Raw genomic sequence first — 125,197 nt, 5'->3', positions numbered from 1 at the left:
CTTTCGTCACCAGCAAGTGCTGTGAGTGCCCTGTGGAGGCCAAAGGTTTTGTAAATTGGGCACAAGGGCCAGACCTCAGTGGTGTAAATATAGAGGAGCTGTGTACCATATTGCTCTTCAGGCATTCAGGTGTGTCTGATTCTTTGTGACCCCATGGACTGCAGCACACCAGGCTCCCCTGTCCTTCACTACCTCCTGGAGTTTGCTCAAATTCATGTCCAGTGAGTCTGTGATGCTATCTAACCATCTCATCCTCTGCCACCCCCTTCTCCTTTTGCCTTCAATCTTTCCCAGAATTAGGCTCTTTTCAAATGAGTCAGCTCTTCATGTCAGGTGGCCAAAGTATTGGAGCTTCAGCATCAGTCCTTCCAATGAATATTCAGGGTTGATTTCTTTTAGAATTGACTGGTTTGATCTCCTTGCAGTTCAAGGAGCTCTCAAGAGTCTTCTCCAGCACCACAATTTGAAAGCATCAATCAATTCTTTGGCTCTCAGCCTTCTTTATGTTCCAACTCTCGCATCTGAACATGACTACTGAAAAAAATCATAGCTTTGATTATACAGATCTTTGTCAGCAAAGTGATATCTCTGCTTTCTAATATGCTGTTTAGGTTTGTCATAGCTTTCCTTCCAAGGAACATCTTTTAATTTCATGGCTGCAGTCACTGTCCCCAGTGATTTTGGAGCCCAGGAAAATAAAATCTGTCACTGTTTCCACTTTTTCCCCTTCTATTTGCCATGAAGTGATGGGACCAGATGCCATAATCTGTTTTTTTAATGTTAAGTTTTAAGCCATCTTTTTCACTCTCTTTCACCCTTATCAACTATGTACCACATTGAACGCTAAAATAAGATGTGCAGATGTAGGGCTCCCTGCAAGTCAGGCAATTACCCCTCTAGTTAGAGTGCCCCCCATTTCTGTGCATAGCTTGAGGCACTTTCTCCAAAAGCTCTGACCTAGCATGAGGAATCTGCTAGTGTCCAGGAGACAGATCTCCAGTCCCTGATGGGGAGATTTCTACTTTCTCTTCATTTCAGAGGACCCTGTGGCAAACACTACCAGCCCGGAACTGCTTCAGTTTTGCAGCAGTGCCTCAGTTAACCACCAGGTGGTAATATTGATCCAAAATTCAGGACTTGAGTGGTTTCTGTGCTCATGAATCAGGTGAACAGTAGAGGGCAGGCTCCCACAGCCCTGGCAAGGGCAAGACGCCCAGAATGAGGAAGAGGAAAAATGGCCGAGATGGGGGTTTGCAGGGCAGTTGCAGGGAGAGTAGGCAGGCAGAGAGGACTAGGGCCAGGCCCTTGTCTCAGTGAGGAGGAATTCTACCCCTCCACCCCCACGATGAAATAGTCATGATGGTTAGGGCGTTGCATTTTCTGGTGGTATGCTTTTTCAATCCTTGAAACATACACTTTTCCTTGCAGACCATTTCCATGCAGACCTGTGAATTAAATAGGCAAGTAAGCAAGACAGATGGTATTTTTATCTCTGCTTTATAAAGGAGGAAAAGGAGGCTGAGAGGCTGAGCTGCCCAAGGTCATGCAAGGATGAAGCTTTAACCTGGGTAGGGAGGAGGGAAAGGCAATGGTATAGTTCTAGAACCTGACCCCCCACCCCCACCCCGCTGCCCTGCCGGGGAAGAAGGGATAGGGGAAGGCCACGCTCAGTGATTCAGAGAGAGCTTCTTTGCCCTCAGCCGGGCACCCTGGGGGAGAGGGAGACTGCGTCTGGCGGGCGAGCCGCCCTGGAGGAAGCAGGGAGGTGTGCAAATAGGCCGGCAGGAAATGAGAAAGCTCGGGAGCTCAACCTGGGGGGTAGATAAGCAGTCTCGGCCCTTCACCTCCCGGGCTGACGTCGCCGTGTTTCCCAGTAACCGGGGCGCTCTGGACGTCTCGCGTCTGGGAGGGGGAGGCGCTGGACGGGAAGCGGGTGGGGAGGGCAGTGCCAGCCAAGGGCAGGGGGGTTTCTTGGGTTCGGCGGAGTTGAGCAGGAACGGATAGAAGCCCTTCGTGGCCACCTGGAATCCTTTTCTCCCTGCGGCTGCAGTTGCTACCTGGGTGCCCCAACTGAAACAATGCATCTGTAGTATCTTAATGACTTTGTATCAGGCCTCAGTTCAAACACCACTTCCCTCACCAATTCTCAAAGCTCCTTCGGTCACCTACCGCTAGGTGACCTTGGGCGAGTTACTTAATCGAACTTGTAAAATAGCAGTAGTAATGCCTACTTTGTCGGCTGTTTAAACTTTGAATAAGATAATGTATAGAAAGCAACTGGGCTGAGCCGGTCAGTCTCCTTCCTGCCCTCCTATGACTACACTCTGTGGGGGTTTATCTGTGTCTCCTTGTGTGTTAACTGGCTTCAGTTAATTGTGTGAGCCCAGGGACTGTAACCCGCCAGGTTCCTCTGTCCGTGGAATTCTTCAGGCAAGAATACTGCAGTGGGGTGCCATGCTCTTCTCCAGAGACATGCTTCTGTAGCCTTGTCTGAAGCTTCAGTTGGACAAGATTTTTTTTCCTTCTAATTTTATTTATTTAAATTTAGACTTTTTAACTTTCCATTGGGGTATAGCCTGTTACAGATATTGTGATAGTTTCAGTTGAACAGTGAAGGAATTCAGCCATACATACATGGACAAGCATTTCTGACCTTGTAGGTCCCAGGCACTGCGCAAACTTCAGGGAACTGGCCAGTCCAGTCCTGCCTGCAGAAGCTCAGAGCCCAGAGGTATGGGCAGTGATGCTGTGATGTGCACCACAGGTACCATATGCATTCTTGTCTTTTCCCCGCAAAGACTATTTGCTCCTTAAAGTAAGGTCAGACACCTCTTCAGCTAGGGTAACCACGCTACCTGAATTAAAATTAAGGAGAGGTGGGTTGACATATATGACTGTTCTTATGGAGACAATGAAACAAAATATTTGAAGTCTGTGCTGACTTGGAAAATTCAAGGGTAAGTTTGCTATTCCCACAGCGCATAGCAAAATCTTGGATATTGTGGTTAGAGAAATATTTATTGACCACATTAATAAATGAATACATAAATAGCTGTGATTTCAGTGCTCACCAAAGGCTCCCAAGTTCCCTAAGGTCAGAGGATCTGAAATTCCCCACATTAAAGTGACTGACACAGTTAAGACAGCATAAAGGCCCAGGTTAAAAATAAATGCATGTTGCCTAGGAGGAGACCCACATTTGCCCTTTTGAGCAGGTTGAAAGATCAGCAAGTGTCACCTTACAAAAGAGAGGGGGCTCCCAGGGACAGGTGTCTCTAGGGACTGAGAGGGTTGGACTTGCTGGAATGGGGTGACACAAGGAAGCCTTGGGCAGCCTGGGAAAAGAACAAGCGTGTGTTGGGGAACTGGGGGCTCCCCAAGGGTGGATATGAGGCTTGGAGAAGGGCCTCTTGCACAAGACTGGCCTTTGCCCAGCTTGCCCTCACTCTTTTGGGACAGCCGTGGGCTAGGAGATTCGGGAACCCTTTGAGATTAGGTTCAATCTTCTTTTTTCATCCCTCTGAAAGTGCTAAATAAGCGAAGTGACGTGCCCAAAGACACACAGCTGTTTGGTGGCTGAGCTGGGCCTCGGAGCCAAGTGTCTGTGCCGCTGTGAGTGGCAAGCCTCCAGCCTCAGTCTAGAATGCCAGCCACAAAACAGTTATGCTGGGGCCAGGCCGGGACTGGGAGTGGAGGCATCTTGCCTGCCAGTGTCCTCACAGTGTCCCAGATGGTGAACAGTGATGTCCTAACACCCCCCCACTCCGCCCCCGCCGCCTCCGCGTGTCTGTCAGCAGAGCCAGCTCTGGAATGATGCAGTCTCAGGACAGGCTGCGGGAGGGCTGCCCGCAGAGGAGGGACCAGATCTAATCCTGTCAGCTTCCTCCAGAGATTAACCCGGAGCACCAGGAGGTACTTGTCCTTACCTCGACTGCTTCCTCCTCTTTCCTGGTCCCTCAGTCCTCCTCTTCTTCTACTTGGGTGGCTGAGTGGACCCCACCTCACCTCCCAGTCCCTCACATCAGACCTCTGGCATCCAGCTGGGTGCTTTCCTAAGCCCCTTCCACTGGGGGATGTTTCTCCACAGGCTCAGCCTGTTCCTTTCTGATGCCTTTGGCTGACGGGGCCTTGGGGGACCACCCCTGCCTCCACCTCCCTCCATTCAGCTTGGCGCTGTCTGTCCCTCGCCCAGGTTTCCACCCTGGGTAAAGATGAGGTTCTTCTTCCCAGATAGTTTGCTAGCTCTCAGCACAATACAGGCTTCCCGGGTGGCGCTAGTGGTAAAGAACCTGCCTGCCAGTGCAGGAGATGTAACAGACGTGGTTTCCATCTCTGGGTCAGGAAGATCCCCTGGAGGAAGGCATGGCAACCCACTCCAGTAGTCTTGCCTGGAGGATCCCATGGACAGAGGAGCCTCGAAGGCTATAGTTCATGGGGTTGCAAAGAGTCAGACAATTGAAGTGACCTGGCACACATGAACAGCACAATACATCAGTATGAACAATAATACTCAGACTTCATGGAAGTAAGGAGTTTTTGTTTCAAAATGAGAGGGAGCTGTTTGAATGTGCCAGCACTGTGCCCCAGGACACCTCAAAGCTATGGAATGCAAGGGCCTTTAGGAATGCCATCCTGGGAGGAACCTGGTAAACAAAGACCTCCCTCCTGACAGAGACAGGAAGTGCCTGGCCACTCTGTCTTGGAAGGTCATTGAATTAACAACACCACCAACTTCATTTCCATTTAAAATTTTATTACATCAACAAAAAAGAAAACAAAAAAACCTCACAAAACAAAATTCTAAAACCTAAACAAACTCAAAGACAGAAGACTATTATCCAGGTATAACCAAAACCCTCCCTGAAGGGGAGAAAAAACCCAAAAAACTTAAAAATCCCAAAGAAATAGAAATACCAGCTTCAAAAATATTTATCCAAAAAGTAAGGCATCCACTTTACAAAAACAACAACAACAACAATAATTGGAGGAGGTTGGAGGAATGACAAGAGGGAACAAGAGGATGGTCCCCTGACCCTCCAGGGGCCAGCCACAGTCCACCTGGAGTCCACTCAGAAGGGACCACAACTTGGAGCAAACCCGCATTTCACTGATGCAGGCTCAGGCAGGCCGGGTGAGGAGCCAGAGGCCAAGTAGGCCAGAAGGGCTCCCCAGGTATTCCAGTTGCAGCAAACAGTATGAGGAGTTGGGGGGAGGGGGACTTCTGCCTGGGATAAAAGAATCCCAGTCCTTAGCACAACAGATGAGGTGGGGAGGCTCCAAGGGCCCTGGCTGGGCAAACAACAAACAATACCTTCTCTGGAGCACAGGGAATGGCAGCCCTGCCTACAGGACAGGATAGCTCCAAGTCCGCAAACCACAGAGAAAGGGCTTTTATGAGCCCTCCACAGTGACCTTTTGCCATGGCCCTCTCATCCTGACCTGGAGGCTGTCCAGACAGGATCTTGATGGGAGCAGGAGGAGGGACGGATGATCTGAGGTAGGGGAGGAATTGGCCTTCAGAATACACTTTCTCCCCAGTTTTCTACATGATGGGCTAGGCACCTCTGGGGAGATGGGAAAAGCCCTCCCGCTGGAAAGGCTTGTCATACCAGGTCTGACTGGAGGGCTAGAAGCAGGGGGTATTTTTAGGTTCCAGTTCTTGGATGGGAGGTGACTTAAGGCTAATTTGGCTCAACTTTCAGGCATGAAGGGCTTGGGGAGCCTTCACACCATCGGTCCTGAAGCTAAGGTCCAGAGAAGAGGAAAAGGGCAGGATGGGGGTGCTGGCATTGCTGGCTGCCTGGGGCTGTGTGGGGGCATTGCCGCAGGGGGTCACAGGGTGGTGGGCTCCTTCCCATGGAAGTGGGAAGGAAGAGGAGTGGAGCTGCTTTGTGATTAGGAGAGAAATGTCCACTACATTGATAATAAGCAAGTTTCTGGCTTCAGGAAGCTTTGGCACCGAGTTCGGGGGAGGATACAGGGGCAGAGGCAGGGCTGGGTTTCTGCAATCTGAGCCTTTCCCAATCTGTTCCACAGGCCTGGCTGGGGGAGGGGGAGAAGGCAGTTCTCCAGCCCATTGGTCCTCAGCTCAGTGGGGACGTGCTGTCCCAAGGAGCCTCACTTTGCACAGGGGGCCAGGCCAGGGTGGTGGCCAGGAGCCATGGGACAGAGGGAAGCATCACCTCTGATTTCTTGGGTCCCTGGTAAAGGGAGGGGGCCTTGGGTCTCTCCAGCTGACCTTTCATGGTGACAGATTTGGTTGAGTCTGTCCGTCCCAGGTGACTCACAGTTGCTGCCACTTCTCTTGGAGCTGAGGCCTCCCTTGAGCTCAGGAATGGGGAGGGAAGGCAGTACTGAACTCAGGTTCCTGAGGAAGCGACTGAGGGTGTGGACCCCGGAGAGAGGGCTGTGGAGGGCACCCCTGGCAGCTCCTCTAACAGCTGGAACTTGGGCAGCTCAGGGGAGGGGGGCAGTCCAGGGAGGGAGAGGTGGCTTTAGACACAGGCCTTGGGGTGGGAGGAGGCTAGATCTTTGGGCACAAATGTCAGTATCTTGTTTATAGTTTCTCACACCCATACCCAGGTCTTGTGCCTGCTTGACAGAGGCAGAGGTGTGTGTGACTTTGTGAGCGAGTGTGTGTGTGTTTGGGGGACCTGGGCAGAGGGCAGAAAGGGAGAGGAGGGAGGAGGCAGCTGAGAGGGGAGGGTGGTCCTCAGGGCCCCACCGCATCCTTGTCTTTGGAGGCAGGGGGCTGGCAGATGGGCTGCTGCTGCTCCATGTCCTGGTTCCTATCTTCCATCTTCAGGTCCTCGGCCCCCTTGGGGTACACAACTACACATATCTTCTGACTCACCAGGGTCAGCAACTCTGTAGGAGGAGGCCACACAGAAGCCAAGTCAGTACTGAGCATCCCACCAAGCCAACCAACCAGGCCAAGGCCCTTCCCACTCTCCTGCCTCAGCATCTGGCCTCAGCTAGGCTCCTCTAGAAGACTCTCTCTCTAGGAGATGGCTGCCTTGACTGCCTCCTCCATTTCTGGGACACCTGTTTGCTGGCTGCTCCTCCTCATCAAGGCCCCAGGCCCACTGACCGCCAATTCTGGGGTCTCCACCCAGCCCATGGCAGCTTCTCCAGGATGGCCACTCCGGCAGGCCTAAGGTCTCCATGGAAATGCCCAGAGTTCTCCTCTCCTCAGAGGTCTTTGAGCAGAGACCTTTCCTGTGGCAACCCTTTCTCCAGTGCTCTGTAGACAGCCTCCTGATCCTGGTGGGGCTCTCTAGCCAGACCAGTGACCACTCTACTCCAGACCAGGGGCCCTCTGGCTGCCCATAATGTTCAGCAACTCACCAATGAACTTATTGAAACACCTGGGCTTGTGCTGCCAGTAAATACCCAGGAAGTAGACTGGCACCCCTGTCACCATGATGGCCAGGCCGATGCCGCACACCACGGGCTCTGACCACAGGCTGAAGACCAGCAGGAAAGCCCAGAACAGCAAGTAGATGATGGGGAACAGCAGGTTGACCTGTGGATCAGAGTCGCTGTCACCTGTGTGGCCCCTGTGGCCCCCAAGATCAGAACATCTTCCCTCTTCTTCCCAAAGGGAAGCATTTGCAGGGCAAAGCTGGGCTTCACTCAGCTCTGTGGCTCCCCGACCCCGAGTCTTGACAGGGCAAGTGCTATGTCGAGGGATGTTGGTGAACATGGGCAGTGGGACAGTAAGAGCAGTGTGGGGGCCTAGGGAGGGGACAATCCTCATTGTCGTCCCAGGAGGGATCAAACAAGGCTTCATCATGCAGCTGCATGCCTGCGGCAGTCACAGAAGCCCGTGGGGGTTGACGAGCTTGCTGGTATATTGCTATACGTCTGCTGAGGGCCGAAGGTGAAGGAGAGCAGAAGAAATGAATGGGGTCAAGAAGGAAACTTCCTGTCAACCAGACCCCTACTCTCTCCCAGCTGGCAGGGTAAGGAAAGTGTCCCTCCTCTCACCAGAGTCAGCTCCAATTTCTTTTAAGCCATTTGAGAGGATAAACCTAAGACCCAAGAAATCAGGAAAGCTAGTGTGGTATGAGGCAGCCCAGGGCCTTGTTTACTTCAAGAAGGAGCAGACTCTACAGGCCCAACATCCTCTTGTTGACCACAGGTGGGAAGTCCCCCATAGTCTTCCTCAAGGTTCTAGACTCACTGCCTTTCTCCTCTTGTCCTCTCCTCTCGGAGGGTAAGAAAGTGGTAGGGAGATGGCATTATTCTGCTTCCTCTTCCCTCTAGCACACTTTCTAAGCGTGGCAGGAGAGTGGCAATGGAAAACAGAGATGTGAAGAGCATCTAGTCTCCCTGTGTCTCCAGAACGTGTGTTAGTTGCTCAGTTGTGTCTGACTGTTTGTGACCCCATGGACTAATGTAGCCCGCCAGGCTCCTCGGTCCATGGGATTCTCCAGGCAAGAATACTGGAGTGCGTTGATGTGCACTCCTCCAAGGAATCCTCTTGACCCAGGGATTGAACCCAGATCTCCCGCATTGTGGGCAGATTTTTTACCGCCTGAGCCACCAGGGAAGCTCATTTCCAGAATAGGATTGTTCAAATAGCTCAGGGATATATCCTCTTCTTCAAATTTGCAGAAGAACCTGTAGCACTCTAGCATACGTTGTTCTGAGCAATCCCATTTATTCCTATCACAAAATTATTTCTTGTACAATCAAGAGATTTACCAGGCATCCTACTATGTGCAAGGCTACAGTAGTTTAAAAAGGGAGGATCATGGAGTGCTGAAGTGGACTGGGAAACTTCAAGAAAGGTTCTTGAGTATGGAAAATGGTTAAAATTTGGAGAGGCAGATGGGAGAAGGAAATTCATTCTGGGATGAGATGGAGAGACTGAATGAGTAAAGCCAGTTTACGTGGAGGGACAAGGAGGAGACTAGTCAGATTAGAAGGTCCAGGAAAAGTCAGCTGACTTCTTAAAGCCTTAGAGCCACAGGAAACAAAGAAATGACATGATGGAAATAATGACATGATGGAAGTTATCAGGTCATGGAACCTATTCCTCCAGCTGCAGTTTGCTCTGGTCCCATGGAGAATGGAAATGGCTGCCCCCTTCACACATGGCCTTTGCTTCCCAAAGGGTCTCCCACCATCGTGGAGATGATGAGGCTTGGTCAACAGTGAGAACAAGGTGATTTGAAAAAATCTGAGCTCAGCTAGAAGCAGCGGAGGAGGGGGAGGGGGCCCCACAGGAAGGTTCTAGCACCTTAATGGGGCGGTTGATGTCCGGCTTCTTCCAGCGAAGAACTATCTGTCCGGCAACCGTGACGCCATAGAAGAGGTAGTTGATGAAGCCCACGTAGTTGATGAGCGTGTATATGTCGCCGGTGACAAGCATCAGCAGGGTGGAGATGCACTGGGGGGCATGGAAGAAGCTCAGTGATCAGAAAGGCCCTGGGAGACCAGATAAGCTGTTTACTGGTGGCAGGCTGCTCGCCTGCCTCTAGGCAGACAATGCCATTCCACAGTGGATCTCTCAAAATGGAGACTTTATAGCTTCTCCTAGAAACCCAGGTCATTGCTAACAGCTTCATCACCAGGAAGTTCCTTCTTACTGCAGGAGTGATAATCAAAACATTTAACCATGGGTACAACATGGGCACTAACCACTCAGAACAGATGCTGGCTGTATACACCTGGACAGGCAATGCTGGTGGCACCCAGCTCTATGACACTCTGGTCTCATTTATATTTCTTCCCTAGTTGAAGCTCAAGCTAATTTTGTCTTTTATCCCTTAGGGAAGACTGTTAACTGTAGATTAAGGTTTATTCTTGCCCTCATCCTCTTTCCCTGGTTGAGTCATCTAATTTATTTTTCTTCTTTCCTTTTTTTTTTTTTAAATGTCATAAACAGTTATATAGCACTTCCTAAGTGTCAGGCTCTATTTTTAGCATTTTACAAATATTAACTCATGTAATCCTCATAACATCCTTCTGAAGTTTTCTTGACAGAGTTCACTTCCCAACTTCAAAATCATCTCAGTGGATCTCTCAGAAGCATATTCTTTCCCTCTGCTAAGTTGTTAAGGCCAATAGAAGGCTCAGTTCTCCTGTAAGATCTGATGGTGAAAATAAGAAGAATTTAAGGGATGAAAAAGCCAGATTCTTACTGTAGTTGCCTTGTAGTCATAAAGAAAAGAAAGAAAGTGAAGTCGCTCAGTCGTGTCCGACTCTGCGACTCCATGGACTGTAGCCTACCAGGTTCCTCTGTCCGTGGAATTTTCCAGGCAAGAATACTGGAGTGGGTTGCCATCATAAGCCTGCACCAATGGCGCAAACTGGAAAAAAGCTTGTGGCTCACTGGGAGCACTGAGCCTTCTCCAGCTGCCTTTCACTACTGACCAATCAAGATGACCCTCTTCCTGTATCGGAACGTTCTGAAATTTCTTCTAATGTACAGTGAATGCCCTTGACTCTTGAGAGCTCTGTTCTCTGGTCTAACTGCTTCTCTGTTAGACCAAAGTCATTTTTGATATTTTAGTTGGGATCCAGAAGGAAAAACAAAAAACCAAAGACTCACTGGGGATAAGTCTTTCTCTTTCTGTATGCCCTATATAAATGATTCTACTCTTGTGTAATTCTGCCTCCATTTACCAGACAACCCCCTTGTTTCCTTTTTTCCACTTTCAGTTTACCAGTCTTCCCTTCTGATTTTTCTTATTTGGTGTGACACCAGATTTGGTGAACACCAGATTTATTTCAATGGTGTTTCCCCAGGACTGGCAGAGCCTCCTCGGGCAAGAGGGTTGATGGGGAAGGGTGGGAGTGTGCTGTGATCAGCCAGGAGCAGAGGCCCAAAGCTGCAACCCTGCGGGTAACAGGGGCAGGAAGAGCCAAGGAAAAAAGCTTCTTTGTGAGCTTGTATAATCTGGAAGCAGCTACTTCAGTCTGACTCAAAACGATGGAAGAATGAAATGAGCCGGCCTGGGAGACTTAAGGCATTTCAGGACTTAGGCTTCTTCCTTGCTATATCTCTTGATATTAATCAGGCCCATGTATACCATTTGCTAGATTATCAGAGGCCCCAAGAAACCTAGGAGCACAAGGGTAACAGTGGCACGTGTGGGAAGTATGAACTCCCAGTTCAAAATAGCACAAAGAGGGAGGGTATGTGTAGGGCTGGCAGAAGGAGGGACCCTTACTGTGAAGAGCAAGGCTGGGATGGGGGTGCAGCGCTTCACGTGGATCATGGCCAACACGCTGGGAAGGTGGCCCTCCCTGGCTCCGGCAAAGAACAGCCTGGCAGAGAGAAAAGCAGGTCAGCCTGGGATGCCCCATGGACCAGCCAAGCCTCCCTCCCTAGCCCAGCTCCCTCATCCGTGTCCACCTCTGCCCACAAGGGAGCATCTCCACTCCAGCCAAGTACTCCTCGTGCACACCTTCCAGCCCACTAGTCAAAGGACCCACGTTCACAAATGCAGGTGCAGGCAAACCAGAGGCAGTCAGTGGATACGTGGATGGATTCAGGGATGTGGAGGCCTTGTGTGTGGTCTGGGGTTCCTGATGACGTGCTGTTACTCTGTCTCTCACAAAGCTTGGAGAGCTGTAAGAGTAGCCTTTCTCTCCTTTGCTTAATGCCTTAATCCCTTAAAAAATGTACCTCCCCCCTCAGAGAATATAGGTTCTTTGGGGCATGAGGAATAAACTGTACATGAAAATATATATCCTGGTAAAGAAGTAGTTGCTCTTGTGGTGGGTAGGGAATGGATGTGGATGAGGAAGGGACACATGAGAACTTGGCGGGGGGGATATGTGGAAATGTTCTATATCATCGTGTTTTGGGTGGTAGTTACATGGTTGTCTACAATCGTTAAAATTCATCAATCTGAACATTTATGATCTGGGTATTTTGTGGTATGTACCTGAAAATTTATATCCTTAAACTACTTATTCTAATCCCCAAAAACCATCCTAAAGAAATGTATACAGTTAGTAAAAGGAGTACATACAAAGATATTGTAAGAGAAAAAAGATTGAAAAAAAATAGACAAGAAACTCAAACTTTTTTTTTTCCTGCACTGTGCCATAGCTTATAGGCTCTTAGTTCCTTGACCGAGATTGAACCTTGGGCCCTTGGCAATGAAAGCATGGAGTCCTAACCATTTAACTTCCAGGAAATTCCCCCAAACATATTTTTTAGGTTTAAAATAATGATAATTTTTCTGTCTGAGATACTTGTAGACTCACATGCAGTTGGAGGAAATAATGTGACCTTACATAGACTTCACCCAAAACTCCCCAATTGGTAATATACTGCAAAACTATACTACAGTATCATGACTTGGATATTGATGTTTACAAATTATTTTTAAAAAGAGAGATTTTAGGGAATTCCTTGGTGGTCCAGTGGTTAAGAATCTGCCTTCCAATGCAGGGAACACAGGTTTGATCCCTGGTTGGGGAACCAAGAGCCCACATGCTGTGGGGCAACCAAGCCCACACACAACTAGAGAAGCCTGTTTGATGCAGCAAGACCCAGTGTAGCCAGGATAAAAAAAAAGAGAGAGAGAGAGAAATTTTAACATAAAGAGCAGCCCTTCTTCCTCTTTCCTCTCCCAAGAAAAAAGAATACTGTAAGCTGTTAGGAGTCATTTACATATTAGTAGAAATTAGACCACTTTTTCTTTTTTCTATGATTTTGGAGGGAAAGGATCAGCTAAGGGGTGAGAGGAAGGGGATGTGATGGGGGGACAGAATGGCAGAGAGTCAGTACGCTGGGTGGTCTGGAGAGAACTGTCACTTTGTCATTTGGGTATGGGGGAGAGTGGGGCTATCAGCAGCAGCTCCTGAGGAGTGTGAGGGTTGATTATGGCCCCAAGTACCCATATGCACACCATCGTTGCCACCATCAGCAACCTCGCCCATTTCATAGTTTCATGCAGCTGCACGGCATCGCCTCTGCAGGGCAGCCTCATGCACCCAGGGGGCCCCAGGTGCTCTGTGGCCCTCACCATGCACATAACCAGGGTCCCATGTTCATCTCTCTCCTCCACATGCAGCCAGGACCAAGGCAGTTGACAGGTCCAACAGCACTGGCAAGTCAAGTTCACAAGAGACAATCGTTGCCCGGCGAGCCAACCACGGAGCAGACAGGACATTAAGCGTGACACACGCATACACACGCCTACTCCTCAGGAAGAATCATCCTCTCCCTTCCCCCAAACACAAAGGAGTAAGAGAGAGGAGGGAAGGGAGGAAGGAACTGGAAGGATGAGTTGAGGAGGCCTGCTGGGTGAGCTGTGCCTCTGACTCCAAGGCTGAGCGCACCGGGCCCCCGCCTCCGCATGCACACACAGCCGGACTACATGCACGCAGACTGCTGCTCAGCCTGCCCGAGGGACAAACCCCACTCTAAAGCGACTGGAGCCAGTCACTCTCCTCCAAAAGATCCCAGAGAGCCTCAGGGGTCACTGATCTTCCACCGCTGGCCCTTGGCTGGGGCCTCCAGGCGGCCACTGCTCCTGTGTAACACGCATACGAGGTTGCCGTGGGTGAGTGCCGGAGGGTCCTGGGGTGAAGGGAACGCCCACACTCCCTCTTCCCTGCCCTGCCCTCTTCCCTTCCCTGTCCTGAAAACATGACACTCGTTTGTCATTTCATGGGAACTCCTCCCTGATGTGACTGGTGGCTTGGGAAGCAGTTGAACTCAGGGGCTCACAGCTTGTGAGTAGGACTGTGTCCTTGGGGGAGGGGGGCTTCCTAAGAACCCTGGGAGGAACCCTCTGAGCCACAGCAATGGAAATCATCCATTATCTGCTGGGCTCAACCGCCCATTCTGGAGACAAGAGATGGGACATCAAAGAGGGGGCCAGAGGTCCGGGTGTGCGGAGGTGGGGGCTGGGGACTCCTGGGTCCACTCACACCTTGGGCTTCCCTGAGAGTTTGGGGTGAGATATGGCTTTGGACAAATGTTTCCCTTTCGTTCTTCCCCAGTTCTCACTTCACACCCCTACCCGAGTCTCATGGTGGCCACACAAGAGCCTTCCACAATTGCTTGTCTGTTCAACAGGGAGGAGCCTGCACCCTCAGGGCACTCAGAGATGAACCGGTTCCACCTGCAGTCTGGACCCAGGACTTCCACGGGAGGTCAGCCCAGAGGCCCCGGGCATGGGTCCCTCCTGGTCTCTTTCAGAGTGGGGTTCCTTTCCAGCCAGCATGGCCTGTTTCTAGGCAAGTGGAAAAGGGACTCCGAGGCTGCAGGCAAGATGCTGTCCTGCTGCCAAGCACACGGCTCGGGCCTCCTCAGCCCTCTGCTCCTCTGGACATGAGGTGGGAAGGCTGGTGCTTCTTGCCACCACATGTAAAGCCACACACGTCGTGCGTCACCACATGAGCAGCACAGGCTCCTCCACCAGGCGCCCACACAAAGCCCCGTTGATGGAGACAAGCCCCCCCCACATATACAGAGCAATATGCACAGCAGAGGGGTCCCTGGCCCTGGAAGGGCCTGGATGGCACTCACCGGGAGGAGGTGAAGAGGGACCCATTGACTCCTCCAAATGTAGACAGGGCGACAGAAATGGGCATGATCCAGGCCATGACCCCCAAGAGTTTCTCTCCAAAAGTCTGAGAGGGAAAACAAGAGGGTGAGTAGAGAAAGCGAGCTCACAGCCTTCCACATGCATGTCACTGCTGAGAAGGCTCCCTCCCAAACCCACCCCTGCTGAGTCTCGGGTTAAAGTCCAGGGAAGGAGGGACAATGGAGTCCATGTCCTGGCCGCTCGTGCACCCCCAGGTCCCTTGGTGATGACTACACAGTGGGGAGTCAGTAATGTTTGGGACTGAATAATGAACAAGGCTGTGTGTGGTGGTGATAATAATAATAAACATTTGTTATCCTTGCTGTATGGATAAGGAAACTGAGGCACAAAGCAATTAAGTAGTTTGCCTAAGATCACACACCCAGAAAGTGGAGGGTGAGGACCCGAAGCCAGCAGTGTGATTCCAGGCCTCGCGTATAAGATACACTAATGAGTCAGGCGGGCTGGGGTTCAAATCATAGCCTAGCATTTAGGAGCTATGAGATCTTGAGCAAAGTTCTTAATTTTTGAGCCTCAGCTTTTCCATCTGTAAAATAGAAATAAATCTTGATTCACAGAAACAGAAGATATTGAGGGGGTGGTTGGTATGATAAGAAAAAACCACTACGTAGGCTAAAGAAAAGGTGGTGAAGCTATACACTAGTCTTCATGTATTGAAAGGATATAAAATGTTGGGGAGCAGCTTTTTCCACATTCTCTGAGCCAGGGACATACTTGAGTTACGGCACTTGTCTTTATGCATAACCCATAGCACATTTGGGGGAGGGGTTGTTCAGAAGAGCTGTCTTGCTGGGGAGGGTTGATGTCTGTGAACGGACAGTGCAGGGCCTCTTTCTTGATGGTCTTCAGAGATGAGACGTGTGGTAACAGTGGTGGGGTGGGGCTGTGGTCCGGGTGAAGCCGCATGAGGGAACTACGTGGTTCCCAGGTCTTTCCCAGGTAACAAGGACCAGAAGGCCTTGGACCTGCAAGATCTCTTTCCCCAAAGAACACAAACTGCACATGCTTTTCCCTGATGCGGGAAGGAGTCAGGTTGTCCAGGCGTGGTCATAGAGGCAGAGGGAAATGGCATGTCTTGTGCAAGACAGTGACTTTCTGAGGAGGAACCCATCTCCTTTATACAATCATCACATATACAGTTTAAAGTGCCCTCGGTCAGGAGTTAGCTCTTCTCAGGTGGCTCAGTGGTAAAGAGTCGGCTTGCCAAGAAGGAGACTCAGGAGATGCTGGTTCAATCCCTGGGTTGAGAAGATCCCCTAGAGAAGGAAATGGCAACCCACTCCTGTATTCTTATCTAGGAAGTCCCGTGGACAGAGGAGCCTGGTGGGCTGCTGTCCATAGGACTGAAAGTGTCAGACAGGACTTGGTGACTAAACTACCACCACAGATCAGGAGTTGGCAAACTTTTCTGTCAAGGGTCAGATAGTAAATATTTTGATTGCTCCTGGACACCTGAAGGTGTGGCTTCTGCCCTGAGGACTTGAGAAGACTTCCAAACCCACAAAGTCATGGATCGGGGGAAAGTGAGTGGGACTAAACCAGTGAGGCTATGTCACTGTTCCTGGTTTGAGGGCGTATGAGAGTTTTTGCTTTTAAATATTTATTGGAGTATAGTTGATTTACAATGTGGTCTTAGTTTTGAGCGCATGTAAGTTTGATTTCTATCCTTTTTTTAAGTTGAACTATAGTTGACTTACTGTTTCAGGCAAAGCAACTCAGTGATATATTTTTATATATATATATCTTCCTTTTCAGATTCTTTTCCATTATAGGTTAGGACATGATATTGAATATATTTCCCTGTGCTATACAGTAGGTCCTTATTCTTTATCTATTTTATATATAGTAGTGCATCTCTGTTAGGCCCTATTCCTAATTTATCCCTCCTCAGGTTTAATTTCTTACCACAGCGACTGCATTTGATGCCAGCAGCTCCTGGGGGGACATTGCAGTGACGTAAGCCACATTGGCAAAGACATACACAAATGTGACCAGTGGGATGGAGATGAAGATGGCTCTGGGAAGGTTCCTGTAGAGGGAGAGGAGGTGAGAGGGGGCAGGTCTGGCACCTGGGACCACCTGCCTAGTCAGGGGGTCTGGGGAGTGCCTTCTGTCTCTCTGCAGGAAGCTGACCTTGCAGCCTTCTGTGATGTTCCCTCTACTTGGGGGGTGGATTTTGTCTCCATACGGGCAGGACAGTTGAAAGGAAATAAGACAGCTTAGGCTAGAAGTACACTCCACACCTGTTTATCTCTTCCTGACCAGAGTCTCCACAATGCGCTCCCCCAACCCCTCATAATTCCTACATCTCAAGACAAAGACCTGTCTGTTGCAAGACAGGTGAGTAAGATGCCTGGAATTCTCTCAGGGCACTTTTCATTCTCTAAGGCAGTGGAGTTATCTCAGTACCACTTTCAGCTTGTAATCTGCTCCAGGGTAGTCACTGGATTGTTTTTCTCCTGCAGGGTGAGTGACAAATGGTCTAAGTTCCTGGAAAATGAACCATTTCTTCAGGCTGAACCATTTTGAATGGTTCAAAATGAACCATTTCTCCAGGTCATGGTCAGAAGGGGGCTATCGGGAGAAGTGGGCGGTGGGCACCTGGCTCCCTCTTTCCAGTGGCAGGTGCCTTGGATATTGAAAGGGGGAGGGGGAGAGCTGTTGTAACTCACTTGTGGGGATCGACAAGCTCCTCAGTCACGTAATTTAGAAAGTTCCAGCCTCCATAGGCAAAGGAGCCTTGAAGGAAAGCCAATGCGATGAGGCCAATGTCGGGTTCCTGGAAATTATCAAATGCATTCTTTGGCTCCAGCCAGAAGTACTGTCCTGTGGACACACAGACAAGAGGCTGCTCAGAGAGACACATGTCAGAGCCCGGCAGCCCCAGGTCCCTGGTCTCCAGTGAACCACACATATTGGTGAAGTGGGGCCAAAATGGGCCAAGAAGTTCAGGACCCCCCAGAACATGATAATGATGAGTTCAAGTGGGGGCTCAGGTCCAAAGCACAGCTCTGAATGTTCCTTTTTCAAAAGGCAGAGTTCCTTGGAAGGAAAGACTGGGAGAGGTTACTGGGCAGGGCAGGGTAAATGGAGCTGGCTCACTAGGACTCAGAGATGCAGGAGTGGAGTCACTGGCAGTCTTCTGACCACCCTCCCTCATATTCAAGTTTGTACATTTTCATGGAGAAAGCAGCAAGAACAACAGACGCTCAAACATAAGCTTCTGTGATGCCATTAGTTCAAGCTTGCTGTGCTTTCTTTGTCAATATCCTCCTGTCTCTTCCTAGGGTGTGTGTTTGCTCTATCTTTTCATGGAATACATCTCCTGAAGATGGGGAAACTTCAGTGGACAGCTTTCCAATTGCCTTCTCAGCCCTCAGCACAGTATCCTGTACACATGGGGTCCTCAGGAAAGGCTGCTAAGACTGTAATGAGATACAGAGTAGCTGACCATATGTTATATCTTCACCCATAATCGAGCATTTAGACAGGAAATAATGAGATGAGAGTGATCGGGAGAAGGCTTTGAGACCAGATTAGGAGAGCCTCATATCTTTGAAAAGATAGCCCAGCGATTTCTTTAAGTCTCAACTCTTGAAAATAATACCACCTGCTAAAGAAATGAATCCAAAGGATGAAAATTATTAGGCCCATTATAGAGCTGAACCTTAACTCTGTTTCCTGGAATCAAAATCCAGACACACCGTACCACCTCCAGGGCCTGTGGGCAGGTGGGAGGTCCCCCTGTTTGTCATCTGACTTTCTCTAGGAGGTAGTGACACTAGGCAAAGTCTGGTGCTGCCATGGGAACCATGGAAACCAAATAGACTCAGGCTTGGAAAGGGCCAATCCAATGGGGAATGTTGGCAGGGGCCCCAGGAATGTAGAGCTCTCTCTTGTGGAGCTGAGTAATTTCTGAAATGTGTAAAAATCTCCTCTGTCTCCCATTTAAGATACAGACAAGATAAAATATAAGATACAAAGAGCTTTCCTGGAGCTGGGACAAACAGCAATGTTTAGAAATATGGAATCTTCATTTACCTGTGCTGGAACCATGAGGTCAGCAAGGGAGGAGAGAATTTGGCACCCCAGGGGGTGCTCAGCTCCCAACCATCCTGGGGAAATTGGTTTCTTGTCCCCTTTGTCAAGCAAGCGAATACGAAAAGTCATTCAAGGACTCCCCTAGTTGCACTGGGAGTTAAGGCTCCCAATGCAGTGGGGCCCAGTTCAATCCCTGCTCTGGGAAAACTAAATCCCGCATGCCACAACTAAGACCTGGCACAGCCAAATGAATAAATAGTAATAATACGTAAGAAAAGGACAGAATTGGGACATCTCAGGCTGTGCACACATCCACAGACAGTGCGAGGGTGTGTATACACGCAAGGGTTGGCGTGTTCTGATGATACCCACCTTTGCAGATCTGTACAACTCCCATGATGATGATCAGGCCCAGGGCCAGGAGCTTGCCAGCTGTGAAGACGTCTTGAACCCGGGTGGCCCACCGCACACTGGAGCAGTTGATCCATGTGAGGAGCACTGCAATGACAGACCCCCAAACACATCCTCAGGGCCATAAGGAGACTACTGGATCCCTCTGGACAGAAGCAGCAACACTCCTCGGTCCTGATGATGAGACTGTAACAGGCGAGCCAAAAATGCCGCAGGCTCATCACCAGCATCTGAAACTTTGGAGGGGTTAGTAGGTGGGGTTCCAAATGCGGATTGCTTGCTCAGAACATGCCCTGCTCAGGCTTAGAAGTCAGAAGTAAGCATGGAAGTGTGGGCACTGACTTTGGGGAAAAATCAGCCTCTCATCAGGGCATGAATGTGGGCTCAAGATATTGTGTGCTCAAGAGGAGCCCTAAGCAGCTGGTAGAATCCTGGATGTCGTCTTCCTGAACCTGATTTTAGGGTAACAAGGTTTAAGGGAATCTTTTGTTACTCAGCTTTTTCAAGTTCTAATTTACATTTAGTAAAGTTCATTTTTGTAAGTGTACAGTTTGATGAGATTTGACAAATGTATTCAGTTGTTTAGTCACTTCAACATCCTCTGTATAGAACATTTCCAACACCCCGAAAAGTCCTTTTTTATATTGTGCTCCTTTGAGGTCAGCCCCTTTCCCTTACCTCTGGAAGTCACCAATTTAACTTCTGTCCCAAAAGTTTTGCCTTTTCCAGAATGTCACATAAATGGAATCATACAATATGCAGCCTTTTGTGTCTGGCTTATTTCACTTAAAATGGTGGTTCTGAGATCCATTCATGTTGCTGTATACATTAATACTCCCTTTCTATTGTCGAGGAACATTCCACTATATGAATGTATTAGTTTTCTATTCAATAGGCAATGGACATTTGGGTGGCTCCCAGTTTGGGGCTATTATAAATAAAGCTGCTATAAGCACCTACACAGAAGTTTTTGAGTGGATCATAGAGGTCTTTGAGGGGAGTTTTCATTTCTTTTAAGTAAATTTCCAGGGATGGGATTTTGGGTCATATGGTGAATGTAGTTTGACTGTATATGAAATAACCAAACTGTTTCCCAAAGTGGTTATATCATTTTGAATTCCCACCAGGAATGCATACTCCTGTTGCTCTGTATCCTTGGCAGCATTTGGTATTGTCAGCTTCAAAAGTCCGACCATTTCAAAAGAGTATGTAGTGACATTTCATTGAGGTTTTGATCAGGGCTGATCTCCTTCAGAATGGACTGGTTGGACCTCCTTGAAGTCCAAGGGACTCTCAAGAGTCTTCTCCAACACCACAGTTCAAAAGCATCAATTCTACGGCACTCAGCCTTCTTCACAGTCCAACTTTCACATCGATACATGACCACTGGAAAAACCACAGCCTTGACTAGATGGACCTTTGTTGGCAAAGTAATGTCTCTGCTTTTGAGTATGCTATCTAGGTTGGTCATAACTTTTTTTCCAAGGAGTAAGCGTCTTTTAATTTCATGGCTGCAGTCACCATCTGCAGTGATTTTGGAGCCCCCAAAAATAAAGTCTGACACTGTTTCCCTGTTTCCCCATCTATTTCCCATGAAGTGATGGGACCAGATGCCATGATCTCTTTTTTCTGAATGTTGAGCTTTAAGCCAACTTTTTCACTCTCCACTTTCACTTTCATCAAGAGGCTTTTTAGTTCCTCTTCACTTTCTGCCATAAGGGTGGTGTCATTTGCATATCTGAGGTTATTGATATTTCTCCCGGCAATCTTGATTCCAGCTTGTACTTCTTCCAGCCCAGCGTTTCTCATGATGTACTCTGCATAGAAGTTAAATAAGCAGGGTGACAATATACAGCCTTGACGTACTCCTTTTCCTATCTGGAACCAGTCTGTTGTTCTGAAAGGAGATCAGCCCTGGGATTTCTTTGGAAGGAATAATGCTAAAGCTGAAACTCCATTACTTTGGCCACCTCATGCGAAGAGTTGACTCAGTGGAAAAGACTCTGGATGTACTCTGCATAGAAGTTAAATAAGCAGGGTGACAATATACAGCCTTGACGTACTCCTTCTGCTATCTGGAACCAATCTGTTGTTCTGAAGATCAGCCCTGGGATTTCTTTGGAAGGAATGATGCTAAAGCTGAAACTCCATTACTTTGGCCACCTCATGCGAAGAGTTGACTCAGTGGAAAAGACTCTGGACGTACTCTGCATAGAAGTTAAATAAGCAGGGTGACAATATACAGCCTTGACGTACTCCTTCTCCTATCTGGAACCAGTCTGTTGTTCTGAAGGAGATCAGCCCTGGGATTTCTTTGGAAGGAATGATGCTAAAGCTGAAACTCCATTACTTTGGCCACCTCATGCGAAGAATTGACTCATTGGAAAAGACTCTGATGCTGGGAGGGATTGGGGGCAGGAGGAGAAGGGGACGACAGAGGATGAGATGGCTGGATGGCATTACTAACTCAATGGACGTGAGTCTGAGCGAACTCCGGGAGTTGGTGATGGACAGGGAGGCCTGGCGTGCTGTGATTCATGGGGTCACAAAGAGTCAGACACGACTGAGCGACTGAACTGAAATGAACTGAGAGACTAATGCTATTGAGCATGTTTTCATGTTTATTTGCCACCATCCCCATATCTTCTTTGGTGGCATGGGGGGCTAGGAGTCACAAGGATCCCATAGAAACACTAACAACATGGAACCTCCAAGGGCTGGCCAAGAGCTCAAAAGCTAGGTGATAGGATGGTTTTACTGCCACACTGCCTAAGCAACTTAGGGGAGCACAGGGGCTGCAGTCACCCAGCTTCCTGATGGTTATGAAGTACTTGAGAATATGGGAAAAAATTAAAATCCCCTTGTTTCCTCTTCCCCTGAAACAGACACCAGGATGTGCCCTCAACCTTCCAGGGGACAAGCCATACATGTAGCGAGACTCTGTCTCCTCAAGCCTCTAATCAGGCCTCAGATTTTCCTTGAACAGCTGACCAAGTTCTATCAACACCTTCTCCTGAAACTGTGCTTTTACTTTCCAAGTATTTTCCAACCTTACTTGATTCTGAGAACATCTCCTCAGGGTAAGGTCCTGACAGTATTATCCATCTGTAACCTTCCTCCCTGTGCTGTTTCTACCTGGGAACTTCCTCATCTTTCAAGATCCAGCTCAAATGTCACCCACACCATGAGTCTTTATTATTTTATTTTTCCTAACAAGGTGCCTTCCAGGTAAGAGGTATCAGCTGCATTTTGTAGACAAGGAACAAAGTTAATTCCTCCTTTCTACTCCCAGACCACTTTGTTAACAAGGCTGGCACTTATTTCTTTGTATTACAATTTTCTCTTTCTTTTTCTGTGTCTCCTTGTAGAAGTGCAGGGCTATGACTTTTTCATATTTTTAACCCCAGGGCATATCGTTTGTCACTGTTGTTTAATCGTTAAGTCGTGTCCGACTCTTTTTCGACCTCATAGGCTGTAGCCTGCCAGGCTCCTCTGTCTGTGGGATTCTCCAGGCAAGAATACTGGAGTGGGTTGCCATTTCCTTCTCCAGAGGATCTTCCCAACCCAGGGATCAAACCCAAGTCTCCTGCGTTGACAGGCGGATTCTTTACCACTGAGACACCAGGGAAGCCAGGGCATATCATTGGTGCCTGCATATAGTAGGTGCTCAACAAATACTTAATACTTGAATAAAGAAAATGCCGCAATTCATCAATCCTCCAGTCTCATCTCAGTCTGCACTTTCTACAGTGGGCACCAATCTCCCCAGCTCTCCAGGAACCTTCTCAGTTGGTTTCACGTCGTCAAAACAGCAGCAGGAAGCATAACTTCAAGGGCAGGAACTCTTGATTCCTAGTGGAGGAGCTTTTATCCAAGATGGTGTCATATAATGAGAATCAAAACATGTTTTCAGAGGAAGGATTTCATGTGCCCGAATTAGGAGAACATTTTGTAAATGTTCCAGATGGGCTGAGATGTCCTGATACATACACATTATCTTGCTCAATTCAGTAAGGATTTCAGGATCACATGCCTGGTAACAAGTAATTAGGTCTGTAATCTCAACTCCTCCCCAGGCCCCTAGGTACAAGTCTGGGCCCTTGGGCCCCTGGAATTCAAGCAGATACAAACAATGACTAAAGGATAAAGGAGACTGATGTATGAAAGGAAGATTAGGAAACAAAACCCTTGTGACTCCAGGAGAGGTAAGGATTACAGAATGAGGAACCAGATCATGATGTCATCATGCAGAGATCATCCTTGCCAAGGGGAGGAGAGGGCAAAATGAGGTCACCTCCCCATGTGCCAGCTTAACCAGGCAGCCAGAAAGGCTTCTTCACAGTGTTCCTGGGGACATCGAGAAGTTTGAAAGAAAGGACCATTTGTCAAGTTAACTTACTAAGCCTACCCCCACAAGAACCCAGCCCTTAACTAATCTTTAACCTCTAGACTTTTCAGGAATCTTTCAGACATAATAGGGACTTCCCTGGTGGCTCAGACGGTAAAGCGTCTGCCTGCAATGTGGGAGACCAGGGTTTGATCCCTGGGTCAGGAAGATCCCCTGGAGAAGGAAATGGCAACCCATTCCAGTACTCTTGCCTGGAAAATTCCATGGACAGAGGAGCCTTGTAGGCTACAGGCCATGGGATCGCAAAGAGTCGGACACGACTGAGCAACTTCACTCACTCATTCAGACATAATAGAGAAATCTTGAGAATAGGGTGGGGGAGATAGACTGCCTGTGACACTGATCTCCTTGGACAACGGCTGCAGCACCACCCCCCCACCCCGTCTGACCCTTGGCCCTGTAGGCAATCACAGCATGTGACTGAGGGGAGAGAAGGTACTTTCAGTCTCCTGGTACCCCAGGTTAGCCTCCCTCACAGCAGGCTGAAACCTGAGCTTCCATCCCAAGAGGAAAGGTCAGTGAGGAAAGGCAACACTTGCCAAGACCCTGCCTTCCTCAGGCATTCTGTCTCTGTCTATACCCAGAGTGCTTTCTGTTGCTGAGGGCTATGTCCCCGCTCTCTTTCCAGCCAGATCTTGAGTTCTGCATGCTAGAGATACAGTGACCTTAGGGAAGCCACATGTAGATGGGGATGAGGGGCAATTGCAGCTTGAGATGTCAGAGTCTCCATCCATCCATCCATCCATCCAACCGTCATCTACAAAGAACCTTACTAGATACCCTGGTGGGGGGAGCTATAAATAAGACACAAGTCCCTTCCTCTCTTTAGGAAGTTCACACTGTAAGAGGGGAGATGGCTGAGCTAAAAGATCACAAAGCAACATGATGACAGTAGAGCTCTTCACAGAAGCTTGGCAGGCATCCACACGGAGCCCCTAGGTCAGCCCAAGGAAATCAGAGATGCTTCCTTTTTCTTTTCGCCAAGCCCCACAGCTTGTGGGATTTTAGTTTCCCCCAACCAGGACTCAAACCCGGACCCTAGGCAATGAGAACTCAGAGTCCTAACTACTGGACTGCCAAGGAATTCCCCAGAGATGCTTCTTATAGGTGAGGAAGATCCTAGCATTAGAGAATTTTTATAATGTGAGGCTAGCTGGACAAAATAAACAGGAAGACACAAGATGGGTTCTTGTGCGTTGTAATCTGACTGCGTGGAGGGTTGCTGCTTCTCTAGAGGGCCCCATGGAATCCCAGGTTTCTCTGTATTTCTTGGGCATCTTCTCCTCTCTTTTTCTTTTGTTTCCTGGCTTATAAAAAAAAAGGGACGGTGAAAGGTTATCAAGAAGATGAGACTTCAAGAAGATGCTGAAGTCAGGGGTTGGTTACTTAATCTGCCCCGTTTGAAAACCTTAATGTCAAGGTAATGGGGGAGAGACAAAAAAAATGAGGCAGGCAGGAGGAGGGGACTCAGAACCCAGTAATCTCTTACCCTGCCCAGAACCCAGGGCCTGGTAACTGCCATGTAGGTGGGAAAGCAGGGCTCAGCGCTTTCTGCCCTGGGAAATCTGTAGGACCAGCAGAGAGGCAGAATCCTTGTCAGACCCATGACAGTGCCCGTGCCGATCTGGGACGTCCACGTGAAGAGGGTAGGTAAGCTCCTGCTCCCTAAGAGAAGGTATCCCTCACCGCAGGCCAGTCCTGATCCTCAAACTCTGATTCCCTCACCCCAGGCCAGCCCTGATCCTCACACTGTGATCCCTGGGGAGTCACGAAGCCTCTGTTTCACTTCTCCCTCTGACAAGACACCAGAACTCATTGGGCCTGTGGTGGGCAGACACACCACCTCAAAGGTGTCAACATTCTAATCTTGTGAATGTTGCCTTACAAAAGGAATTTCACAAATGTGATTAAGTATCTTCAGGTGGGGAGATGATCCTGGATTATCTGAGGGGGCCCCGCCTCCTTATAACAGGCAGGCAGGAAGTTCAGAGTTACAAAAAGAGATGTGATAACAGAAGTCAGAGACGGAGAAAGGCTTGAGTGCTCACTTTGGTAGCACACACACTAATAAATTGGAATGACCAGAGAAGATTAGCATGGCTCCTGTGCAAGGATGACAAGCAAATTCATGAAACATTCCATATTTTTATAGAAAACAAATTTATGGTTATCACAAGGGAAAAGGGGGAGAGGGATAAATTTGGAGTTTGGGATTAGCAGATACACAGTACTATATGTAAAATAAACAAGTTCCTATTGTATAGTCCAAAGAACTGCATTCAGTATCTTTTAATAAACTATAATGGAAAAGAATCTGAAGAAGAAAATCTGTAACTGAATCACTTTGCTGTATACCATAAACACAACACTGTAAATTAACTATATATATTTCAAGAAAAAAAGAGAGAGAAGGAGAGATTTAAAGATGCTATGCTTCTGGCTTTGAAGATGCAAAAGGGGCCACGAGCCGAAGAATACAGAAGCTGGGAAAGGTGAGGAAACAGTTCTCCCCAGAGCCTTCAGTGGGGCCTCAGCCTTGGACACCTTGAGTTTAGGACTTCTGACCTCTAGAACTGAAAGGCGACACATCTGTGTAGTTTTAAGCCACTAAGTTTATGGTAATTTGTTACAGCAGTAATAGGAAATGAATGCAGGGCCAGACACCACAGAGAAAGACAAGGACGCAGGGGAATAGCCTTCACGAGGCAGCGCACGCCAGGGCCCCAAAGGAGTGCCTGTCACAGGCCTCACAGGACACCAGTTGGGGGTGGGGGGCGGAGCACCGGGAGCAGGCAGCGAAAGTGAGGTCACCAATGTGCTAACCTGGTTGGCGAACTTCCACATCACATGCTGTACATGATAGCATCTCAGCTCTTCCACCTTCTCTTTCTCCCCTTGGTAACTCAATACAGGAGTAAACAGGCTCACCCTAGGGTAACTCTATCTGTGCACTTCCTCTCAGATAGATTCAGGGCAAAAGACTCTTCATACTCCTTCATCCATCCTGGGTTCTCCCCCAGCCTCCTCCATAGTCCATACAGCAACAGGCCCATGTGCACAACCCAGACGCACAGACACACAGGCCCAAGAGTTACAAACCTCTTTCAAGGCCAGTGGAGTGCTGAGATGTTCACAGACACGAGTCCTTTGTTCTCTGTCCCCAGAGTTTGGTTGGTCTCCTAACTTTACGGACCAGAGGCTACAATCAAAGGCCATAAAAGATGTCACTATGGAGAGCCAAGAGATGCTCAGGAGTCGAGAGTCTAAGTTCATTTTTCCCTGCAGAAGGGAAAGGGTGGCCCCACTGTGTGCTATCTTGTCGCGGATGCCTCCGCTCTGCAGCTTCCCCAGGCAGAGTCCACCCCAACTGACTCAGGGAGTCGAGGTGCACAAGATCCAAGGGTTACAAAAGTTGGAAGGAAAGAATAGGAAAACATTTGGGAGACAATTTTACCTTAAATTAGTACATTATAGACTACCGGTAAAAGAAGCAATTTAAAATCAATCTCTCTAGTCCATTTTGAAACAGAACATCAGTGAATCTTTAACGTAAATAAATAAATCTTCCTTCAGAAAATCCTCTAAGGATGAATTAGGGGATTGTGGGGCTGGTCTTAAGTCCCTAAGAGCATCACAGAGCCAGGGCTGTGACTTTATCCCTCTTCCCCTCAGCTCTATCCAGCAACACCTTGCGGGTAGAGGACCACACGGGTTTCTGGTGTCTCTGTCAAGTACAGATCAAGCCAATAGAGCTCAGAGCAACTTGTGTAAGGAGTGAAATGGTAGCAGTGGGGGTGGGGTTGAGCAGGTCTGAGGAGCAGAGGCAGAGATGGCTCCCTCGGAGGGACATGGCAGCCTGGGCAAAGTAAGAATGAGACAACATAGAACTTGAAGAACCCAATGGCCATGATGCCCTTCCCAACATGGTCACTTACTCTCTGGACAAGCCAGTCAAACTCTTTGAGCCTCCCTTCCCTATCTGTAAAATGGCAAGAAGTATGGTCCATTTTAATGCCACGAATATGCTCTATAACCGGTGTATGACTGCACAAAAGGTTACATGGTTATCCTTATTGTTCATAAGCTAAGAAACTGGAACTCAAAAAGAGGGCATGCTTTGCTCAGGATAATGCTGACAGTTGGCGGCAAAGCAGAGAAGATGGGAAAGGGGATGGTTTGGTGGGTTCTCGAGCCACCATATCACACATCAGGACCTACCCTGCAAAGCTGCATTGCTTCTCCCTTCTTGCTTCCTCCTCTATCCCTGATCCTTTGCCTCAATTTCTCATGTCTCAACCTTTTTCTCAGCAGGATGCTCACCCACAAATCACCTGCTCTGGGGTCCTTCAACCCAAGCTATCTGGAAGAGTGGGCACAAAGGTGGATTAGGGGGCTACAGGAGTGGTGAACATAAGGTCAAGGCACTGCACAAGGAGCCCAGATGTTCAAGCTTGTCCATGTACCTTGGTTGCACCACCCATTCTGTACAGGAAGGAGTGTCCTACAAAAAGCAAGGAATGCTGATGTTGCTGCAGCTGCTCTACTCATCAGGTCCAGAAAAGAAGGAAACTTCTCTGTTCTTCTGCAGCCAACAGTGCACACACAGCCATTAACAACACTGCTGGCTAGGGTGATCCTGAGATCCTGTAACGGCCTGATGCACAGTAGGTGTTAATATGTACTGAATAGAGGATGGCTAGATGGACAAATCAATTCAGAAAATACTGAGGCTGCACAGGGCCACTGTGCTTCTCTAGAGAGTAAACATCAGGGTTTTTATATCAGGGGACAACCCCATGAAGCAGGGTGGGCAAGTACTGCTGATGCTAGACAGAGATGGGGGAGGGTACATAACACGGCTGTTTCTCCTTCCCCCAAAGAGCTCACAAAGCACAAGCTATCCCCACCATGACCACTGGATGACTGTCTTTAGGACCTCCCTTGCTTTTGGATACAGGATTCTGGCTTCTTGCTCAGCTGGTCAGGCAAAGGGTCATTTCGTATCTTTAGCAGAGGGCTAATGAGCACTTTCTCACATGGATCCTCAAACCACTCTCGTTCCTTTAGTCAAGCCAGCTTCTGCTCCATGAACCACACTGCTCTGGTCTGATGGGTGAAAGTCAGGAAGAAGCCATTTGGATAGGGGTCTGGGTTGACTGTTATAAGAGCAGTGCTGAGAGTGACACAGTTGGGGCTCACTTATAGATAGGTCTTGGTACTGAAGGGAGAGGTCTGTACCCTACTACCCAGAGGCATGGTTCCAACCTCAGGGGCAGTCAGAGAGACCCAGAACCTCATCTTATATGTGAGTGAAGTAATATTCTAACTAATTAGTGCCAAAGACAGGACTACCCCCTTGGGTCCCCGTCCCTCCAATTCCCAGTTGCTTATTCTGCCACTACACCGGCCTTTCTTAAATCACATGCACATCATTCTTCTCCTCCCATGCCCACATTCTCTCCCCCTTGCTCCTGTCAGTGGTACCCATGGCCACTAGGGGCTCTGGGTCTGTCACCTGAAGATGCTGGCCAAGTTGCTTTCTGGGCAGCAGGAAGTAAGATGCCAGTGTGAAAAAGGGGGAGACTAGGATGGCTGTTCCTCAGAAACCAGTGGTTTTGTGTTTGCCGGTCCCCCAGGGCTTGGAAAATTATTTCCCACAAGCAGACTTTCTTTTCTGCCTTGTGTTCCCTCCTGTGGTCCCTTATCAATGTCACAATACATTTCTCTCCAACTCCGGGAACTCCACTTGGATTTCTTGGTTTTGCTGGCTCATTCTTTACTCAGGAGTGAGCTAGAGGCAGCTTAGCAAGGCTTGTTTTCCTTTAGCATTTCCAGAACCTGGGCTCTCTTTGTCTTTTCAGATAAGAGAAAGCAGGCAGTAAAAATGCCCAGCATGGCCAAAGTCCATAAAGACAGGTGATGAAGGAGAGAGGGAAAGATCATGAGAGACACAGCGGGGATAAAGAAGGAGGAGGAACAAAACACATCATTACTAGTGAGAGAGAGAGACCATGCGTGCGTCAGCGAGCTTGAGAGGAGCAGAATACAGAAAGAAGGTCAGGACAGAAAAAAGAAAGATGGAATGTACTAAAGCAGGCAGCTGCAGAAAGGGAAGCTAGTGATGCCACTTGGTAGAAATCAGAACACCCTGTTCCCCTCCAGAGCTTCAAAATAAGCACCTTTCTGGGATGGAGCTCCCCAGCCCTCTGATGCAGCCGTAAATTTCACCTGGGTCATGGGCCTGCCAGAGCACTGATTTCTTGGCCTCACATTTTGCTGGGGCATGCAGCCTCCTGCCATGTACTGGCCTGCTCCCCTACTCCCTCCCTCTGGACCAGGAGCAAAAGGGGTAAGGTGATGCCCCTCCGACAGGTCCTCAGGGTGGTGCCCCCAGCCAGTGACTTCAATGCCTGCCGCAGGGGGTGTGGCTCCGCTGAGGTCTGTGACAGGCTGGACCCAGCTCTTTAGATGTGACTGGGCACGTGTTTCTAATTGTGGAAAAGCTGCTTCCCTTGGCCTGACTTACTTCAGCCGTTTCCAGATCCAAGGAGGTAACCGGTGCCGGCTGCCGGAAGACACTGACAGGCGAAGAAAACACCGCAGCCCCGTTTGAGCTCTAAGGCACCCGACCTCGAGACTCGGATAAGATTCCAGCTCAGCCCACATAGGCCTGCCTGTCTTTCCTCCTCACAGACCTCAGAGAGGAAATTGAGGTAGGAGTTCAGAGACACAGAGCCAGCTCTCTGAAATCCTGGGCTCACCCAGAGTCAAGACATTTTTCATACGGGCTCAGGAGCTATTATAAAATCTCATGTCTCTGCCTACTTACCACAAAGGTTGGTATTATCACAGGAGTGAAGGACTGGTGAAAGACAAAACCGTGAAAAGGAAGCAAAAACAACAACATCAAATGCAGTTCTTTCCTATCAACAAAGCTTTGATTCCAGCTCTGGGAAGGTGCATAGTGGGGCTTCGGAATAGATCTTGCCTACCACGCTACAGCACGTCTTCCCTTCTCCAGCCCTTTTCACCTCGAAGCACCAGCATCATTTTGGAAATCTCAGAAGCCCCTCTAAGGACAGATGTGCTGAGCCTGTGGCAGGGCTTCTCACCTCCAAGGACAAACAAGCAGCGGAGGAGGGGTGCACCCCTATGCTGGAGCTTGTGGACATCCGGATTCACACAGCTCTTCCTGGACACTTCCAGCTGAGCTCCTGCCCATGCTACCCCACCCCCACCCCTTCCTTTCCTGGCTCCCTCTTACCCTTCCCTCTTATTCTGATCCCTCCCTGCCAGTTGTTGGACCTGAAGTTTCTGCTGAATCACCATCTAGTACTTAGTTCAGCCAAGAAACCCAAACACCCAGCTCAGCAGTTTACAAGAGCTGAGTAATTCTTCAGCATTAGCTAAACATGGCTCCTGAACTGGGGTGGGGGAGAAAAGAAAAACAGAAGACACAGGGAAAGCAGGGGAGACAGAACACACTGTGCTATGCTACCTGGAGGAGCCCCGTTTAAGTCCTACCCATTAAAGAATACACAGAAGAACCATGAGAAAAAGGTCTTCATGATGCAGATAACCACGATGATGCAGATAACCACGATGGTGCAGTCACTCAACTAGAGCCAGACATACTGGAGTGTGAAGTCAAGTAGGCCTTAGGAAGCATTATATGAACAAAGATTAAGTGGAGGTGATGGAATTCCAGCTGAGCTACTTAAAATCCTAAAAGCTGCTGCTGTTAAAGTGCTGCACTCAATATGTCAGCAAATTTGGAAAACTCAGCAGTGGCCACAGGATTGGAAAAGGTCAGTTTTTGTTCCAATCCCAAAGAAGGGCAATGCCAGAGAAAGTCGAAACTACTGTACAATTGTGCTGATTTCACATGCCAGCAAGGTAATTCTCAAAATCCTTCAAGTTAGGCTTCAGCAGTACCTGAACTGAAAACTTACAGATGTACATGCTGGGTTTAGAAAAGGCAGAGGAACATCTACTTCTGCTTCATTGACTACATGAAACCTTTTCATTGTGTGGATCACAACAAACTGTGGAAAATTCTTAAAGGGATAGGAATACCAGACCACCTTACCTGTCTCCTGAGAAACCTGTATGTAGGTCAAGAGGCAACAGTTAGAACCGGACATGGAAAAACTGACTGGTTCAAAACTGGGAAAGGAGTACATCAAGGCTGTGTATTGTCACCCTGCTTATTTAACTTATATGCAGGTGTGTGTACACATGTGTGCTAAGTCACCTCAGTTGTGTCCAACACTTTGTGACCCTGTGAAATATAGCCCACCAGGCTCCTCAGTTCACGGGATTCTCTAGGCAAGAATACTGGAGTGGGTTGCCATGGCCTCCTCCAGATCTTCCCAACCCAGGGATCGAACCTGAGTCTCCTGCTGCTTCTGCATTGCAGGTGGATTCTTTACTACTGAGCCATAGAGCAAGCCCTAATATGCAGGTACATCATGCAAAATGCCGGACTGAATGAATCACAAGCTGAAATCAAGATTGCCAGGAGAAATATCAAGAACCTCAGATGTGCAGATGATACCACTAATGGCAGAAGTGAAGAGGAACAAAAGAGCCTCTTAATGAGGGTGAAAAAGGAGAGTGAAGCTGGCTTAAAACTCAACATTAAAAAAACAAAGATCATGGCAACTGGTCCCATGACTTCATGGCAACTAGAAGGGGAAAAAGTAGAAGCTGTGACAGATTTTCTTTTTTTGGGCTCCAAAATCAATGCAGACGGGGACAGCAGCAACGAGATTAAAAGACCCTTGCTCCTTGGAAGGAAAGCTATGACAAACTTAGATAGCATATTAAAAAGCAAAAATATCACTTTGCTGACAAAGGTCCATATAGTCAAAGCTGCTATGGTTTTTCCAGTAGTCATAAAAGAACGTGACAGTTGGTCGGTAAGTCCCTTGGACTGCAAGATCAAACCAGTCAATCCTAAAGGAAATCAACCCTGAATATTCATTGGAAGGACTGATGCTGAAGCTGAAGCTTTGGCCACCTGATGTGAAGTGCTGACTCATTTGGGAAAGACCTTGATGCCGGAAAAGATTGAAGGCAAAAGGAGAAAGGGGAGGGAGAGGATGAGATAGTTATCTAGCATCACTGACTCATTGGACAAGAATTTGAGCAAACTCCAGGAAATAGTGAAGGACAGGGGATTCTGGTGTGCTGCAATCCGAGTGGTCAAAAAGAGCTGGACATGACTTAGCAACTGAATAACAACAACATTACAAGACATCCCTCCTGGCCTCCAGCCTCCATGACTGAATAACAACAACATTACAAGAATCTGCCCTCCAGTGCAAGGGACACAGGTTCGATTCCTGGTCGAGGAACTAAGGTCTCACACTGTGGGGCTAACTGAGCCTGAGAGCTCTCGAGCAAGTACACTGCAAATATTGGAGCCTGTGTGCTCTACAGCCCGTACTCTGCAACAAGAGAAGTTTGCGTACTGCAATGAGAAGCTCTGGTGCACCACAGCTAGAGAATAGCCCTTGGGCCACAATGAAGAGTTCGTGTGCCACAACCAAGACCCAGAGCAGCCAAACTGAAAATAAATAAATGAGTTCTAAAAACTCATTACTTTTCCAGCCCAGGCCTGAAAAATTCAAGCTATTTCATACCCCAATTCTCAGGGCCAAGAACAGTATGGGGCACATCATGGCCCTTGATAAATGTTTGCTAAAGGAACAAAGGATTGTGATTCTCATTTATATAAGGCTGCCCCAAGGTCTCAGTCCCCTTCTGTTGTTCCAGAGAAGGCTTTTGAGCAACATCCTGGGTGGATTAACGCCCCGAAGGAAAACTTCCAACCAAAGACCCATTCAACATCTCAGGGATTTGGCAAGGATGTGGAAGACAGAAATAGAACACACTCACTGTAAACTGCTCATCACAAATGCTGGAGACAGTTAAGTAGAAACATATTTCATTTGAAACATTTTTAATTTTGATTTGTAGATAAACTATATTTCTCCGGCTTAGCAGTCAGTCAGTCACATGGCCAGCTGACTCTGCTTCTACCTCTTCCTTGTTTTTGTCACCTTGTAACTTTGTTTTTATTTTGGGCCACCACCTATTTGGCCTGGAAAAATGCTTAGCCTGCTGACTTATCTCCCTGCCTCAAGTGTCATGCTCTTTTCTTCACTCAAATGTGGATCTAATCACGTTACTCCTCTGCACAAAATCCTTCAGTGGTTCCTTGGATGTAGACTGCTCTTCTCTGCACGATACCTAAGGTCCTTTAAGATCTGGGTCATGCACATGAAAATCTGGCTCATGCGCACCTCTTCTGCCCTATCTCCTGTCTCTCTCCTAGGCTCTACCCATACAAAAGAACTCTCTTTTCTCCAAGGACTCGTTCGTTTCTCGACCCCAAGTCTTGACTATGCTCTTCCGCCTACTCACTGTTCTATTGTATGCCCAGATGGAGGCCGTGGGTTTATCCTCCTAGACTTAGCTCAACCTGGAAGCCTTCCCCGGCGCCCCTCTACCAACTCTGAAGCAGCTTTCTCTGTGTGGTACACACTTTTGTCATCATACTATATTGTAACTATTTGTAATTCCATCTTTTCGCTAACCTTTAATATCTTCCAAGATTCTGTATAAATAAAGTCACTCAAGATAGGAGCTCAATGTGATGATTAACTGATGGATTTGCAGTTTCTTTTTTTCTTGGAAATCCATGTGAACATGATTTGTTCCATCTGCCAGAAATCCAGTTAGGTGGGTTTTGTATTATTATACCCAGTTCATGGCTGAAATTTTAGATTGGGACTGTGAGGTCTCTGTGTCTGTTTATCTATTTGTATATGTCTATATGGGGCTTCCCCAGTGGCTCAATGATAAAGAATCTGCCTGCCATGCAGGAGACGGGGTTTCGATCCCTGGGTCAGGAAGATCCCCTGGAGGAGGGTATGGCAACCCACTCCAGTATTCTTGCCTGGAGAACCTCATGAACAGAGGAACCTGGCAGGCTGTCGTCCATAGGGTCACAAAGAATCAGATATGACTGATGCGACTTAGCACACATGCATGCACATATGTCTATACACATATGTTATAGATGTGTGGTATTTTCTACCTCCAAATGGTATTGCCAAAATTAGTTTGTAAAAGAGCTCTATTTAACTGACTTAAAGAAAATCAGGTGCTTATTTAAGTTCTCAGAAATATAATAGAAACTAGCCCTAATGAATTTCAGCTTCATGTGACCTGGGAAAATACTCAGTATTAAAGCTAGTCTAAAAAAAATTAAAAAAAAAAATAAAGCTAGTCTAAGTTTGTCAGTTTAATTAATACAGACATGTCTTTAGAGTTATCAAAATTAAGAATAATCTTTCGTTGTACCTAAGTTACTACAGATCAAAGATGACCATGTTACCTCTGTTACAAATTTGGTCAGCAAGAAAAATAACTTGAGATGATGATTGACTTTGTCTAATGTCTCATCAAGTTTTTATGAGTAATTTAAACATTAATTGTTGGAAACAACTAAATTAAATAAATGTAAATAGGACAAGAGTTTTTAGATAAACTCTTCAATAATTTTTTTATGTTTTATGGTGTGCCTACTTAAAAACAGTTTGTCTAGTGCTTGCCTTGGCAGCACATATACTAAAACCGGAATAATACAGAGAAAATTAGCATGGCCCTTGTGCTAGGATGACCAAAAAAAAAAAAAGTTTCTCCAAATCTTTTAGTAATTTAAAACTTTGGAGTTTTGCTAAGTTAAATGATGGGGCTTCACTGAATGTCTTTATCACTTCCAAGTAAGATAAAATACTGAAACATTAACTGCTAAACTAGTCTAAATCTTCTGTCTTATTACAGAAACACTAAAGAGGTTTGTGTTTATTAAAAACATGTCTTGTACCACATTGGAAAAAAGCATTATATTATGAGGTAATGTATGTTTTTAGAAATTATGGTATGCATTCATGAGTTTGCCAGTCCAAAAAAGTAAACAGAACAAAACACTGTTATAACAGTTTACAATTGCTTAACAAAGATGAAACAGTTATCTTTTTTTTTCTCCCTATCTGATGTCTCCAGTATGTGGAAAGTCAATGAGTATTCTTATTTTCATGGCAATATAGCTAACTGTATAAGTTCAATAAGAATCTGTTCTCCCTATAACATGATACAATTAGAAACATTGGTTACGTTACCAGGGCTTTGACTGGATTGTCAGATTTGAGAGAGACACGCATAGAATTAGATACGACCAGACAGCTTTAAAGAACTAAGATTGACTTCATGGAGCCATAAAGCTCTTTGGAAAGACAAGCTGGTACCATGACTTCAGGGTTCCCATCAGCTTTACCTGGTGAGTAAGAAAGATTCCTTCTTGGCAGGTGCAAGAACCTCAGGATAATTTTAGGAACCTCAAGGAGACAAAAATTCACCCAAATTCATAGGTATTACAGGTGAATCTAATGTCATGTTCAGTGTGGCTTCCTGGTCCTGAGAGGCAATTAAAAGTTCAATCTGGTGATTCCTTATGAAAAAGTTCCGGCAAAGCATGCTTTTAAAAGCCTGGACTTATGAAATAATCAGGCAAAGTTTAATAAAACTAAATTTATTTTACAAACAAGTTAGTCTTAATTTGGCTATCTTTGGTAAAGATGAAGGTGATTTTAGAGAGAGAAAAAAACTTACGTTCAATAGAAACTATAATACATATTTATGGACATTAGAATCTAATTCTGTTAATCACTTTTGAGGTTTTGTTTTTCTACCTGTAAACTGGACTAGATCCTGAATTCTTCTAGTTTCCTCAAATATTTGGCTATAACTCCCCAAGTAAGGTTTTCAATTTTTCTCTCATTTCTGACTTGAAATCACTGAGAACCAAAGCTGTTGTTTTCTTGAAGATTATGAACTGGAACTGAACAGCCTGATATACACTTAAGAGAGCTCACATTTAGATAGTCTTTGTGCCTGTTGCTTTGCAAGTCATTCAGGAAGTTTACCTGAATACCAGATGACATCACCAGAGACATTTCAACCAGCAAAAGATGCTTAGAGCCTAACCTCTAGAAGTCTCAGCTGGTGACTCTCAGGATTCAGACACTGGGTTTATAATTTGCTCCAGCCATCAATCTCTTTTCTTCTTTGTCTCCATAGAAATGCCTCTTATTAAATACCTGGTTGCTTATACTCTGTAGGCCTAACTTTCAGTGCCCACCTATATCGCTGCCTCCTGACATTAGTAACTGAACTGACCTACTGTTAGGATTAAGTGATTGGTTCAATGAGATATAAAGCAGTCTATCAACTCTGGACTGTGAAATTTCTAGAGAAAGTTTCAAAGGCAAGACTGTAGGGGACCAAGATGTGCCACCCTAAAATGTCTCTGGCATGCAGATTAGTTCAAGCTGCAAAATGATCAAGGCCCACAAGACCCAGGAAGAAATTCTGCCCTTCCCCACAACTGCTTAAAAATAATTTAGATAGAGGACTGTTCCTGGAACATCATCACATCATCACCATCACCAGAGATCCTGTAAAATACAGGCTGGGTGAGGGGGAGATTAGAGATTAGAGTCCACTTTCTGTTCCATTGTCTCCACCACCCCCAGCAAACATTTACTTTTCATTTTCATGTCAATTACCTTCCTCCCTTTGAAGTCCTAAACTTTTATACCAACATTCTCTTTTGTACCATCTTCAGGTATTACCATCAGGTAAATACCATCTTCAGCTAAAGTGAGGGTTTTGGCCATTTGGGCATATACTCACTTTTTCTGGATTTCTTCTAAGTATACATGTTAGTAAACTTTTGTTTGATTTTTTTCTTTTTAATCTGTCTCATGTCAATTTGGGCTTCCCAAGTGACACTGGTGGTAAAGAACCCGCCTGCTAATGCAGGAGATGTAAGAGACATGGGTTTGGTCCCTGGCTCAGGAAGATCCCCTGGAGGAGGGCATGGCAATCCACTCCAGTATTCTTGCTTGGAGAATCCCATGGACAGAGGAGCCTAGAGGGCTACAGTCCTTGGAATCGCAAAGAGTCGGACAGGACTGAAGCGAATTAGCATGCAGCACGCATGTCAATTTAATTCTTAGACTAGCCCGAAGAACCTGGATCGGTAGAGGAAATTTTCTTCCTTTCCAACACTCCCAAGGCTGATGAGACACTCATAAGCTTTGGGGACCAGAGAAGGGCAAGAAGGCAACCCTGTCCAGTTAACAGAGGTGATATGTATAGTGCATGGGGATAAGACGTTTAGGGCTGGAGAATATGAAACCTCAAAGGAAAACGAACTGAGAAAAAGGGATTTAGAAGTTAGGAAGGACCGCTGAATCTTCTCATGTCAAGGGAATAATTTGCAAGAGATTTTCAAAACAACACACGCAAGTATCTATCAAAGCATCTGGAAACTTTCTGAAGAGGAATCGCAAAGCAACTGAGGGTTAAAAGTAATACCAACAGTGAAAAGCCCTTAACCTTTCAAATCACTCAAGAAAGAAGGATGAGAAATCTGAAGCTCTGGAAAACTAGCTTCTCAGGAATCACAACAGACAGACAGAAAACAAGATAAGAAGTTTTTTTGTTTCTTTTGCTTGTGAAATGCATGCAAGTTACACTTTTCTCCTCAGGGGGAAAAAGGAGAAGGAGCTTCTTTTGTACAAGGCATTCAGGAAGAGGGGGACTTGAATGAGAAGAAAAGATTCCAATTCAGACGCGGCATGTAACCCCAGCCCCAAAAGAGAGGAAGGAGATCTGGAGCTGCCTGAGTAAAAGGTGGCCCAGTCCCCAAGAGAGAGGGGACAAACAAATCCTGAAGGAAAAACCACAGTTAGGGAGGAGGATGTACAAATGAGGTACCTTAGAACACATTCCTTCTGTGTCACTGGGACCACTTTGTTTATAACTAGGGACTCAGGTAGTAGCCACCGAATGTGGCTAAACAAAGAAAAACACAAGCTGCAGAAGTAACCTGTCAAAATGTATGTCTGTACACTCACATGTGAGCATTGAGAGATGCATTTTACTTAGAATTATAAGGATACCTGTCCACTGTTACCAGGGCTTTTGGGCAGAGGAGAGGGGTAATGACAAGAGGAGTCTTTCCTGGTCAACTCTCTTTATATACTGAGTCTTTTACTTTGAGAATATGGTCATTTACTTATAAAATAAGAAATGAAGAAAAGAGGGAAGGAAGGAAGGCAAGAGAGAAAAATAACCAAGGAAATCACAAAAGGAAGGTACCAAAACCAAGTTTTAATCCCTCCCATTCTCCTAACTCCCTCCTCCCACTGATATGCTTGCTCTGGAGAAGGGAGAAAGGCTTTTCATTTAATTAAAATATAAAAGATTTTCTTTTTTTACTGCCTGGTGGCTAGGGATATTCTGCTGACTTAGCAGTGAATAATCAGCTTTGACCTAAATAATAGAGTAACTCAAAGTGGCAGTTGCAGTTGCATAAGCTTGAGCCAAATCTGCAGTTTCTTCTCTCTCCCTCTCCTCCCCCCATCACTCCCTCCAGGCTCTGAGCAGGCAAGCCAGTTACAGCAAATTCTTTCCACCTTTCCAGCTCTGGTCATTCCTTCCATCATTTCTCACCCGATCTTTTCCAAAACTCTAGAGTGTCTTTGTGCAAGGAGTCACCCACCTAGCCTTAGTGAGTTTGGGGAATGCAAAGAAAGCAGTGGGGTCTGGCTGCCTGAGGAACTCTGCTCTTTCTCTCCGAGGGAACAGGCTGAACAGTCTCAGGGTTCTTGACTTCTAGATGAAGGGTAAGGGTGGCCTTTAGTCTGAGACACTTAAGCAGTATCAGCAGAAAAAAGGAAGCCATGTCTGTGTGTACAGACGCTGATACAGCAGTGGCCAGCACTCTGTGGTCCCCCTTCCCACCCCCACTAACCTGTCTGATGGCAGAAACAGCCACTGTTCCCACATTCCCACACCCTCTTCCCCCTCCTCTTACCTCCCGCAGTTCCAGATCCAGCCAGCAAACAAGGACCAAATGACTATGCTTGTGACTACCCTCAGTGACTAAATAGGACCACGAGTTGCCCCACACTGTGGTACGAACACTCTTGTCTCAGGCAGTCCTTGTCACAGCAACCTACAGCACATGTGCGCTTGCACCCCCATCTCACAGGAGGCAGCTGGTGACCTGGTCAAGCGCTGGCTGCAGTTAGAAAGTGGTGTGGAGATGCAGGCTCAGGCAGCATGGTTTTGGATCCCACATTCCTCTGCCTCCAAATTAACGAGCACAATGAATATGCTCCAAACAAGTACGCTGACCTCACAATAACACTCGCCTAGATGTGGAGTCTATTCCAGGGCTGAACACCACTGCCAAAGTGGGCACACCTGCCAAGAAGATCACCACTCAGGTCCCACCCCAGCCCCAGGGTGGGTGAGTGACCCCTCCTTCCCCTTCCCACCAGCAGGACAGAAGGAAGTGTCAAGACCTGGGAAAGAGTATGACCAGGATGGTCAATGCCCTGAGCTGAGTGATGTGTGTTGGAAGGTATGGGAAGGCAGGGACAAAGCGGACTCTGGAAGAGGAACCTCTGAAATAGTCCAAATATTTACTTTAGAAATTAGGTATTTTTGGTTAAAAGATATAACATATCCCAATCCATTGAGATCCCTGATGATCAGAGATTAAGTGTTGAGACTTCTAGAAATACAGATTGCCAAGCTTCTCTATAAAACCTCTCTAAGAAACTCCCCTGGTGGTCCAGTGGTCAAGACTCTGCACTTCCAATGGAGGGGTCGTGGGTTCAATCCCTGGTTGGGAAAGTTCTGCATACTGCGTAGCACAACCAGAAAAAAAAAGCCTCTCTAACCTACTGCAGCTCATAGCGACCTTTTCCCCTTCTCAGATTTTTTGCTGCAATTGAATTCCAATCATGGAATCTGCCTATGACGTTTCTACCTAGTTAGAAAATTCATGACAGGTGGAGAGCATGGATGTGGCATTTGTTTTCTCCCAACTCACACCTGTACACTCTCCTCACAGAGAGGTTTAAGATGTGAGCTGGCAGGTGGAGGCAGAGGTGGAGAGGCCAGAAAAGTCTTCCCAAGAGCGGCAGTGAGCCTCCAGCATGGTGCGTGTGCTGGAAAGAGAAGGAACAATCTTGGCTAATTCACTTGCCTGGCTCCACTTCCTTTTCTGCTCAAGGAAAATGTAACACTAGCCCAGCTTACCTTATGGATTTGTCGTGAGGCTTGGATCAGATAACACATATGAAAGTGCTTCATATATAAGTAAACCCTGCCAGTGAAAAGTATAGTTCTTCTGAACAGCTAATTTTCTTCTTTTTAAAAAAACAAATAATCATATGTGGAGGGCTTCCCAGGTGGTGCCAGTGGTAAAGAACCCGCCTGCCAATGCAGGAGACATAAGAAACACGGGTTTGACCCCTGGGTTGGGAAGATCCCCTGGAGGAGGGCATGGCCACTCACTCCAGTATTCTTGCCTGAGAAATGCCATGGACAGAGGAGCCTGGTGGGACTCGTAAAAAGTCAGACACGACTGAAGCAACTTAGCATAACACAATTATATGTGGAATCCATTTGTCCACAGCAGGCATATTGGAAATTGAAAAGTAACAAGGCATAAAAACAAAAGGAGCAGAGGAAAATAAAGAAATATATAAATAAAAGGAGAAGAGGAAAAAAATAACTAAAAGGAGAGGAAAGAAAGAGGGAGAGAATGGAGAACCAGATCATGAGGAAGACACTGTCCTCAGCGAGGCCCAGATGGTACTTACATAAGCAGAGGGCAGCGAGGAGGCGAAGGCCAGACTCTGGGGGGAAGCAGGTGGGGAAGAGCGGCTGCAGCACGTAGTTGGAAAAGGTGAGGGCGATGACAGCCTGGTTGGTGGGGTAGATTACCAGCACCGCGATCCACAGCCTCAGGAACCTGCAGGGGAACCAGATGGAACTTGAGCCAAGATAGGAATTAAGACCCCCGGCCCCACCGCCAGGCATGGCAGGGATTCAGAAGCCATCAGGGGAAGTCTGGGCAAGTCATCGAGCAGTGTTAAGAGAGGCAGGTGGGCTAAAGGGATGCTTTTCCTTGTTGTTTTCTGGGATGCTGAGGAGCCCTGCCCCTGTCTGAACGAGACACCCAGCTCTCTGTACTGACAGTAAATTGGTTTAACTAGTTCCAACCAGTGTCTTAGTGTTCCTTCTCTCCTCCTGCTCCTTTCATCGTTTCATCATCTCTTCTCTACCACTCTGGCCCCCAGAAGCCACTGGTGGAAAAGAAAATCTGCAACCCCAGAATCTTCACAGTCGGGGTGTGCTAAGGGTGTGGCCAGTTGAATGAGTATTAAGTGGGTGCACTGAGTGGAGTTTGAAGAAGTGTCCTCCATACCCTTGGGCTCCTTGGTTAGAATTGAGCTCTTCAGTATCTGGGCTGTGGGGGCTGAGAAAATCAGGGACACCACCTACTTATTTTTCAGGATAAAAGGGCTTTGTTTTTGTGATGTGCTTTCCCTGGGCATCTCTAATCACAGTTGTCATTCAGTTCTACTTGTTCTCACTCATACAATCTTGCTCTCTAAGGTCAACAGAGATTAAGGGAATTCCCTGGTGGTTCAGTGGTTAGGACTCCACACTTTCACTGCCAAGGGCCCAGGTTCGATCCCTGGTCTGGGAACTGAGATCCCACAAGCCACAAGGTGCAGTAAAACAGAACAAACAAAAACCCTAAACAGAGGTTAAAACTACAGCCTGGTTCCTCTGCCACTCTGAGGGGGATCAAGGGGACACAGGCTGAACTGGCAACCATGACGTGGAGGAACCCCAAGCTCGCACCCTCCTCAGCACACTGGACAGCCCTGGCCTTGGCTTCCTAGACCACTTAGTCCCCCCACTATTCTCTTACCCGGCCAGGCCTCCAAAGATGTCCTTGACATAGGAGTAGTCACCTCCAGATTTGGGGATGGTGACCCCGAGCTCAGCATAGCACAGGGCTCCCACAACTGTGATAAGGCCTGTCACGATCCAGATGATGAGAGCCAGGCCCACAGAGCCGGCATTCTCTAGCACACCTTTGGGCGAGACGAAGATTCCAGAGCCGATGATGTTCCCTGTGAAAGGCATCGAGAGTAGTGGGGAGACGAGGGAGTCAGTACAGTTGGCAGACCCCGGCACGGTGGAGGCGGTCTCACCTTTGATCTTAGGCAAATGCCTTTGGGATGCACAGATCCCCTCCGGGCAGGTATATCTAGCAATAATTCTCCTTAGCAGGGGAAAGACCAGCAGACAATGGACATGGAGGTCAGGAACTGGTCGGGTATTTTATATGCGTCACGTAAGCATCAGGACAAGCCGATGGAGTCAGACATCATTTCTCTCATTTTACAGAGGAAAGTGAATTGCCTAAGTCTACACAGTAGTAAATGGTAGTGCAAATTTAACTTCCAGGGCGCTCCGACTGGGCCAAATGTAGTCTAACCAGACTGGTGACAAATGCCTTACTTAAGGCTGGCTGGAAAAGGAAAAGCTGTAAAACGGGCAGTTAGAAAGCTTTAAAAATGAGCTGAAGGGTAATACCTTTGGACAGACTGTGGTCATACCCCGTGTCTGGGGGTTTCCAAGACCCACAAGTATGGACAGCACTCCTGGAGGCTGGCCTCTACCCCAGACACAATAGCCCCACCCTTGGTGAGGAGCATGAAATAACCCTAAAAAAAACAGCTCTTGTAGTTTAGGAGTTGTTTGTCGGGACGCAATATGTGCAAAGCTCTATATTCTTCCAAAGGTCATTCCCCTCCACTGTTTCATGTGCCTCTCACAACAACTTCACAGAATTCAGGAGGAGAAAGGGCAGGTGTTCCTATTTCACAAACCAAGAGACTAAGACACAGAGGGGTTAAGTGGCTTTCTCCAAATTCCACAGCTACTGATGGGTAAAATTGGATCTAGAAGTCAGTCTCCTGATGCTTAATCCAAGGGTTCTTTCCACTAATCCACATCGGTTCTGTGTATAAGGGGTTAGTCTGCTTGCGACAGGTGAGGCTGGCCCCAGGGACTGAATGTTGGCTGCTGGGATGTGTGTGTGCACAAGGGAGGAACAGGAGTGTGGGGGCAGCTCCTGGGACGTTTCTTCCCAAGCTCTCCATTGTCCATATCTTACGACTCCAGGGGTCAGGGAACAAGGGTCAGGTGCTTTGAAAGCTCCCTCTTCCTCTTCATGCCCCACCCCACTGTACCAATGACAGCCTGAGGGAAGAAGCAGACACTAAATGGATTCAAGTCAAAATGCAGAGCTGGAGTACTGGAGGCCAGTTGGATTTGACTGTTCTGAATTCCTACCATCTCTCTTTAGTGGTCTGGAACCAGTTCTGGACAGATCGAGATGCAGACTATGGGATTTTATGCTCAAATTAAAAAAACTGACTTTTAGATCTCAATCACAGCTCAGCCTCAATCCAGTCCTGAAAACTTTCACTTCTAAACCAAAATTCAATTTTTAATTCCAGACTGTGCATCCAGGTTATTTTAGTCAAAGGGGAAGAGAATATTCTCATCCTGAAAGCAGTAATATTTCATTCTTTTGGGATGTAGAATATGCTGCCCCTTTTCAGACTAAAGAACTGCTCCTTGAGATGAGTAACGAGACAGGGGAGGGGCCAGGAGGAGCCTAGGAGCAGCTACAAGCAGGGAGACTGAAATACCAAACTGGAGAGCCTAGGGACACAGCTAGATTGAAACGCAAAGATGGCACATTTATGACTCAAACAGGCCTTTTTTCTCCTAGTGTTAAGCCATTCCAACAGAACAGGGCTACACAGAGAAGTGAAGCTAAAAGAAGAAACAATCCCTCATGTTTAAATTTGTGATCTAAACATCAGGCAAAGAGATACAGAAAAATGAAATCCTGGGTGCCCCCAGTTCTTAAAGGCTTTTCCTTTTTTGGTATTTTTTTTTTTTAAGTTCGAGGCTTGGAATGAGAAGCTACCTCTCAACCCCCTTCTCAACTCATCTCCCATGTGTGCTGTGCATGAATGCTGGGTCAGCAGAGACTAAAGGGCCTCCTGGTAGCATCCTAGGACAGTCATCGTCAAACGACCCTTCACCTGCCACAGTGAACGTGAGATGGGGTTGCTGATAGTGCTAAAAGTAACACTAAACTCCTTGCCTGGCAGGAATTTATCAGAACAGTCATCTGTAGGGCGTTTTAAAGCCAGCCAAGAAGAGAGCAATAGAAGGTTATAAAACTAGCTCAAAGACTTGAAAAAGTAATCAGTATGGGACAAAAACAGGGTTTGACTCTGGTTTTTAAGATGCCGAAAGGGGTCGTGGGGCGATAGTCAGGAATTTCTCAGCACCAGGAAAAGGCTGTGGATGTTACTGAAAAGATCTCATTTTCTCAGTAATGAAGAATGTTCAAGTTCTACTTCAGGGGTGTTAGAAAACACCCCGGTGGAGATGAGTGAACATTTGGTTCTCCTGTTTTGCTCTGACATTTCCAGAGCACGTGCCCCACCCTGTCATCCCAGGTGGAGGGTGGGCGGGCCAAGACCAACAGCCCTTTCTGGGTGTCTGACCACTTCCTGTCTCCACTGATTCTTGGATAATGTGTCCTTCCATGGAGCTGTATAGCAGATGGTGAGGCTTGGCACTGGGACAAGAGTTCTCCCCGTCAACCATCTTGATTTTGACCAAATTAAAATGACAAAGATAAAAGTGGGAGAAAAAAAAAATAAAGACTTTCTTGGCTGTCCAGTGGTTAAGACTCCATGCTTCCACAGCAGGGGGTATGGGTTTGATCCCTGGTTGCTGCTGCTAAGTCGCGTCAGTTGTGTCCGACTCTGTGCGACCCCATAGACAGCAGCCCACCAGGCTCCCGTCCCTGGGATTCTCCAGGCAAGAATACCGGAGTAGGTTGCCATTTCCTTCTCCAGTGCGTGAAAGTGAATAGTGAAAGTGAAGCCGTTCAGTCGTATCTGACTCTTCGAGACCCCATGGACTGCAGCCTACCAGGCTCCTCCGTCCATCAGATTTCCCAGGCAAGAGTACTGGAGTGGGCCGCCAGTGCCTTCTCCGTGATCCCTGGTTGGGGAACTAAAATGCCAAATGTGTCACAGTATGGCCAAAAAATTTGGGGGGCTTCCCTAGTGGCCCAGTGGTAAAAGAATACACTTGCCAATGAAGGAGACACGGGTTCGATCTCTGATCCAGGAAGATCCCACATGCCTCTAAGCCCGTGCACCACAATTATCAAGCCTGTGCTCCAGAGCCCAGGAGCCACAACTACTGAGTCCACATGCTGAAACTATTGAAGCCCACGTGCCCTAGAGCCCATGCCTCACTAGAGAAGAGCCCATGCAGCAACGAAGACCCAGCACAGTGAAAAGTAAAATTTTTAAAAATAAATAATAAGTGGGGAAAAAAAATTGAATTATGTTAACCAAAACTGAGAACTGGGGGACGGGAAGGACAGGAACGTCTCGCTCTGATTCTAGGAAGCCACTACCTAGAAAATCAGAATCAGATGTCTCCTCTTCCTTAGCAGCCTCTGGAACGACTACAGGAAGAGGAATGTCACTTAGAGCACAGCTATGTACTGGAGCCGAAAGAATACCGACACTACATTTACTTAAAAGCCATGCCTTTTATATACAATCTTTAGTGTAATTATTTGATTAGTATATATCTCCCTCAATAGACTGTAAGCTCCACGAGAGCAGAAACTGTGTTGTTTACCTGTGAAATGTCACAAAGTATTAATAAACACTCTATAAGTATTTATCGAATAAATAATGTTTGATGTCAATCTACAACTTACCTCCACGGAGCAGTTTAATACACCTGTTTATCTGGAACCTCAAAAACCTGTGAAATATGTCAAGTGTGTATTGTAGGCAAATAAGTAAAGCAACCCACTTATTCCACTGCTGAGAGTAGACTGGCTAGTATTACCATCTCTACTTTATAGGGAAAGAAACTAGGGCAACCATTACTCTCATTTTTCCAAATGGAGAAAATGAAGGAGGTATTATTTTCCCCATTTTACAGATGAAGAACCTGAGATGCAGAGAGGTGGTTATTTGCCTAAATCACAGGGTAAATTAGCAGTCACCATCATAGCCTCAAGGTTTTCCCTGAAAATTGTCAGTTTTACATGCTCCACCCTATAGACAATGAGAAAGGTTCACAGAAGTTGTTTGTTAAAGAACTGGAACACAGATCTGATTCTTTCCTCCTATTGCAATACCACCTTCAGCGATGAGTTACAAAAGATTCATGCCCATTACCTTACTTGATTCTCACAACTACTTTCTTGGGTGCACAGGTCAGGCACTCTCATCCCTATTTACCTTTGTGAAGACTGAGGCTCAGAGAGGCGAAGAGCCGTGATCAAAGTCACATACTGCATTAGGTAGCAAGGCCTGGATGAGAGGCCATGTTCTTGGACTCCTGGCCCAGAGGTTCCTCCTACTCTGAGCTGCCTCTCCTCGAGAAATTACACAACACATACCTTAACTTTTACACTGTCCAAGAGCAGGGCTTTTACACTGTCCAAGAGAGGCTTTTCTGGAATGGCTTTGAAAAAGGAGAACTGGGGAAGGGCTTTTCTGCCTTTGACTATGAACATTTCTTGATGAGAAGTTGGAAGAAAGTTGATTACAGCAGGAATTTTTTTTCTCCATTGTTTTACTCTTAGACTCATCATCTACAAAACCACTCGAGAATAAGATGCCCAACCGTCTGGTAGAGCCAAGGTACTGGAGGTTGGTTGGGTTTTCAATCCTCTCCTTCATCGACCCCAATTAGGGAAATAACCATCTTATCACATAGATCTTCTCTAGTAAAAAATGGGCCCTAGGATGCCTGGACAATGAAGTCCAGCTTGGCTTATTCTGTCAAAGAAAAGCCAAGTGAACCACTCCATTAAGAAGGGGCCAAGTTGTATCAGTGGGCAAGTCATCACTAGAAAAGCTGCTGGAATTGAGAAAATCCACACTGGCCATGAACAACTGCTGACTTCCACCTGTGGGCCAATACCCATGTGATTCCTATTAAGGCCTTACTCACTTCCAGGCCTGTCCACGCTAGAATGCTGCAGCCATTACAGAATGTCCTAGGGCATGGAATTACAGATTTCTACTGCTCAACAGATCCTCAGATCTGAAAGGCTTTGGCCTTCCCTACTGACTCATGCTGGTCTTGGAATCTAGCCAGGGCTTCTCCTGGACCTTGGAGGTTCTGTCCATTTCCATGATGTCCAGATAAAGCCAGGGTGAACCTTCTTTGTACTTCTCACACAAAATGGTTGGAAGGGTCTCAGGATTTTCAGCACTGCGAGAACAGCATGGAAGTGGGGTCGGCACATTGAGGCCAGGCTTTGATCCTCACAGCAAGCCTGAAAGCTCACCATGCGTCTCGTCCTGTCTCCACTTTCCATCAGGACTATACAAATAGCCACCTCAGGGTGATGGCAGGTCAGGGCTCCAAAACACGCCCTGTGGGGTTGCCGTCTCTTGTGGAACAGAGATGTGGAAGGAGCTTTAAGGACTCTGCTGGTTTAGATTCCTTGCTGAAGAATGAAATGGGTGCTAGACTTAAGAGTCAAAGGAGCCACTGAGTCCTTGCTTTGCCACTCACAAGCTGAGTGGCCTGAATTTTTCTTAGCATCCCTACACCTGCTGAATACTTGCTTCTGCCTTGCCTACCTCACAAGGTTGTGGTGGGGATCAAAGGTAAACATACATGTGTAGAAGCACTTTATAATCTGCTTAATGATCACAAATATAAGGAGTTGCTAGGATTTGCAATAGTAGGGGTAGAGACAGTCTCTAGAAGACACCAATAATGGTCTCGTCTTGGAAGTTTAGCTCTGAAATAGCACTGCAGGGCCAGGCCCATGAAGAACATTCTCTGAGTATCTGTTTACTTGTCTAGGTATAATTTTTAGATGCTTCAGGTGGGCGGCCAACAGGTAATTGCATCTCAAAAAGTATTTATTGAGCACCCACTCTGTACATTCTTGCTCTAAAACGTAATTGGGAAGCACTAGTTCACACATGGATTTTTAATATAATAGATGGAGCCAACCACCACCCACCAGTCACTGAAAGACAGGCATCCTGGCCTGAGGGGCTAAGTCTGCTGAACCCTCAAAAGTGCCCATTAAGGATTCACAGCAGGTGTCCAGCGTCTCCCTGTCTGATTGGGAAACCAGGCACCAACAGTGAGAGGCTTTGTCTACCTCAGTGGTTCTCATCCAGGGACAATTTTGCACCATCTCCCCACCTTCAAGGGACAACTGACAGTGTCTGGAGACATTGTTGGTTGTCACAGCTGGTGAGGGGGTGCTACTGGAATCTACTGGATAGAGGCCAGTGATACTGCATGGGACAGCCCCCCAAAACAACAAAATATCTAGCCCAAAATGTAATAGTGCTGAGGCTGAGGTAAGCCTCAATGTTAATTTCTAAAGTCTTTTTCAAATTTGAACTTAGAGGAGATTTAGCATGTTTTGTGTTTTGCTTGTTTTTTGCTAAATGTAAAAATTTATTGTTTATGGGAATAACTCATTTTTAAGCTAAGGCTTCTTTTTCAAATGCAAAACTAAATTTACCACCTTAACCATTTTTAAGTGTACAGTTCAGTAAGTTCAGTTTGTTAAGCATATTCAGGGTGGTCCAGTGGTTAAGACTCTGTGTTTCCACTGCAGAGGGCACAAGTTCAATCCCTAGCTGGAGAGCTAAGATCCCACAGGCGGCTAAGAGAAAGCAGATTCACATTGTTGGGAGACAGATCTCTAATGGACGGTTTGGCTTAGACTGGCTGCTATTATTCAAAAAATACTTTCTATGCACTTACCCAGGCCAGGCTGAATACATGAGGATATGAAAATGAGAAAGACTCAGTGCCTGTCGTCAGCAAATTGTGGGGAGAAGTGATGACATGATGCATGTGGACTCAGAACTGACACCACCAGAGAGAGAAGTTGCATGAAAGCAATCGCAATACATGACAAGATATTAGGGATGGACAACATCACTTATGGGGCTGCTCAGTAAAAGCTTCCTAGAAGAGGGAAGCACAAGAAGCTGATGAGTAAGCAGACTCGAGTCAACAGAGAAAAGGAAAAACACTGTCTACTTGATAAACAGGTCAGACTTGGGCTGAATTGGCCAGTTCTTCCCATCACCCGATCAATCTAATCTGTTTTTGAACCAAAATGAATGAGTGTGGGGGTGGGGGTGGAGGGATAAAGGAAGTGGGGGTGGTAGAGGATGAGCTTAGGAGAGAAAGAAACTAATATTTATTGAATATAAACTGCTGGATACCGGCCAGTTTAATATTTCACAAGAAATTTCTATTTTATTGCCAATGAACTTGTTCTAGGTTACAAAGCTTGTAAATAGGAAAGCAGTTTACAAACCCAAGACTATCTCCAAAGCCCTTCCTTTTCTGATATCAACAATGGTTCCTCCCTGTCCACAACATGATACAAATCATGGGAAAATTCATCATATGCTTTCTACTCCCAGCATCAGGACCCACTTGCAAATGTCTCCTTATCCCTAGACAACCTGACCTGCCTGTTATCAGCTGCTGATTAAACACGCTATGCAGAATTGTACTCTAAAGAGGCTGCTAAAGCATTTATGAATCTCACAGACGTACAGGCACCTTGAAAGTCTATACATAGTGAGAAAAGTACACTAACAATTCTGCAGCACCCCCTGGGTAATCGGCCTTCACAATATGCTGCTCAGTGTGAGGTTGCCCAGAACATCTCAAGGCGCATTATGAAACCCTCTCCCCAGGAGTGACGTCACTGGTAATGCTGAAGATATAACCGCAGGGAGGAAACCAATGTGAAGAGTTGAGACCGTGACAATGGATGAGGGATGAGATGTGACTGATTAAGTTTTTCAGCTCAGACTTCATTCATTCTATAAATATAACAACTTAAAATAGACTTGAGGCACAATTTGGCTTCTTAGAAATAAAATTCACCAGTGCTTAGCACAAAGCCTAGCATATAATGCTGAATGAGTATTTGTTAAATGTTCAAATATAGGATGATCAGAATCCTGTGACCAGTAGCCTCCACACCTGTGCCAGGGAGCAGCCTGCACTTTGTCATTTACAGATTTCCAGGGAGAAGAGCCCAGGGGGCCTCCTTTGCAGACATGTTCTGGGAGGGGAACAAGGCATGGTCTTTCTTGCTCTGCACTCTCTCAGCTGGGAGTTAAAAATTAGAAGGGATGAACTCCTTTTGGTTGTTTTGGATAGTTCAGGATATATTCTTGGGGTTATTTGCTCATTCCTGTTTTTTTGATACCCTCTCACCTGGAGGGGTGATACCTCCCAGGGACAGGGGAGCCTGGTGGGCTGTTGTCTATGGGGTCGCACAGAGTCGGACACGACTGAAGCGACTTAGCAGCAGCAGCATCTCCAAACAATAATAACCAAACAAGGACTTCCCTGGTGGCCCAGCGTTTAAGAATCCGCCTGCTAAAGCAGGAGACACAGGTTCAATCCCTGGCCTGGGAAGATTCCACATGCAACTAAGTGCATACACCACAGCTACTGAAACCCTCATGTTCTAGAGCCCATGTTCTGCAACCAGAGAAACCACTGCAATGGGAAGCTCTCACTCACTGCAACTGGAGAAAGTCAGCAGGCAGCAATGAAGACCTAGTGCAGCCAAAAATAAACAAATAAACAAAGAAAAAATAACAAACAACAAGAGCAACAACAGACATTCCTAAGGCCTTCTCGGTAGGCAGCTCTGCTGCTGGATTAACCAGCAGAGGAGAGCAGAAAACCCTGGTATCTGGGCAACTTGAAAGTCTCACCCAGGATGCCCATACCGCCATGCCACTTCAATAAGCCAATTTAATTCAGAAAAAGTGGTGTGTATATGTGGTGCTGGCCTCTCTGAGAAGGTCATCTGATCTGGGCACAGGGTGTTTTTGTTGTTGTTGCTTTTCTAAATAGAATGGGTTGTTTGATTCTGTTTCTTTGGACATCTTTTTTACCTGCTGGGTTTCTATTTTCTTTCCCGTACCCTAAGTGTCTCCTGCTAGTCATTTATTCTGCATAACTCTGCTCTTTGAGAGAGCATATTGTAGCCCTGCCAGCAGCCCTGCCTCAACTAGATTATTCCTTGAGCTCCCTGGTTCCTGGAGGTAGGAAGCAACAGGATCCCTGGTTCCAGCCACCCTGTGGGACATTTTGATTAAGCCCAGCGGCTTCAGAGTTCAATGACTTGAGTGAGAATCCCGGCTCTGCCACTGCCAGTTATTCATTCATTCAATTCTACCCTTTCCTTAACAGTACTTATTTCATGGACTTAGATGAGAATATTCATAAAGCACTGATCTGGTATGTGGTCGTGCTCAGTAAATGGTAGCTACTTATTATTATTACACCACTAAGTATAACCTCTCTCTGTTTACCAAGATGTGTTTGTTTTGAAAAGTATCCTACTTGGCTTCTGTCTCAAAGTTTTCTTTGAGAACAATGAGAGTTTCAAACATGTTTTCCTCCTGAATGAACCAAATCCTAATCCCTCTCATGTTGAAAAAAAAAACCTGAAGTACAAATTTGAGAAGAATTTTCACACTCCAGCCCTCTGGTTAATATCCAATAGACATCTGGGGGATTAGAAAGCTAATACATTAAATCAGAGACTAAAATGTAACATCTTCTAAAATGGTGTAAAAATACATGGGTCTGAAAATCTTTTGGACCTGAAATATTTCCAAATCAGCCCAGTGCCATTTCAGCATGGTTATACCTATAGTATGCTTCTTTGTTGATAAACAGCCTTTAAAAAAAGCTTTCCCCCAACTTTTCCAGTATCAGATACCCATGTCCTTTCCCAACTGCAGTGTCAGGACTATGGTCCTGCATGGCCCACTCCCCCACCACACAAGACACACCAGCCTTCCTCCCTCCTCCCTTGGTTACCGACTGGAAACAGGGAATGGCTGAGCTTTGACTCTGGAGTCAGAAGATCTCAGCAGTCAGTCCTCCAGGATCTGTGACTCCATTTCCCCATGTTTAAAACAGAGTTATAATATCTATTTCCACAGAATTGTGGTCAGGATTAAATAAGGGAATATATATAAAGAGTTTATGTAAAGCTCTGGTTTTTCCAGTAGAGAATGCCGGTCCAGAGAGGAAGAGTGAGCTTGTGGGAGAGTTGATGGAAGCGCGGTCTGTGCTGACCACATCCTGCAGTAATGGAGCCAGCACACCTCAGGCTCCAACCCCCCCACCAAGTCTTCCTGCAGCTGTACTGGTACTTCTTCTACTCTCAACTGATTGCTCAGATCTTGTTTACATTGGGACACTTCCTTGCAGGGAACACAACACTGAGTGCTTCGTCTATAAAAACAAATAAGGACCTCTGCACAGGATCTGAAGGCAAACACCTCTTTTAGGACATGACAATTGAGAGTAGAGAATAATGCTTGTGAGTTTGATTTAGGATTTAGACAAGCTGTAGGTCTGAATCTTTAATACTTTTCAGCTGTGTGACCCTCACCAAGTTTCTTGTCTCTCTGAGTCTCTATTTCCTTATGTGGAGGAAGGGCTAAGAAGTGCCTACCATATGGGATTATTGTGAAGGATAAATAAGACAATGTGGGACTTCCCTGGTGGTCCAGTGGCTAAAACTTCATGCTCCCAATGCAGGGGTGCAGGTTCGATTCCTGTCCAGGGAACCAGATTCCACATGCTGCAACTAAGACCTGGTGCATCCAGATAAATACATACTCAAAAAAAAAAAAAAAAAAAAAAATATATGTTTGACAATTGGACAAGTGTCTGGCATATAATAAATTTTTAATAATAACAGTAGCTTTGATAGCATTAATTAATGAATTTTGTGGCTCCTTCATACTTTCTTTAGATTTTGAGGGGGGGTCCACATTCAAGGAGAAATCTAAGTTCACCTATTACCAACAGGTTTCTTTGGCCAAATATGTGGCGAGCAATAGCCTGGTTAAATTAGGGCAAAGGTGAAGTTTAAAAATTAAAACTGGACAACCTCATTTCCAAGTTGATGAAACTATTCCTAGCTTAAAAGATTTTCAAGTTAGGTTCCCAACAGCCATTCAAAAAAACACTTTATTACTATTGTCTTCACATTTTTGTCAAAGGGTCAATTAAATTCAACAATCATTTGAGTAACTATTTCAAGTCAGGGACTCTGCTAAGCACTAAAGATTCAGAGATATATACGACACATTTTTTTGCTCAAGGAAATAACAGTTTAGTTGTTGTCCTTCTACCTACCAAATCTCCCAGAATTATCTTCTCTATTCCATCTTTCTCCATGTCCTTCAAGAGGCTTCTTAATCTAGTTCTCAGCAAGAACTTCTCTTTCTTTGTGCTTCTCACCATTCACCTAACTTTTTCCTCCTTAAGTAACTCAACTGTATCATAAATTTCCAACGTTCTTTGTCTAATGCATATAAAACTTATCTCTCCGATCAGATTATAAATAATTCTAGAGCAAGCATCTTCTATTGGTTCATTTTATATTTCTGTAACACCGACCATCTTGTTATTCCTATTTTAAAACTGTTATTTATTTCTTTATGGCTGGACTGGGTCTTTGTTGCTATGAATGGGCATGCTCTAGCTGTGGTGAGTGGAAGCCACTCTTCCACGTGATGCGCGGGCTTCTCATTCCTGTGGTCTCTCTTGTTGCAGTGCTCAGGCTTCAGTAGTTGTGGCTCACGGGCTTAGCTGCCCTGAGGTATATGGAATCTTCTCAGACCAGGGATCGAACCCATAACCCCCACATTGGCAGCCGGATTCTTAACCGCTGGACCACCAGGGAAGTCCTTATGATATTCCTATTTTAAATCATCGATGCTGATTGTGAATGAAACTTTTACAACCTTTTATGAAACATAGTTTAACTTATCCCTAAGTTAACTAGATATGAGATCAATTTGGGGCAGTTGCTATTTTTCCATACCTCGTGATCTAATTCACTTAGGAAATTTCCTTTCTCTCTATACCTTCGAATTCTTTCTTCCACAGTGTTGATACTGAACACTAGATCACTGAATTTCATGTGCAGAATGCCGTTTCTATTTTTGCATTTGGTCTTGAAAAAACCTGAATCACTGTCATCTACTCGGAAACCCCTCTAGAGGACAGGGCAGCTACTCAGCACATTTGTAAATCAACAGCCACACAGCAGGGGAAGTGGAAAGGATTTTGCCCCCACAACACCCTAAAGGGGAAATGTGTGTCTCAGCTTAATTGGAGATACAATCATGACTATTAACTCTACAAGGATTCTTGCACTTTGGAATAATATCCTGATTTCTCTGAAATCACATATTTGGGGCCTCTTTTCACCATAGAATACCAGAGTTATTACTCTTCTTGCTACAATACCAATAGGAGCACTGGGACTACTCTTACACTGAAGTGCTATCCATGAGGTTGTGGACAAATCATTAGTAGCATTTACCCAACTAAAAGCCATAGCTCTTACACCTGGACACTCCCATTTCTTCACAGTCTTAGAAAAATGCTAAAGAAAGAAACAAAAAAAAGCTCATTATATAGGAAAATATCCTGAACCTTTGAAGGAGGTTGGTTTTGAAGGCAGGAAGGAGGTCTGATTGTGCTCGAGTGTGTGTCGGTGTAAACATCTGTGTATGAATCAGAATCTTCCCAAAGGAAGGAAAATACTTAATCCTCTCAGTCAAACTGTGAAAGAGGTAATAGCTCTGGGCTATTTATAGACCTTAAATTGGCATGTGCTGTACATATTGAGTACTTTGCTGATCTCATTTTTTAGAGCAGTTGCAATAAAGGTGAGATAGAGAAAAGGTAATGAGAGATTAAAATCCTGACTATAATATTTTAAAATAACATTACCTTACTTGTAACTGTAGATGCCTGGAAACCTACCAGAGTCAATTAGATACAGCAGCATTCCACTTTGAAAGCTGAGTGGAGATAACACTGAAGCCTGGGTGCAGAGGTGAAGAGGATTATCTGAATACTGTACTGATATTATTTGATTTCAAGGGTGTTCTCCAATGTCAGCATTGCTTAGTTGCCAAAATGCTTCTGTGCTACCATGAGGACCATGGGGTTATCCAGAGAAACTGGTCTGTGGGCATCAGGACACTGCTGCTGCTAAGTCACTTCAGTTGTGTCCGACTCTGTGCGACCCCCACAGACGGCAGCCCAGCAGGCTCCCCCATCCCTGGGATTCTCCAGGCATTAACACTGGGAGTGGGTTGCCATTTCTACAAGCCTTCAATAGGAAGTCTGCACAGAAACCGATCTGGCCTAACTGTCCGGTACCCCTTTCTCTGGGGAAAAGGTAAGGCCCTCTCCCAAAGACAGCAGAAGAAACTCTCACCTTCTGGAGTAAAGGCAGTAATGAAGCATTGCACATCCATCTACAGTGGCTGTCTGGAAAGAGGACTGTGTTGTCTAGAGACAGGGCCATATTTAGGACCCCTGCCTGGTAGAGTGCAGTTACAGGGTTGGAGTGGCCTGCATTGGCTCTCTCGGGGACACTGATGCTCCCCAGTTTCAAAGCCTTCAGCCGGACTCCCCATTCTAATTACTCCCGTTTCCCTTCAGAACCTCATAGGGTCTTCCATGAGGTAAGAGACATGGATATTACACAACTCCACTAAGCAATGAGAGAAGCTGCCAACTACACAATTACAGAAAGGTACAATCTGTCACTTCTTTTCTTCCATAATTTATTTCCTCACCATGAAATGGGAATAACAGCCCTGTCACATCTACTTCACAAGAGAAAGTGCTGGATAAGATGGGAAAGCTAGAGAAAGGCAAGGCATCCTTATACTGCTGTTGTGGCTATTTTTATTACACACCCCCTAAACCCACAGTCTCATATAAAGTAAAACCAAATAGCTCCTAAATATGTCTCAAAAGCCAATCCACAGCCTGTTAAGGAGATGGCTGCAGAAAAGCCTGTTAAAAATCTAGGTTCCCCAGTCCTACCTTAAATCACTGGAATCAACCTTCCAGTGTAGAGTCCAGAGACCTATATTTTCAACAAGCTTGCAGGCAACACTGACCATCAGCCAGGAGTGTGTCCCTTAAGTGCTCCATTCCCCAAACACTGGACAGAACTGACTGGTTTGGGGGAAGAGATGTATGATATACAACTCTTCCTATACGTCTCAAACTTAATCCGTTTGTGCAGGCGAAAGCACAGGTCAAAGACAACCCTTTTCTAAGGGAGCAGGACACAGAAACAGTGCTTTGCGGGGCTGGGGGACTGAGGGATTAAGGTTCTACAAAAGGACCACCAGACAGGGAGGAATGGTCGGTGGGAAAAGGAATTGGACTCACCTACGATGATAGCACAACCACTGACCAATCCAATCTCTTTCTTCAGGGCCACTCCGCCCCCTCCAGAATCAGCCTCCTGCGACTCGCTCCCACCTGGGTGGTTCTTTTCAGTGTTGTTCCGGTGCCTGGTTCCTTTTTCCATGTTTCTCAACAGGATTTCAACCTCCGAAAGGGATCTCTCTTTCTAAATGCATATGGGTGTAAATATATTTAGAGAGAGAGCCTTTCAATTGGAAACGTCCTTTTCCGTGATAAGGACCACTCCTACCCTCTTTAAAAAAAATAAAAGACCCAGGCAGATAAAAGCGAACGATCCAAATATACCTATTCCGTCTTGACACTTTCTTGTCACTCGTGCTTACAAACAAGGAAAGTGTTGTTAAAATGGGGGCGGGGGAGGGGGGAGACACAGACATTTAAATGTAAAAATAGAACTGCACCAGCTACTCTGGCTGGAATTCTCCTGAAAGGGATGTAGCCTTCAGAAAGCAGGACCGTTTTGCACTGTGTACCAGGCAGTGGCTTATTTCAGACCTTCAAAGAGGTAGTCTGGATTTCCCTCAGCTATACCCCTAAGAAAACAGAGATTGTCTTTACCTCCCCTTAGCCTTTTATGAGGATAAAAGTCGTTTTCATTAACTGAAAGGAAAAAGGCGATCCTCCGCTACTTTCTTCTCTTTCAGTGGACCCGACCGGTTTGCTCCGGGTCCTGTTTCCACCTGGCGTGGGTTCCTTCCCCCTCCCGTCTCCTGCCTTCCGCTTTCTCCAGAGGTCCTCTTCTGTCTCGCTTGTTTTCTTGTCCTTGTTTTCCTTCTTCGGATCTCCGTCAATCCTCAGGACACAGACCGCACTACCCCTCGTGGTTCCAGAAGAGTGCCTCTAGCACAAACGAACGTGCTTCCCTTTTAGCGAGGGGTTTTAAGTGCTGGGATAGCTCCGCCTCCCACCTCCAGCGTTGCTCTCCATCCTCCGTCTCCTCCCTCCTGTTCAATGTAAATAGCAGCACACAGTCCCCAAAGAACACCGACAAGATGGATGAAAAGATTTCGCTTTAGTCGATCTTCTCCCTTGTCTCCATCTTTCTCTTTGTAAGTAGTGGAAGTAAAATCCTCCCAGGTCGACTGTTCGGGAGAGTCCAGGAGCTGGTATAGCATTACAGGTCATTCAGCAGACGTGGGCTTTATAAATAAGGGACCGGTTGTGCACACACTTCAATGCTATCAGAAATACACTGGCGAATGTATTAAAATATTTATGTCTGGAAGGTTTGAAGGAGAGAAGGCAGTAGGGACGTTATCTTCAAGTATCTGAAAATAGGAGGAAATCGGGGGTGGGAAAGGGGAGTGGAAAGAATTAAGACTAATGGAAAAGAAGTTCATTTAGTATAATTGTGAGCAGCCTTGAAGAGTACAGTGGAAACAGAAGTATCTCTTACTAATATTTAGTGTTAGATGAAACAGAAAAAAAAAAAACAAACCCTCAACCCTGGTCCCAGGAAAAAAATGACACAAAATCCGGTGGAATGAGGCCTTTTATAGCTTCTAATATTATATTTTTGCATAATGAAATTATTAGAAAGGCAGACCAGAGAGGAGGTGGGGAGTTATCAGCACCTCTCTGATCATGAAGCAGATTGTTGATGTTAAGCGATGACTTACTTCCATATTGATATTGTATCTAGTCTTCTGTGAAGAATTCTACCCAGAAACTCCTGCCTGAGGTGAGAGCAATGATGTCTATTTATAATTGCAAAGTACTCTGAAAAAACAGCAGAAAGCAATATAGCAGACAAAAGTATAAATCTAAAATGAAATTATTTTGAATATGTGTTACACACATTATGCAAAAGCACTTGAGTTTAAAGTGGGTCTAAAAAAGAAAGTTCCCAAGTTGTCACTAAGTGTGGAAATTTGGCCTTACTTTCTGCAGAATGTTCCAAAAGATTTTGGATTTTAAGAAAAGTAAATACTTAATTCCTTAAAGTGGGGATGGTTGAGCTGTTGTAGGAAGGTCTTTTCCAAATGGGGTAAAGTCCAATCAACAATCTTTTCTACTCCCCTTGACCACTCAGCAAGTATTAAGAGGTTTCAAAGGTTGAGAGTTCAACTGCTTCTCCTTCTGCAGTTCATGATACAATAAATTGAAAGCCTCAGCAAAAAAAAAAAAAAAAAGGTGGGGGGGTGGTGATGCAAAAAGGATTTTTTTCTTAACAAAAGGAGCAGATGAACAGACAAGGCAGGGAATATATAGCCCAAAACTCCACAGGAGGGGATGAGTCATGAGAAATAAAAAAAATTTGAATTGCTTTTGGCCTTTCCTCATGACATCAGAGAGCATCAGTAATTTCATTTGGAAACTTCTGCTCAAATTTCAACATCAAGGTATAAAACAGTCTTTCTGCTCTCAAATATGAATTCTTTCAGTAATGTTTCCATTCAAAATGTGTAGATTTAGTATGAGATAAAATAAGAATGTGATTAATTCAAGGTCTCTTGCCTAAACTGGTGCTAACTGACCACAATATGGTAAGCTTTAGCCATCTCAATTTATGAACTAAGAAGCTAAGAGAGGAATGGGATCAAATACAAGCGTGGAATGCAGTTAAGCACACCCAATTGGAAAGAAAGCGTTGTTGAAGATTAATATTTCTATTTCTTTTGCACTTGAAGTTTATAAGTGGCTTATGATTGTCTACTAATGGTATAATGTAAAAGCTAGAAAAGGAATCTCTACCCCTTCTCCCTCCACAAGACCATTCATGCATATTATATGGCTCCCTCCAGGTTGGGATCTTTTTGTGAAATAAATTCTAAGTGTGTCAAAATTCCACATGGCTAACGTGGAAGTCAGGCAAGAAAGATTCTTCCTGTGATATGTTGAGAAAAATCTGTAAGAATAATTAACTGAAGGTTCAATTTTGAGCACTGAATTCTTCTTTATTAATAACTAATGTACATTTGCCTTTATAACTTTAAATCTACTATCCATATTTAAATAATATATTATCTACAAACTGTTTTCTGCACAATATCTTGATTTTTTTCTCATTAAATACTATGGGTAGACAAGACTATTATTTTTTCCTCTTTTAAAGGTTAGGAAGCTGAGGCTCGGAGAAATGTCTTATCTGAGGACAAAGATAGGGCACCTTTGGACAGACAGGATATCAATGGTTTACACAGAGATCTTTTCCCAGGACACTGCAGCTACTTGCTGATTCCTCAGCTTCTTTCACCTGAGGGAGACGAAGACCTTTGATCAGGGCCATGTCCAAATCTTCTTGAGTTGATATCATAAATGTGCTAGAGCCCCACCTTGATATCACACCTGATATTTGTTCAGTGAGACCCACAGGTTTTAACCTGTCCCCTACCCCTCTACTGGAGAAGGCAATGGCACCCGACTCCAGTACTCTTGCCTGGAGAATCCCATGGATGGAGGAGCCTGGTGGGCTGCAGTCCATGGGGTCGCTAAGAGTTGGACATGACTGAGTGACTTCCCTTTCACTTTTCACTTTCATGCATTGGAGAAGGAAATGGCAACCCACTCCAGTGTTCTTGCCTGGAGAGCCCAGGGACAGGGGGAGCCTGGTGGGCTGCCATGTCTGGGGTCGCACAGAGTTGGACACGACTGAAGCGACTTAGCAGCAGCAGCAGCTACCCCTCTACTTGTACGCTTTTCCCATAGTCCCACAGTCCTTTCCAGGTACTTTAATACAACTCTGTTTCCAGAATCACTGTTTACTGGGTCACTGTTTACTATTGTATTTCATGCTTGAGATGAGAAGAAATTAATCTTTTTACCCAGGGAAAGGGTGGGTAAAAGGGTAGTTTTCTTAGGAATCTGGAGTCAGAAAGAGAAAGGCTGTGTGAGGCTGCCATCTACTGTACAAAGAGGGGTATAGCATGGGGCCACGCTACTTGTGGAATAGTGGAACAAAAACACTGTCATGTTTCAGTATTCCGCTTTCAAAACAACAGATAAGAAGTAACTGTTAGTGCAGAGGAGTAAAGCACAAAGCACATTCACTCCATTTCTGACTTTTTTTTTTTTGCCTTGTTTCATGGCTTTCATGATTTCAGTTCCGCGGCCAGGGTTCAAACCTAGGCCCTGGCAGTGAAAGCCACTGGACCACCAGGGAATTCCCTTGACTTCTTTTTCTGGACAAGCATTTTATTCTTGTTCCTTGTACCAGAGCTGTGAAGTCTGAGGTCGCTAAAAGAGGATCCAAATCTCTTTCTGGAGGGAACTCACAGTCCATGCTCCCAATCCACTCTTCTCGCACCTTCCTGCCCAAAGTCAGAAGGGAGCCATGATTTCAATTAAAGCCAGCTTTCTTCCTAGAATCCCAGCGACCAGCCTATAGTGAAACAGTGGCTTCCTGAGCTAGTGGTTCTAAGAGCCTTTGTTTCATTAAAAATGGAAAGCAGATGAAAATTAGTAAAGAAGAAGGAGGAAGGAAGAAAAGGCCAAAACGGGTAAGAAAAAAGGAAGGTGGAGTGAGGAGATGCCCTCAGTTAAGCCCTTTCAAGGGTATGCTCTGTTTGCCTTTCAGACATATTCCTAAATTGAAAGGAACTTGTATCTCCTGGGGTTTATGTCGTCCTGAGAATTTGGATGGAGCAGACCCTGTTTTGTTATGATGGTCCATTAATTCATGCTTTTCTGGAGATAATGATGGATCCTTGCTCTGACACTAGAGATAAAAATTCCAGCATATTACTCTTCTGTCTGCTGCACTTGGCTGCTTTCCATGGAACTAGCCCAGCACCAGTGGGAAAGAAAGAAAGATGCACTCCCCGAGGCAGACTGCATGTCCTTCACCCCTTTACTGGCCACATCTATCATGGCACCTTGGTATTCTTTTTAGGATTTAGGTGACTTTAGTTTTGAGTACTTAAATATGAAACTTCCACCTCCTCACTGGTTTTCACTGAGGAGTTGTATTTACCAAAGATGAGGGCTCTTGTCTTTTAAGATATGGAACAGAAGTTCTCTGAGGTCAGAGGTTTGTTTTGTTCAACTGATGTAGCCCTACTACCTTAAGTGGTGCCTGGCACTCAATAAATATGATTCAGTGAATGAATGATGATGTGCATTAATGAATAATAAATTATATAATAACCAATGAACCGTTGTGCTGACTAATTGTAGTAAGATATAGTCCTCAGTGCTGGGAGAGGTACTGGATTGTGGAAAGAGGGGAATCAACACCATCCAAGTTTGACTTAAAGATCATTTCTCACAGAGCACACATCTCAAGCAGGCCTTCCACACTGCCCTACTGCAGTCCCGTAGTCATTGCCTCTTGCATTTATCTGCTTGCTGCAAACCAAAACCATCTCCCAAATCCTCACTTTCAGTTGACATCCTTGCCTATTGTTTCATGGTGAAACAGTAGAAGAGAATGGCCATGTCCTCCAACCACTAAATCTGTCCAAGTGCCTGTATCTTTCCCTGCATACTCGACCTTCTCTCCTGTAGAAATGGATGTGGTGTGTTCCTGGGTATCTCCCTGACTTGTGTACTAGCTTCTCTGTCCTTTCTTACCCACTCAGGAATTTTGCTCCTGCAATTACTCCTCTCTTTCCAGAATCATGTATTTTACTCTCTCCTGGATCATTCCTATCAGCATGCAAACATGCTGTAATAACTTCAGTTTAAAAAATACAAAACTAACAGAACCTCCCTTGACTTTACTTCCCTCTTCAGCTGCCACCCCACTTCTCTGCACCCTGTTTTCACTTGTTCACCTCCATTCATGCTCTAGTCCACTACCCTTAAGCTTTTGTCTTTATCCACACGATGAAGCCATCTGCCAAGGTCACAGGTAGCCACCACAGGGTCCAATCTAATAGGGATTTCTCAGTCTCCAGCCTACTGATCTCACAGCAGCTCTGGCTCCTGGCATCCTCTCTTCTGGCTTTCCTCTACCTCATTGGCCTCTTAGGCTCCTCAGCCGGATCCTTTTTTCTTCCCAATCTCTCCTCTTCTCCATCTTCCCTCACTACCTGGGTATTCTCGTTCAGTCCCATGACTTTCAGTAGCATCTACACACTGATATTTCCCAAATTTATAGATCCAGCCCTCATCTCTCCCAGAAACTCTGGAATTAGCTATCTATCAACTTGATGTCTTTCTTGGATGTGTGTGTAATAGGCATCTCAAACTTGACATGCTCAATTACTTCAAACCTGCGCTTCCTCCAGTATTCCTCACTTTAGTAAATGGCACTCCTTGGTCAGGCCAAACATTTTGGAGTTAACCTTGACTTACCTTGTCTCTTATCTTTTACTCTGGTTTATCAACCAATTCTATTAGCTGTCAATTTAAACTTACTGAGAAATTACTTATTTCTTACCATCTTCACTGCTACTACCCTAATTCATTATGACCTTTATGACCTTCTCACCAGCTCTCACCTGGACTGTTTCAATCATTTCCTAGTTGGGCTCCCTGTTTCAGACACTTGTTCTCCTAAAATGTCCTGCTATACAGCCTTCTTAACAGAGCAACCAGAATGCTCCTGTATAATCATAAGTTGCCGGGGTCCTGCCCCGGCTGATCCAGGGTATTCGAAGCGGGGACGGCGTCGGCGACCTATTTATTTAAATATTTTATCAAAGATATAAAGAGTAATAGGATGAGGATAGCTCAGTAGGAAAATTCAGTGGAGAAAAGAGGCTGAGTAGCTTGGTTTACGCGGGAGACCAATAAAACTTCAAGACAAGAAGTTTGCACCACTTACATAGGCCGCAGGCATCCTTCCGTTCTCCTGAAGGAGAGGAGACACTGAGGCCTCCCCGGTCGGATCTTAGAAGCCCAGGCATAATTAGTAAGCATGGTGGGTTCCGCGCTCCAGATGGAGACTCAACCAGAGAGAGAGAGCGACATGGGGAGACCAGTATTTCGAGAAACTGATCCCAATTCTTTATTTTCCAGAGTCTGTTTTTATACACTGAGATGTTATACAAAAGTCACGTGGGGACAGTAGTCCTGACTTTTATTAAAGTCAGGTGCTTCAGACAAATGTATACAGAGGTCTTACGGGTGTTACATCATCTTCTGGCCAGGGGGGACTGCTGACAATTTACGACCCTCTCCTTGTGACAGCGGTCAGTCAATCAGGACACTTATTTCTCCAGGGCTGATTATTCTCAAAACAGATAAATAAAGTTACACCCAAATAAAGTTACATTCCTACAGGGTGAGGGTGTAGTGGGTTTTAGTTAAGGAAAGAATTTACTTAGCCTAAGGTCTAACGTTGATTAATATCAAAGGTTAATACTTATTCCTTCTATATATTCATTAATGTGTGTAAGGGCAGGGGATATGGAGACTTAGCAACAAACATTGGCTCAACAAATGAAAAACCCTTCACCAACACAATTTCTAATTAGCCCACTATACTTATAGTTTTCTAACTTCTCTAAAGAACCTGTTTTTAGAGGGTTTAAAGCATCTCGTGCCTCTCACGGTTGGGAAGCTGTGAGCTCACATGTGGCCCGACGAGCCTGTCAGGCAGGCTAGAGAACCTTCAGAGGAGTTTGTAGGTTAAAACACTCTTGTCACACCCAAGAGTTTTTATTGACTGGAGCTCTAGGTTAACTCCTTCTCCGAAAGAGGTGGTGGGGGACAGCCCCCCATAAAGTCAGAGGTGTAGGTAAGAGCACAAAGTAGTAAAGTAGGCAGGCTCTGGTTATGGGGGTAGACGCTCAAGGATTTCCAGGGGGACTCCTGAGGCTCGATCCCGCCTTTGCGTATGTTGAGCCTCCTTCCTCATGACCTTTGTCACGGGCGGAGTACTTCACTCTGGCCCCCAACAATAAGTCAAGTCATATCTCTCCCCTGCTCAGAATCCTCCAAAGGCTGCCCATCCCACCTGGTTAGAGTCAGGTCTGAAGTCCTTTCTTGTGGCCTCAGGTGAGCATTCCAAAATCATATCCTTGTACTCTTCCTTCCACTTAGTCCTCCCGAACTCCTAGGCCTCTTTCCTGTTCTTTGAACACTGAGCTCCGCCTCAGATCTTTACATTGGCTGGAACTTCAGTGAGGAAGACTCCTCCTCTAGACAGTCCTGTGCTTTGCCCACTCCTGTTATGCTCATCCATCATCAAATGTCACCTTGCAGGATTTCTCTGATCACCCAATAGAAAAATCAATCTTTATCCCATCACCTGGGCATTATTTGTTGTCATTATTACCTAATATTTTTTACTTATTTTTTCCTTGTTTCCCCTGTTAAAATGTAAGCTACAGATTATTGGATTTTTAAATTTTTAGGTGGGAAAATGATATTATGGTTATAATGAATATATAATTGTATATCATGGCTATTTAGAGTTGTATACCAATATGGATGAAACAATTTGATGTCTTGGGTTTGCTTCAAAGAAATATGAGAGGGAATGGAGAGGTAGTCTGTCAATGAAAGAAGGCCATGAGTTGATATTGTTTAAGCTGGGTGATGGGTAGATAGGAGTCCTTTATAATATCTTCTCTGGTTGTTGTTCAGTTGCTAAGTTGTGTCTGACTCTTTTGCGACCTCATGGGCTGTAGCCTGCCAGGCTCCTGAGGTTTCCCAGGCAAGAATACTGGAGTGGGTTGCCATTTCCTTCTCTAGGGGATCTTGCCGACCTAGGGTTAGAACTCATGTCCCATGCATTGACAGGTGGATTCTTTACCACTGAGACGCCAGGGAAGCCCACTATATTCTCTAGCTTTGTATATATGTACATTTTTCCATAATAAGAAGCAAACACAACCTTTGGTAGATTATCATTATCTCCCTAATGCCCAGAGTAGTACTAGGCATATAGAAGGAATTCAATAAATACATATTTGTTGTACAGCAAAAACCAACACAGTATTGTAAAGCAATTATCCTCCAATTAAAAATAAATTTACAAAAAGAAGAGAGAACATTCTCCAACACATTTTTAAGTTTTAAAATGTTTCATCTGATCCCAATTAAACAAATGTTAATTATATGTATATAAACTGTAGAATATGTTCTTTATTACATATAATAATAAAGGCTTGTATTGATCTATAAAAATTCATATTTATTTAATACTGATTGCATTTTGAATCAGTTAGGAGAGTGAAGGTATATTTTCAAGATAAATATTAACCATTTACTACTAATTGTTGAAATCTAAATTTTAAGTTCCAAAGGAGATTTTATAAAGAGTATCCCCTTCCAGGTTTTGCATTTGAAAATGTTTAATTGTGGGAATACCAAAAACTAAACTTAAGAGCAATTTTTAAAAATCCAGCTTGGGGGCTTCCCTGGTTATCCAGCTTAAGACTCTAAGCTTTCCATGTTGGGGGTACAGGTTTGATTCCTGATCAGGGAACTAAGATCCCACATGCCATGCAGCATGGCCAATAAATAAATAAATAATTAAAAATATACATGTGGTTTAATTTCTTACCTCTTTTTTACCAAATCATGATAATTAACTATCATTTCCTATACTACTACTACAATTGTATAGCAAATCTGGAAAGGAAATACAAAAGTCTAAAAGGCTACAGTGTAGAGATCACTGATGTGCAATATATTGCCCATAGGAAGAGAATGTGATTGTTAGGGAAATTTTCAATACTTCACAATTAATCAGATTAATATAGAAATAAATTGTAATAGAAGTTGGATTACACATATGGGGGTGTGCTCAATTAACATCACTTGCATAGTCAGCCCATATTTATCAGCTGTTTACTGTGCTGGATACTGGGAACAAAGACCATCTGCTGGGGCTTCCCTGGTGACTCAGTGGTGAGGATTCTGCTTGCCAATTCAGGAGACAGGGGTTCAATCCCTGGTCCCGGAAGATCCCACAGGCTTTGGAGCAACTAAGCCCATGTGCCACAACTGTTGAGCCTGTGCTCTAGAGCCCATGCTCAGCAACGAGAAGCCACTGCAATGAGAAGCCTGTGCACTGCAACTAGAGAGCATCCCCCACTCGCTGCAACTAGAGATCGCCTGCGGAGAAACCAAGTTAAAAATAAAAATAAAAATGCTTAAAAAAAGAGACCATCTGCCTTCAAGGACCTCAGGGACTGTGATGATTAATTTAAGGTGTCAACTTGACTGGCCACTTGACTGGCATGCCCAGATGAAGCATTATTTCTGGGTTTGTGTAAGAGTGTTTCTGAATGAGAGTAGCATTTGAATCGATGAACTCTAAAGTACCCTAAAGTAAATTTACTCTAAAGTAAATTGCCCTTCCCCATGTGAATGAGCATCACCCAATCTGTTGAGGACCTGATTACAAAAAAAAAGCAAAGGAAGGAAGAAGGAATTCACTCCTTTCTGCTTCCTATTTGGCCTGCTGGAGTTGGGACATGTCATCTCATCTTCTCTACCCCTTGGATTGGGATTTAAAACATTGGCTCCCCTGGTTCCCTGACTTTTGGACATGGACTGACTTACACCACCAGCTTCCTGAGTCTCCAGCCTATAGACAGAGGTTCATGGGACTTCCCAGCCTGTGTATTGAGTAAGCTAATTTGTTATAACTAAATCTCTCTTCCCACCTCCATCTAATATACATATATATATATATCTTCTGCTGGTTCTGTTTCTTTGGGAAACCTTGACTAATACAAGGACTTTAGATGCCAATACTTTATATCTTTCTCTATTCTCCTAAAGTGAGGTACAGCTAGGTTGCCTGTGAAACAGGAGGGAAGAGGGCAAGGCACAACCTTTAAAAGAATGACAAAACCCTTGAAGATAACAAAAAAATGGTTAGAACCTACTAAGTCGAAGATAGTGGAAGATTCAATTTCAGTAGACATTGAGGTTCAGTGTACGCTTTTGGTAATACATTGAACGTGAAAGTGTGGGTCACTCAATTGTGTCCGGCTCTTTGTGACCCCATGGACTGTAGCCCACCAGGGGGGTTGCCTGGAATTCTGGCAAGAATACTGGAGTGGGTTGCCATGTCCTCCTCCAGGGGATCTTCCCAAGCCAGGGACTTAACTTGAGTATCCTGCATTGCAGATGAATTCTTTACAGCTGAGCCAACAGGGAAGCCCTTGGAGTGTGTATCCCTCTCTTAAAGAAATCTGCTTTCACTTTACAATGGCTTGCTCTTGAATTCTTTGCTGGGTAAAGCCAGGACCCTCACTTGCCTGTGCATTCCAGAGACTCATCTGAGACGTGGGACCTGACCAGCCTCTCTTGCCCCATTTTCCTGTAACATCATGACTCCCCCAACAAAGGATCACTGGACATTTGAGGAAAGCTCCAGCATGAAAGCCATAGACAATAATAAACACAGGTGATGCAAGGAACAGAGGAAAACTTCCCCCAAATTATAATTACCAGGACCCCGTTCTGAGGCCAGGTAATAGGCCCATTAGGTCATAACAGTCACTGGGTTCAAAACCAAACTCTTCTCCATTCCACAGAGAAAGCCAAACTCCTATGTTCCCCATTTCATCATGGCCACAGTATCATGTTTTTGTTACTGAGTTCAAGCTCACTCTGTTCACCACGTGAGAGGCCAATAAATCTGAGAAATAAGGTGTTGAGGCAACCAATAGGGCTTTATTCAGAAAGCCAGCTGACTGAGAAGATGGCAGATTAATGTCTCAAAATAATCATCTGGTAGGGGCCTGGATGCCATTTTTTTTTTAATAGAGCCTGAGGGAGAGAAGCAATGAGGACGAAAGTCTGAAGGCAGAATCGAGGGAGAGGCAGTGAGGAAGTAAAGGAAGAAGGGTCTTAAGTCTTGCAAAACATCTCCAGGAAGGGCCAGCCTTTGGAAAGGGGTGTGTTAATCTCTTCTTTTTCGGTAGCCATTCACAGGTGGGCAGGGTCAGATTATCTCTTCATGGGCTGAACAAAGATACTTTAGTTCAACAATTCCCAGAGGGGCAGGATCCTTTGAGGCAGGCCATTATGTTCTTCTCTGCAATATTATCATAGCATTGTGCTCTCAATCACCCAAGCCTAACACCTTAATCTCTTTCCTTCTCTCCCCCTTTTTAACCCCGTAGCCAATTAGTTACCAAGTCCTGTTGTTCCGCCTCTGAAAATTCTTTCACATCTTATTACCCACAGTTGTTGGCCTATTCCAGAACTATTCCTCTCTCTGCAGTCCCATTGCAATAGCCTGCCAATTAATCCCCCGTCTGTGATCGTCCATCATTCTGTCCCCAGAGTTATGTTTCATAAAACGTGGGATTGATCATGTTTCTATCCTGCTGAAAGCCTCTGGTGGTTCTCTATTATATAAAGTTGTGGTCCCTAAAGTTGGCCAAGTGAGCATCACAATCACCCCAGGAACTTCTAAAATTAAAAAACACTGGCCATAGGGAAGGTAGGCCTTCTCCTATGGAATCTTCTGGTGGCAACTTCCTGCAATGGAAGCTCACCCACAAAATTCCCTCTGAGCTTTTAATTCAGATGGATATGACTATTGGTTGGGGGAACCACTAACTTAACAAAGTCTAAACTCTTGGATAGAGGAATCAATCATCTCTCTAGCTTTTCCCCATAATATTGTCTTTTCCTCATCATTCTCTTTTGGTGTCCCATTCACTCTTCCCTTTAGACACACAAGACCAGCCTGTGCTTCCCCATACTAATGTGTTTACTGACGTTCCTCTCTGCCTGGAAGTCCCCTCTTTTCCATCTCTGCAGAATAAAACTTCCCTATTAAAGCTCATTCAAATACCCGTTCCTCTAGGAAAACTGTCCAAATTGTCCTGATCTCTCTTTCTCTCTTTTTGTTCTCATAGCATTCTCTACTTCCTCAGGGAAGCCTTCCTAAACTATATTCTCATAGTTATTGGTGTTTTGATTTATATGACAGTACTCAAAGTACATAATAGTAATACATTTATTTATGAGGTTTAAGAAAACATCTTTGTCTCCTACCATACTGGAAGTGCCTTGAAGGCAACAGTCATATCTGTTACCATGTACTGATGGTACCTAATATAGATGTTCCATAACATTTGTCGACTGGGAAGGAAATTAATGTTTTTGGAATGATCACATATTCTGTTTTGTTGTGTGTGCAATTATATCTCTATATATTCCCTTACTAGGTCACAGGCTTTTTGAAGGGAAAGATAAAATTTATCTTTGTACTATATCCCTATCCTCACCTTGATCTGTGCCTGGTGGCTAAGATGGTAAAGAATCTGCCGGAAATGTGGGAGACCTGGGTTCGATCCCTGGGTTGGGAAGGTCTCCTGGAGGAGTGCATGGCAACCTACTCCAGTATTCTTGCCTGGAAAATCTCACGGACAGAGGCGCCTGGCGAGCTACTGTCCATGGGGTCACAAAGAGTTGGACACGACTGAGCTACTAAGCATAGCACAGCACAGTATCCTAGGAGAATATAGATTCCAAAAGAGCCATGACTTTGTATTCTCTCTTGTCATGTCCCCAGGGACTAGAGTAGTGCTTGGCCCCTGGCATTTGCTTAGGAAATGCTTGTTGGATGATTGATTATAATTATCAGTGGCTCCTTCTCCTATAGTTCCTAGTGCTACTGTTATAGCCACGCGTTCCGGGAAACAAACTCACTCAGAAGGACAATGCAGATAGTGGAGTGCAGTTTATTATACCGGCGGGCCCAAGGCAGAGTCCCCTCTTAGCCAAGGACCCCCACCAGCATTTGTGAAAATCTTATACCCCATGTGCACGTGTCTGAACCCACCACCCCAAATTCCTTGAGACTTACATAAATCAAGGAAAATACAATCCCAATAACCCCATCATTCACGTGCTATGTGCTCATGTGCTCAAACAGTCAAACAATTAGCCAATAATCAAAAAGCCCGAGGTTACACTCCGACAGATACAGAAAAATTTATGGCCTGTCTGGAGGAAGGGGTGATTAGCGTATGTTTTCTCTTAGGCAATGAGTAACCTAGATATGATCTTCAAGGTTCCCCTGTCTGAAGGGGGTCTTATCCTTTGTTGTTGCTTTTCATAGGCACTAAACACAGAGTTCAGAGTCCATTGGAAAGGTGGCCGAGCATGGTCAGCATGAACAGGCCTAAGATGGAGTCCAGGCCCTATGAATTCCTTCTTCACTACCACTAATATTCTTCATTTTATTCCTAGATTTCTCTTCTCCAATGAGATATAGTTCCTGTTTGAATGTACTAAAGTGTGACTTGAAGCAAGGTAAGATTCTCCCTGATAATTTCCTTTCTTATTCCATTGTTTATCAAATATCTACCCAGCACCTGCTACATATCAGACACTGTGGGAGGACTGGTAAGCCCAAATTGCAAAGTGTAGTCCCAGTCTGGTTAGAGGGAGAGGTGAACACAGTGAGACAGGGCCATGACAGTGACATGGAAAAGTTACTCTGGGAGCGCCCCACAGTGGGCAGGCCAGACTGGCATCTGGAGAAAGTGATTTCTGAGCTGAGTCTGAAAGGACGAATAGAAGTTAATCTGGAGAATATGCCAAGCAAAGGAAATAGCTTAAAAGGCACACCGGTGGGAGAGTGTGATTTAAATTCAGTGTGACTGAAATGCACTGCGCTCTTGACCAAACATTGAGAGGTGCAAAAAGAAATGTAAATCACGAAGAGCTTTAGTGCCATACTCAGTGAATTGTCTTGAAAGTATCCGGCAGTTTTAAACAGAACAGTGATTGGATCTGGCAGCTTAGTAGGATGGAATGGATTGGGCAAATCTATAGGCAGAGAGCAGTTAGGAGGTGATTAGGGTAATCAAAACAAAGAATAAGGAGAAAGAAAGCAAGATTAATGAAAATAGAAAGATGATGGATTCCAAGCATATTTATAAAATACATACTTGACGATCACTTACGTCTAGAAAATTAGTTTTAGAAATAATGGCATGGGTGCTTAAAGGTCAATAAAGATGTTTATTATATCGTATTTCTGCAACAGTTAAAAATTGGAAATGTTATGTGTCCATTAACATGAGATTAATTAAATTAGGATATAACTTATCAAAGCATGCAAACTTTAAAAAGAATGATGTATAAAGGTAAAAATATTAACTAAAAACAAATTGTAGGGCTTCCCTGGTGGCTCAGTGGTAAAGAATCCGCCTGCCAATGCAGGACACGTGGGTTTGATCCCTGGTCCAGGAAGATCCCACATGGTGTGGAGCACTTAATCCTGTGCGCCACAACTATTGAGCCTGAGCCCACAAGTCACAACTGTTGAGCCTATGTGCTGCACCTACTGAAGCCCACGTTCCTTAGAACCTGTTCTCTGAAACAAGAGAAGCGACCACAATGAGAAACCCATGCACCACAACTAGAGTATTCCCACTTGCCATAGCTAGAGAAAAGCCCCTGCAGCAAGAAAGACCTACAACAGCCAAAAATAAATAAGTAAAATTAAATAAAAAAACAAACTGTAGATATTATGTATGTAGTGTCACATTTTCATTTAAATGTGTCTAACATATGTGTATTGTGTGTTGGTATATGCATTGAAAAGATTTCTGAAAGGATTTATATAAGACCTGTCAACCATGTTTGTCTTTGGGGAATAGGGTCGGGGTGATGGGCTTTCACTTCCTAATGTCTAAACCTGTGTTTTCATTTTTTAAAAATTGTATGCAACATGTGAGCCTGAATAGAAAACAAAACATTTTCTTTTTCTATAAAGGACATTTGTGGGACAGTGGGTGAAATTTGACTAAGGTTTCTAGATTAGATAATAGTACCATATCAATGTTAATTCTTTGATTTTGATAATGGTATTGAGTTTATGGGAGAGAATGTCCTTGTTTATGGGAAATACACACTGTATTATGTCTAATCTTGTCATAGTTAGGAACCATTGTCAAATTCAAGGTCATTAAGATTTGGCCCTATTGCTTCTTCTAAGAATTTTATGCTTTTTGCTCTTACATTTAGGTCTTTGATCCATTTTTAGTTAATTTTTGTATATAGTATAAGTAAGGGTCCAGCATTATTCTTTTTCATGTGGATATACAGTTTTCCTTGCAGTTTGTTGAAGAGATTATTCTTCCCCAATGGAATGGTCTTGACATCCTTGTTGAACATCAGTTGACCATAGATATGAGAGTTTATTTCTGGATTCTCAATTCTAATCCATTGGAGTACCCTTATGCTAGCACCACATTGTTTTGATGATGGTAACTTTGCTTTTTTAAAAAAAATAATTAGTTAGAACTGGGCCTTTGTTGCGTGCAGGCTTTCTCTAGCTGCAGCCAGCAGGGACTATTCTGTAGTTGTGGTGCACAGGGTTCTCATTGTGATAGCTTCTCTTGTTGTGAAGCATGGGCTCAGTAGCTGTGGCTCAAGGGCTTAATTGTCCTGCTGCAAGTGGGATTCTAGTTTCCAGACCAGGGATCGAACCTGTGTCCCCTGCACTGTCAGGCAGATTCTTAAACACTGAATCACCAGTAACTTTATATAGTATGTTTTAAATTTGGAAAAAGAGAAGCTAACGGCAAAGAAGAAAAGGAAAGATATACCCATTTGAATGCAGAGTTCCAAAGAATAGCAAGGAGAGATAAGAAAGCCTTCCTCAGTGATCAGTGCAAAGAAATAGAGGAAAACAATAGAATGGGAAAGACTAGAGATCTCTTCAAGAAAATTAGAGATACCAAGGGAGCATTTAATGCAAAGATGGGCTCAATAAAGGACAGAAATGGTATGGGCCTAACAGAAACAAAAGATATTAAGAAGAGATGGCAAGAATACACAGAAGAACTATACAAAAAAGATCTTCATGACCCAGATAACCACGATGCTGTGATCACTTACCCAGAGCCAGACACTCTGGAATGCAAAGTCAAGTGGGCCTTAGGAAGCATCACTGTGGACAAAGCTAGTAGAGTTGATGGAATTCCAGTTGAGCTATTTCAAATTCTAAAAGATGATGCTGTGAAAGTGCTGAACTCAATATGCCAGCAAATTTGGAAAACTCAGCAGTGGCCACAGGACTGGAAAAGGTCAGTTTTCATATCAATCCCTGAGAAGGGCAATGCCAAGAAATATTCAACTACTGCACAATTGCACTCATCTCACATACTAGCAAGTAATGTTCAAAATCCTCCAAGCCAGGCTTCAGCAGTACGTGAACCATGAACTTCCAGATGTTCAAGCTGGATTTAGAAAAGGCAGAGGGACCAGAGATCAAATTGCCAACATCCATTGGATGGTAGAAAAAGGAAGAGAATTCCAGAAAAACATCTACTTCTGCTTTATTGATTATGCCAAAGCCTTTGACTGTAGATCACAACAAACTGTGGAAAATTCTGAAAGAGATGGGAATACCAGACCACCTGACCTGCCTCCTGAGAAATCTGTATGCAAGAAGCAACAGTTAGAACCAGATATGGAACAATAGACTGGTTCCAAATTGGGAAAAGAGTATGTCATTGCTGTATATTGTCACCATGCTTATTTGACTTATATGCAGAGTACATCATGCAAAATGCTGGGCTGGATGAAGCACAAGCTGGAATCAAGATTGCCAGGAGAAATATCAATAACCTCAGATATGCAGATGACACCACCCTTATGGCAGAAAGTGAAGAGGAACTAAAGAGCCTCTTGATGAAAGTGAAAGAGGATTGTGAAAATGCTGGCTTAAAACTCAAGATTCAGCAAACTAAGATCATGGATCCAGTCCCATCACTTCATGGTAAATAGATGGGGAAGCAGTGGAAACAATGCTTGACTTTATTTTTTGGGTTCCAAAATCACTGCAGATGGTGACTGCAGCCATGAACTTAAAAGATGCTTACTCCTTGGAAGAAAAGCCATGACCAACCTAGACAGCATATTAAAAGCAGAGACATTACTTTGCCAACAAAGGTCCATCTAGTTAAAGATATGGTTTTTCCAGTAGTCACGTTTGGATGTGAGAGTTGGACTACAAGTAAAGCTGAGTGCCGAGGAACTGATGCTTTTGAACTGTGGTGTTGGAGAAGACTCTTGATAGTCCCTTGGACAGCAAGGAGATCAAACCAGTCAATCCTAAAGGAAATCAGTCCTGAATATTCATTGGAAGAAATTAGGCTGAAGCTGAAACTCCAATACTTTGGCTACCTGATGTGAAGGGCTGACTCATTGGAAGAGACCATGATGCTAGGAAAGATTGAAGGCAGGAGGAGAAGGGGACAACAGAGGATGAGATGGTTGGATGGTATCACTGACTCAATGGACATGAGTTTGAGCAAGCTCTGGCAGTTGGTGATGGATGGGGAAGCCTGGCATGCTATAATCCATGGGGTCTCAAATAGTCAGATACAACTGAGCGACTGAACTAAAATTTGGAAATTGTGAGTCCTCCAATTTTATTCTTCTTTTTCAAGATTGTTTTGGCTATTCTGGATCCTTTGAAATTCCATATGAATTTTTGAATGGCTTTTCAGTTTCTGCAAAAAGCACCATTGGAATTTTCATAGGAATTGCACTGATCTGTATATCACTTTGGGTAATATTATCAACAATATTTAGTAGTTTTCCATACATAATCTTGCATCTCCTTGGTTAAATTTATTTTAAGTATTCTTTTCCTTTTGGTGCTTCTGTAAATGGAATTGTTTTCTTATGGATAACTTATTTTTGACAAAGGCAATATAGTTGAGAAAAGATCTTTTCAACAAGTGCTGCTGGAACTACTGGATATCCACATGTGGAAACCAAAAACAAAAGACACAGGTCTTTCATGCATACCTCAAATCATGTAGAAAAATTAACTCAAAATGAATCATATTCCTAAACATGAATACAAAACTGTAAGTCTAGATTTCTAGAATTTTAGAAGAAAATGTAGGAGGAAATCCTTGTGACCTTCAGTTAGGCAAAGACTTCTTAGATATGACACCAAAAGTATGCTCCATTAAAGGACCAACTGATAAATGGGACTTCACCAAAAGTAAAAATTTGCTCTTCAAGGGGAATTGCCTGGTGAACCAGTGGCTAGGACTCGGTGCTTTCACGGCCGTGACTGCATGGCATGGCCAAAAAAAAAAAACCAGAAAAAAACAGTCCCTGTCCTGCCTCACCCTTACTCTTTAAAGACTACTATTAAAAGATTGAAGACACAAGCCACAGATTGGACATGTATTATTTAATAGAGAAATTTCTTCAGAATATATGAAAAACTCTCAAAGTTCAAAATATGAAAAAAAAAACCCAACCTAGTTAAGCATGGTTAAACAAAGATTTTAATGACACTTCACACATATTTGGGCTTCCTGGTGGCTCAGTAAAGAATCTGCCTGCAATGCGGGTGACCTGGATTCAATTCCTGGGTTGGGAAGATCCCCTGGAGAAGGGAATGGCAACCCACTCCAGTATTCTTGACTGGAAAAATCCATGAATAGAGGAGCCTGGCAGGCTACAGTTTATGGGGTTGCAAAGAGTTGGACACAACTGAGCAACTAACACTCACACACATTCGTTTCTATATAAGCACACAAATATATGTTCATCATTAGTCATTAGGGAAACAGCAATTAAAGCACAATGAGATACTAGTACATACCTATTAGAATTAATAATAAAAAGACTGAACATTCTGTGCTGGCAGTAACGTGAAGAACCTGAAACTCTTATACATTGCTTGTGGGAATGGAAAATGGTACAACACAATCACTTTGGAAAAGTTTGGCGACTTCTTCAAAAGTCAAACATGTACCCAACATAGTTACTATATGATCTAGCCAGGGAAAAGAAGACATATGTCCAAACAAAGACTTGAATATGAACATTTATAGCAGCTTTGTTATAGCCCCAAACTGGAAACAATTCAAATTGTTTCATGAACAGATGAATGCACAAATTGTGGTATTTACATATTAGTGCTTCCCTGGTTGACTCATCCTTAAAGAATCTGCCTGCAATGTAGGAGACACAGGTTCAATCACTGAGTCAGGAAGATCCCCTGCAGAAAGAAATAACAACCCACTCCAGTATTCTTGCCTGGGAAATCCTATGGACAGAGAAGCCGGGTGGGCTACAGTCCATGGGGTTGCAAGAGTTGGACACGACTGAGCAACTAAAACCACCACTGCTACATATGATAAAATACTATTCAGCAACAAAAATGAAAGAATTATTGACACATGCAAGAACATGGATGGATCTCAAAATCCTTATGTTGAATGAAAGAAGCTCAACAAAAAGTATATATATATGATTTCTATATGTAAAACTCCTGAAAATGCAAACTAATCTGTAGTGCTATAAAGTACCTATGTTACCTGGAGAAAGAAATGTAGGGGAGGGTTGGGAGAGGTTGTTAACAAAGAAGCATGAAGAAACTTTGGGGCATAATGGATATCTTCACTATCTTTAATGCAGTGATGCCTTCAAGGCTTTATAATATGTCAAAACGTATCAAATTATGCATTTTAAATATATACAGTGGGTCTGAAAGATAGAAGGGATAGAAGGGATAGGCTACCCACTCCAGTATTCTTGGGCTTCCCTTGTGGCTCAGCTGGTAAAGAATCTGCCTGCAATGTGGGAGACCTGGGTTCAATATCTGGGTTGGGAAGATGCCCTGGAGAAGGGAAAGGCTAGCCAGTCCAGTATTCTGGCCTGGAGAATTCCACAACTCTATAGTCCATGGGGTTGCAAAGAGTCGGACACAACTGAGCAACTTTCACTTCACTTCACATGTCAATTCTGTATCAATAAACTTTTTTAAAAGCTACCAATCTGATGTATAGTTAGGTTCATTTGTTTTAGTCTTCAAATTTTAGGAGTTGCTTTTTAATTCTGTTTCTGAATATGTAAAATAATTGCATTTCTATAGACAAAATTATATAACCAGTTAAATTCAGGGAAACATTCCTTTCATATTTTCACTTCTACAATGTTCCCTTCCTATCTCCAGAGGTAACTTTTTCTTTTTGCAATTTCTGTTTTATCATCTAGAGTTGCTTTTTTATATGCATTTATATTCCCCCATTTTTTGGCCATGTTTTGGCCACAACATGTGGGATCCTAGTTCTGCCCCCAGGGATTGAACTGGTGCTCTCTGCAGTAGAAGCTCAGAGTTTAACCTCTGGACTGCTAGGTCAGTCCCCTTCCCAAAACAAAGAATTGCACATTATGTAACCTATACCTTTTGTTTTCATTTAACAATAAATTCTGGAAATTGCTGAATATTCTTCTTTTAAAAAATTCTTTTATTTATTTACGGCTGCCTTAGTCTTTGTTGCTTTGCTCGGGCTTTCTCTAGTTGCTGCGAGTGGAGACTACTCTCTAGTTGTTGTGCACGGGCTTCTCATTGCAGTGGCTCCTGTTGTCTCAGGGCACAGGCTCTAGGTGCACAGGATCCAGTAGCTGCAGCACGTGGGCTCGGTAGTTGTGCCTTGTAGGCTCTGGAACGCAGGCTCAGTAGTAGTTGTGGTGCCTGGGCTCAGTTGCTCCATGGCATGTGGAATCTTCCCAGACCAGGGATGGAACCCGTGTCCCCTGCACTGGCAGGTGGATTCTTATCCACTGCGCCACCAGGGACATCTCTCCTTTCTTTCTATTTTAAAAAATATTTGTTTACTTTTTTGGCTATGTTGGGTCTTATTTGCAGCATATGGGATCTAGTTCCCTGACCAAGGATCAAACCCAGGCCCCCTGCATTGGGAGCCCAGAGTCTTAACTACTGGATCACCAGCGAAGTCCCTCTCATTTCTTTTTATATGTGCATAATACTCAACTGTGATTTGTCACTGATAAACATTTGCTATTATAAATACTAGTGCAAGAAAATAACCTTGTTCATAAGTGATCTCATATTTTTGCCAGTGCATCTTTGAGACAGATTCTTAGAAATGGAATTGCTGGGTTAAAGATAAATATATGTGTAACTTTCCTAGATAATGTCATGTTCACTACAGAGTGGTTGCTGTGTTTGGCATCCTCACCAGCAACATATGAGTGTCTGTTGCCCCCTAACCTTGACAAGTGAATATGTTACGAAATACTTGGGTCTGCCAGTCTGATCGATGAAAAGTGGTAGTTTGATGGAGTTTGCTTATCCCACTAAAAGTGAGGTTGAATATCTTTTCATATGTTCAAGGGCCATTAAATTTTTTTCTATGAACTGTTTATGCCTTTTGCTCAACTTTCTGTTGTCATTGGTTTTCTCTTTTTAGAAGTTCTTTGTATAGTAAAGTTATTAACCCTTTGTGATTTAAGTTGTCACAATTTGTCACTTAGGTTTTCACTTCATCTATAGTGGGCTTTCTCTGTGTATATGTGTGAGAGAGAAAAATTTGGACTCTTTCTCCAAAGGGTGTTCTTTTATTTTTATGTTGCCAAGTTTATCAATCTTTTCTTTTATAGCTTCTAGACTTGGATCATAGCAAGAGTTCTTTACATGCACACACACACATCTTTTAATCACGTTAAGGAAATATCCACTGACTCTTACTTCACTGAAATTTTAAATCAGAAATGGATATGAATTATGACAAACGCTTTGTTGGCAACTGGAGAGAAGCATATGACATTTCTTCTTAGAAATATTACTATAATAAGTTACATTAATAGATTTCTTAATACTGAATTATCTTTTTTTTTAATGAGCATCACCTGGTTATACTTTAAAAAATGTACTCTATTTTCTATCTTATTTAAGATTTTTGAATCAATATTCACAGGTGAGATTGTTATATGGTTTTCTTGTGTATATGTGTGCAATCTTTATCATTTGTTTACTAAGTTCATTTCATAAAATGTTTTTAAAAGTGTTATCCTTTTCCTATGACCCAGAATGTGTAAGTAGAATTAAGATTATATTTAGGAAAACTATGCAATGGTTTGAGTTATGGGCTGAACTAATCACTTTTTAGTGGAACATCTTTTTAACCTGAAAGAACAACTAACAAACTATACTTATTCAGATTTGGGTATTTGATAGACATTTTCTCAAAAATATACAAACTGAGTTTGTCATTTCAAGGAAAACAGGTGACTTAGTGTAATACTTATTGCCAATGATAAAACTCAAACTTTCAGATGAAAATAAAAATTTTGAGAAACTTGTATCTGTAACTGTGTGCCTGACTACTTCCCAATACTCAAAGATTTTTCTGGTGAGATTGGTAATGATAGTAACAAAGGTGATTTTAAAATATTATAAAATGAGTGTGTCAATATTTAATATTGTTTCATGAAATGTGTCAATGTGTATAACTCAGTGAACTAGTATTTTCCAAATGACCAATTTGGTCTAAATGTAAAACGTGACAAGTTCATTGATACAGTGCAGCTAGCTTTTAACAAACTCCCACTTCTTAAATGTTGATGTAGTGTCAAAGAAAAATATTAACAAAATCTAAATAGGTGAATAGTGGACTCACTGGAAAAGATCCTGAAGTTGGGAAAGATTGAAGGCAAAAGGTGAAAAGGGCAGCAGAGAATGAGATGGCTGGATAGCATCACTAACTCAATGGCTATGAACTTGGGCAAATTCCAGGAGATAGCGGAGGACAGGGAGACTTTGCTTGCTGAGACCCACCGGCTCGCAGAGTTGGACAGCACTTAGCGACTGAACAATAGGCTCTAGGGAAATACTACTCTCTTTTCCAGCTACATACTTGAGTGAGTCCAGATCTTTACACGCTTCAACCAAAACAGTATACTGTAACAGAGTGATTGCAGAAGTACATGTGTGAATCCAGCTGCTTTCTATTAGGTCAGATTGTGTGTGTGCACGCGCGCGCGCGCACACACACACACACACACACACACACACGCATGCTCAGTTGTGTCCAAGGCTTTGCAACCCCGTGGGGTATATAGCCCACCGGGCTCCTCTCTCCATGGACTTTTCCAGACAAGAAATACTGGAGTGGGTTGCCATTTCCTTCTCCAGGGGATCTTTCTGACCATGGGATTGAACCCACATCTCCTGCATCTCCTGCGGATGCTTTACCACTGAGCTAGCTACCTAGGAAGCCCAGGTAGCCGGTGTTGTTCATTCGCTGGATCCTGACTGATTCTTTGCCATCCCATGGACTGCAGCACGCCAGGCCTCCCTGACATCATCAGATGCCTGGTCAGATAGTAAGAGATTATAAAATGGTAAAATAAAAGTGATGCCACTCTTCTCACTAAATTATATTTATTTTGGAACATATAGTTATATTTCACAGGTTATGTTACCACTTAATGGGTTTATTATTGTTGTTTTCAAATAAATTAATAAATATTTTTAACTTTTCAGTTTTAATTGCTAATATGGTGAATATTGATAGATACAATCCACAGAAACCAAAACTTTGTAGGGAGGGAGTCTTCAATATATATATATATATTTTTTGCCACAGCATGCCTGGGATAGAGGATCTTCCTTCCCCAACCAGGGATCAAACTGTGCCCCAGCAGTGAAGCGCAGAGTCCTCACCACTGGACCACTGGGGAATTCCTTTCAATACTTCTTAAAAGTTAAAAGAGTTCTGAGACCAAGAAGTTTGCAAATCAGCATTTGTTGACTTCCTCAAGAAAATTTCATGTTCACATTTTTTTTTGGTCAGCTACTTTTATAATTGAACAGAGCCATAAAATTCTTGGATCATATTTTCTTTTTGAAAACCTTGAAATGCATCTTCATTGTTTCTAGCATAAAATGATTCTGTAAGGAAGTCTTATGCCAATCTACTTTTCTTTTCCTTATAAATGGCTAGTATTTGTTGTCTGGATGCTCAAAGGGGTTTTCCTTATCTTTTTTCCCCTTATCTTTAAAGACTAATTTAATAGCTTTACTAGAAAATGTTTTGGTTTTGACTGTTCTGGGTCAGTTTTCTCCTTTGCAATAAATATGTAGACTTAGTTCTTATTTCAGGAAAAATTTCTCAAAATTTTGTTTTAAATATTTGTTCTGATACATTGCTCTAGTTTTCCTTGCGGGAATAACCGTGTGTGTAAAATCTCATTGCTTGTTCTCTATATCTCTTTCTCTTGAAAGTTTTTATTTTTCTTTTTAGGAAAACCGTCCTCCTTTCAGCATTATTTCTGAAAAAAAATTTTTTTAATTTCCTTGATACTGGTTAGTTCTCATTCTGTACAAATCACTTTTTAGCTTTTCTATTTCTGGTTTACACTGTTCTTTAAAAGCATTTATTATTTTCTTTATTTCACTTGAAAATAAAGTGAAAAAAGAGAGAAGAAAAAAATTACGTTAAAGTTTTCATCAGCTTTGTGACCACATTTTTCTAGTGTATTACGTCTACTTGAATATTATTAGGTTTGTTTTCACCTTTTTGTTTGCACAGTAGCACGTTTGGGATTCGACCATATTTCTTATCTTTTTCCAATTTTAAAAGAAGTAGATTTTCCCGGACTCTACTTTCGTCTCTCGGGCCCCGCCCACTCCCGGGCCCCGCCCACGCCGCTCACACACCGTCGAGGGACACGCCCAGCTGTTTGTCTCTCGCTGGTGCCAGACTCTATTTTTTCCCGCCATTTCCAGCTCTTCTTGAGAGCTGGTTGATTTCGGTGAGATCCGAGGCCCTCCGGGATCACTGCGGTCAAACAGGTAGGGAATGTAGTTTAAAAAGAGCTATTGGTAAATTTGAGCCTTTGCCTAATCTCCATCGCCCTTAGAAATAGGGCGAGTCTTACCCTCACAAACCCTGTTAACGGCTCTTCTTTGAAAGAGTTCATTTGGTCAACCCATTTGATTAAAATTCTTGCTCCGCCTAACTGGGAGCATTGTAACTGGGACCTTTCCAGTGGTTCTTTAGATTCACTTCTGGGAGAAGTTAGTGTTTCTGTGAGCAACAAATAGAAATCTGAAGCGCGTGCCTCTGTGTAATGTCTTTGCGTTGAAACGTTTGCATGCTTAGTCGCTCCAGTCGTGTCTGACTCTGACCGGATGGACTGTAGCTCGCCAGGCTTCTCTGTCCAAGGGATTCTCCAGGCAAGCATACTGGAGTTGTTTGTCGTGCCCTTCTCCAGAGGATCTCCCCCACCCAGGGATCGAACCGGTGTCTCTTTACAGATCCTGCATTGGCAGTCGGGTTCTTTACCACTAGCGCCATCTGGGAAGCCCTATTGAAATATTTATTCAGTGTTTTTGTCCTGAATCTTGCCCTTGTGTGACAAAAATGTTAAAGTGTGGCGCAAACTAGCCAACATCCTTTGAGCAAATGTCTCCATAAACGACTTTATAACGTTTTTAAAGAAAAAACATAAGTGGGGAAGAAAATTTACCCTCTGTTTTGTTTTTTTCCCCCAATTTAATTTTAAATTAAAATCAAACCTGTTTCATTCTTGTAGAATATTCATGAAATTAAACATAAATTCATTAAATATATGAACTAATGACAGATCTGTATCAGTTCTGTATTTTTAATGTCAGTTTCTTCATTTCAAATCTTGCTGTTCAGTGAATATCAAATGCATCTTTTATTTTTATTTTTTCAAATGCATCTTTTAAAAAAGGATGGGATTGGACAAAACGTTAAATGATTTTTAAGATCACTTTTAGATCTATGATTCTGAGGTTCTGTGGAGTAGAAGAAAATGTAAACAATCTGAGACGTCATTCAAAAACCATCTTTCTCATAGATAAAATGTGTCCCAAGTGGTTAATATGTGATCTTCTATATTTTGTCCACTACCTCCTCCTTGCTCCATCTTGCTGTATCACAGGAAACTATTAGGAAATAAGAAGATGGTTCTTTTTTTTAAAGATTGTTTTTTCTAATTACAGATTAATACCTGAATTAATACAGAAAACTTAGAAAACAAAACGGTGTAAAGACAGCATATACATACAACAAATATCCATAATCTCACCATTCAAAAAAAAAATCATCACTGTCCTGTTACTTTTCTGAATATGTATACTTTTTAGAAAATGGCATTGCATACTCTGCAGTCTGCTTTTTTACACTTTAGAGATATATCTTACAACCAGTTGAAATACTCCACAAAAATATGCCCATATTCCAATAAGTTAGCAGAAGCTGAGCAAGCATTAAGTAGATTTTGGAACAGCTATAATTATGTTATAGTAAATATAATTATGTTATGCCCAGAGTTGTTCTCTCTCTTTGCTGCAGAATGGATTGGTTTCACTGCAACCGATGTTTCCGAAAAGATGGGGCCCATTTCTTTGTCACCAACTGTGGCCATATTTTCTGTAAAAAATGTGTGATTCTGGGTGAGTGACTTAACTGTTTGCAGATTCAGGCAAAAATGTTTTAAACTTAGAAATAATGATTAGCCATTTCTCTGTGTAACTTGGAATAAATATCACTTAGGAAGTCAAATGTGCTGTGAGTATAATAGGAAACTGTTGATTATGAAAATTGGAGGAATCCATTAACAAAGAATGATTTAGCAAATGGAATATCTATTATTTGAACATCAAAAGGTGCTTGTCCATGTTCTGAAGCCTGTAGCAGGGAAAGCCACAAAATTATCAGACTGACTAGAGAAAAGAGAGAAAAACAAAAATGATGACTAGAAATTGGGAAATTGGTTGATAACAAGAGCCATTTCTAATGGAAAGTGGTATAGTCTGTCAAGTTAATTTATTTAGAAATATTGACGATGATGATAGTGGTGAGTAATACCTTTGTGGTTTTCACGTGTCCTGATTTTGTTAGAAGGAAAGTTATGACCAACCTAGACAGCATATTCAAAAGCAGAGACATTACTTTGCCAACAAAGGTCCATCTAGTCAAGGCTATGGTTTTTCCAGTGGTCATGTATGGATGAGAGTTGGACTATGAAGAAGGCTGAGCACCGAAGAACTGATGCTTTTGAACTGTGGTGTTGGAGAAGACTCTTGAGAGTCCTTTGGACTGCAAGGAGATCCAACTAGTCCATTCTGAAGATCAGCCCTGGGATTTCTTTGGAAGGAATGATGCTAAAGCTGAAACTCCAGTACTTTGGCCACCTCATGCGAAGAGTTGACTCATTGGAAAAGACTCTGATGCTGGGAGGGATTGGGGGCAGGAGGAGAAGGGGGCAACAGAGGATGAGATGGCTGGATGGCATCACCGACTCGATGGACGTGAGTTTGGGTGAACTCCGGGAGTTGGTGATGGCAGGGAGGCCTGGCGTGCTGCAGTTCATGGGGTAGCAAAGAATCGGACACGACTGAGTGACTGAACTGAACTGAACTAATTTTATATATCCTTAACACAACCCCAGGAGGTAATTATTAATAGACCCACTTTACAAGTAGGGAGCTGATTCAAAGAGGTGATTTGACCACGTTCTTGTAACTGTTAAATCTTAGAAGTGGGACTTTAAGATATGTCTTTTTTTTTATTTAAGTGCTAAAATACTTACAAGGTATGTATGTATTCTGGGTATGTAGGTCCAGAAGAGGGACTTAGGATGCTTTGATCAGGGAAAATTTCATGGAAGAAGTGCCACTTTGGTAAAGTTTTGAGTAATAAATTGGAGTCTGCCAAGCGAATTAGGCAGGGAAGATAATTCTAGTTTAAAAGAACATCATGTATAAAGGAATATAGCATCATAAAACTTAGTACAGGGAAGTACACAAGGTTGGGATTGGTAGAACATAAAAGAATAAGATGAGAAATGTGAGAGATGAGGCTAGAGAGGTAGGCAGTGGCCAGATGATGGAAGGCTCTATCTACCAGGCTAAAGAACCTGAACTTTATCCTGCAGGTGATGGAGACCTGTGGCAGTTTCTTTGTTTTGTCTTTATCTTAAATAGAAGAATGGTTTGGATGTGCTAGCTGATTTTGGCAATAATACAGGAGGAAGACCCGGAAAACTTTATCCCCAAGGAAAAAGAGTCAGGTTAGCTCACCTCTGGAGAAGCTTTTTTGAGGTGTGAATCTCATGACCCTTTTAAGTTCTCTGCTAATGTGACAAAGCTATTACTATGCTAACAGCAGCTCACTTTGGAGCAGTTTGTCTCAGTGAAGCACATGTCATATGATGTTTTCTCCTGACATGGCATTTATCTTAATCAATAACCAGCACCACTACTAAAAATTCAACTTCAAAGGAAAATTAGGAATTTTAATTCTCAAATCTTTCATGTTGAGTCAATTAGACAATGAGGGTAGGAGAGCTCCAAAATGATATCCAGGAATACTAGCAAAGTGCAAACAGGGCAGGAATAATTGGAGAATTTCTTCAGGTACCCAGTGTGTGCCTACTGTCAGGGAGATGGAATAAAAAAATAATAACTTAAAGTTGAGATCATTGGTACTCTTTCTGCTGCTGCTAAGTCACCTCAGTCGTGTCCGACTCTGTGCGACCCCATAGACGGCAGCCCACCAGGCCCCGTCGTCCCTGGGATTCTCCAGGCAAGAACACTAGAGTGGATCGCCATTTCCTTCTCCAGTGCATGAAAGTGAAAAGGGAAAGTGAAGTCGTTCAGTCGTGTTCCACTCTTCGTGACCCCATGGACTGCAACCTACCAGGCTCCTCCATCCATGCGATTTTCCAGGCAAGAGTACAGTAAATGTACACCCCTCAATGACTGCTGGGAGGCAACTGTCCCTTATTTGTAGAAGAAAATTGGGAATTTATTTAAAAGGAATGGGTAGAGGTACAGAGTGAAAGCCTTACTTCTTATCAACATACAAGTTTGGAAACGCTGATTTCTGGCATGGTGCTCAAGTTGAGGTCCTTTTTTAGCACAATGACATTCTGAATTCAGTAAGAACCTCTTTTCTTTAGCTAGCCAGCTTGACTGTTGCCACATACTTTGGGAGAATCTTACTTCATGCCCGTGAGAACCAAACATTTTTTTCCCTTTCCTCCCTAGAAAAATGTGCTGTTTGTGGAACTGCCTGCAAGTATCTGGCTCTTTCTGATAATGTAAGTTTTTCCTTCTCTGTCACAATCTTATCCTGTTTCCTGGTGTATAGGAAGTATACAAAGAATACAGTGACTATGAACTGAAAGTTGGGGGGAATTTCCTGTCGGTTCAGTGGTTAGGACTCAGTTCTTTCACTGCAGACCTGGGTTCAATCCTTGGTCAGGAAACTAAGATCACCAAGCTACACCATGCAGCCCCCAAAAAAGAAACAAAATGCATAGATAACAATTGAGGTGGAAAAGGAGGTAAACAAGAGATAGAAGAATTATTTGTGGATTTGTGGCTACTGCCACAGAAGTGTGAGGTAAGGAGGATTAAGACATACAGTCTACATCTCCTGGTTCAGTAGTGATCACACTCTTACCTAGCACAGTGAAATTCTATCTGGTGCTTTAGAAAGGGTGGTACATCTTTAACCATATTTGCCAGTATTTTATTTCATTCCATTGTGATGTGTCTTATTCTCTTGATAGCTGAAACCTCAGGAGAAGATGTACTTCAGAAACCCTGTGGAGACAGCTTTGCAGTACTTTAGTCACATCTCTCAGGTATGAGAAATAACAGTGAAGACATTCTGATTTTCCAGGCAAGTTATAATTGCATCTTATTTCTTTTCCAAAGGTTCTCTTTAAACTGCATTCATACATTTGTATACAGTGGGGAGAAATTGGCTGCCCTATTTGCTTTCTTCCCTGATAATACAAATCTCAACAATTAACTTTTTACTGACCCAAAATCTGTGATAGGCTGTAAAAAACACTATGTAGCTCAATCTTGTAGTTCCTAGTTCTATTAAGTTATTTTTGAGGGTAAAGATGCCTCTAGGCAGCTTCATTATCCTTCTGTGCAGATTTAGTAAATCTTCTAAAAATTTCTTTGAATATATAGGTCTGACCCTGTAGAGGACTTAGCAGCCTGGCTTTCAAAGTTTTGCTTATAGACCTAAGTTCAAGAAGGGATTTCTTGTTCTCTATTCTTATTTTTCAATAACCTTTCTTAGTAATGCTTATATATTTAATTCTTAATTTAGTATTTATAATTAGTTGTCTGAACTTTAGAAGATGTTTTTCTTTTCCTGATGCATGATATGTTGTCATGCTATTGACTCAGTCAGGAGCAATCGAGTTGTGGAAGGAGGTGAAGAGGAGACAGGACAGATTTGAGAGAGTTCCCAAATTGTAAAAATTTCGGTTTTTCACTTTCATTCTTTAGTTCTCCACCAAGATCATTTCATGGCCTCATGGGATTCTTATCTGGGCATGTTTCTTGAGATTTTATCACTGTTTTTCTTCTCTATTCTTCTCATTATTTTGAGAGTTATTCTTTTATTAAACATGAAGATGGTCCTTTGTCATGTTTGGCTGAAGAGAGTAGATTTCATTTTTCTTTGATGTCTCCCTTTTGATGTCATCAGTCCTGACTCTGGAGATGGAGGAAGGGAAATGAGGGCTTTCACGGCATCCTGTTTTTAGCTGCTTGGGTGAACCATCATATTTGAGATACTATTTAACATTATGAGGAGATAAAATCCAGCTGAGACTCAAGCAGAAATGTAAACAAGGTCACATGGACAAGAGAAAGAGCAGAGCTTTGGTTAATAACTAAACCAAGGATTAGTTAATGATCAGTAGAGAAATTATATGTAGTCTGAGTTCTAACCTACCTAATCATGGGACCAATTACACATGGTCAAGTAATCAAGATAAAATACATGGAAAGGGTCAGTTAATCATCACTTTAGTGAAGTGCCAGTTTGGTAAAGTCAGCAAGGTCTGAAAATGTGTTTTCCTAATCTGTGAAGTTGAATAACTGATCCAAGTAATGTCTAGATTGTCTTTTGCTCACATTTTCTTTCCTCAGTCAGACTTTTACTGACTTATCTCAAATAGCAGCCCCAAGTTTACTTATCCTGCTTTATTTTTCATTGGAAATCTTATCTCTAACATTTTATAATATATTTGTTATTGTCTGAATTCTGCTCTGCTTTCTCGTAGCATAATGTGTTCAAGGTTCATTCATGTAAAAATATTAGAACTTCATTAGTATTTCATTCCTTTCCATGACCAAGTAATACTATAGATGGATATACATTTCATGTATTCATTCATCAGTTGAGGGACATTTAATTTGTTTCCACCTTTTGATTATTATGAATAATGCCACTATGAACACATGTATACAAGTTTCTGTGTGGACATATATATTCATATCTCTTGGATGTATATATAGGAATTAAATCACTGGGTCAGATGGTAGTTCTGTGTTTAACTTTTGAAACTGCCAGACTGTTTTCCCAAGTGCTTGCCTATTTTACATTTTTACCAGCAGTGTGTAAGGATTTTGATTTCTCCAAATTCTAATCAACATTTGTTTTATCTGTCTTTTTTTATTATAATCATCCTAATGGTATGAACTTGTATCATGGTGTGGTTTTGATTTACATTTAGAATTGATGCTTTTGAACTGTGGTGCTGGAGAAGACTCTTGAGAGTCCCTTGGACTGCAAGGAGATCCAACCAGTCCATCCTAAAGGAGACCAGTCCTGAGTGTTCATTGGAAGGACTGATGCTGAGGCTGAAACTCCAATACTTTGGCCACCTCATGCAAAGAGTTGACTCATTGGAAAAGACCCTGATGCTGGGAGGGATTGGGGGCAGGAGGAGAAGGGGACGACAGAGGATGAGATGGCTGGATGGCATCACCGACTCAATGCACATGAGTTTAGGTGAATTCCGGGAGTTGGTGATGGACAGGGAGGCCTGGCGTTCTGCAATTCATGGGGTCGCAAAGAGTTGGACACGACTGAGCAACTGAACTGACTGACTGAACTGATGTTGAGCATCTTCTTGTGTACTTATGGGCTATTTATTTGTCATCTTTAAAGTGATGTCTATTCAGATACTTTGCCCTTGCCCATTTTTTTAAAAGATTATCTTTTTATTATTAGTTGTAAGGGTTCTTTATATATTCTAGGTACAAGTCCTTATCCAGATACATGATATGCAAACATTTTCTTCCATTTTGTTGGGCCCTTTCCACTTTAAAATTAAGAAATATAATAGGGCTTCCCTGGTGGCTCAGTGGTAAAGAATCTGCCTGCCAATGAAGGAGACTTGGGTTCAATCCCTGGTCCACGAAGATCCCACACGCTGAGGAGCAGCTAAGCCCGTGCGCCGCAACCATTGAGCCTTTATTCTAGAACCTGGGAACCACAACTACTGAGCCGCAACTACTGAAGTCTGCTCTTTGCAACTAGAGAAAAGCCCGTGCAACAAGGAAGACTGAGTACAGTCAAATAAACATTATTTTAAAAAAAGAAATAAAATAAATATCCATTAAGTAAATTCAAATAGGCAGAACAGATAAGATGGGGTATCAGTAAAATAGGAAATAGAGAAGATACTGAGAGAAGAGGGAAAGATGTAAATTCACAAAGAAAGACAAATTCAGAGCAAGAGGCATAAATGAAAATACAGAAAAAGACTTTTATTAGTTTAGTGTTGGGATAGACAAATATTTCTTGAAAGGTCAGTAAATATTTAGGCTTTGCAAGCCATGCAGTCTCTGTTGCAGCCACTCAACTCTGCTGTTATAGCATAGAAGCAGCCATAGGCAGTCTGTAAACAAATGGGCAGGACCATATTCTAGCAAAAGGCAAAGGAGAAAAGGAAAGATATACCTATTTGAATGCACAGTTCCAAAGAATAGCAAGGAAAGGTAAGAAAGCCTTCCTTAGTGATCAATGCAAAGAAATAGAGAAAAACAATAGAACAGGAAAGACTAGAGATCTCTTCAAGAAAACTAGAGATACCAAGGGAACATTTCATGCAAAGATGGGCACAATAAAGGACAGAAATGGTATGGACCTAACAGAAACAGATGTTAAAAAGAGGTGGCAACAATACACAGAAGAACTATACAAAAAAGATCTGATCGATAGTTGCCTGACTTTGAAGTCATATGTTTTGCTAATGTACATAAATAACTACCATACAAGTCGTTTGAATAAAATCAAGTCAAGACCCGATCTCATCAATAGACCAGACCAGTTTCCCATCCTTCACTTGAATTTAAACATTGAACAACTGAGATAATCAATGATGCCTTTGAAGAAAGGTTTTGTTTAGTCAAAGATTATTTTACCTGAAAAGAAAGAGTTTATCTGTCACCATATAAGACTTCTGAAACAGTATAGTTGAGTTCTTTGTCACTACTGAGCAGGTTGAGGAACTTAGGCCCCAGTGTAAGAGATAATATTGCTTTGATTACAGAGCAAATACTATTGTTTTGTTCAAACCAAAACTTAACTTTCTGACTGCACTGCACAGCATGTGGAATCTTAGTTCATCAACCAGGGATGGAACTCATGCCCCTTGAAGTGGAAGCGTGGAGTCTTAACCACTTGACCACCAGGGAAGTCCCCTGCTTTTGATACAGAAGCATTTAGAAAAAAAAATCTCTTTGAGCATCATACTCTAACAGTTACAAATCTGAACATTTAACTGCCTTTTCAAAACCCTTTGATGTCCTATCACCTGTTTCCTTCCGACCCTTCAGAGTGACACCTAGTTCCCTTAAGATGGGGTTCCTCCAGATCTTCTCTCTCCAATGTCATCCACAGCTACCACTTCACATTTTATGTACCACATAAGTTCTTATGTAGGTTATTTATTACCTAACCTATAGGGTAGGTTTAGTTCTTTTATACACCATGTAGTGTATAACAGTTTTGTATCTCTGTGCCTGGAACACTTGACTTCCACACTAAAGTCACCTCTTAATTATTATTTCTATACTTTATACATGCTTCTTCTGTTTTTCATATCACCTTTTGTTTTAGTTATTGATTCATACTTCTGAATGTCTCTTGTACAATATGGTGAAGAGCTACAAAAGTACAAGAGTTCATACTATCCCTCTTAGTATTTCCTATTCCTTATATCCATCACCGTGCTTCACCAATTCCTAGCTCATGGCCAATCTTCCTTTTTCTGGACAATCCCATCTCCTGCCACCCCATCTAGATTATTTTGAAGCCAGTCAGATATCATATCATTTTAATTTGTAAATATTTCAGAGCCTGTCTCTAAAAGATAGGTACTCTTTTCTTAAATATAACCATGTCATGATAAAATAATTCCCTAATATTATCCATTACTGCTACTGCTAAGTCACTTCAGTCGTTTCCGACTCTATGTGACCCCATAGACGGCAGCCCACCAGGCTCCTCCGTCCCTGGGATTCTCCAGGCGAGAACACTGGAGTGGGTTGCCATTTCCTTCTCCAATGCATGAAAGTGAAAAGTCAAAGTGAAATCGCTCAGTCGTGTCCGACTCTTCGCAACCCCATGGACCACAGCCAACCAGGCGCCCCCATCCGTGGGATTTTCCAGGCAAGAGTACTGGAGTGGGGTGCCATCGCATTAGTCAGTTAATATTCAGTTTCCTCAGTGTCTCATAAGTATTTTTTTTCAGTTTTATTTATCTATTCATTTTTTACTTTACAATATTGTATTGGTTTTGCCATGTATTGACATGAATCTGCCACGGGTATACATGTGTTCCCCATCCTGAACCCCCCTCCCACCTCCCTACCCATCCCATCCCTCTGGGTCATCCCAGTGCACCAGCCCTGAGCATCCTGTATCATGCATCAAACCTGGACTGGCAATTTGTTTCACATATGATAATATACATGTTTCAATGCCATTCTCCCAAATCATCCCACCCTCGCCCTCTCCTACAGAGTCCAAAAGACTGTTCTTTACATCTGTGTCTCTTTTGCTGTCTCGCATATAGGGTTATCATTACCATCTTTATAAATTCCATATATATGTGTTAGTATACTGTATTGGTGTTTTTCTTTCTGGCTTACTTCACTCTGTATAATAGGCTCCAGTTTCATCCACCTCATTAGCACTGATTCAAATGTATTCTTTTTAATGGCTGAGTAATACTCCATTGTGTATGTGTACCACAGCTTTCTTATCCATTCTTATCCATCTGCTGATGGACATCTTGGTTGCTTCCATGTCCTGGCTATTATAAACAGTGCTGCAGTGAACATTGGGGTACACATGTCTCTTTCAATTCTGGTTTCCTTGGTGTGTATGCCCAGCAGTAGGATTGCTGGGTCATATGGCAGTTCTATTTCCAGTTTTTTAAGGAATCTCCACACTGTTCTCCATAGTGGCTGTACTAGTTTGCATTCCCACCAACAGTGTAAGAGGGTTCCCTTTTCTCCACACCCTCTCCAGCATTTAGTGCTTGCAGATATATTCCTAAGTATTTTATTCTTTTCGTTGCAATGGTGAATGGAATTGTTTCCTTAATTTCTCTTTCTGTTTTCTCATTGTTAGTGTATAGGAATGCAAGGGATTTCTGTGTGTTAATTTTATATCCTGCAACTTTACTATATTCATTGATTAGCTCTGGTAATTTTCTGGTGGAGTCTTTAGGGTTTTCTATGTAGAGGATCATGTCATCTGCAAACAGTGAGAGTTTTACTTCTTCTTTTCCAATCTGGATTCCTTTTATTTCTTTTTCTGCTCTGATTGCTGTGGCCAAAACTTTCAAAACTATGTTGAATAGTAGTGATGAGAGTGGGCACCCTTGTCTTGTTTTTGACTTTAGGGGAAATGCTTTCAATTTTTCACCATTGAGGATAATGTTTGCTGTGGGTTTGTCATATATAGCTTTTATAATGTTGAGGTATGTTCCTTCTATTCCTGCTTTCTGGAGGGTTTTTATCATAAATGGATGTTGAATTTTGTCAAAGGCTTTCTCTGCATCTATTGAGATAATCATATGTTTTTATATTTCAATTTGTTAATGTGGTGTATTACATTGATTGATTTGTGGATCTTGAAGAATCTTTGCATCCCTGGGATAAAGCCCAATTGGTCATGATGTATGATCTTTTTAATATGTTGCTGGATTCTGTTTGCTAGAATTTTGTTAAGGATTTTTGCATCTATGTTCATCAGTGATATTGGCCTGTAGTTTTCTTTTTTTGTGTGGCATTTTTGTCAGGTTTTGGTATTAGGGTGATGGTGGCCTCATAGAATGAGTTTGGAAGTTTACCTTAGTGTCTCATAATTATTTTAAAACTTTTAATTGGTTTCAATAAACTCTATATAACTGAGTTGACTATTTTGTCTCTTAAGGTTATTTTAAACTGTAAGTTTCCTCTTGTTTCTTTTTTACTATTGTTGAAGAAAATGGTCTTTTGTGCTGTAAGGCTGTTCATAGCATGGATTTTGCACACTGTATCTACCTGGAGTCATTTAATATGCTTGTTTGTGCTCTATATTTTCTCTGAGTTAATAGTTATTTAGGCTTAATCAGAACCATTTAAGTTGAGGGGAGGGGATGAGACAAGACTACTTACAGCAGTGCTGTGTTCTACCAAGAGGTATGTAATGATTTTCTGTCTCTCATTTTGTGTGATGGTAGAAATTGATGAACTTTACATTGATTCATTAGTTCACTGAGTTGCAAGATGCTGATATTTTAATTCTGTCTTCTCATTTTTTTTAGCTGAATACTTGGAAAGGATAAATTTACATTTCTCAACTATATGATTATCTTAAGATGTAATTCAAACTTATGGGAATTCCCTGGTGGTCTGTTGGTTAAATTCTGAGCTTATACTGCAGGGGGAACTAAGGTCTAACATGCCACATGGCATGGCCAAAAAACAACAACAACACCTAAGACCTGTAGATATTAAGGAAAAAGGGAGTCAATTTCACCAAAGATGGATAAGGGAAACTAATACATTTTGAGTACCTAAGATAGATAGTGAATTTACCAATTTTTTTTATATGAAAGTGAAAGTCGCTTAGTCGTGTTTGATTCTTTGCAACCCATGGACTACACAGTCCATGGGATTCTCCTTGCCAGAATACTGGGATCTTCCCAACCCAGGGTTTGAACCCGGGTCTCCTGCATTGCAGGCAGATTCTTTACCAGCTGAGTCACCAGGGAAGCCCAAGAATACTGGAGTGAGTAACCTATCCCTTCTCCAGTGGATCTTCCTGACCCAGGAATCGAACCAGGGTCTCCCACATTGCAGGTGGATTGTTTACCAGCTGAGCTAAATTTATTTATTTGGCTGAGCCCAGGAGAAGGCAATGGCAACCCACTCCAGTACTCTTGCCTGGCAAATCACATGGACAGAGGAGCCTGGTAGGCTGCAGTCCATGGGGTCGCTAAGGACTGAGTGACTTCACTTTCGCTTTTTATTTTCCTGCATTGGAGAAGGAAATGGCAACCCACTCCAGTATTCTTGCCTGGAGAATCCCAGGGATGGCGGAGCCTGGTGGGCTGCTATCTGTGGGGTCACACAGAGTCGGACACGACTGAAGTGACTTAGCAGCAGCAGCAGCAGTCTTAGTTGTGGCTCTTCGGATCTTTGATCTTCGTTGTGACATGCAAACTCTTAAGTTGTGGCATATGAAATCTATTTCCCTCACCGGGATTGAACCTGGGCCCCTTGCATTAGAAATGTGAAGTCTTAGCCACTGGACCAGCAGGGAAGTCCCTACTGATGCTTTTAAAGTAAATTTTTTAAACGTAGCAACTCTTCTACAAATATTCAAAGCATCAAAATTGCATGGGTATATAAATCTTCAACTAAAAAAAAAATGACATTTAAAAGTAAAAATTAGGAAAGCCATTCTTTGGCACACACACACACATACACACACACAAAGCTGGTCAAGCTACTATTCATTTCCAAAATATATTTTATGAGACAAAAGGCAATTTTCAATTAAGGCAATAATATGTACACCCACATTGGATCATATGTCTTATCTTAAGAAACCAATTAGCTCACCTTTACTTCTGTATGGTGACTCTCTCAGTATCTTTCAGTGGTTTCTTCCTTACTTTTTCCAGCCTCTTGGCATTAACTGGATCTAATTCAGAACTGAAATTTAAAAAATAGTCTACAGTAAACAAAAATTATGTCCCATGTTATCAATTCTAAAAGGAGTGGGAATCCAGAGCATGAGAAGACGATGATGCCTTTACCTGGTCCTAATATGAAGACACAGGAAAGGAATCTGAGTATTAAAGTAGGTAGTTCCATGCATTGTTCCAAGGAAATAAACAATATTTAACACTTGGCATTATACAATGTTTAATGTTATCAACAGAACTACTTTTGTTACTATCTGCTCTGTTGTTATATGAATAAAATTATCCCAACTAAAAGCAAGTAGGCAAAACTTGTCCTAAAGAATCTATAACCTTTTTATGAGGCTGAAGGATTTGAATGAGATAGAATAATGAATTTGCTCACATTTGAGATTTGTAAAATACTGAGATTCATTACTGAGTTTAGAATCTCCTTTAGTAGATATATTTGAAATAGATCAAACATTTGTACTCTAGCTTTGGGAAAAATCACTTGTTTTCTCCTCTAATTTTTTTTGCTTATGGTTGTTTACTGAGTGATCTTTCTTCCTCTTGGAATGGTCAGATCTGAGGTTTGGGTGTTAGTTTTTTTGGTTAAGTATGTGAAGCAGGCCTACTTAGCCCTAGGCAAAAGGTTCCCCCAATAGTCTAGTCTTGTCCCCTGGAATTCCACAGTAGGGGAGGGTCTGTTCCCCCTTCACACAGGACTAGGGGAGGAGTAACCCGTCTAGAGAAAGATTTGGGCTTTCTTGGCCCAAGCCTGATGCTAACAATTTTATCACAAACTGATCCCAAGAGTAGGTTAGGATGTTTGGGGTACTGGCTTTTGGCTATATATTATATCTACCTGTAGTATCTATTTCTTCTTAATCCTTTGCCATTTTAGATGACTCTCAGGAGTGAGTGCCTTTTTTTCTGCTTCTGCGTTATTCAAATTTTCTAAACTGAATATGTTTTTACTTTTATTGGAAATAAGAACAATTTCAAAAATAGACTACAGTGAGTTCTTGTCTATATAGAATTAGTTTAGTTTGTTTTTGAGTAAAAAATTGAGTCTGGAGACTGTATAGATTCGGAAATAGAATTCTTTAGTAAGGTAGCAAAAGCAATTTGCAAATTAGACAAGAATGAAAAGTTTATGGCCAAAACTACCAGATCTAGGAAGGACCTCAGACAAAGGGTTTATGGCTTGAATAGGTAGGAAACAGATGAGACATAAATACTGCTGTGTATTCAAAAGTACAGCCTGACAAAGCTAAAACGCTTTCTAAATATTAACTTTTGATCTGATTCAGTAATCCCATGATGGGCACATCAGTACATCAAATGGTGAATGAAAACAAAAGATAAAATTATTTGCCCATGCCCAGAAATAATATTCAGGAAAAGTCATCTCCGTCTGTGTCTCTTTGCCCTCTACTGTAGCAGTATAAACAGCCTGGAAGTATCTCTATGTATCTTAGGGAAAATAAATTGGTTACCAGTGCTCTCCAGTATCTAGGAATGTGGAAGCTGAGTCCAAACTAATTGTAAACGAGTAAGGTCAGAACCAATTCTAAACTTGGAAACTTTTTTTGTTGTTGGTTGTCACGCTTCTTGCTCATGATGAATGGTTATATTTTAAAAGGGCTGATCTGTGTCAGTATTCTCATTAAGATATTAGGAAGGTGTTATTCTGGAAACATAAAGCTTTGGCTTTCCCTAGTTTTGGGGAACCTCGAATTAGGTCAGATGCTCCAGAAGAAAACAATCAGTAATAGAGTATGAATTGAAGAATTCCTGTTTGTTGCTGGAAGTAAGGGGAAAGGAGTTATGAGGTTGTATGTCAAAGGCCTGTTTTCCCCTAGTAGGTGTGGAGTTTCCAGAAGAAACAAACAGATCTCCTCATCGCCTTTTATAAGCACAGAATTACAGAGTTAGAAGCAGCCATGCAGGAGTCACAGCAAACACTGACCAACCAGGACAAGTAAGTGACAAATCAGGTTACCCAAGAGCCCTTTCCAGGGAAGCTAGAGCCTGTATATCCTTATGGTTCCAAAGCCTGAACATTGCTTCATGTGTGTTTATGTTTGTCTTGGGTAAGTTCAGTACAGAATTTTGTTCCCTCAGTCTCCATTTTCTTTTTCTCTTTCTTCCCTCTTTATAGCTTTCCTCTTTTACTTCCATCTGTCAAAAACTGCTTCTTCAGAGAAATCAGACATGGCTTTTTCACAGTAATAATGATGGGAGATAGCATTTAAAATGTTACGTGTAGGAGGATGTGTTTTGGAAGTCTTAAGCTAAAAGATGGAATCCCTGACAGAAATGTTCAGACATCTTCAGGCCAGGGGTGCATGTGGAGAAGAGATGCAATTCTGTATAAAAGCCTCTGAAACCATACCAAATGATGCTTATTTTCTCCACCTGGTTCTTCTCACCACCAAAACCCTGCCATTGCTGACCTGAATCACTAGGTCTCTGTCAGAATTATCTTGTATAGTGGCAAACATCTCTCTGGAAGCATTAACTAGATTTGATGATAATAAAAATCAGGATTTTTTTTATTCCACTGACCTGCTGAAGCTCACCGTTTCCATCTTTTGCCTAGAGAGCTGTCAGTCTTAAGGAAAGAGAATGGAGAACTGAAGAAATTTCAAGCCATCAGGAAGGTGAATAAAATAGATTTTCCATACTATTATTTTCTCCTCTATTTTGCCCATCTGTCTAGCTGACTGAATAGAATAGTTTTCCATGGCAGGTATTAATTGATAATGTTTGTAAAATAAACATAACTGTAGTAAATGGACAAGGCCACAGAAGACCTTGAAGGGATGAGAGGACAAAATTTAGCACAGTGGTAACCCATTCTTGAACATCAATGAATCATGACATGGCACATGGGGAAGCTCTTTTACAGAAGAGTTATCTGTTGTAACTTAAAATTTCTCTTCAAGAATCCCAAGGCACTCAGAACCCTTCTTCTCCATCAAACTCTATTTCCTAGACATTTCTCTCTTCCCAAGAGTGTTCTTTGTGTTTATATAGCATGCCTTTTGATCTTTCTCTTATATTTTCCTTTCTCTCTCCATAGATTCTCTATATTTCTCCATGTATATCAGTCTTCAGGATTCCCAATATGTTTTTGTGAAGAGAGACTAAAATTTTCTTCCCCTAAAGCTAAGTGTTTCTAAGGAAACACTGCAGCTGTTTTCTTCTATTGGAAATCTTAGTAACCACAACTAGAAGACATTGCAGCTTAGTTATCTGACAAGTAAGATCCATTGATGGGGACTCTTGAGCTAAAGCTTCCTTCACCCCCATTTTTTTCACCTACAGGAATCTCCAAGTTGGTACCAAGGAAGCAGGTCAGTTTTATCAGGCGCCATAGCTTCCCTCTTTGAAAATATCTATCCTTTCTTGACACTTGGCTCTAACTCTTATGTGGGCTCTGAGGTGGAGGAAATGGTTTATGAATTTATCTTTCACTTAACCATGAAAGAGTTACTCACTGAAAAGCACTGACGTAAAATCTTGAATGCAGTGCTCACCCTTGACCGTCATCTTATGAAATTCTACTCATCCTTCAAAATTCAACTCATGTGTCATTTCCTCTGTCAAGACTATTAGGCAGAGTTAGATGTTCTATTATTCATTTATTCAATAAATATTCATTAATTGCCTATTCTTTGTGATGTACCGTGTTAGGTGCTGGGTGTACATCACCAATTTTTCTAATTATAAATGTCTGTACCCTACCAATCATTAAATATTTTTAGTATCAGCTCTGTATTGATGGATTAAAAAAGCATGGCCATTGATTCACAGAAGCTAAAGTCTAATGTTCTAGCATACTCTGTACTTCTAATACACCCATTATTACATTTAACGTTGCTTTTTTATTGCCTTCCCACTAAGCCTCTCAAAAACAAACCACATTCTAGTTATCTTTGTAACCTCAGGATCTAAGATACATGAGCACTAAATAAATGCTTGTAGATAGATGGAAGAGGGGATGGAGGGAGTGAGGGAATGGTGGATGTGTAAATGGGTGGATAGATGTACGTAAAGTTGAGAGTATCTGGTAAAGCACTAAGGGAAGGATGAAAGGACTTCAGAACTTCTATTACGGGGAATAGAGAAGTGGAGAAGATTTCATTTAGGGAATTGGAGAGCCAAGGAGACCCATATGGAAAACTTGCTTCCACCATGCTCAGGGAGGAGGCTATTATTTTTATAAATAAATGGTGTGATTGATCCTCTAAGGTGGCAGGCACTAAGTTCTGCTTACAGAGATTAGAACTGCCTTTGTTTTTTTTCTTCCTTGCAGGTTAAACACACCTCGACCAGTGGGCATCACGTCTCCATCTCAGTCAGGTAGAGACCATGTTTTGCCCAAATATAAGCGTGAGATAAATAAATATCCTTTTTCATAAACTATGAACCATAAGGAAGATGCTTTCCTCTCAGAAAGTATAGTGTGATTTTCCTATTATATATGATATGGAAAGGCCAAACTCGCAGATACTAACTTGCAACAGACAGGCTATGCAAAAGAGGGCACACCATTAATGGCAACTTTTCATCCTCTGTTTTATTCCCTTTTAGTTACTCCACGACCCATTTCTCAGCATAGTAGCCAAGTGGTCAGGTGAGTAGAAAGCTACACAGAAACATTAAAACTGTTGGCAGAAGATGGAAGATGAAAGAAATGCCTAGATGTGGCTGAGATAGGGACTGAGGAGACTTTATAAAGGTTTAATACCAGCTTTATTTGCTTTTCGTTTTTGTTTCACTTCATACAGTCGGTCCTCCTCAGTGGAGTCTACCCCTTATAGAATGGCTGGCTTTAGTAACTTGGGACAAGTAAGTAATGTTTACATTGTCTTTCCAGACTGAGATTTCTAATGCTAAATGAAAGCCAAGATTAAAGCAAGAATATTAAACCGATTGGTTTTGGCATGAATTGTCTCTCTTTTCGCAATGCAGACCTGATATTAGAAGCAGACCTGATTCATAGCTTGGAATGAATAGAGGTGAAAATAGTGGACCACATTAACAGTGTCCATCATGTTCATTTTGGAAGGATTAAAATGTGGGTCTTTCTTGGACTTGTGCACTACCCACTCTGGGAGAACAACATATTCTTCAATGTATATGTAGCATGAAATATGGAAGCCAGAGAATCAGGATCTATTTCCTGTTATTTTTCCCTCAGGGAGCCAGAGGTCTTCAGGGAAGGAGCACTCCGAGGGATTCTTTTACTGGTAAGAGGGGGAGAAAAAAGTTTTCAGAAACCAACATATTCTGTAAAACTACCAGCAGATTTTGGGTTTTCTGTGCATAATATAATGCCATTTTACTTCCTTTTTCTCTATACAGTGATCCCAGGTATCCAGACACTACTTTTGAATAATATTTCTGTTCTCAAACTGATAAGGAGAAAATTGAAACTTGAGTAATAGGAAGTATTTGAAACCCTCTGGTCAGGAGACAGAACTTTTGAGTAATTGACTTTGGGTTTTTTTTAATTGCCACAAGATGGCAGTAGAAGTTAGAGCTAAAAGAAGATTAACTAGATGTCAATTACGTTAGCCTGAAGAGTATCTGGCTTCTTCAATTCAGTTCAGTTGCTCAGTCATGTCCGACTCTTTGAGACTCCATGAACTGCAGCACGCCAGATCTCCCTGTCCATCACCAACTCCCGGAGTCTCCCCAAACCTATGTCCATTGAGTTGGTGATACCATCCAACCATCTCCTCCTCTGTCGTCCCCTTCTCCTCCTGCCCTCAATCTTTCCCAACATCGGGGTCATTTCCAATGAGTCAGCTCTTCATATCAGGTGGCCGAAGTATTGGAGTTTCAGCTTCAACATCAGTCTTCCAATGAACACCCAGGAATGATCTTCCTTACGATGGACTGGTTGGATCTCTCAAGGATCTCTCAAGAGTCTTCTCCAACACCACAGTTCAAGAGCATCAATTCTTCGGCGCTCAGCCAGCGCTCGGCTTTCTTTATAGTCCAACTCTCACATCCATACATGACTACTGGAAAAATAATAGCCTTGACTAGACTATGTCTCTGCTTTTTAATATGCTGTCTAGGTTGGTCATAGGTTGGTCAAAACTTTCCTTCCAAGGAGTAAGTGTCTTTTAATTTCATGGCTGCAATCACCATCTACAGTGAGGCCCCAAAAATAAACTCAGCCACTGTTTTCACTGTCTCCCCATCTATTTGCCATGAAGTGACGGGACCTGATACCATGATCTTAGTTTTCTGAATGTTGAGCTTTAAGCCAACTTTTTCACTCTCCTCTTTCACTTTCATCCAGAGGCTTTTTAGTTCTTCTTCACTTTCTGCCATAAGGGTGGTGTCATCTGCATATCTGAGGTTATTGATATTTCTCCCGGCAATCTTGATTCCAGCCTGTGCTTCTTCCAGCCCAGCGTTTCTCATGATGTACTCTGCATAGAAGTTAAATAAGCAGGGTGACAATATACAGCCTTGACATACTCCTTTTCCTATTTGGAACCAGTCTGCTGTTCCATGTCCAGTTCTAACTGTTGCTTCCTGACCTGCATACAGGTTTCTCAAGAGGCAGTTCAGGTGGTCTGGTATTCACATCTCTTTCAGAATTTTCCACAGTTTATTGTGATTCACACAGTCAAAGGCTTTGGCATAGTCAATAAAGCAGAAATAGATATTTTTCTGGAACTCTCTTGCTGTTTCGATGATCCAGCAGATGTTGGCAATTTGATCTCTGGTTCCACTGCCTTTTCTAAAACCAGCTTGAACATCTGGAAGTTCACGGTTCACATATTGCTGAAGCCTGGCTTGGAGAATTTTGAGCATTACTTTACTAGCATGTGAGATGAGTGCAATTGTGCGGTAGTTTGAGCATTCTTTGGCATTGCCTTTCTTTGGGATTGGAATGAAAACTGACCTTTTCCTGTCCTGTGGCCACTGCTGAGATTTCCAAATTTGCTGACATATTGAGTGCAGCACTTTCACAGCATCATTTTCCTGGATTTGAAATAGCTCAACTGGAATTCCATCACCTCCACTACCTTTGTTCATAGTGATGCTTCCTAAGGCCCATATCTGGCTCTAGGTAAGTGATCACACCATCGTGATTATCTGGGTTGTGACGATCTTTTTTGTATAGTTCTTCTGTGTATTCTTGCCATCTCTTCTTAATATCTTCTGGTTCTGTTAGGTCCATACCTTTTCTGTCCTTTATTGAGCCCATCTTTGCATGAAATGTTCCCTTGGTATCTCTAATTTTCTTGAAGAGATCTCTAGTCTTTCCCATTCTATTCTTTCCCTCTATTTTCATTGATTGCTGAGGAAGGCTTTCTTATCTCTCCTTGCTATTCTCTGGAACTCTGCATTCAAATGGGTATATCTTTCCTTTTCTCCTTTGGTTTTGCTTTTTTTCATAGCTATTTGTAAGGCCTCCTCAGACAGCCATTTTGCTTTTTTGCATTTCTTTTTCTTGGAGATGGTCTTGATCCCTGTCTCCTGTACAATGTCACGAACCTCAGTCCATAGTTCATCAGGCACTCTGTCTATCAGATCTAGTCCCTTAAATCTATTTCACACTTCCACTGTATACTCATAAGGGATTTGTTTTAGGTCATACCTAAATGGTCTAGTGGTTTTCCCTACTTTCTTCAATTTAAGTCTGAATTTGGCAATAAGGAGTTCATAATCTGAGCTGCAGTCAGCTCCCGGTCTTGTTTTTGCTGACTGTATAGAGCTTCTCTATCTTTGGCTACAAAGAATATAATCAATCTGATTTCAGTGTTGGCCATCTGGTGATGTCCATGTATAGAGTCTTCTCCTGTGTTGTTGGAAGAGAGTGTTTGCTATGACCAGTATGTTCTCTTGGCAAAACTCTATTAGCCTTTGCCCTGCTTCATTCTGTACTCCAAAGCTAAATTTGCATGTTACTCTTGGTGTTTCTTGACTTCCTACTTTTGCATTCCAGTCCCTTATAATGAAAAGGACATCTTTTTTGGGTGTTAGTTGTAAAAGGTCTTGTAGGTCTTCATAGAACCATTCAACTTCAGCTTCTTCAGTGTTACTGGTTGGGGCATAGACTTGGATTACCGTGATATTGAATGGTTTGCTTTTGAAATGAACAGAGATCATTCTGTCATTTTTGAGATTGCATCCAAGTACTGCATTTCGGACTCTTTTGTTGACCATGATGGCTACTCCATTTCTTCTGAGGGATACCTGCCCGCAGTGGTAGATATAATGGTCATCTGAGTTAAATTCACCCATTCCAGTCCATTTCAGTTCGCTGCTTCCTAGAATGTCAACATTCAATCTTGCCATCTCTTGTTTGACCACTTCCAATTTGTCTTGATTCATGGACTTGACATTCCAGGTTCCTATGCAATATTGCTGTTTACAGCATCGGACCTTGCTTCTATCACCAGTCACATCCACAGCTGGGTATTCTTTTTGCTTTGGCTCCATCCCTTCATTCTTTCTGGAGTTATTTCTCCACTGATCTCCAGTAGCATATTGGGCACCTACTGACCTGGGGAGTTCCTCTTTCAGTATCCTATCTTTTTGCCTTTTCATACTGTTCATGGGGTTCTCAAGGCAAGAATACTGAAGTGGTTTGCCATTCCCTTCTCCAGTGGACCACATTCTGTCAGACCTCTCCACCATGACCCGGCTGTCTTGGGTGGTCCCACATGGCGTGGCTTAGTTTCATTGAGTTAGACAAGGCTGTGGTCCATGTGATCAGACGTAAAAATATTGCAGAGAAGAAATACTCTGCAAAACTCCAACTTAATTTCTTGTCTCTTTCCCCTTAGAACTAGTATTCTTACTACTGTTTTTTAAGACATTAGTCAGTCCATAGAGAATACTTATCAGAGAGGATTTCCCTTTCTTTCCCAAGAGGCAATTTTTAAATTCACAGATCTCTTCCTGAAATAGCCATTTTTGAAATTCACCAAATAGTCTTCCTCTGATTCTTTCATACTCACCCCTTTGAAGAGTAGGTATTTTAGCCTATTTCTGTCAAGTTAGTAATACTCTCTTTTATTCCTGATTTTAGTTATTTAAGGCTATCTTTTTTTCTTGGACAACCGGCTAAAGATTAGTCAAATGTTTTAAACAACTCTAAGAGTTTTAAAAATTTGTTATTGAACTATAGTTGATTTATAATATCATGTAAGTTTGAGGTTTACAGCACAGCGATATATGTATATATATTTCAGATTCTTTTCCATTTAGGTTATTGTATAATATGAGTATAGTTCCCTGTGCTATACAGTAGGTCCTTGTTGGTAATCTATTTTAACTAACTATACATAGGAAAATCCATGGATGGAGGAGCCTGGAAGGCTGCAGTCCATGGGGTCGCTAAGAGTCGGACACGACTGAGCAGCTTCACTTTCACTTTTTACTTTCATGCATTGGAGAAGGAAATGGCAACCCACTCCAGTATTCTTGCCTGGAGAATCCAAGGGACAGGGAAGCCTGGTGGGCTGCCGTCTATGGGGTCACACAGAGTCAGACACGAATGAAGCGACTTAGCAGCAGCAGCAGCATACATAGTAGTGTGTATATGTTAGTCCCAGCCTCCTAATTTATCCCTCCATTACCCCCCCAGGATTAGTGAATTTTGTTGATCATTTCAAAGAACCAACTTTTGGTTGTCTTGATTTTTCTCTATTATTTTTCTATTCTCTATTTCCTTTATTTCTGCTCTAATCTTTTTCTTTGCTTCTGCTTTTGGGTTTAGTTCTTCTTGTTTCTTAAAGTGGAAGGTTTCATTGTTGACTTGAGATCTACTTTTTTAATATAGATGATTACAGTTATGTTTCACTCTGAGCACTGCTTTCACTGAATCTTTCAAGGTTTAGTATATTGTGTTTTTGTTTTCATTCATCTCAAAGTATTTTCTAACTTCTGTGATTTTTTTTTTCTTTGACCCATTAGTTATTTAGCAGTGTTGATTATCCATATAATTGTTAATTTCCCAAATTTCCTCCTGTTTTTTATCTTAATTTCATTTCACTGTTGTTGGACAACATATTTTGTATGATTTCGATCCATTTAACTGTATGGCCTAAAGCATTGTGTATCCTGGGGAATGTTCCAGGTACAAGTGGTGTTCCAGGTACAGGTACAGAAAAGAGTGTATATTCTGCTGTTGTTGGATGGAGTGTTCTATAGATGTCTGTTAATTTAGTTGGTATATAGTGTTGTTGTGTTTTAAAAAATATTTATTTGTTTGGCTGCAACAGATCTTAGCTGTGTTGTGGCATGCAGGATCTTTCATTGTGGTTTCTCTCTGGTTGTGGCTTGGGCTCCAGAGTGTAGGCTCTGCAGTTTTAACACATGGGCTTAGCTGCCCCACAGCATGTGGGATCTTAGTTCTCTGATCAGGGATCAAACTTGTTTCCCCTGCATTGGAGAGCAGATTTTTAACCACTGGACCACCAGGAAAGTCCTTACAATGTTGTTTAAATCTTCTATTTTCTTGCTGAACTTGTCTAGTTGTTTTATCCATTATCAAGGAGTATCTTAATTTCTCCTTCATTTTTGAAAGATAGTTTTGCTGGATTTAAAACTTTTGGTTGACATTGTTTCATTTAGCATTTTGAATATGTTATCCTCCTGTGTTCTGGCCTCCGTGGTTTCTGAAGAGAAATCAGTGCCAGTTTTATTGAGAATCCCTTGCATGTGATAAATGGCTTCTCTTTTGCTGCTTTCAAGGTTCCTCTTTCTTCTTTTTTTTTTTTTGTCTTTAGCTTTCAACAGTTTATGATGCATCCAGGTATGGATCTCTTTGATTTATCATCTTTGGGATTTATTGAGCTTCTTGGATGCATAGATTAATATTTTCATCATTTTGGGAAGTTGTCAGCCCTTATATCTTCAGATAATTCTCTCTGCCCCTTGTCCTCTCTGTTTTCCTTTTGGAACTCCCATTTGTTTGTGCTGGTATGCTTGATGGTATTTCATCAAGTTCTCTGAGGCTCTGTTCATTATTTGTCATTCCTTTTTATTTCTCTTCCTCAAACTGGATAATCTCAATTGATTTATCTTCAAATTTGCTGATTCTTTCTTATGCCTGCTCATATCTGTAGTGCAGTTTACATTTTAGTTAACTTATTAATTCCAGAATTTATATTTACTTAGTATTCTCTATTTGGTGAGACCATTGTCATACTTTCATTTAGTGCTCTAGACATGGTTTTCTTTAGTTATTTGAATATGTTTAAAATAGTTGGTTTAAAGGCTTTCTCTTAAAAGTCTAATGTATCTGTGTGTGCATGCATGTGTGTGCTAAGTCACTTCAGTTGTGTCCAACTCTTTGCAGCCCTATGGACTGTAGCCCACCAAGCTCCTCTGTCCATGGGATTCTCCAGGCAAGAATACTGGAGTGGATTGCCATGCCCTCCTAATGTATCTGCTGCTGCTAAGTTGCTTCAGTCGTGTCCGACTCTGTGCGACCCCATAGATGGCACACTGGAGTGGGTTGCCATTTCCTTCTTCAGTCCATGAAAGTGAAAATGAAGCCGCTCAGTTGTGTCTGACTCTTAGCAACCCCATGGACTGCAGCCTACCAGGCTCCTCTGTCCATGGGATTTCCTAGGCAAGAGTACTGGAGTAGGTTGCTGTTGCCTTCTCCACCTAATGTATCTAGGCTTCCTCAAAGACAGTTTCTACAGCTTTTTTCCTTTACTTTATATAGGTTCTACTTTCTTGTTTCTCTCATGCCTTATAATTGTTGAAACCTAGACAGCTAAATAGAAGGCAATGGCACCCCACTCCAGTACTCTTGCCTGGAGAATCCCATGGATGGAGGAGCCTGGTGGGCTGCAGTCCATGGGGTCGCTAAGAGTCGGACATGACTGAGCGACTTCACTTAAACTTTTCACTTTAATGCATTGGAGAAGGAAATGGCAACCCACTCCAGTGTTCTTGCCTGGAGAATCCCAGGGACGCGGGAGCCTAGTGGGCTGCTGTCTATGGAGTCGCACAGAGTCGGACACGACTGAAGCAACCTAGCAGCAGCAGCAGACAGCTAAGTAATATAACATGGCAACCCTAAGAATCAGATACTTCCTCCCCTCCCAAAGTTTGTTGTTGTTGTTTGTCATTGTTTGTTTAGTGACTTTCTAAAACTAATTCTATAAAATCTGTTTTCTTTGTCATATGTGGCCACTGAAGTCTCTTTTCAGTTAACTTAGTGGTCAGCTAATGATTGGACAGAGATTTCTTTAAACACCTGATACCAATGAATCTCTCAGTGTGTGCTAAAGGACTGTATATTGAAGTGCACTTTCAACACTCAGGCAGTTGACTCCTGTGCCACAGCCTTCCCTTTCTGCTTGTGTGACCTCTACGTAAGCCCAAGATGACAGCTTAGGGTCTTTTTAGGTCTTTCCTGAGCATGCGTATAGCCCTGTGCACATGGCCTTGATTCCCAAGAACCTGTTGTTCCTTTTCAAAGTCCCTGAAGATAACTCATTCCCATAGCTTTTCTTTTGATGCTTTTTGATTAGCCTTTTATTTGTTCTAATTGATAGTCAACTCAGGCAGCCTAAACAAATGCCTCTAATTGTTTGCAACAAACACTCGTGGGGAAAAGGCTTTTCCCGCTCGATGAACTCTAAGCTCCAAGTCCTGGTGAGTTTGGCACTTTGTTGCGGTTCGGTTGCTAAGTCATAAACTCTTTACGACCTCATGGACTACAGCACGCCAGTTTGGCACCAAGTCAGGTCAAATAAAGGCAGCCTTGCAAGTGAAGTCTTCCAGTGAACTGCTAGACAGGTGAAGTAATGACAGTTTTCTGGGATGAGGCTTTGAAAGAGTTCTGACCCCATTCCATCTCCTATGATGGTGGCCAGACTGTTGGTTTTCAATGCTTCCACTGAGCTGGACAGGGAAAAGTGGGACTAGGGCAAGTTAAAATGTCACAAAGCTCACTGTTCTTACTCACATTCAGTTATTTTTCTGGAATAAACTTTACCCAGATTGTTAAAAACCACTTGTTAATTTCCAGAATTCTGAAAAAAGTCCACTCTGACAATTTTTGCCAGATTTCTCATTCCTTTTATGGAGAGACCCTGTGGACGTCCTTACTCTGCCATTTTTACTGATGTCACCAATTTAACGACACATTGTGTTTAGACATTCTTTCTGGTAATCTTCAACTTAGAGGGGAAATCAAAGCACAGATACATTGGAGCACATCAGGGCAGTGTGCTCATGATCCTGGCCTACAAACTCATGAAAGGGAAAAGACAGTTTCATAGTGATCTGCTGCTAGGTGATCTGTGGGCTTTTTCACTTGCCTTTAGCCTCAAAGCCAAACATACATGCTGAAAATCTTTGATCCCTAGTTCCTTTGCCCTGGGCCCCAGAATATCTGTATCTCTTCTCAGTTCATGGATTATCTCACAGACTCGTTTTTATGCTTTCCAGTAACGCCTTCACCAGCTTCTACTCACAGCCTATCTTATAGGTAAGTAACAGTGTGTTTCCTTTCACTTGAGATCTGTTCCCACTGACATTCTGCCGGCAGCTCTGGAGTTATTATCTCCACTGACCTGTAATACTGAAATTTATAATCTACCTTGTAAACAAAAGAGAAGATTGAATAGTACTGTGTCTAATACACATCTAAATTATTTATTTGTATTCTCAGTTGCAAGCAGGGGATTTATTTCCTCTATGGCTTAAATGTGTAGGCTCTTCCTTTACACATGCCTTTTACTTTAACTTTTCCTTTTTTCTGTTGATGCTCTTGTTTCCCCTCTTTAGAGCTTCATCTGCCTCCTCTGGACAGGGGGTCTTTGCTTTCAGACCGTCTCTAAATAGTGGGGATTCAGGTCACACAAGAGTCTTCACCCCTAATAATTCAGGTAAGTTAATTTAACATTCCTAAAGAAGTGATGCTTCAACTATTGACATATATACTAAAATGACGATTTCAAGGTGAAAAGAAGTTGAGATTTTTTTACATGCTATTCTAGACCCTGGAAAAGCATTGTCTCAAGTTGTACTCCTTAATTTTCTTTAAGACCATTTCCTTCACTTTGGATTGTGAAGGCAGGCTTTGGATTGTGCCTAATTTTCACTCATCTTATCCCTTATACCAGTCTGCTATAATATTTAACCAGAAGATTTGCCTGTAATATTAAACTGGCTTTTTTTTTTTTTCTGTTGCTTTTGAGATCCCTATGTTGGAACACTGCTGGGAGCTAGTGCTCAGTGAAAATGATAAACCAGCATCTTTTTTCTCATGTTTTCCAAGATACTTTTGCTACCAGTCCTTGCGATAAGGGTCTGTCACCTTCCATAGCTCACCAAAATCTTGATATTGTCTTTACGTCTTTCTATTCATAGTTAAATTCAAATCTCAGACCTCCATGTCAATACCCCATCCTCAAAGGAAAATAATGGGCATTATAACTCACCTCTTGAGTTACTTAGCTAACAGCCTTTTCTCTCCTGAGTAGTGTACTACAGATTAAGAACCACTTATTTAACCTGATCCATCAATAACAATACTGAGGAAATACCCCAGGAAGTTATCTTTCATCATCCCATTCCATCCTTAAGGTCAGAGGCAGAACAGAACCACACTGGAGAGCCTTCCTAGTTTCCAGCTACCAGTCCTACAGGTGAGCCAGTCTAACTTGTCCGCACATGAAAACCTCAGTTAGGCCTGCACACTAAACGCCTCATTCTGGTGTCTTGTTAAGGTCATAAAATGTAACCAGTGAAGAGGGAGGTAGATTTCAAGTGTGGTAATTTTTCAGAGTGGTCTTAAGTTTCAAAGATTCTATTCTACTGTCAGAGTAGCCTCCTGGTTTGGGGTTTAAAAATTAGGTCACACAGTTGTTGTTTAGTCGCTAGGTCATGTTTGGCTCTTTGCGACCCCATGAACTGTAGACTGCCAGGCTCCTCTGTCCTTGGGATTTCCCAGGTAAGAGCACTGGAGTGGGTTGCCATTTCCTTCTCCAGGGGATCTTCCTGACCCAGGGATCGAACCTTTGTCTCCAGCATTGTCAGGTGGATTCCTTACTGCAAGGCTTTAAACTGAGAGGTCTTGGCCATGGTGAACCTAATAAGTATGCTAACACAAATAACATTCACCAAAGTTTCACAGATAAAGATTTTCAGTGGAATATATCTTTTGGATAGAGATACTGAATGAACTAGGGAAAGCCATTTTCATTTCTCCAGAGAGAACTAGAATAATGTTTTGTAAATTTGTGAAACTATGATTCTGATCCAGAAAACAAAAGGAAAAGGGCATGGGAACAAGAAGAACGGTTTGTAAGGAGCTCTAAGTTTACTTTTAAGTCTTGGGTTTTTGAGAATATTTAGACCAAGCTCCTGGTGACCTACTAAAGGTAGGTAAATATTTTGCTCTCAGACTTCAAAATGCCCTTTATTTTCATCAGCAAGAAATTAGGGTCTAAGCCTTAAAAGGCAACACTGGGGGAAATAACATCCCTCTGTGTGTGTGCATGCTAAGTAGCTTCAGTTGTGTTGGATTCTTTACGACCCTACAGACTGAGAGCCTGCCAGGTTCCTCTGTCCATCAGATTCCCAAAGCAGGAATACTGGAGTGGGTTGCCATGCCCTCCTCCAGGGTATCTTCCTGACCCAGGGATTGAACCCATGTCTCCTGTGGCTCCTGCCTTGCAGGCAGATTCTTTACTGCTGACCCACCAGGGAAGCCTCTCTAAGATCCTTGTAAATGGAGGGATTAATCTACAGGTGAAAGAAAGACTTGAGACATATAAACCATCTGCAAGTAAATGTTCTTCAGTTGGATCTCGATTGGAGTACACTGTATAAAACCATTTTATGAGACAGTTGAGGAAAACTGAATATTTAGTGGACATTTGATTAAAGAGCTTTTAATGGGTTTTTTTGGTAGGCATGATGCTGTTGTGGTTGTTTTTTAAAAGTCTGTCTTAAAAAAATGTCTATCTTTTGAAGATGCATACTAAAATATTTATGGATAGAAAGTTGAATGATTATCCTAGTTTTGCTTTAGCTTCATCTAGTGGAGCAGGGCAGTGTGAGGGAGCAGAAATCAAAGAAAATTTGCCATGAGTTAACTGTTGAAGTTGGGTGATGGGTACATGTGAATTCATTATATTACTGTTTTTGTATTAAGAATTATTGAAGAAAGTACCACTCACCCAGAGACATAATTCTGCCTCCCTGGTAATGGTCTCTGGGTATGGTAGTCATGTTCCAGCTTTCCCCAGTTTGATTTTAGAAATACTCTGCCTTATCACCGTAAACCAACTGAAACATTCCAGTTTCATAAGTGGCGACATAGCCTTTGTCACACTGGATGTATCAAATCTTATAAGTTTTCTTGCCATGGAAAAAACTATGGGGAAGCAACAGCAATGGTTTACTGTCATGCTAAACATCATATAATGAGTTAAAAGGGCCTTACTTGCCCTTTTTTATTATAAACGCCCTTAACTGCCTTCCTGTCCTGTGCTGCAGAATCTCTACCAACAGAGGCAGATGGGATTAGCCAGAGGGAGAGAAGCATGGAACACTCCCAGATAGACCACCTTCAAGGTCTCACCTATGCATACTGCTGAAGTATGGACAGAGGCATCTCATACTCACTTAGGTGTGATGCCCTTGGAAGATGTACCCCTGCCTACACCCCCGTTTCATTGTATACTTTCTCTCTCTCAGTCTTTACCCTATACCTGCTGTATTACTTCCTATGAAAGTGATCAGGTCAGACCTTCAGGAAGATGTTTACTATCTCTCCCACAGGATACAGATAGCTCCCTTATTTCCTGAAACTTGAAACAAAGGTTATAAAAACAATTCTTGGCATCATTGGGGTGGTGTGGGGTGATATACTTATTAACCATGTTTTATTTCTGGATTTTACTTTTTAGCTTTGTATATATTCTCCCATTGTCAGTGTTAACAAGCAATAACTCTGTTCCTTGGCCTATTATAATTTTTCTATTTCCCTATTGTTTCCTCTGTACCTAGATACTGTTAAATATGTTGATTTTCCTTTCTTTCTGTTTGGTAACAGTTGGAGACACAGGCTTGAAGCCCTACTAAAGTATACAGATAATGAAACAAAGAGGATGCCCTTTTATTGCTACTGTAACTCTGTTGACGTCATAAACTCTCAAATGGTGGGATAAGCAAAGAACACTACCACTGAGATCAAACATTTATTCTTCTTTGGGTAGTAAGGGGTAGAAATGAGGGATTAAATGGGTGGGCCATAGCAGGTATACCTTAAGTGAAAATATTGGAAAATTGAAGATAGCATCCGCTAGAGATAAACTAGGTCTTAGGAATGACCTTGTAGCTGAATAGGATCCCATTACCCTTTCTGAAACTGAGCTTATTTTTAAAGGCATTTCTAGACTCCCCCTCTTCTGAGATAGAGCCTACGCTGTTGCAGGTGCAGAAAGCAATCTACCTAGTAATAGGTACTGATCTATTTCAAGTTTTGTTCATTTACTTTACCTCAGTATATCCTGCTGCTTTGAAAATAAAAAGTATACTAAATCAGAAAGTGGATGAATTTGGTTCCATTAATCTTTAAAGGAGAGAAATGGCAAAGTGGAGAGAGAAACAATTTTATTTTTGGCCTTTTTATTATTAGTCTAGCAATTTGGGGCTTCCACTCTTTTATTTCTAGATGGTTAATCCACTGATATCTTTATATCTGACCCCAACTGATCAAAACCACTCTAAAACAAGGACTTCTGTCCCCAAGACAGATATTATAAACAGGGGGTAAAGTCTCTTTTCTGGACACAAATTAAACCAACACCAAAAAGATTAAAAAATCAGTTTCTGTCAAACTAGGCAGGAGGGAGTGTCAGGTTTGTAAAACCAAACCTGGAATCTATCTGCACCGTCCTCCCGAACAGCAGACACCATTCCCTCTCCTCTACCCCTCTGTAATCTATAATTCTACTTTTTTAAAAGGACATCTCCCCTAATTCCCACCTCCAATAAATATCCAGTCTAAATTATTCTCCACCCAATTATTAAACTTTTTCACAAGCTCCGGGGGGAAGATTTACCCTGAGACAAACAGTGAACAGAATGGGGATTTTTGGAAAGGTACAAGGCATAGTGGTCCCAGTATCAGAAATGAAAACATTCTGCTCCCTGTGAGATTCAAAAAGCAGCAGGAAAACATAGAAAGTCAAGCTGGTATGAGGAGAGGAAGTATTTGTGATTGACTGGGACGTAACTGACATTCTTAGCTGCATTATGCATGAACTTGTGCTCAGAGAGAAATGGGATGCAAGGCAGCCTTATATGCCGGGAAAATGCTGGGACTGGAGTCGTATTAGAAACTTTACTCCTCCTTTACAGAACTCCATGGCTGTGGGCCAAAGCCTAGCCTCTCTGTAGAACAGTAAGGGGAAAGAACAGGGATATGAAAAGAGCAAGAGCCTTTTCCCAGACCCATAGCAAGCCCCTCACTGAGACTGGAGGCCTAGATTTCTGCCCATCCGATCCCCACCTCGTTCTGTACTCCATGGTCACCCTCCCTGGTCTACCCTTACTACATCCCTGTCCCCCATCCTCAAGAACACAAAGTTTTTCAGTTTTTTGCCACAAGGTAAGTTAAAAAAAAAAATGTGGTTTCTTTGTTTAAACAGTTACTCAGTTGGTTTGTCTTTTAGTAACAGACCTCCCCTCCCCCAGCCTCCCACTCAGTCCTGGATGATCACATCATCGTCATCATCGTCGTCGTCCTCCTCCTCCTCCTCTTCACCATCTTCTGGCAGTTCCTCCTCCTCCTCTTCCTCCTCTTCATCTAGACAGACCACCACTTCAGCTGGCTCAGGTAATCGAGAGTCAAACCAATCCAGTACCTGCTGGGTGCTAAGCCTTGATGCCTGACTCAGTTGAGGGATATCACTTTCCCGGAGCTGTTGGTGGGTTGCCCAGTACCTCTCCAAGGGTCGTATATCCGGTGGGGGTGGGGGATTTGGCAGAGGCGGTGTCTCAGCCCATTCATTCAAGGAGCGGGTTGAAGGTGGTGGTGTGGGAACTGCTGGATCCTGGAAACTAGGGGCACCAGGTACTGCATTGTCCCGAAACCACTTTAGTTGCCCATGCTTCAAGGCATAGCGTGTGTCACCAAACCACTGAATAATCTCAGGTCGAGGTAAACCAGTGATCTGCTCTAATTTATGGTAATCCTCTCGCCGTGCCCATTGGCACTGTAGAAAAAACGATTTGAGGATAGCCAACTGCTCTTTGGTTTTGCGCTTGGTCTTTCGCTGGCGTTGCATGTCTGGGGAAAGATACTCTGCAGGGCCAACCCTACCTGATGCTGAGTTATGCCTTAGCCCCTGGGGCCAGGCTGGCTCCAGCTGTGGGGGTAGTGCCTGTTCATTGGGTGACAATGGTTGTGGGGCACAGCCCAGTGGCTGAAGGGGCTTAGAGGTGGCAGGAGCTCCATTAGCCAGTCCCTGGAAAGAGGAAGAGGTAGAGGAAGGAGGAGTCACATTAGATGCTGACTCCTTCTTACAACTACTGGCAAGTAATGAGATGGATTGAGGCTTATCCCGAGCACGGGGCTGGTGGACAGCTGTGGCGTGGTTCCAGGAAGCAGTAGCTAGGCTGTGTGACTGGTCGGGACACCTGCCTGCCTGCTCCTTGGAGAGGCCACTGCATTGATGATCCTGCCAAAATTGTGATTGGTGGGGAAATGCCCCACTGCCAGGTACCATCAAGGGCTCCTTTGCTTTCTGGTGACTCAGTGACTCCTCAGGCTCTACCTTCAATCCTTTCATCTGGGTGGGCTCGCTAAGAGTCAGGGGCACTATTCCAAGACCAACTTGTTCCGGAGGTGGCACAGGAGAAGGAGGCATTTCCTCTGGCGGCCGCCCTGCATGATGAGTAAAAGAGAGAAGGGATTTGAAATGGAGTTGGTCCCGATGGTAGACTACTCGGGCTCGAGTCTCTTCAATTTCTTCAGATGACCAGCTAATGCCACAGCGAAGGCGCTGGGCCATGAACCAAGTCTTGACTTTCTCCATCTGCAGCCCATAGCGTAGGCAAAGAAGGGCAATGTCTGCTAAACTGGGATAGGGGAAGTAGCTGAAGGTTTGGAGCAAGTGTTCATTGCTGTCCAGCTCACTGGTCTGGGCTGCTTGGGTCCACACAAGCTGTAGCTCCTCAGAGATTGGAGGGAGGCAGATGAGGCCCGCAGGGGAGCTATTAAGACTGCTGGCCTCTTTATTAGGAGGCATGGTGCTTTCTGATTTGTGCCCTTCAGAGATAGCTGTAATAAGAAGAGAAACAGCTCGATCACTGGGGTTCCCCTTTCAGGCCATTGCTCAATTTCTACCAAACAAAACGCTGGACTCCAAAAACAATTTTCTATGTGTACTGTACTGGATTGCTTTTAAAGTATTTAACAATTTCTCATTTAATTTTCATAACCTTATAAATCATCAGAGCCTGCTATAATTCCCCCTTTAGGTATGAAATAACCAAAGTCCAGAGAAGTTAAATTATTCCAAGTCACAAAACTAGTGAGTGTTGTCACCAAGATGATAACCTGATTTCTGAGGTTAAAAAAAAGGAAAACATCCTTAGAGCCTTTATCTTTCCCATTCAAATTCACTTCACCCTCTAAGTTCATGCAACAAGAGTGACAGAATGAAGACTCACCTAGAAAACCAGAGATGTATGTAATCTCAGAACACTTTATCTCCTAACAGATTATTTCTTGAGTTATCTCTAGATTTAGATTATCTCTAAAATGTGGAAAGATTAGGATGTGTGAGAACGTGTGTGAGAATGTAGATTCTCTACAATGTGTGAGAATCTAGAAGGTAGAGAAGGTAGAACAGCACTGTCCCTCTACCCAGCTCCCTTTTCTTCTTGGTGGTGGAGTGTTGCGGGAAGGTGATTGATAGTTTAATTTTTTTCTAAGTCTCAGTAGGATGAGATGGGTCAGTGATCTGGGATGTACGGAGTTCCCCTTGGTTTTGGTCCAGAGAGGGTAGAGGGAGGTGAATGTTTCCTTCCCCAAGACATCCACAGAACAAAGGTTATTCCCCTCTTCCCCAGCCTTTGTCTCTTCCAACTGCTGAGTCTCTCTCCAGGGAGCCTAGAGAGCTCCCTCAGACCTTAATAGCCCCCTCCACACAGGGCCAGAGGCCTGCAGCTCTTATCTCTTCAGTCCAGCTTTCTTCTTAGAACCAAGTGGGCAGGCTCATTATAAACTGTAGCCAGGTCCTGCAAGCTACCCAGTGGCACCAGGGCTCCCAGGCTCAACATGGGTGTGGGGACCGCAGAGAAAGCCTCTGACTATGCTTCATTCCTGGAAACCTGCCCAAGCTCTTTCCCAGAATAATTCTGGGCCCCAGTTTGACCTTTTTTTTTTTTTGCCACATGGCTTGTGGGGATCTTAGTTCCTCAACCAGGGATTGAACCCATGCCCCCTGCATTGGAAGTGCTGAGTCCTAACCACTGGGCCACCAGGGACTTCCCTGGTAACCGAGTTTTAACTCAACTCCCTGTTAAATGCTCCCCAGGTGGGCATTAGAGACTAACATTATCTGTCACCCTTTACTTTTCGAGGACTCCCATCTGAGTTTACAAATAGTCCTTCTAATACATTACAGAGAGGACAGCATGCCTATGTAAAAGTTACAGATAGAGCAGTGTAATATCTGAAGTTTTATATGATGAATAGAAAAATTCGGCAGCATTCTAATGCATGTCACCATTCCCTTTTAACAAGAAAATCTTAACAAACTGAAGGCCATGCAGACCTTGAATGCAATACAGTTTGAGAACCTTCAGAGGGTAAGTGGAGGCAGCATGGCATAGTGGATACGAATGTGATTAAAGCCAGCATTACATAGGAAGTTTGAATCCCAGTTCTGTCTGAACTTACAGGTCCCTCAGTTTCCTCATGTGTAAAAACTGAAGATAATGTTGAGCGTATGTAAAGTTACATATGTTTTTACAGAGCACCTACTGTGTGCTAGGTGTCGTACAGGCGGGGCCTAGAGCTGTTAGAGGTAGAGGTCTAGGGTGAGACAGATCTGGGATGAATCACAGCTTCGCCACTCCCGAGAATGCTTGCCTAAGCCTTAGTTTCCCATCAGATTAAAAGGTCATAACAGCATCTACCTTGCAAGGTTATGACTAAAAAAATGCAACTGACATTATCCCTATACTAAAGGCTCAATAAATTAGAGTTTTTATCATTGCTTCAGCATCATGGGATGACTCTGATATAAGGTAATGCTCCTCCTAGACAACAGGGGAATGAGGCAAAGATGGAATATTTTAAATTACTGTAGCCAATCTGTTATTGCAGAGTCCTAATTCTAATGAGGAGTGGGGGAAACCAAGGTATCTGATTTTTTACTTTTTATATTTGGGGAGTTGGATATAATTCCAGAAAGGATTTTGCTGCTTTTAAAAAAAAGTATCAAAATGACTGCTTTAGAACTGAATCTATAATTTAGATATAAATCCTTTTTGATTGCTGCCAGGTGAATTTTGATTGCTGCTACCCAACAGGTTCATCTCAAGACACAGCTGAGTGGCTGTGAGGAAGTGCCTGCACGGCTAGGTACTTAAAACCACCATTTGGAAGTTGTGGCCCACCAGGAACACCACCACATCTAAGCTGGAGAATACTTGATGATCCAGTGCTCGACACCCACTCAACCTTATTTGTGCCCTATTTTTCTAAGGTCATGGCAACAGTTTAGATGTGAGGAAAAGGTAGCACAAGGAATAAAGCAGTCCAGCGTGAGGATGAAGACTGCTAGACAGGGAATAAGGCAGGTGCAGCTATAAGCCAATAAGGAAACAGGTTGCTTTCATTCATGTGGTCTGCTATCCTTAAGATTCTCATGGCTTGATAGTTCAGTATAACAGTACTGCAAAGGTCATATTTGGTATACTGCATATATCCACATTTCTTCAATAACACAAAACACAAGTTGTGAAAAGACTTTTTGATACAGAATGGTGCCTTAAAATTAGGACACAGCAGTAGAGCTGGTACCTCCCTGGAAGAATCTGGCTTTGATATAGGAGGAAACTAGAACCAGGAAATAGCTCTTGAGAACTATAACAAGGAGAGTAGATCCTACAGTAATCAAAAGCACAGTGAAGACACTATAGCATCTTGTGTCCTTGTACCTCATTTGGAGAAAGTAGAAAAAGAAAGAAATCAGAGCTGGAGAAATAAGGACTCCTCTGGGTAGAGTTGTCAGTGATGGTGGTACTATCAATTCTGAATTTACTAAATCTGTAACCATGCCAGATATGTCTTACTGCTACTTAAAGTCACCAATAAAAAGTACAGAGTCAGGGTAACACCCTTATTTCCCTTTGGGCTTTCCATACCCCTGGACAAAAGGCAGAAAAGTATTAATGGGCTGCCTTAAACTTGCAGTGTAGGTGTTCACACAAGGCTAGGAAAAAGAGATCTTCAGAACTTGAGCCTTGGCTAGGAATTTACTGGTGGTCCACTGGGTAGGACTCCACACTTCCACTGCAAGGGGCATGAGTGTGATCCCCTGGTCAGGAGACGTAAGATCAAATATGCGGTATGGTGTGGCCAAAAACAAAAATCTTGAGCCTAGGCTTAAGGTTAAAACAGGTGACAGTTCAAGTGAAGACCAGATGTGAGCCTGCTAAGTTCTCTAAGTCTTTATTCAGAGAACTGAAGAATGTTCCTGAATGAAATGTGTTTTCAGGGCCTTAAAGGACATTTAGTGATACTCAATTCATGTGCTTGTCACTTTGTGGATCATGACTCTCTTTGAAAATAAGAAGTTAAAGGTTTTCAGAAAGTTATGACTTACCTCGCACCCCGCCCCAAACATTCAAATTTACAGATTATAAATTATAATCTCAGGGGGTTCGCTGATTGTCCAGAAGCCCCTGTTAGAAATTCTGTCCTGTGTCCTCCGAACTTAATAAAGGCAATGGTCGTAAGTGCTTTAAGAAAACAGTTTATGAATGAATGGAAGGAGTGGCTGGAAGCCTGAAAGAGAATGTAAATTAGTTTAGAAGGGACTAGGTACTAGTGCCATTAGCTGGACAGAGTAGAAGCGAAAGATGTTCAATTGGTCCAGGAGCTTGGTTTAACTGACCCCCGCTGGATTACATAATCAGTACCCACAGTGCACTGGACACTAGAGGCTGGTAGTCTATTCTCTAGCATGGCAAAGTCATCTGCTTCCTTCAGCTGCCCTATGTGCTGAGGCCAGTTGTGTGTGATTCCAAACCTGCTTATGCCCCTTGTTTGTCTCTATATAATTAAACATCCTATAAACCTATGAAAATTAGTGCATTAAGAATTGTTTCTGAAAAAAAAAAGTCAGATGCTTTGAAAGACATAATACAAAGAAATGCACATTTTAAAAAAATTGTTGAGTTGGGAGTAGGCAAGAAAACTGTAAAAGACTGAGGGCTAGGAGACTTAAAAATCTCAGAAGTATTCTGCATTCATATTGCTTCAAAAGTGTTTAAATTCAGACTCCACTTTAAAGAAACCAAACCTGGAAATCACAGATGATGATGCAGTGGCTCCAGTCTGACGGCTTATTAGAAAAATTACCCGGGGAAACTTAACCCGCGGCATCCACCTCGTTCTGATTTACTTAGCCTGGATTGGGGCAGATGAAGGTAGTTTATTTTAAGTTCTCAGGGTGTAGCCAGATTAGAGATTTGCTTATGTAGTTGATATTAGAAAGACAATTGGGACTGCCAATCAGCAAACACAAAGAAAACGCTGGGACACTTACCCAAGAAATTGGTGAGATGAATGTACTTTTAATGACAACGCTTAGGATATGTATGCATCATTTAAAAAATTCCCAACTTTAACTGGCTTACTTTCAATTACTGCCATCTACCTATCCTCAGCATAAAAAGCCCTTCAAATGTATGGTGAGAAGAGGGTTCATACAAAATATATCATCTGGGTCCACATTACCAAATAGGTCTCAGCTTGAGTCTTCTTTCAGTTTAGAAGTCTCTGATTAGGAGGCAACACCAGGAACCTTTGAGGACTCAGGTTCTTACTTTTCTGGTTGGTTTTCTGAGTATGGCTGGGTAGAGGTCAGAAGGGGCAGTTTCTCTCAAACCTTTCATTCCCAAAGGCCATGCTCCCCAGGAATAAGGCCAGGTTTCTGTACGTGTGTTGAAGTCGCCAGGAGGCAGTCATGGAGGGGAGGAGGGGAGGCCTGGGAAGGAAACGTTTCTCCTATCCTCCATTTCGCAGGCAGTCTAGAAGGCTCCAAACTGGGTCAGAGAACAAAAAGTTGCTGCACTTGGGGCGATGAGCCCCAGGGAGCAGGCAAATCTCAACCCTCTCTTCGCCAAGGGCGTCCCAACCCGGCCTTCCCCTCCTATACACCCACTCACCCTCCCCCAGTTAAAACAGGGAACCGAAAAGTCCTGAGGAGAAAGGAGAGAGAACCGGACCACTTCGAACCTAGAATTCTCCTCCTCCCCCCAGCGCGGAGATGGGGCTCCGGAGGTCGGAGATCGTACAGGGACTGGAAGGGGAAGTCGAAAGGGCTGGGGATCACTCACCGCAGTCCAGCCCGGGCGGCGGCTCCCAGCCTCGCACCATGGGCCGGGGGGAAAGGGGGAGAAAGGGCAGGGGGCCTCCGGGGTGAGAGTGGGGTTGCTGCCCAGCGCGGCCTGCTCCGAGCCCACCCGCGCGGAAGGCCAGGACCGGGACTGCCCCCCCTCCCCGCCCCCGAGAGCGCGCCCGTCTAGCCCAGCCCTGCTCCAGCGAGTTGGAGGCGGGGCGGATGGGTGGGGTGGGCTCCAGGGGTGGTGCCAAGGTGGCCCGAGTTCTGATTGGTGGGAGCAGGCAGGCGGGCCCTCGCGGAACGGGCTGGGCCGGCCATTGGCTGAGTGGGTCTTGGTTGAAATCGGCTATTGGCTGCATGGGCCTCAGCTGGGATGCCTATTGGCTACGTGGGGCAGGGAAGATGTCCCCCCGGGCTAGGATGCCGTGAACAGTACCCCCTCCTACCCTCGCCTTGTGGGCGCCGGATCTTCGGGGGTACGCTGGGCAATGTTCCTCCTGGAATTCCCCAAGAAATTCAAAGCAGTTTGCTGAACTGTCCAAACCGCCTACAACTACTCCCCATTTGTTTCCTCCGGAAGGAAGACGTTTTCAGTATCCCTTTGCCAGTTTCGTATAGGAGACAAGCGTTCCCAACCTAGGGTCAAACCTCCGTCAGCAGCGTCAACTGTAAACGAAGCACCTAGAGCAACCGTTAACTTGTTCTCGAGATGGATCAAGTGTCTTGGCCACCCAGAAAAATGATCCTAGCAGCCTGGCACCTTCCGCCGCTTCCCGGGTCCAGTTGTCACCAGACAGGTGTTCTCAAAGATGAAGTTCTAGAGGAGGTCACCTCATTAGCTCTTGCCAGCCCCCCCCCCCCCCCAGGCCCTCCTAGTAAAGACTACCTGGAGTTGTGCCTCATGTTGGGGGGCCTTGATTTTGCTGTCAAGAAAGGGATTATAATAAAACGGGCTTTCTAACGACTTAGTATTGCACACACTGCAAAATTCTGGGCCAAAAGTTTGTATAGTTAGGATTCTGTCTTCTGACCAAAACTTGGGAACAATACTTTCTGAAGTGACTCTTCTGTTCTCATGATAGTCTTCTCTTGTTTATTTAGGTCACAATAGCTTATATACTCGGAGAAGGCAATGGCACCCCACTCCAGTACTCTTGCCTGGAAAATCCCATGGACGGAGGAGCCTGGAAGGCTGCAGTCCATGGGGTCGCTGAGGGTCAGACACGACTAAGCGACTTCACTTTCACTTTTCACTTTCATGCATTGGAGAAGGAAATGGCAACCCACTCCAGTGTTCTTGCCTGGAGAATCCCAGGGACGGGGGAGCCTGGTGGGCTTCCGTCTATGGGGTCGGTCGCACAGAGTCAGACACGACTGAAGTGACTTAGCAGCAGCAGCTTATATACTTAAAATAATTTATAAAACAGTTTCAGAATGGTGCCCTGTATTCCACATATCTCGCCACTCCCCATATACCCTGTAAAAAGTCAACCATCATAACTGATACTTCTGATTCTTCATTGCTCCACACTAAGGTCTAGAGCTCTTTAAAGGTTGCCAAGCATGAGAAATGTATCTCTAATTCAGCTTTTTCTGTTGACTCTGCATCTGCCCCTTCCTCCCTTCTCTCAGTACATTTGGTAACAATCCCAAGTCCTAAGAGCCATGCCCTTCAAACTAGTATCCCTTAAAAGCATGATAGGAGTAAGCAACAGAAATAATCTTCTCAGCTTTACAGTTAGAAACTTTTGATCACTTAGGATTTAAGCCAAGGCCGGTGCTATATACAAACCTCCAAACTCAAGACTTATTATAATAACCCCAATGGTTTGTATGTAAGGAAGAAAGGGAAAAGCGAAACATTTTAGGCAGTGACAACCCTCAGCTGTCAATGGAGGGCTCATTCTTTTAATCCAAACAATGAGGCTGGATATTGAGTGGGAAGAACTCAGTTTGTTTGGCTAGAAAGCCAGGCAGGAACTGTGAAAATTTAGTGGCTGCTCCTGGGGGGTTAAGTCAGTCCTTCTGGGCATCACAGATCATGGGCTGGGAATTATGAAATGTAGACTACTCAGTCACATTTGCCTCAGAAGGATACACACTTCCAAGTCAGGGGTATGCAGAAGAGTCAAAGAGCCAAGATTTAAGAGAAGAATCATCCAAGGAAAGAAATTCCTGTGCCCTGGTTCTGGAAAGCAGGCTGAAGACTCCCTCTTTTATGTTGGTTTCACCCTTACACGTAAGAAGATGATGGAGTGGACTGGAGTAGGGGAGTGGAAGAGAGGAAGAGGTCCAGACTTGACATTATCAGAGAAGGAAGTTAGCAAGTCAGTGATCATCGAAGCAGTTCCAGGAACTAGTGCTGAAGAATGTGGACCTACCACGTCATCCTCAATCTTTAGTGAAAACTCCCTCCCGCTTTGCATGGCTCAGTAACATTAGCAGGACTGACCAGATACACAATTACCCAATAGCTAAGGAAGCTGGAGGAAGTTAAGAGTCCTCTCTTGCACAGATCTCTTCCAAAGCACTGGAAGAGTCTCAGCAATGTGTTAATATGTTTTTGTAGAATTAAAAAAAAAAAATTCAAACTGCAATTGGTCAAGATCGATGTCTCTTTCTGACTTCCCCTCTATCACCCTTCTCTTTTTGTCCAGTGGCAGTGAAGAGGCCATGGGCATTTTGGGATTGACTAACGAAGTTGAGTTGGGAATACATTTAGTTTGGGTTTAGGAGTCACACATCTGTCATTTGCAGTTACTTCTTTGAACGGTTAATAGTATTTATAATGTTACAGGCTGAACTGTGTCCCCCTAAAATTCCTGTCAAAGTCCTAACTCCCAGTACCTCAGAATGTAACCATATTTGGAAATAAGGTCTATTCAGAGGTAATTAAAATAAGGTCTTTAGGGTAAGTCAATTCAGTATAACTGCTATCCTTATAAGAAGACGGAATTTGGATGTAGACATGCAGGTAGGACAGACCATATGAAGACATAGGGAGAAGATGGCTCTCCACAAGCCAAGAGAGAGGAACCTCAGAATGGAATCAACCCTGCCAACGTCTGGATCTCAGGCTTCTAGCCTCAAAACCGTGAGAAAATTTCCATATTATAAGCGACCCAGTCTAAGTATTTTGTTATGGCAGCTCTAACAAACTAATATACAGCCTCCAGGAATACTACTAATGTCAACAATTCAGTTATGTTATTCATTATTACAAAATTTGAAAATGCTCCAAAATCTTACACCACATATACTAAAGAAATTTGGTAGGGTTTTCCCAAGTTTGACAAAAATCCTCCCCTCCCAATTATGTGAACATAATTGTTCACTTACAAGGTGTGAAGGTGAAATTTTTTTAAATGATCCAAAAAAATTTTTTTTAAGTGATCATGGTGATGGAATTACCTCTTCATGCAAAAATTATATGTAATCATATTGAAAGACTGGATATCAAAGAGTGTGCAGCCAAAAACAAAATTGTAGGGGAAAATATTTAGGTTTGCCACATAGATAACTTTTAAATTTTGTTTTTCTTGATTTTGTGATCTTTATCAGTTTTTTAAAAATTATAACTTTTATATTTTTTCTCATCCTGAAATATATTCACTCTTGTGCCTCATGTATTTTATTTTTCTTGAAAAAAGGGTCCATAAGTTGTGTGCTTCAGACAACCAAAAACTTGGATCTATCCCTGGGAATGAAATGGATATGGTGAGTTTCTGCCCCATTTAGGGAAACCCTGCTCTAATGTTTTGTGCTCTGTCCTGAGAAACACTGGAGGGGAGGGCTGACCAATCACAGCTGCCAAGTATGGAGGACTTAGGATAGCAAAAGCTGCAATAAAGGAGTTTGCAGAAGAAAGATTTCAGACAAACCTATTACCAAACGAAGATGTGACAAGTCTAGAAAGATGTTAGGGCCATGGAGCAACCCTAGGCAATAAGCCATGGAGGGAACCCCTGGAAAGCCCTCAGTTACCTCTCCTTGGGTGTCTGCTCCTCATGCCAATTCTACTCTTCAGCATATCTGGTTTCAGTTACAATGTGTACTAAAGAGTGGGTACTCTGCAGTGACATCACAACTTGGCCATTATGATGTAATGACATGGCATC

General features: G+C 43.3%; 3 protein-coding genes and 2 non-coding genes across 8 annotated transcripts; 3 read left to right on the top strand and 2 right to left on the bottom strand.

Moving 5' to 3' along the window:
- Positions 1-4,736: 4,736 nt before the first annotated feature.
- Positions 4,737-57,837, bottom strand: SLC7A8 (solute carrier family 7 member 8). The gene is made up of 12 exons (XM_005895433.3): positions 57,382-57,837; positions 56,785-56,968; positions 42,323-42,527; positions 41,202-41,353; positions 18,996-19,121; positions 17,255-17,408; positions 16,488-16,611; positions 14,504-14,607; positions 11,184-11,280; positions 9,248-9,397; positions 7,348-7,525; positions 4,737-6,867 (listed from the first exon to the last, which is right to left on the bottom strand). The coding sequence occupies exons 2-12, from the start codon at positions 56,924-56,926 to the stop codon at positions 6,713-6,715; spliced, it is 1,587 nt and encodes a 528-aa protein (XP_005895495.2). The 5' UTR covers positions 56,927-56,968; positions 57,382-57,837; the 3' UTR covers positions 4,737-6,712.
- On the top strand, positions 25,483-25,590 carry LOC138989679 (U6 spliceosomal RNA). The gene has a single exon (XR_011465922.1). It is a non-coding gene; the product is annotated as a U6 spliceosomal RNA (small nuclear RNA).
- Positions 35,059-35,165, top strand: LOC138989678 (U6 spliceosomal RNA). Its single transcript, XR_011465921.1, has one exon. It is a non-coding gene; the product is annotated as a U6 spliceosomal RNA (small nuclear RNA).
- On the top strand, positions 57,833-112,351 carry RNF212B (ring finger protein 212B). The gene is made up of 16 exons (XM_005895468.2): positions 57,833-57,872; positions 70,882-70,944; positions 83,811-83,911; positions 86,510-86,562; positions 87,037-87,111; positions 97,338-97,453; positions 98,075-98,135; positions 98,803-98,831; positions 99,794-99,840; positions 100,072-100,114; positions 100,269-100,329; positions 100,682-100,730; positions 108,928-108,967; positions 109,267-109,367; positions 110,068-110,129; positions 111,985-112,351. The coding sequence occupies exons 3-16, from the start codon at positions 83,812-83,814 to the stop codon at positions 112,048-112,050; spliced, it is 903 nt and encodes a 300-aa protein (XP_005895530.1). The 5' UTR covers positions 57,833-57,872; positions 70,882-70,944; position 83,811; the 3' UTR covers positions 112,051-112,351.
- A 735-nt stretch (positions 112,352-113,086) lies between these two features.
- HOMEZ (homeobox and leucine zipper encoding) lies at positions 113,087-121,283 on the bottom strand. 4 transcript variants are annotated; one of them, XM_070377469.1, is made up of 4 exons: positions 121,075-121,283; positions 120,473-120,780; positions 119,337-119,518; positions 113,087-115,777 (listed from the first exon to the last, which is right to left on the bottom strand). In XM_070377469.1, the coding sequence occupies exon 4, from the start codon at positions 115,743-115,745 to the stop codon at positions 114,198-114,200; it is 1,548 nt and encodes a 515-aa protein (XP_070233570.1). In that variant the 5' UTR covers positions 115,746-115,777; positions 119,337-119,518; positions 120,473-120,780; positions 121,075-121,283; the 3' UTR covers positions 113,087-114,197. The 4 variants fall into 4 exon arrangements, with proteins under 4 accessions (XP_070233570.1, XP_070233572.1, XP_070233571.1 ...); XM_070377471.1 differs by lacking the exon at positions 119,337-119,518; XM_070377470.1 differs by lacking the exon at positions 120,473-120,780.
- Between the last annotated feature and the right edge of the window lie 3,914 nt (positions 121,284-125,197).

The sequence above is a fragment of the Bos mutus genome, chromosome 10 (genome assembly GCF_027580195.1).
Source record: "Bos mutus isolate GX-2022 chromosome 10, NWIPB_WYAK_1.1, whole genome shotgun sequence".
In the NCBI taxonomy this organism is placed as follows: Eukaryota; Metazoa; Chordata; class Mammalia; order Artiodactyla; family Bovidae; genus Bos; species Bos mutus.
This window is presented reverse-complemented; position numbering and strand designations above follow the sequence as displayed.

Excerpts from the sequence above, each read along its gene's own strand:
- SLC7A8 (XM_005895433.3), bottom strand. The coding sequence starts at position 56,926 with ATGGAAAAAGGAACCAGGCACCGGAACAACACTGAAAAGAACCACCCA. Across the intron at positions 41,354-42,322 it reads ATCTTTGGAGGCCTGGCCGG|GTTCCTGAGGCTGTGGATCG; the intron begins GTAAGAGAATAG and ends GTTCCCCTGCAG. Across the intron at positions 9,398-11,183 it reads TCCCAGCCTTGCTCTTCACA|TGCATCTCCACCCTGCTGAT; the intron begins GTAAGGGTCCCT and ends CATGCCCCCCAG.
- RNF212B (XM_005895468.2), top strand. The coding sequence starts at position 83,812 with ATGGATTGGTTTCACTGCAACCGATGTTTCCGAAAAGATGGGGCCCAT. Across the intron at positions 86,563-87,036 it reads ATCTGGCTCTTTCTGATAAT|CTGAAACCTCAGGAGAAGAT; the intron begins GTAAGTTTTTCC and ends TTCTCTTGATAG. Across the intron at positions 109,368-110,067 it reads CTTCACCCCTAATAATTCAG|GTCAGAGGCAGAACAGAACC; the intron begins GTAAGTTAATTT and ends TCCATCCTTAAG.
- HOMEZ (XM_070377468.1), bottom strand. The coding sequence starts at position 121,114 with ATGGTGCGAGGCTGGGAGCCGCCGCCCGGGCTGGACTGCG. Across the intron at positions 115,778-121,074 it reads GCCGCCCGGGCTGGACTGCG|CTATCTCTGAAGGGCACAAA; the intron begins GTGAGTGATCCC and ends TTCTTATTACAG.